The sequence below is a fragment of the Mchenga conophoros genome, linkage group LG8 (assembly GCF_057382185.1).
Source record: "Mchenga conophoros isolate Kocher_MC1m ecotype Shallow Benthic linkage group LG8, M_conophoros_male_GT1.1, whole genome shotgun sequence".
Taxonomy (NCBI): Eukaryota; Metazoa; Chordata; class Actinopteri; order Cichliformes; family Cichlidae; genus Mchenga; species Mchenga conophoros.
Window position 1 is genome coordinate 8,531,188 of NC_140533.1, and position 144,179 is coordinate 8,675,366.

Sequence of the window (144,179 nt, forward strand, 5' to 3'; positions counted from 1 at the left end):
CTAATATATATATATATATATATATATATATATATATATATATATATATGAAGACAAGCCACTCTGTAAAATGTAATGATCATATAGGACTTACAGGCTCCAAACATGCTAACCGGGTTAGCATTAGACTTACTACTGTGATGTGATAGCCAACTTTGCTGTTGGTATCTGATTAATTTATTGTTATTGACTGTATAGCTGCTTTTGCCTGTGTGAGGATCTCTGGACACCTTGCAACCAGTGCATTTTCTGTATTGCTAAAATTGAAGGGCATCTTCTTTGTTTTTGTATTGTAATGCATAACGTGGACAGATCACTGAGGCTGCATGCTAATGCAGACTATTTAATACTTTAGATAAGACTCTAAAGTATTAAATAGTAGATAGAATGCATGAAAAGCAAAAGATGCACTCACTTTTGTTTTCTTTATTTTGTCTCTTTTTATTTTACATTCATAGATCTATTCAAGGTCTTCCAGTGTTTTCAGTCAAAATCAATGAAATGGTCCAATATTTTAATAATAAAAGAGTCTACACAAACAGGTCCTGGGTGCTGTTTCAAAAAAACAAGAGTCTATAAGATGAGTTTCATTTTTCAAACCACTTCTTACAAAATAAAATCTTAAGGTTTATATAAATTATTCTAAAAACCTACAGAGCTATTGGAACATCGCCCTGTTTTACTAAAAGTAAAAAAAATCTCCATATATATTACACGAGAGATGGAAAAATCTGTGCAGAAGTAAACAGAATGAGATTGGACTGAGAACGTGTCAGTTTTCCTGTCACAAACAGGTTTAAACAAATTTTGAGCTCTAGAGTTTTGGTGGAGAGAAACACACACACACACACACACACACACACACACACACACACACACACACACACACACACACACACAAAACAGGTGGTTTAGTGACTTGTTTTTAACAAATAAAAACATCGATGACTCATATTCAGAAACCCCCACTGTGCTCCCACGCTGACTCAATCAGAAGGACTTTGTTGTCGGTTCTCCTGTATGGAAGGCAACGTATTCATTCATTCAATCAAGTATATCTTCACATAAATATTCTTTTTTCATTGTGGTGTGCCCTGAAGCTGTTGGTAGTGTTAACATTTCTTTCACTTTGTCCAAATTAAATAAATGTTTGTACAGTGAACATGTTCTGGTGCATTCAAAGTCTGAGTCAGTCATATTGTTCTTTCAATCACTGTGTTCTATAAATATCTGTAAAACCATAACAAGCTATACAGTGCATCTTACCATTTAGCCACACAATAATTTACACAGGAGCTTTGTAAAAATAGATTCTTATTAATATTTTTAGGATTCGTGCTCTTTGCATAACTGCTATGGTAATCCAAGTTTTTAAGATAATGAATTATTATCTGATGTTGAGGACAAGTGTTATTGCTAATGCCGGCTGTCAAATTAAAAACAGCAAGATCATGACCGTTTCCCCCGAAATACAGGCCATTTAAATAAGCTCAAGAAGAAGTAGATATCCCATCACTTCCCAAGTGGCAAAAAATTGCAGTCCCTTGAAATGGCCACTCAAGGCTGCTTGCAAATTGCATCAATCCCCACCCACACCAATGATACAATAGCTAACATCAAAAATAAACATGTACATCAATAATCAAGAAAAAACTAAAATAAAACATAACTGCGAATGGCAGGTGGATGGACAGACAGGAAGTTGGGACAGTTAAGAGTTCACCTCATGCAGTTATCACCGAACGGCACCGACTGGCCAACTTCGTGGTGCTTCTTGGATAATTTTTATTGCAATTATCTCAAATGCCTGGTAGAGCAGTTCATTCTACTAACAACCTCCCAAAAAAGTCTCAAAGAAGTGCCCCCAGTTATGGTGAGTGAGAGTAATATTTTAACTGGTGTTATTTTGCACTAATTAGAAAGTATGTGTATATATATTTTTGTGCCGTAAATACAATTTTTTTTTGTCTTATTTCCAAAGTATTTGTTCAAGTTCCATTATATTTTATGTGCTTTTGGATCAATTTTCTTTTTGTGTCAATTATCTTTTAGTTGCAGTGTGTTTGACCTCTCAGGGCCACTGTAAATATACCCATGGAGACTATAGCTATGTCCCAATTCATAGGCATCCTTCGGAGGACCTGGCCTTCGCGGTCTACATGGGCCGGGCCCTTCGAAGACCAAGAAGGCCGGAAGTGTGTGGCGTAAATTGTTGACCATCTCACACGTCTGCTTAATCAGTTTTCTGTTTGGCGTTTATTCAGCTGTATGAATTTATAACTTTAATCTCAGCCAAACCAATTCAATCAGGAACAAATAAAACACTGACAAAAGCCAAACAAGTTAAGTTATCTAGGTGGCTTATATATCATGTTTAACCTGAGTAGCAAAAGAGGGTCTGAAAACGATGTGCTGGGAGTCCGATGTTCTCGCTGGCTCTAATGAGCCTCGACCTCCCAGTCGGCTATCGAGCTGGTGGGTAACAGATGTCTCGGAACACTTTTGCAAATATGTGATGTCCTGATAAATCGAAAAGATATTTGAAGTTTAAACAGCTACAGTCTCGACTGAAAATATCTTAAAAGTTTATTTTGTGGTCTAGAAAGAGTAATATTAAAACTAAGTAGCTGCTGCCATTGTTGGAAACTGGAATTGGCTGGGCCGCGCTATGAATTCAGGAATAGGGTGGGCCACGAAGGATACACCCGACCCATTCTTCAAATCTGGGGAAATGAAGGATGCATTTGTTGTCCGAATTGGGACAGCCTTCGTCACCTAGCTGTGACGTAATCGGCCTCCAATGGATGTTAGTATTCCACTCTCTAACCTTGTCACTATTTCTCTCTGAAAATTAGGCTGGAAATGGCAACAATGCTAAACTTGAGGATTTAAAACCGTATCCTACAAACTAAAGGGTTTTGTCTGATGGATGTGTCCATCTTTTATGGACAGTCTATAGTCATGTAGCAGCTTTGCCGTCTTTCAAATTCCCAGTATAGCCCAAGATGTGAAGTCTAAATCAAAGTCAAGATAACGCTGTTATGAATTAGTCTGAGAGATACAGCTCTTTCAGATCTGCTGAAGTTATTATACAACTGTACTCAATGTGCTTCTGATCACCAGTTTTTTCAGCTTCATTAGTGACATCCCCACTGTTCCCCTTTACAAGTGATTGTGCTTCTACAGACTAATTATCAAATGGTGATTAATGATGCTGAGCTGGCAGTGAATGTACTTGAGATCTTCACAGACAGTTTGTCAGCCCCGTGTTTCTTTGTGTGTGAATAACTTTTAAGAAAGCATACACTACTTTCTATTACTCAAGACTTTTTTTTTATAAACAGTACCGAACGAGACCAGATAATAAAACCAAAAAACACAGGTCACTGTTCTTGGAGGCTACAATGCACGAGTGTAGGATTCGGCTATGAGCTGATGAATATGGTTTAGAATTGGACTTGGTCAGCATGATGTGTGATTTTAGCCACAGCAAGGCTTTGAGAGCATATGAACAGATAAGCCACAACAAGAGTGCAGAGAACAAAAATAAGATAACCACAGCAAAGAAATATTTCAAAAGAAGCAAAACAGGAATGATGTCACTAATTATTTTAATAGAATTAGTTTGTGACATTTAGCCACATCTGATTATGCTAATATAATAATAAAACTTTGCTAGTTTCAACATTCGCTCCATGAGTGACATCGTAATGTTCATCATAAGACAACGATGGACACAGTTTGGACTTTCGCAAACTTAAAGTGTCTCAAACTAGAACAAGCAGAAACCAGTAAACGGGGAAAAGTTTTCTTTTATTAAAAAGAAGCATTTTTTTACTTTATGAATGTCCGCAGTACCCCACGGAGCACCTAAGGGCATTTAGTCTCACAGTTAAATGAATTTCTGGCAAATATTGAGAGTCTGCAGATTTCTGTCAGAGACTGTTTATTCCTCCAAAGCAGTGTTGTTTCAGATCTGTCTGCTTTGCCTTCACCTCTAAGATACTACAGCACTATGACACTATATCGATTGTTTTCTGTGTATTATACATCTCATAAGTGTTGTAAGTCTCTTACTTAAAGGCCAGGATTATGGTTATGCTCACAAAAGTATTTCTGTTTTGCATATCTCTTATCTTCCACCAGTTTACTGGTGACCTTTGATAGGTGAGACCTAGTGACCTAGAGGTTAGGGCAAGGATGAACTCTTGGTCTGAGTCATCATCAGTGGCAACCTCATCTCTAACCCTGACACTGTAGCCTTAGGCATTCAGATTATGGAACCTTTTATTTATCATTGTAACTGAAACACATTAAAACCCATTCAGTCTTTGTCTACCTCTATTTTATAATTTTCTGCCTTCTCGGAATAGAAGGAGTGCTAAAACGAGAAAAACCATAATGCCAGAATGTACAAGACTTAATTTGACGTGTACCATCTCCCAGTGTCTTTGGCATGTGGCTTACTCAAATCTCCAAAGATGGTTTACAAAGGCCTGTTAACAGTTTAAATATGAATGAGGCAAAATTTACATGAGTTTTCCAAGGCACAGAAGTCTTATATAGATTCATGCATGAAATATAAACCTACTTACATTTTACTGGAATGCAAAATTCTTATGTTTCTTTTCTGTTTCCTTTTTATATGTGAGAAACGTGACACTTAAAGAGAGGAAATGAAAAGTAACAAAGAAAAGTGGGCATTTCAAACCACACCATCTCTGTTTTGACAGAAAGGCAACCAGACGTCTTTCACACAATGCTCGCTCTCACACAGGGAGGCTTGTCTTACAGCACTGTTTGTGTATCATTTCAATTAAATCGTGGTCATCACCACGAATGGTTCCACCCCGCACAGCTTTTATCTGCGTCTGTGGTCACATCTGCCTGCAGACCATCACAGTGCTCTCTATGTAATGTAATCTCAGCTTAACTTGAGCTGGGAATCAATGAGACCTCTTGATCCCTCATGCGCACGTACGCACACACACGAACCACACAATCAGCCTGGGGGCCAGTTTAACTGATCAAGTGAATTTCACACTGCGGTTGTGTCCTTTAAAGGTGAAAGGCAGTGCGTTCGGGCCTGTGGATACTTGCCAAATGCCCTGCTGCTTCATCATTTTGCTCATACTCTATTAAATCAAAGCATTCACCATTCCTTTCACTTCCTACAAATTCATACACTATAAGCGACAAAGCTTAAACAGCCAGTGCACTGACATCTTTACACATCCTTTATTGTTATTGTTAAACATCATTTATTTTGTGTCTACACTATATTAACAACAAGATGCTCTGTTACTACCTAATGCAGGCACATTTACAGCGAGCACTCTGCACATATTTGCTCATAAAATGTCTTAATTATTTATTGAGTATGTTAATGGCTTGAATGGGGTTCTGTCTTCCAGAAGCCATAACAGCTACTGTGTGTTTGTGTGATAGCTTCCTGTGTTGTTATTCAGGTTGAGAGCTTTCCACAGTGTTGCCTGTGGGCTCAGACCACTAACTTATAGGTTCTGGGGTGTGCCGCGAAAACAACACCTCCTGGCTGTTAATCAGGCAGTTATTTTGAAGATGCCGACTAAATTCGTAAATACCGGGGGGGAAATTGGAGAGAATGTTGTCTTCCCGAAGCAAGGTTTAAAGAGATTTACTTTTCTCTCGCAGGTTTTTATGTTTAATAATGTCTAGCTTGTTTTATCAGGGCACTGAACAAATGCCAGGCCAATCGATGCTGCAGATAGTTGCTGAAGAAATCTAAAGAAATGATCACAATATCGTGATACAAGTAAGTGCTCAACAATTGCAGAAATATGAAGTTCATCCAGGAATCCAAGAATCATACTGCAACATTCATTGTGGCTATTAAACACGACATGTGTACATCAGCTGCTGGTAATACACAGGGATGTAACATTGGTGTGTAAATGGTTGGAATGCCATAAAAGAAATAGAAAAAAGAAATTTGCAAAGAAATCAGAGAACAAATAGGTAGGTATATAGGTATATTTAATAGGTAGGTCACAAACTCATATGTGAAGATAAGTCATGCAACACAGCACAGCGAGACATGTAATTAATAAAGATATAAGATCTAGACATGACCCAAAACCCACATCCAAACAATTATAAACCTTGATCTACAGGGAGTGCAGAATTATTAGGCAAGTTGTATTTTTGAGGAATAATGTTATTATTGAACAACAACCATGTTCTCAATGAACCCAAAAAACTCATTAATATCAAAGCTGAATGTTTTTGGAAGTAGTTTTTAGTTTGTTTTTAGTTTTAGCTATTTTAGGGGGATATCTGTGTGTGCAGGTGACTATTACTGTGCATAATTATTAGGCAACTCAACAAAAAACAAATATATACCCATTTCAATTATTTCTTTTTACCAGTGAAACCAATATAACATCTCCACATTCACAAATATACATTTCTGACATTCAAAAACAAAACAAAAACTAATCAGCGACCAATATAGCCACCTTTCTTTGCAAGGACACTCAAAAGCCTGCCATCCATGGATTCTGTCAGTGTTTTGATCTGTTCACCATCAACATTGCGTGCAGCAGCAACCACAGCCTCCCAGACACTGTTCAGAGAGGTGTACTGTTTTCCCTCCTTGTAAATCTCACATTTGATGATGGACCACAGGTTCTCAATGGGGTTCAGATCAGGTGAACAAGGTGGGCATGTCATTAGTTTTTCTTCTTTTATACCCTTTCTTGCCAGCCACGCTGTGGAGTACTTGGACACGTGTGATGGAGCATTGTCCTGCATGAAAATCATGTTTTTCTTGAAGGATGCAGACTTCTTCCTGTACCACTGCTTGAAGGTGTCTTCCAGAAACTGGCAGTAGGACTGGGAGTTGAGCTTGACTCCATCCTCAACCCGAAAAGGCCCCACAAGCTCATCTTTGATGATACCAGCCCAAACCAGTACTCCACCTCCACCTTGCTGAGTCGGACTGGAGCTCTCTGCCCTTTACCAATCCAGCCACGGGCCCATCCATCTGGCCCATCAAGACTCACTCTCATTTCATCAGTCCATAAAACCTTAGAAAAACCAGTCTTGAGATATTTCTTGGCCCAGTCTTGACGTTTCAGCTTGTGAGTCTTGTTCAGTGGTGGTCGTCTTTCAGCCTTTCTTACCTTGGCCATGTCTCTGAGTATTGCACACCTTGTGCTTTTGGGCACTCCAGTGATGTTGCAGCTCTGAAATATGGCCAAACTGGTGGCAAGTGGCATCTTGGCAGCTGCACGCTTGACTTTTCTCAGTTCATGGGCAGTTATTTGGCGCCTTGGTTTTTCCACACGCCTCTTGCGACCCTGTTGACTATTTTGAATGAAACGCTTGATTGTTCGATGATCACGCTTCAGAAGCTTTGCAATTTTGAGACTACTGCATCCCTCTGCAAGATATCTCACTATTTTTGACTTTTCTGAGCCTGTCAAGTCCTTCTTTTGACCCATTTTGCCAAAGGAAAGGACGTTGCCTAATAATTATGCACACCTGATATAGGGTGTTGATGTCATTAGACCACACCCCTTCTCATTACAGAGATGCACATCACCTAATATGCTTAATTGGTAGTAGGCTTTCGAGCCTATACAGCTTGGAGTAAGACAACATGCATGAAGAGGATGATGTGGACAAAATACTCATTTGCCTAATAATTCTGCACTCCCTGTAATAAGACTAGAATTTGGAACTGGCCAGGGTGCCAATTTGGCTTCTTTATAAAACTGCTAATTAGGGGCTTTTTCATCACAGTCACACAACAGTTTTACAAAAGGTCCCCACGACCTAATTAGACTACGAGAAGCCCGGTGTCTTTATTCTGCTGCTGCTTTTAGTGTTATATGATATTCGTATTAGATCTTGGGATATCATTTGGACTGGAGAATGTGGCCGAATAATTGCAAAGAGACGGACGGTGAGCTGGACAGAAAAGGTAACGTTTCCAAAAGGCAGAATGGTGGACCAACAGGAACCAAAATTCATGAAGGTCAGCGACAACCAAATACCTGCAGAAGATAAGTCCGGTGCTGAGAAGCCAGATGAACAGCCATCCCTACGTATGCCTTAAAAAGCTATATGAATAATAAGCTGACCACTGGAGGAGATGGATGCCACTGATGTCAAGACACGAAAACTCCTCACACAATGCACAGAGGTGTTGATTAACGAATGTCAGAGGCACAAAACAGGCTTAACAACCTTACACTGTAAAGGTTAACTCAATTAACTGCAAGGTTATCGTGAAATACATGAAACGTTAAAAAAAAAATACCTGAGGTTGTGATGGCCATTTAAAAAAGGCAGTGGTGCGCAGTAACTTTTAAACAAAGGCAAGTGGACATGATGACCACCCCTGCTTATTTACAGTAACTAAAGATGAGTTGTGGAGGATGTTCCTTCAGTAAAAATAGCAGTTAGACTCAAAATCGTGCAGCTCTGGCAAAATTTTCTTTCTTTTTTCTGTACAAGTACAAGAAAAGCAATTATTCTGCAGAAAAGTATTCCCTGGAAAATACTTGAGGGGGCTTTTTCACCATTACTTGACAGCACAGTGAAGATTAGAAAGGAAAGTGGTGAGAGAGAGAGAGAGAGCGAGCGGTGGAAGACATGCACCATTTAGTCGAGCGTCATACGGGCATCTGCTCACCGGCACCCACTGCTGTATTTGCTAAAGAGTGAACTCAGGTTAAATACTTAAATATATTATATGTTTGTAGTGACTCACCTGTGAGGACATGGTGTGTATAAAATGCAAACAAACAGAAAATGCTGAATTAAGAAGGTTGACTGTGAATACCTTCAAACCGTAATGAAAAAGTGGTTTCCTGAATGGTTCTTCATTAAATACACAACTGATTAAGTGTAATCACATTATTTCGCACATATATTCATCTGAAAATGCTGGTGGAGACAGCACCTGTTAAACTTGCCTGATATATTCAATCGTAGTAGACAAGAGTTGACATGGTCTGTCAATCAAGGCTTTCCGAGGCTAAAGTTATTTAACGTTTCTTGATACTTTGTTCTAACTCCTCTAGATCAGCGGTCTGCAACCTTTTTTGCCCCACGGACAGGTTTATGTCCGACTATATTTTCATGGACCAGCCTTTAAGGTGTCGGGAACAAATACAACAAAATAAAACCAGTACCGGTACCAAAAAAAGAAGATCTAAAAAAAGACCCAGGGAAACTGAGTTAACGATAAAAATGTTAAAAAAAAAATAAAGCTAAAAACTGATTAAACCCCTCAAAACCATGAATTTCACACCCGAGCCTCAACTCTTGTGGCCCGGTACCAAACAACTCACGGACCACAGTGTTGGGGAGTAATGGAATACATGTACCGGAGTTACGTATTTAAAATACAAACTATGAGTAACTTTATTCCATTACAGTTACTGTTTAAAAGGTGGTATTCAGAATACAGTTACTTTGTTGAAATTAATGGATTACACGGCGGTATTTTCCCATTTCATATGTTACTCAATGATGTGAAGAAATATTTTTAAAAATTATTCACAAAAATTATTCAATGTGAAGGTAATAGGCAGAGTATTACAGGCATTGCCTTAAAGAATGTAGCCTTATGAGCAGTGTAGTCTGTGCTGCAGGGAGAATGGACTGCCATACCCGTTATGTGTCTGTGAGCGCGAGGGAGGGAGTTTTCAGCTACGAGCCTGACAGAACCCAACGTATTAGCCAGAGGTCCCTTTACGGTTTTACGCCTTGACGGTTCGGAGCTGCGAACCTGTTTCACAGGTGCGGAATAGTTTTCTATACGAGATCGCTGCAAAAAGTGCAGCCTTACCTAATGTCAACCTACTGTTACTCATATCAAGTTTTAAAATCTAGTTGGTATTGGTATGGCAAATAACCTTCAGTAAAATTAATAAGTCACACAACAATAGTACATTCATGTAGTTGTAAAAAGCATGATAATATATTAAGTAATCCAAAGTATTCAGAATACGTTACTCTCATTGAGTAACGGAATACATTACAAAATATATTTTGGGGCATGTATTCTGTAATCTGTAGTGGAATACATTTTAAAAGTAACCTTCCCAACACTGACGAACCGGTACTGGTTTGTGGTCTGGGGATTGGGGGCCGCTGCTCTAGATAACACATGTTGGCCAAGGAAATTAGTCAGAGAAAAATATCTCTTTTGGTGATAAATCACAGACTAATTTTCTTGTAGATAGGTGTGCATTTGCACAAAAGCATGGAGAGCAGTAAAAACTGAGCCAAGACTAGTGTAGCTTGTCTAGCATTCTGCTTTCCTTGAATTCTCACGCTCAAAGACTAGATGTTTGTGCAAACAACCAGAAAAAGTCTGGGACGCAGACATTCCCAAGAGAATAACAGAAACTTTAGATTCCAGTAGCTCCAAGTCACGAAATGTCAAGCTAGCTTCCGGAGACAAAAGCCATCTGCAGGTACAAAGTGGTAGTTTAGAGGCTGGATGCAAACATCCAGAAGTTTCTGGATGGATTGTAGTTCAAGATGCAAGTAGGCAGGTTGCTTTCACTTGGTAAGTTGGCAGATTTGTTTATACATATATCGTTGAGTGAACTAATCATATTTCTGGAAGCCCTGCTATGGACGATGCGTGTTTAACAGCAGTCACAAGAAGAATAAAACTATTATCTTGAAACGAGGCCATCCACCTGTCTGGTAAGGAAAATCGATTTTTATATCTCACCCTGATGTCCTTTGTTCTTCAGTTCTCTTATATATATTTTTTTAAACACAGAAATACATTAGATGACCTTATAGCTGCTTAAAGATTAGATTTTGTGAAACCTCTTCATTCTCTGCCCACTTTTTAGTCCGAAAATTACCAGTCTGCATCTTCTGTTGCTGCATTTATTCTTAACCATGTCTGTCTTTTTGTGCGAGATGATTGGATCCCCACTCTATGGATAGTTTGAAGCTTTGATAGTTATATGTAATTTAATATGTGGGATTTAATAAGTTTTCTTCGTCCCACTCCTTTTTCAGGCAATTTTTGTTTTTTGTTTTGTGCATTTTATGTTCAATATAGGTATTTGTTGTGCCTGGAAATGAACAAATAAATGAAATGAAATGAATGAAATTTCCATTTTCACAAGATACATCTAGGAATTGATTCTGGCCATATCTGATGATACAAGCGGCATTGTTCTGAACGGGAGTCAACCTGCACCCATGTTATGAATTTCCCTGATATCTCATTATAATGCAGCCTCCTGCTGCTCTGTTTTCTATGAAGGAGTAATGAAGGTCATGCTGATAGGCTGCAGATGTACATTCAAACCCATAAGAGAATAAAACAAGGGATTTGTCTTTGAATCAAATCCCTTCCCAATCTCAAAGAATGACTGACACCCATGTGTGTGTGTGTATTGGAAACATGTCTTGATTGAGACTTGTCCATGTGGGAAGATTGACTGTCTGTCAGTGTAATGAATGAACGGTGATGCCAGCCTTTAGTGGCAAACTAATCCTTACATAACTCAAAGACTTCATTTCTCTGCTGTTCTCTCTTTGTGGTCGCCGCCTCTGTTTTTGTGCTGAAAGCAGCTTTGATGTGGCCAATAAGTCAGATCTAATAATGAAGTAGTTGGCTTTATTCAACCTGGAAGAAAGCCTCAATTTGCTGCAGTATAATAACCCACCCACAAAACCAAGTGGACCAGCTTTCTGCCCACTAATGTGTCACAAAGTTCACACTACGCGTAGAGCATAAAAAGACAGCTCACGTCTCAGTGCAAGAGAGGTGTAGCTTGTACTAGTAATAGGAAAAATAATAATGGAGGAGCAGCCATGTTGTTAGACACTGTCGATCCAGTTTAAAATATAAAAACTTTTGTAGCAAAAGCAATACTGTAAAATTAAAAAGTTATTCACAGCATCCAGTTTCTTATGAGAGCTTTAAATAATGTAATGAAAAACTATCAGCACATTAAAATAAAGCCATAGTTAGTAGTGACTGCTGGTAATGTGTTGCTGTTGTTCAGTGTGCATATAGACATAAATCTTGAAGCTAACTGAATGGTATGTTTTATTGAGAGAGGCTTCATGCTATGTGATTTTAAGATTGGCTTTTTTTTCTATCAGTATGCTTGATAGATGCAAAAGTATCTTTTTATGACAAAGTTGTGTTAAAATGCATAGTATATTATGCAAGTTACACTGCATTGCTATTCTATATTAATTCTTAAACAGGAAGAAATTGTGAGATTCACTATAGTCTCCATGTCCATGAAAAAAGTTATTGGTGTTAAACGATGGTAGCAAATATTGCAGTATGTGATAAAGTATTAAAAATGCCATTACAGATTTTTTTTAATATAAAATAAAAACTGAAACCTCACAGATTTATGTAATATTTTTTCTGTTTAGTGTTAATTTATTCAGCCATTTTTGAAAAAACTGATTCAGTAGAAAATGCTCGTAGGCAATTATCAGACTATTGAGGTCCTCTTGGTGAAATTGCAGGGTGTTAACCTCACAATGCAGAGTGATTTGAGATGTTTTTTCTTATTTTAAATAATATTATTATGCATAGAATGATTTTGACAATTGCTTCCAGGCTTGCTGTTTTTGTTAGGTGAAAGTGTGGCAGTGGGAGGTGAAGATATTTCCCAGTCACTCCACCTTCCCCAGTCACCAAGTTTTGGTTACTTATAATCTCTGGCATCAGCTTTCTTCACTTGGTGACAGTTATGTTAATAATGAGGCTCTTGTGTCAGAATACTGATTAACAAATTTCTGAACTGTGGTTGCACTAATTTAGAAGTTGGCTGGTTCCATTACAGTTGTCCCTCGCTAACGCGGTTTACCTTTGCGGCCTCAGTGTTTCGCGGATTTGTTTGGTGAAATTTTCCATGTTTTGTTTTGTTTTATTTTTTAAAAGCACATTGTGTCCTGCATCCCGATTGGCTGTAGACCATTGTCAATCACTCTCGTGCCGTGTCTCCTGTCCAATACAGAATCTTTCCAGCTTGTCAAATTTACATAAATCTTCGATCACTAGCGCTCTGAAGTGCTTAGGGATGGGTACCGGTGTACGGTGCCATGATGGCACCGGTTCTGACATAAACGGTAGTAACCAGACCGAAAAGCAGCGCACATTTCGGTGCTTTATTTCGGTGCTTTTTTTTCCTGAGCTGTGATACACTTCTAGCCAATCATTTTACCTTTCCGAGGATAGTAGGCGGGCCCAGGTACGTACGTTCTGTTAGAGCAGAGCTACAGATTAAAAATGTCCAAGGCGAAGCGGTCAAAAGTCTGGCTGTACTTCACAGCAAAAGATGCAAACTCAGCAGCCTGCAACAAGTGCTTTAAGCTGATACTGTGATACTGTCAAAGGAGGCAACACCTCAAATCCGATGAAACACCTGGCGACGCATAGCGTTTTTTTTAAAAGCCCAGAAATGCGCCGTATTTGATAGCTTGCTGCGAGACCTCACACCGAGCGCATCTACTGCGGGTGGGTTGCCTGTTATGCAACATCCCCCAAAAACACGAAGAGGAGAGTCCTGGCCCCTAGCCCTGCCAGTGTAGCAGAAATGATGAGGATGATGATGCAGCAGCAGCCGTTCTTTTCTGCGTGAATAGCTTCATGTTGTTCGAGTGTAATTTACGTTGAGTAGGCTAACCACGTTATTACATTAATGCATGTAAGGTGAACTAGCAAACATCATCATAGCTACATGCAGCTGTCTTCTTGTTTGATGGCAGATACTCGCTTCACCCTGGCCAAAAAGGCTAAAATGACCAAAGAAAAAGTGGAAAACAGTTAAATATGAGAGGTTTTGGACAAAGTTTGTGTTTTTTCCATTGTTTAAGCACTGCTTCCAGCCAAGAGTGATACCATATATGCCCCATAGCTGCAGAAAAGGCTAACATTGTTATCTTTTTACAAAAAACCAGCTGAACATGAGAGGTTTTTTGGACCAATTTTGTGTTCTCCATTCTTTAAGCACCGGTTTGAGCACCGTTTGAGCACCGGCACCGTTTCAAAAGTACCGATTTGGCACCGGTATCGGATAAAACCTAAACGATACCCATCCCTAGAAGTGCTGTACTGTATGTTTGTAAGTTTTCTCCCCAACAAACACAACAATGTTGACAAAACATTTTGGACCGTCAGGTAAGACACAGGTAAGGTGTCTTTGGTTTCATTCTATAATACTGAACTTATTTTTCTACGAAGGTTTGAACTTTGAGAGCATTTAAACAAGAGAGAAAAGTGTGAAAATGTTCATGCCTGTCTGACAAAGTGTATAAAGTGTGTAGTGAGGGGTTTTACAGCCTTGAAACATCTATAATAATTGTAAAAAATAAAGTTGGCTACTTCGCGGATTTCACCTATCGCGGGTTATTTTTGGAACATAACTCCCGTGATAAACGATCGGGGACTGCTGTATTCTTGACTACGCTGCGTGATTATTTGCACCCATTGGCCGTTTAGGGAATCATAAAGTCACATCAAATTATGTATTATAAATATTAGCTTTGGTTAACGATAGAAAACTGCCCTACATATAGCTTATGGTAGAATGCATGTTAAAGAAAACAGTGGTTGGAGAACGCAGCACTAATATTATTGCGAATGTGAACTTGTGATCTTGTTACCTGTGAAATGGCTGCTGTGAGGACATGGACCAGTTGTTTCTACAAAGTGTGTTTTGTTCGTCAATATGACGAAAATAACACCAATAAGCTGGACCTGATTTCGAATAAAACAATTTACATTAGTTACCTACTTTTGTGTATCATCACCCCTCTTTAACCCACAAATTTAAATCTCTATTCATGAGCAGACCTGTGGTGTTCAAGAGTCAACTCTGCAACGTTATCAGATGCAAGTTCTAACTTGTGAATGATGCAGTGAATGATGTTCAGGTCAGGCCTAATCCTCTCTCACAGGAGTGTGGCTCCTCACAGCAGCTATAGACCATCAACTGCAAAAGCAACATTGTACACAGAGTTTTTCACAGACCGCTGCATAGCAAGGCTTTCTAACTGTGGGATATTAAAGACAGACAGAAACCCTGCTGTATAACTGCATTTCAACAAGATCAAAAAGGAAGCTGCAGGTTTTACCTTTGTAGAGAATTCTGATGTAGATGATCAGGCACGTATCTGACACTTATTAAGGTTATTTCTATGATTTGTTTCTTTGAGTCTGCTTTTAAATCTGAAACTCAATCCTTTTAATTTATCTTTATATAGTCAGTGGTAGTTTTTATTCCAAAACAGTGATAGTATAATGGTGGCATAACCAGTTGAAATGGAACATGAACAGTGGTGGGACTAGGGACTAAAAGGGGTGAGGACCTCCCCAAAAACCAATGACTGTCATAAGTTATCAATTATTTTGCAACTGATCGCCTCTGTCAGTGCGCCCCAGGGTGGCTGTGGCTACACTGTAGCTTGCCATCACCGGTGTGTGAATGTGTGTGTGAATGGGTGGATGATTGTGTATAGTGTAAAGCGCTTTGGGGTCCTTAGGACCAAGTAAAGTGCTATACAAATACAGACCATTTACCATTTGGTCACAGACTGACTCTGACTGATTGCAGTTGATTAATTAGATGGCAGTTATTTGCAAACCTTTGACAATCTGCAATCCGTCGAACCCGGACCGCCATTGTTTGCCTCCCACAGGTTGACCTGTGCAATCATCTTCCATTTAAAAGTGCCTCAGAGAGTTTAATCTATGGGTGACCAGTTGGTTGCCACAACAATAAGTCACCAATAGGTCAAAAAGATTCAGTGTAATCATTATTCAACGACAGATTTTTCCAAGTTCCAAGGTATTGCTGTCCTATGTTTACTCTTATGTGACTGAAGATTTAATTGTATGGATTTTTTTAATAACTTGAAAAAAAAATTTCACAGAAAATAGTTGCTATCCCCAATTGCCAAATATGGATGACTCCTTGGACCTATTTTCTTTTGAGGATGAGGACAGAGAAGTATCGCTCTTGCCTACCCTTGGAAGTACCAGCCTTCTACGGGCAGAAAGGATTGTCAGACTGCTCATACATGAATCCCCTTGTGCTCTGTTCAGTCTTCTCATGTGAGTCATTGTGATTCTTTATGCTGGTTGAAAGCCTGTTGTGCATATTTAAGACCATTTTCATCTCTTTTGATGGTGAATTACATGGTTTGAGGTGCAGATTGCCTTAATTTCCCTTGTGCCCAAATCCTTGTTGAACTTCAAACCGCACTTTGTTTACCAGGCCCTCTGGGTGCTGAGATCAAGAATCTTTTTCATCATTTTGAGGCAATGATAGTGAGGCAAAATAAGGATGTGTTGAGTCATTTTGGTGAAGTTTTAAAAACAATTAAATTCACATAATTTCAGGTTTAATTAGATGGTGCCAAATTACAGCAGAATTCACTCAAAAAGCATGTTATGCTGTAAGGTAAAGACCCTACAGTATTCTGGAGAAAACCCCAACAATCAAGCGACATGACCCCACCACCACGCATGAGCCTCATCTGTGGGAAGGAAAAACAGGAAGAAACTTTTGACAGAACCAGGTTCATGGAGGGGCAGCCATCTGTCACAACTGGTTGAATGTGTAGAAGAGAAAAGAAAGCGAGCATAGCACAAGGTGCAGGTCAAAACACAGACCAAAGGGGAGGGAAGACCAAAAGTTAATGACACACGCTCCTGTGGTATATAAACACATGGGAAGAGGTGAGTGCTCAGTGCATCTCATTAAGTCTGAGCCTAGTGCATAACCAAGGAATGGTTTAGGGACACCTGATCCAGTGCTAACAACGTTGCTCAAACAATCAAATGAACATGTCTAAAAAGACATCAGATCTCAATGGAGGAGAAAAATTCATGCTCGATATCTGTACTGATGGAGTGATGATGATGGACTGAGTAATGTGTTAGGAGTGAAATCATTTGATTGCAGATTAAAATGATCAACCAACAGGAGGGTTGAATTCAAAGATACCCTGAAAATTGAAGTGAAAAGAAATGATGCGGCAGGTTTCTTCAATTGCTGAAATTTCACTGCACCAACTCAGAATGGTACTCAGTAGTTTGTATGGCCCCCACGTGCTTGAATGGATGCATGACCACTTTGGGTCACGCTCACAATGAGATTGTGGATGGTGTTTGGGGTATTCTGAGATCGCTGGATTTAGGTCAGGCAAGCATGGGGGCCAGTCACTCGTATCAATTCCTTCATCCTCCAGGGCATCGGTGTATACCACGAGGAAGCCAGGACCCACTGCACCAGTGTAGGTTCTGACAGCTGTCAGATCCTACACTCTCATCTGCTGACCTTCCAGTCTGGTATTATGGAAAGTGCCAGTCGGTCTCCATAGTGCCAGGCAGTGAGTAGAGGGCCCACTAAAGGACATGGACCCTCACACACCCCTCAAGTCTGTTTCTGATTGTTTGATCAGAGATATTCATACAAGTTTCCTGCTGGAGGTAATTTTTCTTGCTTACGCAGTGCTCATCTTCTTCCTCTGTACAAAGGAGCAGATAGCGGTCCTGCTGATGGGTTATGGACGTTCTACGGCCCTGTCCAGCTCTCCTAGAGTAATTTTCAGTTTCCTGGAATCTCCTCCATGTTGTTGAGAGTGTGCTGGGAGACACAGTAAACCTTCTGGTAATGGCAAATATTGATCCTAGAGAAGTCAGACGACCTGTTTAACCTCTTTAGGGTCAGGGTATTGTCTCATGCTACCAGTAGTGACAATGACCCTAGCCAAACTAGAGAAAATAAAAACAACTGAACAAATGAGGTAGGAAAAATGTCAGTGGCCTACACTTTTAAAACCATTCTTGTTTTGGATGGGTTGTCTCATTGTTACATTAACATTAATATTAATTTCATTAACACCAAAGCAGTCAAAACTGACCATCCACCACCACTACTACTTAACTGATCAGATCTATCTTTAACTTAATACTATACTCTGATTAAATATGGTTCCTTTCATTTTTTTGAGCACTAAGTTTAAATAATAAGGGACATTTTTAATTTATTTAACACCTGTGAACAAGTTTTTGCATGTTGTACAAAAATGTTCACCCATCATAACCGTTATTTTTTAAAGTTTATAAAGATTCCTACTCATAGTTCATTTGCATATTTTTTGTATCCCATCATCAAAGCTCTCAGCGCCATTAAATGCAAACCTGTAACATGTGACAGCAGTGTGTGTCCTAAATTGGAATACTGCTTTTACTGTTTACTGATTTGACTGTTTGGTGATGTTGCTATAGGTAGGGATGTAGATCGACCAGTAAATCGACAACTTTGCCTTTTCACACTCTATGATACTATAACAGACTGGCACCAATGACTTTCCCATCTAGACTCCAACTCCACTATTCCCCTGTATACTCATGACATCAACAATCTGGGACAAAGCAACCCGTAGTGTGTAGTCTACCCTTTTTTATACTCAGAATCCATGGGCTCCATCATGAAGGTGATAATTCTCACCTCTCCTGCTTTGGCTCCACTATGAGCTGGACTTCACGAGTCGGTGATGCCAGAATGACCATATCATTCATGCAAAGTCACCAAACTGGAAAACCTGGGTCTGACACAAATTAGCCAGTTGGAATGACCACGTGTATCTGCAGCCCATTTTTATTCATTAATATTTGTTTCCTTGTATTTCTACATTTGATGTAGAAAGTACTTCACAATGAGGACACATTATGCATCCTATGTGCTCATACAATCGGCGTCAAATGGTGGACACAACATGCACACCTGTCATTACACACACACACACGGTCATGGAATTATGAATGTGACTGCAGATGCATTTATTTACTCTATCAGATTGCAATTTAGCTCAGATTAAAGATAATAGGTTAAAGTGTGTAATTTTCTGAGCCTCTGACTGGTGACTACACATTATCGACTGGCCTGGCATTTAGCATGGTGAATGAGGGTAAGCACGCTAATGTGTGAACACATATGCAACAGAGCTGCCAGTTTGATGGGGATAACAATCTGTCTTTGTGTACGGCCTGATTACTGTTTTTGTTACTAGTCTAGTCTCAATTGGCCCTTCCTGTGTGTGAGCGTGTAGCGGGTAATGACACGGATGTGAGTGTCATCCTGTAAAATCTCATGACTGCAGCAATCTGCAACAGGCAGTTGCACTGCATAATTTACCATGCAATCACTTCTCATGGGCAGTCTTAATCTGGATGTAATAGCTGCTCATCACAGCTCTATTAACCCCTTTTTCCATATAGCTTTTTGGTGAGGGTGATGTCTAAACATTCTCACACACATCATGCAGAAGCAATGTCACCCAGGTCGAGATAAGACCCCACAGACAGACATTATGAACTCCAGGGCCATTTCACACACTCACTCCCCCAGAGCAGGGGATTGCATAACACCTGATAATTTATTTTCTATTGTTTGTGCAGAGTGCTTTGGAGAGGTCGCTTGCCTTTTTTAACTGATGCGCATGCATCCGGTTATACCCGCTCGATTTTGATAGCAATTCTTTAACATTCATTTCCATCCAAAAAGCAAATGCACACTGTCAAAAAGATTTCTGTCTCTTTAGAGCCTCCTAAGTGTTCTTTTATAGCAGCCACTTGTCATTTCACCTCTGTTGCCAGCATGCATTTGCTGAAGTTTCATGAATACTTCATGGCTGCTAGTTGAAAACAGTTTATCATCTAGCTAGAGTGTCTGTGTACATTGACTCGCAGTGAAGAGAGGCTGTACTGTGATAAATGGAGTTCCAACCTTTGAGGTCAGAAGGTAACCGCTATAAATGTGAGAGCCTGTCTGAATGTCCATCTCTGTGAAAAATCAGCCTGCCTGGAGCCCAACTCCGATCAGATAAGTGGGAAACAGCAAACAGAAAGCGGTGGGGGTTACACTCGCATTAGCCTAAATTTTTTCTACTATAAAACAGTGTTCATATTATCATCCTGCTGTTTATGGGCCCTCCGCACCATTCCATGTATATATTCTGGAATAGAGCAGGCGTCAGTGGCACCAGACATAACACAGATTAAGTTGGAAAAAGCCTGAATAGCATCAAATGGAAGATCTGTTTGGTAGTAACCCACTGCACTCATGGTGTCACACCTCTAAGAGAAGAACTATTAAGCTGTCACATTCCATTAAACATGCGCAGGATAAAAAAAAGACTTGTCAGGCATTTGTGACAAACTGAAGTTAATATTTAGAGTGTAAGACAACACCAAGAACAGACAATATAGAGTACACGGCTGTAATGGGAGTTGGCCTAATACTCTGCAGACAAAAACTCCTTAGCTGAAGTATTACTCTACCCTACTGACGTATCCACTTGCTAATACATGTTATGGATAATGTGCATGTGCCAGCACTTGTCTTTTGACTTCTGTCCAATATGATCATTAACCTCTGCCTGTGGATCATTTTGCACGTCCCCCATGGACCTATTACAATAATCGTAATAGAGCTGTTTCATTTAAAGATTGTGCCGCATTCCTTTCAATAAAAGTTGTTTAGTAAGCACATTAAACATCTGTCCTCTACTCTGACCTGCATCCTGTTTCTCTTTCATTGGATAAAAGCATTTTATCTGCTACTGCTTTATTTAAAGCTACAGCAAGTACTTTTGGGTGGTGGGTATTTAATAGAAAAAATACACTGTTGTGCTTTAATTAAATGTTATCCATATAGTGCAGAATTATAACAGCAGTAACCTCAAGGCACTTTATATTATAAGGTATAATATATTTTATTTATTGTTGTAAATAAATGTGCGCCTTATCAGTTACTTTTAATTTAAAGATCATAAAGAGCTCTTTATTTGTACGTGGATATTTTTATTATTTCTTTCTGATTATGTTTTTCTATGCTTCCTCCATTGTTCTCTCTTCTTCCTCTTTTCCACCTCCTCACCTCAGCAACAGATGGTTATAAGCTAAAATTTTGCCAGCTAATGTTAGGCTCTAGTCTAATAATCACACTTCCCCTCTGATAAACAGTTTTATAACATTCTCACATCTTATGAAAGTTTATTAGCTAAGAGTAAAAGTCCAACAATGTTCAAAGACAGTTTCGCCAATGCCCGCTAACGGAGGCTAACAGCAGCTATCGCCTGACAACGCTTACTAAGACAAAAGTTCAGGATATCCTCAACAACTTTCATCAGTATCACTATCATCAGACAAAAGAGAGGTTCACTAAGTCGTTGATTCATATCAGACTCTTTTCACAAAGTTTTACTGTCTTCCCTACAGAAAATAGGCGAGGATAACCAGTATACTGACATCTAAGATAAACGGCTAACTAACAGCAAGCACTCACTACAGATGAATGGCAGCTAGTCCTTTTTTGTCCTGCAGTGGTCACCATAGCTAGTATTACACAGGCTAAATGGTGGGGGTAAATTCAGCTGACTGCAATTTATTGACACCTAGTGGTAAAATTTTATACACTGTAATTTTACAATTGCTCTTCTAGGTAAAAAGGGGGAACTACGCGTCTTTGACCTGACATGCAGTTGTATTAACATGTAGTCCATATTCAGCATGTAGCAGTGACAGAAAGCCAACAACACTGTTTAATTTATATCAGCTTCTCTGCAGCAGTCTGAGGCAAATTGCTGCAGTGGTAGTTGACGCTGACTTTGTAACCATTCAGTTAAAATAACAAACACAATCTAACAAATTGCCATTGCTGTATATCTTTTATTTACTGCATGTTTTTTTGTGTGTCTGTGAGGCTGTCATGCGAGTGTGTCTCAAGTCCTGTTATTGCATATCAGTTTGTTGCACACGCCCCTGTCACATGGAAATAGAGGGCACAGGGGTTACAGAGTGAAAGCGAGAAGGAGAGAGAGCAGAATGCATTTCCTGCATACCTCTCTGCTGTCCGTTCTCTGCGTCTTCTCCCTCCCACTTTCAGGCTTCTCAGCGAGAGTACCTCACTGATAGCTCTGTTTCCCTCCCTCCCTTTCTCCCTGCTTTTGCTCAGCCCTCTCTACCTCTGACACTCACACTCTCTCTATAACTCTCTCTCTCTCAGTCAAACAGAGGATTCTCCATAGCCAGCTGTAGCTGAACGTGATTCTCACTTCTGTGATTGTTTCACTGATGCTTTCTTCCCCCCCTTTCTCTCCCTCTCTCTCTCTCTCTCTCTCTCTCTCTCTCTCTCTCTCTCTCTCTTCCGATTCTGCCGATGCTGACATCCTGTACGTGGATGCTGCTAAGGTGCACAAAGAGTGAAGGGAATAGGAGAGAACTTTTAAGGCTGCTATCAGTGCACTTTCTCTTGAATCAAGACACGTTAGATTGGTTGATTTGCTGTCGAGAGACGAGTCAACAGTGGAAGGGTTTTTGTTGTAGTCGATGAGTCATTTAGGTCATTTTCCTCCTTCAGGACTCCTGGATATAAATTTCTTTTCCTTTGCTCCACCTGTGGGTTTCCTTTCTACACTCTGTGGGGACTTTTATGGAGTGTGAAATTTGTCCAGCAAGTGTGAAGTTTGACAGAGCATGGCCAGTGGAACCACAGCTGAGTGTTGAACCTCTTCTGTCCAGTAAGGCAGCCCAGGTAAGTCAGCCAGTTCACTTTATTTCCCAAATAGATTTGTAATTGTGCATTTACATGCATGTAGTAGGAACTGCTGTTCTTTTCTGAGCTTGCCAGGAAATTCTATTACTGAAGGCTAAAATGTAATATAAGTCCAGCCTGACTTTATCTCTGCCCCTGGTGCTTTTTGGTACTACTTAAGTCACAACGGAGAAATTACATCTTAGTGATTTCTGTCTGAATTTTGACAGGTGAGCATTAATCTTGACAAGAAGATGTCTATGACTCAGTAAAGACATCAGTGCAACAACTGGATCAACTCTGATACATTTAGCTTTAGTCTTACTTCTGAGAAATGACTTGGATCATTTTTCAGTTGTGCAATGTTCATGAGACTCTTTTTCTTAAGTTGTGCGGTAATCAAATGGGAATAAGCAAAATTTTCTTTAGAAACTAAGATTCATGGTTCCAGCCTAGACCTAAATGTGTAACCAACTGACCAAGTTAGAAATTCACAGTATGTTTACTTTAAGTTCAGCACATAAGTCATAATTCTGATTCATAACACGGAGTCATAGCTTATTCAAAGAATAACATACAAGACCATAGGCTACATATTTGTTAGTGCATGATAAAAAAAAACGAACTTCTTCCCATTTAAAAACTTGCAGAGAATTATGACACATTTTTGTCACCAGAGTTTAAGATTGTGCTAATGTTAATCAGACAGATAACACTCAATAACAAGAGCGCTAATTTCCATCAAAGATTATTTCAGTGTCAGATTTTCTGCATCATTTGAGTCACAGTGTGCAGACTGAATCTAAACATTAGTACTACAGTTTCAAAACTTAGGATAACGCCTCACTTCTTGACCAACTTGGTCTTACTAAAACACTGCTGTGGTAATTTTTATTAATCAGATTAAACTTTAGTCAGACAGAAATTTAACCTTTTGTTTAGTAGTTTTGACACTTTTTGGTCTCCACCTCTGTAAATATGCAATGAGTCAGAGACTCAGAGTGAGAGATGGTTTAGATCTCTACTGTCATGGTCCTGGGCCATGTGGGCCCAGTATTCTTAGTTTTCATGTATTTTTGTATTTTGTTCTTTATTTAGGCCATGCTTCCTGGGTTGATCTGTTACGTTGTTCCTTATGTGTTTTCCCTTCGTGACTCTTACCCCCTGTGTGCCCCTCTGTGTATTTATGAGCCCTCGTCTCTCTTTGTGCTTTATTCTATGTTTTCCCCAGCCCGTTATGTCTGCGTTCTCCCCGTGCTCTCTCTCCTCCTGTTTGAACCTCTGTGTACTTCCTGCTTTACTTTGCCCATCTCCCATCAGTGTTACGTTCACTCCTGCCGTGTCTTGTTATGATTATCAGTGTCACCTGTGTTCCCCATGTGCATCCACTTCCCCTGATCTTCCCTCATGTGTATTTAGTCTCTGTGTTTCGTACAGTCTGTGTCGCGTCGTCTGTGTTCCCACCCTCCATGTTTCCATGCCCGGTCTGTTGTATTCATAGTCTTACCTTAGTTCATTCCCAGTTTAGGTTTCTGTTTAGTTATTGCTTTTGAGCTGCCCTTATTCTTGTTTGTTTCTCTTGCGTTACCAGCCACAATAAAAGGCTCGCTTTTGTTTAAAGTTTACTCCCGTGTCACTCGTGTCTGCACCTGAGTCCTCCACGCACTCTCCACACGGTCTGTCACAGCGGACCGTGACATCTACCTATTGGCGTGTTTTTTCAAAATGGAGATGATAGCTTGCAGAAAATATGCCAGTATAGTCTTTTTAACACTTTAGCAATCTGTTTATAAATCCCCAAAAGATCCACTTCATTAAAATAGCTTCCATGCATTGGCTATATTGGAGAGCTAATATATCATTTCCCTGTTCCCATACATTTCTCTTGCATCCAGACATGACAACAGTGTCCATGGAGCCTGTGGGAGTCCTGGTGGAAAGGGGCGGCAATGCAACTGACCCTCCTCTGAACTCACTTGAAGATACAGCCGCCACCTTTACCATTGGAACCATCCTCTCCATCATGTGTCTCATTGGAGTCTCCGGGAACATCTACACCCTGGTGGTGATGTGCCACTCCATGAGGTCTGCAGCCTCCATGTACATCTACATCATAAACTTAGCTTTAGCAGATCTGCTGTATCTTCTCACCATCCCCTTCGTAGTCTGCACACACTTCCTGAAGGGATGGTACTTTGGAGATGCAGGGTGTCGGATTCTGATAAGCATGGACTTCCTGACTATGCACGCAAGCATCTTTACTCTGACAATCATGAGTACAGAACGCTACTTTGCAGTGCTCAAGCCACTCGACACAGTGAAACGATCGAAAAGTTATCGGAAAGCTATTGCCCTACTTGTCTGGGTAGCTTCTCTAATCCTCACCCTACCGATGATCGTGAGAATTCAACTGATGGCAGTGGGCACCAAGCCTATGTGTCAGTCCACTTTGTCACCGCTCTCCTACAAGATTTACATCTCCTTCCTGTTTTGCACTAGCATTGTCGCTCCAGGACTGATTATTGGCTATCTTTACATCCAGCTTGCACGCACTTATTGGATTTCACAGACAGAGACATTCAAACAGACCAAAAAATTACCAAATCAAAAGGTAAGTTAAGCACAAATTAATGTGTTTAATGTGACTATTTTGCTTTATCATTGCACTTACTGTCTTACCACTTATCAAATCCTTTTGTGTGGGTTGAATATTTAAATGCCACTACTCAGCTATCTATGCCAATTCTATTCAAACCCACATTTCTTCCTGGAAACATAAGGGCAATACAGTGTTTCCCACAGATTTAAAGCCCTTGTCACACAGGTTTAGAGACTGGTTGGTGACTGCCTGGTAACCACCGGTTGTTAGAGAAAAGTCAATGTCATGACTGACTGGTTGCCAAGTGGTTGCAAGAGGTTGCTTGGTGAGACTGATAACAATGAGATAAAAACCTTCCTGTCATCTGCTAGTGACTCCATTACTATTAAAGATCCTGTATTAGTATGTTACATAACTAAGAATATGTAATTATAATTACACAACTTTAGTTTAAGAACAAAAACCACAGAGAAATGGCGCGTGCGACTACTACACTATTTGTATCAAATGATTATTATTAGATAAACTCTTTATTAGTCTACAGATAATTATAATGTTCTAGATTTATCTGCTCATTATTTTTTCAGCCAAGCACATCCTCATATATAAAAGCTGGAATGAAAAAATAAATCTTACTCTTAGGCCAAGTTATGTACAATACTCTGAAACAACTATATCAATAAGAGAGCATCACATAATATCTTAAAAATTCTTCAGTTATTTTCACACAGACTCTCCAACTCGATCTCAGTTCTCCTTTTTTGGTGAGCTGCCTCAACTTCGACCTCGTCTCTTGCATCTTTCCCAGTTTTCAGCTCAGCAGGAGATGAACACATCCATCAACACCAACCTAATGAATATTTTGAAGTTAGACACAGTGATGCTGTACAAACTTCCATAGATATTCCACTAATAAACAAGAAGTACTTTATGCAGTGTGTGTCTGATGCACATTCCATTTTGTTTCATAGCAGGGCTGAAGATGGTTTTATTCTCTCCCGACACGCTTAAATGTAACCCATCACTTGCATTTAAGGGTGAGAATCTTGAAGCGCAAGGGAAAATATAGACTACCCTACCTTTAAAATTGCTACTATTTGATATCCTAACAATTCTCTCCTTCCCTACCAGGGCTGTGCTTCACTGTGAATCTCTTGCTGTTATCATGCTGCACCAAGAAATGAGAGAAAATTACGTCAGTATTCCCCACAGGGAAATAGTTTGCAATAGTTGCTAAAGTCACACAAGAGTACAAGAAACACAACACAACCAAAGTCTATAGGAAGTTACTGAAAGGATTAATGAGTTAACATTGGCTTCCATACAATACCTTAGACGAGTTACTGTGTAGGGACACTATTAAAGATCTGGGGCCAACCAGATTTACTGGTCACTGATATTACAGTGCACGAATAATTTGAGTCGCCAAAACATCTTATGCATGCATTTTCCCTTTCTGTAATACGTTTTTTGTTTAAGTATGCTAAATAGGTGAAAATCATAATCTGACTTATGTTAACATAATCCTAACCATACCTATAACCAGAAATTGGTTGGTAGCTTATTTACCCTCTGACGACTAACTCATCATTAATAATGACCTTTAACCCAATCAAAATATGTAATTTTTATTAAATTGTCCTCCAAAGTCTTATCACTTAGGGAACAAATCATTCTGATAACTGATACAACTCAAAAACTATTTACACTCTATCCACAAAAGCTGGTTTTGCCTTTCTCCAAAATATAGGGGTTTTGTAGGGTTTGGGTTAAGTCATTTCACTTGGCTAAAGTGATATGACTGAAATGTCTTTTTTCTTAGTGCGGTAGACCTTCTACAAAATAGCCATGATATAGTGACATTTACCGGAAGTCTTTTGACCTAGCAGCACCACATAAGGCATCACATTAAAGAAGCAGATGTTCGGTTATGAACAGTACTAATAGTTTACTATGGTCTTGCTACTATTTTACAGCAACTCAAAGTTAGTGTAATATATGTTGCTATAGCACGTTATTGTGATGTTTGACAAGTTGGTGTGGAAGACTTTAAGTCTGCACATTGTATTGCCCATTATGTTTGCTATCCATCCATCCATCCATCCATCCATCCATCCACCCACCCATATATATATATATATATATATATATATATATATATATGGTTAGCACTGTTGCCGCACAGCAAGAAGGTCCTGAGTTCAATTCCACCGTCAGGCCGGGGTCTTTCTGTGTGGAGTTTGCATGTTCTCCCCGTGTTTGCGTGGGTTCTCTCCGGGTACTCCGGCTTCCTCCCACCGTCCAAAGACATGCAGCTTGTGGGGATAGGTTAATTGATTAATCCAAATTGTCACTAGGAGTGAATGTGAGTGTGAATGGTTGTCTGTCCCTATGTGTTAGCCCTGCGACAGACTGGCGACCTGTCCAGGGTGTACCCCGCCTTTCGCCCCATGACAGCTGGGATAGGCTCCAGCGCCCCCCGCGACCCTGAAAAGGATAAGCGGAAGCGAATGGATGGATGGATATATATATATATATATATATATATATATATATATATATATATATATATATATATATATATATATATATATATATATATATATATATAACTGGACGGTCAGAATTACGCCACGAGATCTCTAGGTGGAGTGAAACTCAGCCGTCTGCTCCTTGCTATCTAAAATATAACCGGATGCTGGCGTAAATTCTCGACCGTCTCACATTTCTGTTTAATCAGTTTTCTGTTTGACGTTTATTCAGTTGTGTGAAAACCCCGGACGAATCCTCTTGAGGGATTAATAAAGTTTTATTTAATCTAATCTAATCTAATCTAATCTAATCTAATAACTTTAATCTCAGCCAAACCGATTTACTCACGAACAAATAAAACACTGAAAAAAGCCAAACAATAACATTTTTAAGTTATCTAAATGACTTATCATGTTTAACCTGAGTAGTGAAAGACGGGGGTTTGCTGTTCTCGCCGGCTCAAATATTTGAAGTGTACACAGCTACATTCTCGCCTGACAATATGTTAAAAGTTTATTTTGCGACCCAGAAAGAGAAATAAGAGTAATATTAAAACTAAGTAGCTGCCGCCATTGCTGGAAACTGGAATTGGCTGGGCCGCGCTTTGAATTCTGGGATATGGTTTTTCAATTTTGTTGTCCGGGTAAAAAATCAGGAGAAATTCGGGAGAATGGTGGCTCCGGGAGATTTTTGGGAGGGGCACTGAAATTCGGGATTCGGGAGGGTTGGCATGTATGCATTAACATTAGCTTGGCATTTTACATCCCAATATCAAGTGAAATCTGAGTCTCTCTGATGGCACCTCTTTGTGCTCTTATGTCCTTGAAGGTGCTCTACTTGATCTTTACAATTGTGCTCCTCTTCTGGGCATGCTTCCTGCCCTTCTGGATCTGGCAACTGCTGGGTCAATTTCACCCCTCGTTGCCTCTCTCCACCAAAGCCAAACGTAACATCAACTACCTGACCACATGCCTGACGTACTCCAACAGCTGCATCAACCCGTTCCTCTACACATTGCTCACCAAGAACTACAAGGAGTATCTGAGGAAGAACAAGCGCTTGTGGACAACTGGCAATTACTTCAACAGGAGGAGTCGTTTTCAACGTTCACCGCGTAGATCGCCATCTGCCAGCAGTCAGCAGTGCACTGAGAGCTTCATGCTCACGCACACGGCATCACTACGAGCTCATAACAGCAGTTTGTGAGGTAGGAGCAGCTTTTTCTCTAACATTCCTAAAATTTTAACTGATAAGAGAACAAGACAAGACGTGCTATAAAATTTGCTAAGTACAGCTTTGTGCTTTGGTCATTTCTGGCAATTAGGCATCAGCAAAATGAGAGTCATTGCATGCTTTAGAGTTGGTGGCTTTGTTGGGGTTTTCTATAACAGGAAAGACTGAGTTATGTGATTGCAGATAGCGCTGAACACGTCTATTCATGTTCTCAGAATTCCTACTTGCTGGTATGCACAACATCAAAACTGTGGCGCTTTTTTGATAACTGTTGCTTGATTCATCTATATTAGCACTGCCATCATTTTGGACTACAAACACCAATGGGAAGAGCACAATTGTACAGACAACACAGCTGAGAAAAGGAGCTTTCTAAGTAGAATAAAGCAAATCAATATTAAGCAATCGTTTTCCCAAAACGCTGACAGGTAATTGTTCACAATCATCTCAGTCATTATTGTTGGCTCACAGTCGGCGTGGGAAGGAAACTATTTATCAGTAGTACTGAGATTGTGGGTGTGTGGGTGTTGTCACAAAACTTTTCATAGGGACTGAAATGTACCAATAAACAATCTAAGAGCCAAATCAAAATTGCCAAACCAAACATCTTAAAAAAGTCGTCAACTAAATGGACCTGACAGGCGTCATGTCTGACTCACAGATATCATTAACATAACTGCTTTGTTTTACTGTTGTCGCAATGTGTGTATTGGACATTTTACTCTTCACTGATTGCATTGACAGAGCTCTGTATGCTGATGTGACATGCAGACTAGTATTCTTATTTCTTAGGCACGGAGATAACATCTTATACGGAAAAGTTAGAAAGCTGGTAAAACATCAGAAATCATGAATAATGAATTCTTAGTAAGTCCTAAGTTGTTATAGTTATTTGAAATCTACATGGACTAACAGGTTACAACTCACTCACACTAATATTTTGTCAGAAGCTGTGGTGAAAGATTCATATGCTCTTTCATAACATTTATCATGACTGTGCCTACGATGTCCAGTGCATTTAAATGTGATGTAAAGGGGCATGATCAGGTATCTGTATGTCATGAAATGGAAGAGAGGTCTGTTTCACTATAGCCTCACTGTGGGCTTTGACAAATGTCAATAATTTGATATAAAAGGCTTGATGGAGTATTGTCGTCAACCTGCCGGGCAGGTGGTGCGATGACCCAAGCTTGTCCATGACGAAGGAGTTTCATTGATACCATTGGGCAGGGATGGCCAACTCCAGGCCTCCAGAGCCGGTGTCCTGCAGGATTTAAATGTGTCCTTGATCCATCAGAGCTGATTTAAATGGCTAAATTACCCCCTCAACATTTCTTGAAGTTCTCCAGATGCCTGGTAATGAACTAATCATTTGATTCTGGTGTGTTGACCCAGGGTGTTATCTAAAGCCTGCAGGACACCGGCTCTTGAGGCCTGGAGTTGGCCACCCCTGCCATAGGCATATCTACTAAAAATATCTGACAAATTTGAATCTCAGTGACCTTGACCTCAAGTTCAAGGGCAGAGGTAGATGGTATTTCTGAAATAGCGCTGTTGCTTTTTTTTTTGATGGCCAGAGGGGCTGATGGCACGATATGGCAGCCTCGCTTCTGTCAGTCTGCCCCAGGGCAACTGTGGCTACAACTGTGGTTTGCCTGCACCAGTGTATGAATGTGAGAGTGAATGAATAGTGGAATTGTAAAGCGCTTTGAGGGTCTCGAAAAGTGCTATATAAATGCAATCTATTAGTATTATTATAAATAAAATTGTTAGCAAAAGTCTACATAAGTCATAAATCGTGGAGTCACCCCTGATGATATAAAGTACCCTAACAGTAACTCTGGAGTACTTGAATATCCTATTTTTGACTTCTGAAAATTTTGGTTACAACTATTCATTACAGAGGAAGCTGGAGAAATGGCGACAGTGCAGCAGAGGGAAACAGAGGATGAACTCAGGGGAAGGGGGGCGCGAGGATTAGAAAAGGTGGAGGTGCCAGGACACACAAAGACCAGCTTGGCAATAAGAGCTTTGGAAGGATTGCTATGGGTGTAGCCAGCTGATGTACAATGCAAAACTTGCTGTTCTTTTACAGATTATGTTCTATAGAAATAACTGATTGCATTGCAGTTATAATGCAGATCATATCTAAGTCCAGATTGACACGACAGGATATCACAGCTGAGCAGCTCAGCTCAGCTTTTATCTTCATACATTTACTAATGAAACGAATCTCATTTATGTTTCACAATAACATCCCGATTCTTTCTTTCCACAAAATGACAAATAGCAGGAAAATCCAATATTTACGAGCAGCTAATATATTGGTAGGGCTTTACTTTTGATTACTTGGTGGTTTGTCAATGAGAGTAGCAGTGTGTCATATACTACCACTGTTGGATAACAATGTGCTGAGTGACGCCCACCACATATATGCATGCACATATTATTCTTCTCTAATGCCCTAACCACTACCATCAAAGTAAGGCTTTCATGTGTATACAGTTGTGGTTTACAGCCACTCATGGGCATGAATGTCATAGTAATTTGAGGGTTTTAAAGTTTTCTTTGAACTGTTCTTCTTCCAGGGTGTAATGATTGTACAGCAATCATCTTTAAGGATGTAAAAAAACAAGATTTGGGTGTACAAGTTTCCATTTATTTTGGATTTATGCTGGAACACCTAATGTAAATGACACGCATGGTAGTCTGGGCTGACTAGTGGTTAAAAGGAAATCATCTTATACTGTCTTATGGTCAATTGAAACTCTACTCACTCATGATAAGAATATTTAGTCAGAATACTTGACAAACATGATTTGAAACAGAAATAGGTTTACATTGCTAAAAGTATAACAAAACAAAACAAAAACAGTACAATTGTCCATGCGTTGCCCTATACTACTGTAGGACCAAAAAATACAGAAAAATATGGGTATGCTGTATTGTACACACAAGCCTACAGTAAACACGCATGCTAGTAAATACTAGCTAAGATGCTAAGTTAGAATTTAGCACTAGCTAATGCTAAACTGGCAGATAATTAAAGTTCTCATTTTCTAAACAGTCTATAACATATAATCGTCTGTGTGTTGCCGTATACTACTATAGGGTACCAGTCAGAGAAAATATAGATATATTATTGATTTTACACTTGATAACCATTGTTTTGCTAACAAAAACAAAAGCCTAGACAAATACACAAGCTAACATAAACCTAACTAAGCTAGGTTAGCATTAAGCATTACTGGCTAATTCTAACCTGGCACATGCTTAAAGTTTTTTCTTTTCTAAACAGTCTATTACTTGTGTTATATACAGAAAATACATGTGTGTCTTAAGGTGGCTGCTAAGCGCTGGCCCTCTCAGAGGCAATCACAACATCCCCTGACACTTTTTAATTTAATTCAGCAAAATATATTAAATTGCTGTTTTAAGTATGAACTTTTAATTATAATGCCATTTGAACAGCTTACATTCCCTGAAGAAACACAGGGGGGTTTAAAAGCTATCATAAACTTTGCCAAGGGGGGAAAAAGGCACTTGGACCCCTATCACCAAGTGGATTGACTTTATATCATGTTATTGTAGATTGGAATTAAATGTGGATGTGCCAGGATTCTTTGACTGTCAAACAGCAATATACTTTGCGCAACTCTCACAAAGAAAAAAAAAATGTTTCAGGATAGATACGTAGCTGTCAAAGAAAAAAATATTTAATTTATCTCAATCATTCAACTATTGCATAGTGGCATCTTCCCCTCCCTACATCCAAAGGCTGCTTCACACTCCTGACTAATGAAAAGTGCTGCATGTTTCCAGCTGAAGGCTGGCCCAGTGAGACTTAAACACCTTCTGAGAGACAAATTTGTAACAAATGAGCTCATTGCGTCTGTTAATTTTTTTTAAAAACTTGTAACTTTACTTTTTATTAGTGTCCACATACGTCTTTGGTTGGCCAAAGCAACTTTTTGTAAAATGGCCCCTTGACATTGCGCAAGTGCTACCTGACGTTTTTGTACTAAATGTGAAGGTAATGGATAATTTTTTCCCTCCATTAAAGGTTGTACATGGTGACAGCTGCCTGGCAGGCTGTGTCAAAGTGCTCTAACTCCTAATGCGTCCTCGTAGAAGCATGTTTATTGCAGCTTAGGCCAGAAATAGGTGGAAACTGGGATTTTTATGCACTTAGTGTGGAAAATGTATCCCGTAGGGTTTTGTTGTTAAACAGGGCAATGGTTTAACAGTCAGTGCATGACCATATGGAACCTCGTCCTTGACAAACTGAATTCTTCTATATTTGTACTGTAAAAGATGAATGGCTATAAAGAAAAAGAAACGGTAGTCTCTTCTTTTTTATATACATATATACAACAACATTATACATTCACATATTTTGTGTGTACATCATATGATTTTGAACAGCAGCTTTGTGTAGCATGCTCTAAAAATACAGTAAAATGTCATTATTGCAGTGGCAGGTCTAAATGCTTGCCCTTTTCCTTCCAGATAAGCAGAGGAAATTAGTCAGCAAGGGATGTGGGAATATGCATGAATGATTTTGCAGTAATGATTGTCGGTGCTTGAACATAAAAAGTGAATAATTCATACACAAAAACAGACAATTGCCTCCAATAAATTATTCATTACTTTTAAAGCACTGTCTTTCAGTGATTTTATATGTTCATTTTGGTCCCAGGAAAAGTCTTCTGATGCCTGTGAGTTATTTAGGGGGAAAAAATAAGGCAAAGGAAAACAAATAAAGCAAAGGGAAAAGAGAGACTCCTGGATTAAAGTTGCAATTGTTGATAAAATCTCATTCAGGGCTCCTACCACTCTGTAAATGGAAATTCAGGTCTGCGTGAGAGCCTGCCACTTTGATCTCATCTGAAACATTGCATCATTATGTAATAAAGTTTCATGAGTATGCTTTTATGCTTTCTGTGGCAATTATCTTCAGTTAGAGACGTCATTTAATATATCTCAACACATTTTTGCTGGATTATTGTGAAGCTTTAATAGTTCACTGACAATGGCGAATCATATTATATTGTAAGTAAGCTCAGATCAGATTCTGTAGTTAATTATTCAAATATCTGTCTTTGCACAAAATGTTGAGTCTCAGAACAACACAGCTAATACATATTTTATTCTCCCAAAGTTTTTGCCCTGTGGTTTCAGGCACTTTCAGCTTTAAATATTGTGCACCAAACTATTTAACTACCATTAGTTTATGTGCAACTTTTGCACATTACAATAAAATAATCATTTTTGAGAACTCTTCTTAACGTCAGAGTCCAATTTACTTTAACGTGCGCACTTATTGAAAAAGTACGATTTAGCGTTTTCTCTTATATTTGCCATAGTCAGAACTGTCAATTTCACTCATTCACAAATTAAAAATCAGTGTAGAACACCAGATGTTCTTTCTTATTCAACTGTGTCATGTTAGTCGTAGCTAACGTAGCTTTAAGCTACATGCCTAAAACAAACTTGTAGTAGCTTCTGGGAAGTGCCTTAAACCTGAGTTCTACCTCAACATCTCGAGCTGGCAATAGCTGTGGTTGCAAAAACACTTCTGGTCATTAGAAGTCCATCCATCCATTTTTCTTCCGCTTGTCCGGAGCCGGGTCACGGGGGCAGCAGTCCCAAGCAGAGAAGCCCACACCTCCCTCTCCCCAGCCACCTCCTCCAGCTTGTCCCAGGCCAGCCGAGAGATATAATCTTTCTAGCATGTCCTGGGTCTGCCCAGGTGCCTCATCTCGGTAGGACAATCCAAGAACACCTCACTCAGGAGGCGTCAAGTCATTAGAAGTCTACGAAAAAAACCTTTCTGCTTTGATCTATGTAAATATTTTACTATTACAGGATCAGTTCCTCATTTCAGGTCATGCTGAATAAGAAATTGTGGCTAATGACTTGTGACAGACAAGTCACTGGCATTGCTAGTTGGTGTTATTGTCAGACTCGCCTTCTCTGCATCCATTTGTTTTGTAAACCAAAATAGCAGCGAAAACGCTAGAGACATGAAGAACTACACAAACCACCAATGACGTCGCGATAGTCACGTCCATCTTTGATGCTGTCTAAGGACGGAAGCAGGCACGAGGAGTCGGCTAAACAAATCCTGAAAGCTAGTTTTGTTCTAAGTTGGAATTCATTTAGAAACATGTCTTCAACCTCAGTGATGCTTAATGAGTGAACATTCTGATTCCATTGTACTTGATGCAACTTTTTTCATATGGGCATTAGAACTATTTACCGTAATTGTCGGGCTATAAGCCGCTACTTTTTGCACAAGCTTTGAACCCTGCGGCTTTTAGTCAGGTGCAGCTTTTCTATGGATTATCCATGATTTTTGTCATATCGTAAGACGATTTGTTTTGTTTGTTCCGCTGTTGTATGGCACTACGTTGCCTGGCGGAAGGATCGGGGTTCAAGAGTGGTATGTTAGTCACATGTCCGTCCGCCAGGCAACGTAGTGCCGTACGAAGTAGCGCGAAAAACAAACTTCAAAGTAGCACTACGCGTTCAGCTGGAGGCGTGGATGATGAGCGGCGATAAACTTGCGAAAAGCAAGTTATGCCCAACTCCACTGGTGGATTCTGACAGCGTGGAAAAGTGTGAAAACATCCACGATCACCAACGGATTTTGAAGGGCTGGACTGCTGCATGATGGAGAGGAGGACACCGCCACGGCCCTTCTGAGGGTGTTCAACTCTGACACTGACAACGAGGATTTCTTTGGTTTTGAAAGTGACAACGAAGGAGAGAAGCGGAGAGTGGATGACGAAGCCATCCTGAGCCTGTTTGTATCCGACACTGGAGGAGAGGACTTTGGTGGTTTTAGTGCGCAGGAAGAAGAGAAAGATGGTGGTGAATGACTGACTTTTCTTCTTGTTAAAGCTGTGTCACTGCACCTGAGCCTAAAAGGTAGTCCGAATCTATTTTTCTGGTGTGCTATAGGTTACTGTTATGTACTACATGTGCAAATATGTACCCAGAACTTGTTTTTCAAAATATTAATAAAAGTGATCTGTCTCCAAACAGCCATCTCTTTCCTGACAATTCCCTTTGTGCATATTCTCTTACATATGATAAGTCAACATTGAAACACCTGCGGCTAATGTATGTACAAAACAGGATTTTCCCCTGATTTTAGCTTGTGCGGCTAATATTCAGGTGCGCTTTGTTCCGGGAAATACGGTAGACATCTTTAAACTGACACGTTCTCTGGCTTATAAACTAGAGTACTGGTTATTTGGTTTAATGCTAACAAACTAAACTAAACTAAAAATATGGTGAACATTATTTTGGAAAGAGCTGCTATTTTCTCATTTTAGTGATACACATGATACCTGAGTTATGAATCTAAACAGAAGACTTTCTTTCTCATGTATCTTTGCTAACCATATGATTACCACAGCTTTGTAAGGGCCAAAGTCCAACTTGTATGACCAGTTTCAAAGTTGTTTATGCATATATGTTTGGTTGCTATGCTTGTTATTTCAATAAATGATCAAAGCTATAAAATATGTCTAGTAGGTCTTACATGTTCACAGCCTCTATAGCCTATACAGCCATGCACACATTTTTTCCAGATGAACTGGAAGATCAAACAGGAGGATCCTTGACTGCTAGAGCGCTGCATAATCATTCCCTGTCAGACCAGACATGTTCCAACTTTAATTATAATTACTTTAATCCCATGTCCAAAGCCGGGCACATCAACACCACTTAAAAGATATCCCCATCTCTCACAGGCTGCAGCAGACAATGTTATAGAGTTATTGATAGGCCACTCATTAACTCGGTTATCATCTTATAGCCCCTTTCCCATAACGCTTTAATTTCAGCTGCCAAATGAAAATGCATTTGGACTTGGTCATGGCTTGGTTGAATCAAGCAGAGGTCACTCCAGAAATGCAGATGCTAATTCTCTTCCTTCCTTTCATGACACTAAAAGGTTTATTGATCGCCCAGTCATTTATCTGAAAGCTGATTACATTGACTTGGCTCAACCTGGGAATTGGAAATGGGAATTGCTATTCTCTGGTCGCAGGTGATAGGAAACTTTGAGTGTAATAGCTAAAGACTGTGTTGTCAAAGAAAGTCTCTGGTGTGATCAATAAGCACCCTGACTCTCCCGCTTCTGTTGTTCAACAAGATTATACAGTATAGAGACGTGGATTGATTGAGTGCCTCCCTTATCTTACCAGGGTTCATGTTAATGGTCCAGCGCTCTTTTAGAAAGGTCATAAGCTGATGAAACATTGGCTCCACAGATGATTCGGGTCACACTCACAGAATTTTCAGCACCTAAAGAGCTCATGTTATATTTATTTTTTCTGTCCCAGATTCCAGTCAGACACTTTGAATGGACTGGGAATTACACGAGTTTAGCAAAGTAAGTGCACAGGAATTGATAAGAAACTTAGCAGTTTTGCTGAGGGTTGTCTTCTCATATGGTTTACTCAGTATATGTGTGATTTTTACACATTCAGTTTCCAATGAAAATATTTCAGCCCATTTCAGATCCTGCAAAAGGAGTTAGTCTAAATGGGCACAGTAAAAAAAAGAAGAGAGAACCTGTTTATTAGGCCTCAAACTTGATTATTTACAGTGATGGAAATTTTTATTTCTTGCAACATTGATAATAAGACAATTACAAGATTTATGGCCAGATTTACTGAGCAGGGTGTTTTTTTAAGGCTTCAGTCAGAAAAGCCATAGCTGTGAGTAAAAGGTCCTGCGATGATGATTCTCTCTAAATTCACGAACAGAGAGCTGTAGTCATTTCCTTTTCAAAATGACCATCATAGACCTAATTAGGGTTGTAAATGAGCTGACGTATGAGTAATCTACAAATGACACAGTTACAGCTTGTTACTTGCAATGTGTGAAACATAATATAGGTTTTACGATGTTTGTGAGTGTCTCAGGAAACTGCATGGCAGTACTGACCAAGAAGAGAAAGCAAAAGGAAGGTTCTCTGTGGGAGAGTTTGAAGTTTTTGTGGACAAAATGTAATCAATTTAATTTAACCAAATCAACCTTTGACATACTCAAAAAAATGAATTTTGTTGACAATAAAGTCTGTGCTCATTCTCCATTTATGGTTGGTGGCCTGTTGTTTTCTTTTTTTCCTTTTCTTTTTTCTTTTAGTAACCAGCAGTTTGTTGGAAACACTGTTTGCTGCCTTTGGTATTTAAATGCAGAAATCTGTGGGAAATCTTATACTGTTCAGCTGAAGCTTTGATATATTTCATATAAGTTAACTCATTTGGTAAATTGATTGATTCTTATACACCGCTTTTCTACTCTCCTGGAGCACTCAAAGCACTTCATGCAACATGAACTTTCTTCTATGCTTTTAAGTGCTTACTAACTAACATTCACCACCATTCTTTCTCCAATAGATGCATTAGAGAGCAACTTAAGGTTTATATCTTGCCCAAGGGTATTTGCAGAATAGCCAGGGATTAACCCACCAACCTTCTGATCAGTAGATGACCTGCTCTACCTCCTGAGCTACAGCCAGGAGACTCTTTGGCTGCAAGCTGCCCCCACTTGTGACCTGGAAGTCCAATACAATGGCAAAATCCACATTATTTGCAAAAAGCAGAGGTGCAATAATAACTGAGCCTCAACTATGGTTGTACAGGGACTTAATGGCCCAAAATTATGGACCATATGGACATTTTATGGACATAAAACATATGTAGACTGATTGGAACGAAAGTTCTTGTTGGTCCAGTGCGATGTTCATTAAGACTCAAGTGTTTTGTCTTCAATGGACAAATAGGAAAATCAGCCGTGGCTGAGTATCTACTGAACTGTTAAAAGAAAAAAAATCAAGATGTCAGCTGTAATGCTTTAGTATCTAGGTAAGGCTAAAGTTGCACCATGGTTCTTGGATCTAAATCGTAACATCAACATCAGAATCAGAATACTTTATTGATCCCTGGGGGAAATTATTTTTTGTTACAGTGCTCCATTATAAACAAACATTAACAAGACAGACAATACACTAACTAAGAATAGTACAATATATATATATATATATATATATATATATATATTAATAAGTGACTTATATATATATATATAAAAGTCACTTATTAATAAATAGCTGAAAAAGAAACATGTGTAGCTGTAGCAGTAAACAGTGTGTTAAGTGGATGCGTTGTACAGAGAGATGGCCACAGGCAGGAATGATTTCCTGTGTCGTTCAGTGGTGCTTCCGGTAATCTCAGTCTTTCACTGAACGTGCTCCTGTGACTGACCAGCATGTCATGGAGTGGGTGGGACAATATCCACCTCTCCGACACCACCTTAAGGGAGTCCAGCTCCATCCCCACAACATTAATGGCCTTAGGGATCAGTTTATCGAGTCTGTTGGCATCTGCGACCCTCAGCCTGCTCCCCCAGCATGCAACAGCATAGAGGATCGCACTGGCCACAACAGACTCGTAGAAAATCCTGAGCATTTTCTGGCAGATGTTGAAGGACCTCAGTCGCCTCAAAAAATAGAGACGACTCTGGCCCTTTCTGTAAAGTGCTGTGGTGTTTTTAGCCCAGTCCAGTGTATTGTCAATGTGAACTCCAAGATATTTATAGTCCTCCACAATGTCAACACTGACCCCCTGGATTGAAACAGGGGTCAAGTGTTTCCTGGTCTTCATGAAGTCCACTATCAAGGAGGAACATGTTCTCATATTCATAGTGGCAATGCAAGGTCAGGCTGCTGGTAATGTCATCAATATTAGAGGTACTAGAACAATAAAAAATCAGGGGAAGCAGGTGTTGCTGAAGTCAGTAAGATTAATTTTCTGGAAACCTTTAAAAACCTGAACAAATCGGGACTACTTTAGTCAAAAGACATTTTCTAACTGCAGTAATTTTTTTTGGCATTGCGGACACTGATTACATCATGAACAGCATAAAAGGTGGAGCTAAGGAGGAAGTTGCAACGCATAGCTATCGTGGACAGGCTAAACCAGCTCAAACAATGTGCCAGTGATCGTGTTGGGGTTACTGCTGAGAGCAACTCATCTGCCTGAATGTTGGATGAGCCACAGAGACAGGCTCTTCCTTCTGCCTCAGCCTTTTTTTTCTCGCTCCGCTTCATGTTGATTGGGCTCCTTAATTAAAGGTTTATTTGTAAAAGTTAGGAGACTTGCATTGCTTTCTCTATTAAACACAGTTTTGCCAGAGGCGTGTTCACCATGAAGGTGTCAAGTATCTTTTTAATAGAAAATTATTTAAGAGTCAAAGAATAAACAAAGTAAAAAACTCACATCAAAACAGCTCACATTAAGAATTAATGAGAACTGTGATAGCTGTTATTGTACTTTTCTCTTTGCCCAAATCCAATGAATTTGCATTTATATGAATTACATAACCAATATACAGTTTTGATTACTTTGTCTTTGTGGTAATCTAGCCTAGGGAATTTGGTGATGTTCTGTACATTATCAGGAGTGTGATGACATTTGGGTTAGGAAGATGAAGAGGCTATGGATTTGGGGTTGTGTAAAAAGTGTGTGACTGACCCAGGACAGCTGTATGTGTTTATAGTCCACAGGCTGCACACGTGCTTGTAAATACTTATCCTCTGACCCTGGACAAAAGTGTCTGGCATCTGCACACAATTTGGCATCCTCGAGCAGTGGCCAATAAATTTCACATTCAACAACAAGGCATTAAAAATAAGCCCTGCTCTAGTTTCTGTGAATCCACGTCTAATGTACTGAACACCTCCAAATACTGCAGCTAGCTTTTGTTTCCCTATTCAACTCCTTCTGTTTCCGTTTGCATCCCCTAGCTCCTCTATAGGGAAGCGTGTGAGAAGAACTGTGTGATACAGTTCAGTGGAAGTTGCTGAGCCATGAAGATTCTCTCCACATTGGCGTCAGTCAGTATGAAGTATTACTGCATCTCATAGTAGTAGTAAATGGACCTGCAGAGACATCAGTTTTTGTGTTCAGGCTGACATCATTGGATGGATGCTGACCTTGAAAAATGAGCAATAGTATTTTTAAAGGTGCTGAAATTGATTGATTGCATAGAAGTCGTGTCCCCAGGCAGTAGATATTCATAGCATTCTGGCATTCAACTCAGTGACCAAACAGAAACTTTACAGTGTGTCCAGGGAATATACACAGCGCTTAACTTGTTCCACATTTTGTCATGTTACAGCATTATTACAAAATAGATAGTTTATTGAAAGTCTTTCAAATTCCAAATTTATTAGAAATAAAAAACAAAACAAAAAAAATAACATGTACATAAGTATTCGCAACTTATCAATTTGAGCAGTCGAGTTAGAAGGCCCTTAGTCAGTCAGGTGACCAAGAACCCGATGGCCACTCTGGAAGAGCTCCAATGACAACCACTTCTGCAGCACCCCATCTATATGGCCTGTACGGTAGAGGGGCCAGGCAGAAGCCACTCCTCAGTAAAATGCACATGACAGCCCCCCTGGAGTTTGCCAAAAGGCATCTGAAGGAATCTCAGATCATAAGAAATAAAATTCTCTGGTCTGATGAAGCTAATATTAAACTCTTTGGCCTGGATGCAGAGGGTCATGGTTGAAGGGAACCAGGCACCGGTCATCACCTGACCAGTACATTCCCTGCAGTGAACCATTCTGGTGGCAGCATCATACTGTGGGGATGGTTTTTGGGTGAATAAAGCAATGTACAGCAATGCTCAGAGCACTCTGGACCTCGGACTGGGCAAAGGCTCATCTTCCACCAGGACAATGACCTTAAGCACACAGCCAAGTTAATAAAGGATTGGCCACAGAGTGGACCACTCTGTGAATATCTATTACCTGACCAAACATCTCTGGAGAGGTCTGAAAATAGCTGTGTACTAACTATTCCAACTATAACATGCTGGAGCTTGAGAGGTTTTGCAAAAAAGAGTGTGAAAGACTGCCTAAAAATAGATGTACCGAGCTTGTAGAGTCATACTCAAAAACATTTAAGGCTGCAACTGCAGCCAAAGGTGGTTCAACAAAGGACTGAATAACAGCGGTGAATACTTATGTACATGTTTTTGTTGTTGTTTTTTTGTTTTATTAAATTTGCAAGAAATTTGAGCAAACTTTTCTGACTTTATCATTACGGGTTATTTTGTGTAGAATTTTGTAGTGACAATGAACTGAATGTGTTTTGGCATAAGGTTGTAACATGACAAGGTGTGGAACAACTGAACTGCTGTGAATGCTTTCCAGATGTGCAGTGATATTCACTATTACTCCAGAACCACCATCAGGATTGCGGTGTCTACTTTACATTCACACGCTATATCCACACGGAACAACTGGGATTAAAGAGCTTAACAGTTAACTAGACAGATTAACATTTTGGGAATCATTTGATTTCTGGCTAATAGTTGCATAGGCCAGGATCAGTGTTTGTCCTTGCACTGCCAAATTGAAAACCAGTCTAAAGAGACTTCAAAGCGATGCTATAAAAACATATACCAGTATAAATGGAGGCTAAAACATGCAGGTTTGACTGGTCATCACTGCTTCTGTTACCTGTGGAGTATCAGGCTTTGGTTGGCTTATATTCAACTTTAACATCACTCTGGGATCTAGCAGTGGGTTAATATGCTGTTTGTGCAGATAAATGCAAAGAGTCACTGTTCTGTGTTGCTTTTGTCGTTGATGAAGTTTGTACTTTATCACTGCACTCTTGACTTTTTCTGGAAAACACTGAAGCGAAATCAGTTGATTGTAGCACCAATAAGTGCCTTGAGGCAACTGTTGTGATTTGGCACTATATAAATAAAACTGATTCAGCTGAATTGAATTGAATAGCACAAGTGCACAGGTAGAAAAACACACTGTTAGAAACACACTGTTAGAAACACTCTACACCTACGACTGCACAGCCACTAACAACTCCAACATCATTGTGAAGTTTGCGGACGACACTACAGTGGTGGGTCTTATCACCAATGGTGATGAGACGGCTTACAGGGAGGAGGTCAGCGCCCTGACCCACTGGTGTCAAGACAACCATCTCACCCTCAACGTCGCAAAGACAAAGGAGTTGATAGTGGACTTCCGGAGGTGCAGAGAAGTACACACCCCCATCACCATCAACGGCGCTGCTGTGGAGAGAGTGAGCAGCTTCCGGTTCCTTGGGGTACATCTGGCTGAGGATCTTACGTGGTCAGTACACACAAACAAAACAGTGAAGAAGGCGCAGCAGCGCCTCTTCTTTCTCAGGAGACTGAAAAGATTCGGCATGAGCCCCCGCATCCTCAGGACCTTCTATCGCTGTGCCATTGAGAGCATCCTCACTGGATGCATCACCACCTGGTACGGCAACAGCACCGCTTACAATCGCAAAGCTCTCCAGAGAGTAGTGCGGTGCTCTGAACGGATAATTGGAGGTGAGCTTCCCTCCCTCCAGGACATCTACAGGAAGCGGTGCCTGAGGAAAGCAGGGAGGATCATCAAGGACTCCAGTCACCCCAGCCATAAACTGTTCAGACTACTTCCCTCAGGAAGGAGGTTCTGCAGCATCCAGTCCCGTACCAGCAGACTGAGAGACAGCTTCTTCCATCAGGCCATCAGACTGCTGAACACTTCATAGACACCTCAGCTTCACTACTGGAACTTCAACATTATGCACTCCATACTGTACAGTAATGCCACTGTTTTGCACATGTCTCAACTCTGTATATTTTTATATATTTTATTTTATTGTTTACTCTATTTAATTTGTAAAATATGCACACACACACACACACACACACACACACACACACACACACACACACAGAAAAACATATTTAGTATACACATCCAGAAATGCATATACTGTATGCATATATATATATTGTACATATATTTATTAGTTTCAGATGTAGCCATTCTTATATTTTGCTTGTTTTACGTTATTGTATTTTGCACAACTCTGTTACTTGTGAAGCTCGCACACAAGAATTTCACTCACATGTACTGTACCAGTGTACCTGCACATGTGATGTGACAATAAAAGTGATTTGATTTGATTTGAAACACATTTTTCTTTCTGTCCACACGTTTTAGAGATAATTGAAGAACCTTTGTCATGCAAAAACAACATAATTCTAAATTAAGTGTGTTTATTGAATTTAGTCTGCTTCCTACTTTTTCACATATCACCTGTGTTAAGTTCCAAAGGCAGCTTCTGAAGCATAAAAAATTAAGCCAGTACATAAGTGGACAAAACTACAGTTCGTCTTGTGACTACTATAGGCATGTTAACGTGTGCAACTATACAGCATTAAAAAGCAGGTTCACATGCTGCCACATTGTTTGTTTGTTTTTTAAAGTCCATGTGAGTCGGAGAGTGGCTGTGTTGATTGTGGGTTCAATAAAGCCGCTCAGCATCTGCCGGGCCTCAGCCACTCCTTCAAGTCATCACAGTGGAGCTTTTTTTTCCACTGTGGAAATGCTATTAGTGCCTTTGGGGGCATTTTTAATGGGTTATCTGATTAATATTATCCCTTAATGGATGATACAGACCATCTAAAAAGTTTTGGCTTCAGTTTATGAGTAAAAATCTGTTTTTTAGTCCATCACTTAGCAATAATTAGCAGCTATCTATGTCTCTGTTCCTGTGAGATTGTTTAAATCTTTACATCCTCCAGTTGCCTCATGACTGGTAACATTCAGTTTGGGGTTTTGTTTCTACCATGCAATGAAGCTTCCAGCAGAGAAACTACTGATAAATTTGCCTTTTTTTCTCATTTTGAGCTAGTCTGTGAAGCAAACGTTACACAGTGCTGCATGGAATATTGAGTTTTTGCCAAGCTTCCATATTGACTACCCTTTATTCTTCAAACAAGCTTTGTTTCTGCCCTTTAAGAATATAATTGAACCTGAAAGTCTGATGCTTCAGACATTCTATAAACCAAATTTATTGCTGCTTTAATCAGCACAATGTTTTTTAATGGCTCTAACATAATTGGAAAAGCTTTTGTTATTTAAATTTGAAAAAAATAATACAATAAACCTGTATTAGAGAGCATATGCCACTGGAGAACAGAAGCGATGTATGCAGAAAATTTGATTTTTTTTTACGCCTATTTAAATTCATAAATAATTTATGTCTCATTAAAATTATGATTACACTCATTAAAATGTTTTCATTTGCAAATGTAAATGTTTTAAATAAATGCAAATGTGCTTTTCTTTAAAATAATGGGGTTTGAGTCACAGTGAATGAGAAACATGATGTCTGTGCGTTGAGATTTGAGTTACAGCTCTGGGAAACGACACAGTGATTTCTCACCCACACACTCACCTCAGATACAAATGAGCCCTATTTCATGGTAAACATGGTGAATTGTGGTAGTGGAAAAAAGGCACTGTTATAATAGAAAAACAACATTAACTACTAGATGCCATATATTTGTCTTACTAAGTTATATATCAAACACTGGAAGTGTACATCGCAGTTAAGTTTCTAGTTAGTCTATCTCTCTTTTGCTTTAGCTTCCTGTCTCCTAACTCCTCATCCAAACAGAATATTAACCACTGATGGACAGGTTGTAGCAAGTGCTACCAGGGAAAACTGAACCAGTATCCATGGGAACAAAGATCAGTGTACAGGTTTGCGTGTGTCTGTTTGCTGAGGGATCTGCACTCTGCAGGATCTAATCTGCTGCAATAAATCACTATCGATACAATCAATGGGATGTCTGGGAATGTGGTCATCCAACAGCCTACATGTCAAATATCTCTCCCACTTTTGCACTCTTTAAAAATATGCAGGATTCAACAGAAGGCTTCATATATTTAGATATTTTTTAGAAAACCGCCTGCTTTAAGCAAAAAAAGTGCGAAACCTGGAACCTCTATGAAATCTTTTCATCACAACAGACTCTTTCACACTTATAATCAGAGGTGGGTAGAGTAGCAAAAGATTGTACTCAAGTAGTAGTGGCTCTACCTCAACGTAGTTTTACTGAAGTAAAAGTAAAAGGTAGCCAGAAATTACTTAAGTAAAAAACTTATTCAGTAAAAAAGGGTACTTGAGTACTGCGTAATTGATCAGAACATCTGATTTAATGTTTAAAAATTATATAATTAGAGAGACAAAAATGTTACATAAATATAGTGCAAATGTTGGTATTTTAAAGACTGATAAGCAAAAAATAAAATACTATATAAAAATAACATGATTACGATCTAATAAATCGAAGTAGAAGAAACACTTTTCCAAATCATTATTAAACTAATATTTGTATATGGTGCTACTTCACTTCTCCAAATGGCACAGCAGGCTCAGCAGATAGAATAACATTAATACAGCAAACCTTATGTACAAACAAGAAATCTCCCTTTGACATAAACTGTAACTCATGCATGTTTGGTTAAAACCTGTTTATTATTCATTCACTGAAGTTACACTGAGAAGATTAGCCAGAATTTCTTTATCTCAAGTAATTTAATTCAATTCAATGCAATTTTATTTATATAGCATCAAATCACAACAATAGTTGCCTCAAGGCGCTTTATATTCTAAGGTAGAGTCTACAATAAGCTACAGGCATGCACGATGTACTTTCAAGCCTTGCTTGAATCCAAATCTCTTCAACATAGAGTGTTGCAGAGTACATCACTATAAGTGATCGATTACATTCAACAACAGTGAGTCTGTATAAACTTCCATAAACTACATTTGGGTTTAGTCTCGCCAGGAAGTCTTCTTTCTGCTATTCTTATAAAAGGTAGACGACTCTCTTTACTGTGTTCTTTTTCATTCAGTTGACAACAAAGCAAACGTGTTCTAATGGACTTGGACACTGGACTGTGGTTTTCAAAAGAATTATTCTGACTGATCACTGAGCATCTCACGGTTTCAGTAGAAGAAAATCTTGCTGCTCAAAGGGCACAGAATAAAGTACAGTATAAATGAATGAATGTGGCTTGTATATGAAAACAAACAATCCTACAAACAATATAGTTATTAGAAATAGAAAAACTGTACAAATGAAAGCCTATACTTTAAAAAAATAATCAACTTATAAAAGAGGTACACGGTAAGAAATTAAAACCACAGTTAAATAAAATGAAAGGGGAAAAAGCAGAGCCTTGCATGAAAATTAAAATATAGTGTGGTTAGAAGAGACAAGGACCGTTAAAGTATGTTTTTCAAAAGGTTTGTTGTGTTTCAGGACACTAAGACACAGTCTGGCTGCTGCTGCTGTTGTTATTAATTGTCACGGTCTGGCTGGCAGACCGTGGGGAGATGGGGAAATAGGACCCAAACGCCGGACTCTTCAGTGCAACAGTGTTTATTTACGAGGTGGTGAAGTAAACAACAATAAATCCCCAGTTTCCCAGACTCCCGTGTAGTGTCTTCTTCCCAAAAGTCCCCGTGTAGTGCTATCTGCCCCAGTGTCCCTGCACTCCCCGTGCTCACTGCTCCTTCTCGTCCCACACTCCTCCTGAGGGGAAAACAATAGAGGCAGCCGTTAACACTTATCCCAGCAGGCATACACTCACACTTGACTTGTTTGAAGACTGACGTGTAGTCAAACGCAATAATCCAGCGTCGGTGGAAGCACCATCGCTCATCTAAATAGCTCCCCCGACGAGCCCAGATGAGGAGCAGGTGTGCAGCCAGGACTTCGGGTGTGGCCAGCCCTCAAGTTAGACCACGCCCCCAGGGCTGAAGGTGCCTGTAACTTGGCCACAGCAGAAAGGCAAAACACACACACACACATACCTGCCTACATACAGATGTGCATAGGGGCAGTGCAGACAACACACCAAATAATAATAATAATAATAATGACCATAATAGTCACAGTCCCCACTGCCCACGGACCCCGAGTCCCCAGAGCCGGGTCCGTGACATTAATAGTTATCAGTTTACAAGCTACACATTTCTAACCCTTAACATGTAGATAGGGAGTTGAAATGGAAATTGCAGTCGCAAACAAAATAAGTGAGAGCAGTCATTACTAGTTCAAAATAAGAGTGTAAACAACAAGGCACTTCGTTTTTAATTCCCACATCAGAAGTTTAGTTTGCTTTGAGAGTTTACTGAAACATTATCAAAAGCAAATACCATCTGGCTTTGGAGTTATAAATGAAACTGCATTCTGTTTTAACGTTTCACAAGCTCAAAATATAAATAAACTACACTGTTACAAAAAAATCTTAAAAAAACGGTAATATTCCGGCAGCTGGGGCGCCAAAAAACTACCGTAAAATAACAGAAAATAACTTTCTCATGAAAATACAGTTATTTTCAGTAATGAAAATAGAGTTTGTTGCGCTAATTTTACATGGGATTCTGCCTTTTCCAATTGCTTTTAGACATTAAATTAGGAACATTTTAACGTGATCAAACAATGAAATTACCTGTAAACAAGGTCAATGAATGTGGCAATATGAATCATAATGCGTAAATGTACAGAAATATACAGTTAACAGTTGGTTAAAATAATAATGGATTGCATGCCCTGGGACAGACTGACAGAGGCGAGGCTGCCATATCGCACCATCGGCCCTTCTGGCCAACACCAGTAGGTGAAGAGTCTTGACCACGGACACAATACCGAGAGTGTCCGAGCCGGGGCTCGGACCGGTAACCTTCTGATCATAAGGCGAACTGCCAACTCTTGAGCCACGATCGCCCTAAATAGCAATGATAATAATACTTATGTGATGTAACACAAGCTTATAGGAATCATGTTATATACTTTTCCATAGCATTACATTTGAATTCAACAGTTCAATCTTTCAAATAACGAACAGATGTTTCTGAAATCATGATACATTTGTGAATGTATTTTAACAATCTAAATATGCATATGTACAGACAGATACATTTAATAATCATGAAAATTATGTTTTATTACATTACAGTGATTTAACGTTAATTTACATTTGAAATGTGAAGTCACAGTCTATTTACGTAACTTTAATGACAAAACTGTAAAATGCACAGTAAAATACTTTTATATTAGGATTTTTTCCTACAGTGCAGCCATACCCGCGACCTTGTGGTTGTTAGTTCACATTGGCCGATGCTTAGCGTCATGTTATTATGTGTCCCAACATCCAATGGCACGTCACATTGTTTTCATGGCCACACCCTCACCCAGGTGCAGAGGCCTATTTCTGTTCAGGAATGTTGTGAATACTTTGAGATTCATATTAATTGCAATTCCTAGCTCTATATTTATTTTTTAAAATATATAATTAGCACAGCGTGGCCATGCAATGTTTTATATGGGTTTTTTTAGTTTTTATTCCTATTAATTATATTTTCACTTGTTACCTCTGAATTATTGAATCAGACCTAGATGACATGAAATTTTCAGCACAATTATAATTCAAATACTCCTTTAATTATTGATTATTCTCATTCATTTTCGATCATTTTATATATTTTTCCATAGTATTACATTTGAATTTAACAGATCATTCTCTCACATAACAGACAAATATTTGTGAAAATACAGTTATGTATTTTTACAAATAAATATGCATATATACTTTATTTGTACAAATATGCATATGTACAAATAAAGTAAATTGTGTTTTACTATATGTACAGTGATGTTATGTTATTTTACCTTTGACATGTAAAATCACAGTCTACTTATGTACATTTCATGATATTCTAGAAAGACAGTACAAAACTGTAAAATATACAGTAAGATACTTTGACATTACTATTTTTTGGAACAGTGTACAGCTGAATTAAAGAGAAACGTAAGAAAATGGCAAGGAAAGAACCAACTGCACAAACAAAGTTAAGAGCTGTTAAAAACACACAGTTGGTGTACAACAGTAGAGCAGTCATCAGCAAGACACACAAAAGGCTACTCGTCAGTGCCCAAACCAACATACCTATATTTCTAATTTTAAAAGAGTTCATTTCTTACATGTCTTTAAATAAATGTCTATTTTAATCTGCATAAAATGAAAACACAAGCTCCCACTGATGTGGCTTTCCAAATGAACATTTTAAGTCCTTTAATCTTTGTAAATGCTGTGCCGGAACTAACAAAGGCCAGTTTGCAGATTTGTTAAATCAAAGTCAACTTAAAACAGTCAAACTTGTTAAACTGATTTGATAAAATAAATACCTAAGTAACAGCTCTAGAAACTAGTTTGCGACCACCAGGCAACCACTTGTTTCAAAGGAAAAATATACATTCTGTTTGCAAGTGGTTGTTGGCAGTCGCTGGTGCGAAACTGATCACAAACGGGTGTACTAACACGGAAAACTTATTTGCGATTTGCTTGGTGATTAGCATGTTGACATAGTCATCACATGGAAGACACTGACTTGTCTGCAAACACATTTAAACTGCTTGAATTGGTCGTGAAACTATAAAAAGTGTGACATAAACTGGAAATTTAAATCCAACATTTTTTAAAAGCACAAATTTTACTTCGAAGGTTTGCGTTACAGTTTCTCACAGAGTTTCTCTACAGCTCTAAGTCAGCGGACCCCAACCTTTTTGGACCGGTTTATGTCCGACAATATTTTCACAGACAGGCCTTTAACGTGTCGCAGATAAATACAACAAATTAAAACCACCAGTACCAAAAATGCTGTTCTAAGCAACTGAATTCACCCGGCAACAACCAGCAGCCTCCAGCAACCACTTGTAAACCAATGAGGAATGCACATTTTTCCCGTGGTGATTGAAGGTTGCTGACTGGTCTCAGGACCTGTGTGACCATCACCTAACTGCCCCCTTAGTGGGCTGCTTTATTTTTTAATTCTTCATAAAGTCTACATTTTTACAGTGTAGCATTCATATTTGAATAAATATAAAGGCCAGTTGCTTGGTCTCTTTTCTCCTTTTTAATCGTTTAGCCCACACCCACTGTTCTTTTTGACCTATCCCATCATGCAGCGCTCCAAAATAGCTGGCTCTCCTGTAATCCCCCAGATTAATGACTAGTTTGCACCCCAGAGACACATTGAGCATTGCCCTTGCTTTGTCACCTTAATTGAACAAATAAGGGGATCAAGTGATCCATCAAATTAAAACATCGGTATGCTGCCGCTGAGAGTGAAACAGAAACACTGTTTAATGTGGAATTTACAAATGCTCTTTCAGGGCTTAACAAGATTCTGCTGCTTTTTATTAAAGGCCTCCAGTGTATATGTGCAGTGGCAATTCATATTCTCAACTATAGGTTTTACTGTTAGTTGTCTTATTTGCTATAACTTTGGGAAATAAAATGTGAAAATGAACTGTTAAATATAACATGCTTTTTCCATGTAGATTTTTATCCTGATTTGACTGTTGGGAAACTCTCACTGGAAAAGCCAAGCTATCTTTACTATCACTCTTAACAAATCAATAACGGGTCTGTCATTTATAAATACATTATATTGCCTGTGATCAGAGTACATACTCCTCTCTCTAATTCTGTGAATGGTTAACTGAAAATGTATTTGTGTGTGTGTGAAAACTAAGCTTGTTCAATTTCACAGAGAACCTAAAAAGAAGGATAATCAATGATTAGCCCAGTTTCATAAATTATTAATTCTCTTGAAGCAACTATAGAGTCTGTTCAGCATATGACAGTTTATGCGGTTACCCTTGGTAGGGATAATTTATAGCAGAATCCCTGTGAATCTATGTAAAATGCATGTGTTTTGTTTGTTTTTGATGCCTAACTTGATGTCTGGTATTCTGGAAGAGTCATGAACAGATGCCTGTACCTGTTCTTTCTGTCCAGTCATTTTATGAGCAGACTTCCAGTTAAGATAATCCATAAATTCTATCCAATCAAAATCCCATCTCATAATGAAAGCCATTGCAAATCTACTCTCTGTGTTTGACACATTTCAAAGGATTTCTAATATATATTTAAACTTAGTTTTTATCAGAGTTCAAAATAAGTGTATGATGTTTACCAGGTCACCAAAAAATATACAGCCCTTACAGTCCATATCCAAACCGTTCACTGTCATAAATTGAAACGGTTGATATTTATCAAATTTGGGACTCTGGCTGGATGGAAAAGACAAAGGCTACACTTTGGAAACCTCAAGGTTAGACTCTGCAATACTCAGAGTATATACTCTTAGAGCTCTGGCAGCAGACCTCAGTTAGTATGTTTAATGTTAAAAAATGATGGGAATACAATTAGAAAAAACACTGATTAAGTATGGTTTGTTTGGAAGAGATTCCAGTAGAACATTTCAAATCTCCAAAAGAAACATGGCAGCACAGCTTCAATTTTCAAAGTGGTGTCTGAGCAAACCACAAGTCTCCCGAAACAATGTCCTTTTCACAAAAGTAGAGATGCATGGCTATAAAGCACTATGCCATATTTGGCAAAAACCAAACAGATCATATCAGCACAAACACTTAATGCCAAGTTTCAACCATTGTGGTGCAAGGGTGATGATTTCAGCTTCACAGCCAATACAGCTGGGAACCTTGCAGTCATTCAGTCGACCATGAACTCCTCTCTTTACCACAGTATTTAAATGTGAGGCCATCTGTCTTACAGTTGATATGTGGCCAAAACTGGATGGATGCAATAGGACCCCTGTCACAACAGCAAATCTACAACAGAATGACTGAAAAATGAATCCAGGCGTTAGGGTGTCCAGACTTCAACCTGATTGAACTTATAGGGTGAAGCCTTAGGAGAACATAACAATTCCCTGCAAACCTCAATGAATTTAAGCTTTAAGCTGTACTATAAAGATCAGTGGGTCAAAACAACAATTTGAGAGACATTAATGCCATTCACATCAACAAGTTACTACAGTAAATATCAGAGTGTCACAGGACTAAAAAGAGTCTTGTGAGAACTTTTTTCACATGACCACAGGTTCAATTCCAAGTGTAACTCTGAATATCCATCAGTTAACTTTTAAATTTCTTTTTACTCCTATTTGGCTTTATGAAAAGTTGATGGATCATCAAAGTTTATTGAGTTAAGATGTTTCCGTGTATGACCATAAACATTACAGCTCTGGAAAAGCTCTGAATAGATTAGATTAGATTAGATTAGATAGAACTTTATTAATCCCTCGGGTGGGTTCCTCTGGGAAATTCGATTTCCAAAAAAGCACAGCACCGACAGAATATTCTCCTCCTTTCCGATAATTCAGTCTTGGTTAAAGGGGTAGAGTGATTCACCGTCTAACAATGCCGGCCTTTCAACAATACCTTGAAAAAATACAAACAAGTTTAAACTTCTGTTGAGGTGAATGTGAGCCCATAAAGACTGATAACAGCAGGAGGTGGCGTTAATAACCACCATATATGGTGGTTATGTGAGGAAAACAAGTTTAAGGTGGTCCCAGTGGTTTTGAAGGGCAGCCAAGTGTAGGATATTTCAGAAGTTTGCTCTCGTGTTTTGTAGTTTATAACAAATCCAGAGTACATACCCTTGCATGCACCTCTAAACCTCATAAAATGCTCTCACCCACAAACTAGCTGGCAAATTGGGGAGGGAAAGACAAATGGGGAAAAAACAATGGTAGAAAAGAGTCAGTAATCAAGACATTCAATGTAATGGAAGGGAGTGTAACAAGTAATCAGAGACAGAAACCAATGGAAGCCAAGAACGAATACCCACAGGGTTACTTTCAAACCATTAATAATTTTAAATATTCTACTCGAGATTGAATGTTTGTTACTGCTGGTTCTCACAGACTAATTTTGCTGTGAGACATATTTGTTCTGAAACGGCCACAGTTGCAATTAGTGTGCTATGTCTCCATAGATATATGGAGAACTTTCCAAGACCCCCCCCCCACACACACACACACACACACACACACACACACACACACACACACACACACACACATAAGAAATCCCTAAAGCACTCGTTCCAGTCTTGACCCTCACAGTGATTACCCAGTTTGAAAATAAAGGAACTCAAGAATTATCAATTTAGATCAATACACTGGACCTTAAGCCACTGGTTGCATTGTTTTTATTAGAATCCATCAAAGAAATTGCCACGAAACAAGACTGGCACTTTTATATTTGTCATGTGTCCACGTTTATTTTCTAAGGAAACAATCTTGAGAACACGATGAATTGAACAGTTTAGAGTCTGACTAACATCAGTAAAGTGAGGTCTCCTTTTCACAAACAGCACAAATACCAATCCCAGCAAAGGACACGCAAAGAAAGCTACATCTGAGTTTTCTCTTTTTACCACTTGCCCTTTTCCTTTCAACAGAAACACAAGCTTTTATAAGTTTATTTTTTCATTCAAAAACTATAGTATCATTGATGTGAGCAGAAGGGCTACTCAAAACAATTTGGAACAGATGTCTAACTTACACATGATTTAAAAAATATTGTATTCTTTGCTGATATTATATAAGATTTTAACTTTTAATATGAAGTAATTTAAAAGATATTTCTGAATTGTTGTTTTATTTATGTATTCTCTTATGTATGGTATTTTTGTCCTCTATAGGAACTGAAAGAGTTTAAGTTTTTATGGTATCCAATCTAAACACTTCATGGACATGATTCTGTGAAGTCTTTAACTATTGAGGACTGCCCCAAACTAAAGTTACTCAAGTACACAATAGACCTCAATTGGTCTGCGGGGGCAGCAGCCTAAGCAGTGAAGCCCAGACCTCCCTCTCCCCAGCCACCTCCTCCAGCTTATCCGGGGGAACACCAAGGCGTTCCCAGGCCAGCCGAGAGATATAATCTCTCCAGCGTGTCCTGGGTCTGCCCCGGGGCCTCCTCCCGGTGGGACATGCCTGGAATACCTCACCCAGGAGGCATCCTTGTCAGATGCCCAAACCACCTCAGCTGGCTCCTTCCAATGTGGAGGAGCAGCGGCTCTACTCTGAGCCCCTCCCTGAACATGGCTGAACTTCTCACCCTATCTCTAAGGGAGAGGCCAGCCACCTTTTGGAGGAAGCTCATTTCCGCCGCTTGTATCCGCGATCTCGTTCTTTTGGTCACTACCCACAGCTCATGGCTCTCAGCTCCCTCTTCACCACAACAGACCGGTACAGCGTCCGCATCACTGCAGCCACAGGCCCAATCCGTCTGTCGATCTCCGGCTCCCTTCTCCCATCACTCACGAACAAGACCCCGAGATTCTTGAAGTCTCGGGGTCAGGAGAGTAAATATTTGGAATAATTCCTGATATTTTCAAATTATTTGCTCTTAGCAAGAAAAACATAGAATCCCATCACCCACTGACACCCACTCGCATTTGACATCAGGAAATCACATGCTAGGGTGGGCTAGGTTTCACAGCGGGTTCACGCGAAACCTTGGCTGATTGTGACCTACACCCGTTTTCACACCTTGGCTCATGTGATTAGGTAGAGGATCATTAGGGGGTTTCTTGACGCCCTTGGGGGGCACTCCCCTAGGACCTAAATTTGGGACTCTCCACCTTTTGGCCTTAGAACCGAAGAAGCTTCTCAGATGAAAGGTGAAACATCTTCAAGCAACTTAAAGAAGTCCAGATGCTTTTCTTTCCAAGCTCCTTAGTCTTAGACAATGGTTATCTTGGACTTCACAGACTGACAGTAGGGAGGGTACTATTGCCTTTTCTGTTTCACAGGTTTTGGACTCATTATAATAGATTACTGGTACATTTGATGACCGCACTGGATTCTTGCTAATTTGGCCTAAACTCCAAAGCATCTGTTATTTGGTCCAAGCAAGGATATCGTTCACTGTAGGAAACTAAAGGCACTTTTAAGCCACCTGCTATCTGCTCTGAAGTTTGAGCTTGGTGAAAAGACCATTCATCTCTCAGCATGCAGCTTATTTCTCTTCCATTAACTTTCAGTTCACCGGGTCCTCTGCATGTTCTGATCAAAGTTTATTTTTCAAGTGATCCACAACCAAAAGTAAACTTCATAAAAGTGTGCAAAAAATAAACAAATAAAACTTAAACGTCCTGCTGTGGATGAAGGCAGAACCCTGATGGGTGAAGATCGTTAACTTTGTTTACGAACTCTTCAATCAGAGATTTTAAGTTGGCACAAATGTGGTTTCTGGTACTTTATAGCTGACAAGGGGGGAGTGACATTCAGAACTGTGAGATGCGGGAAGTACATCCTGCACACTTTCATACAGTACTTTGAGATATCTGAGTCCTTCAAAGTCCTTGGAAGATTAAAAGTCTCCTTTGGACCTGATTACAGAAATAGCTCTCTGACGCTGTAGATTACTGTAAATCAAACTTGGTGCATGTGACAACTTTTTCATTACCCTTTCTGAAATCTGTTCACACACAGCATGTTGCATCCCAATTATGGACTTGCAGATGCTATATTACAGCAAAGCATTCTTGATGTCAACTTAGGTGAGATGAAATCTCATAAAGAGTCTGCCCATCTTCATTTCGCCGCACTAAACAGATTACCCATGTGAGTCAGGGTGTGATGGAAGCATATGCAAGAGCTGGACTGAGCCTATTGAAAGATGAAGAGGGCCTGCAGAGGAGAGAAGTGGAGGGGAAGGAGGCTGACGTTAGGGCAGTGAAGGCTGGTGGCAGACAGATGCTGTGCTTATCACAGCTAGATCACACAGTGCGAAGGTTGGGCGGACATTGCGGTCTGCTTAATGTGAAATTTTTCCAGCCCCCCCAGAGATTCCTTCAGTACAAAGCTAAAACATGCAAACATACAGAAACACTACAGATCTTTTGCCCACACACTCTTAGACACACAGAGATGTAAAGTAACGTCACACTACCTCGCTTTTTTGGTGAAAATTAAAACCATGACCAAATAAATAGCAAAGCCTGAAGTTAAAATGCTAACTAAAGCTCAAAGAAGTGAACATAGTTTTGGTTTTTAATGAAGGTTATTGAGCTTGATCCTGTAATAGCTCGAGGAATTATGTTCTGTAGTTTTGCAACATAGCTGTTAAAAGTTTGGTTTTGATTTTGTCTCTGAGAATAACAAGACTTCACTTGAGGATAAAATTCTAACTAATACTATCAGGATAGTATTAGTATCAGAAGATTTTATTAGGGATATAGCTTTTTGCCTAGCAGTGGGAAATCATAGTAGAGAATAATGCCCTGAATGATTAATGATTTGCTATGATTGGCCATAATTCACATAGCGATGTTTTGTGACAGCATATAATCATGAACACTACATGCCAACTGTTAAACACGGTGTTGGAGGAGTGATGATTTCAGCTTGTTTAGCCGCAACTAGACCTGGGCACCTCGTAGTCATTCAGTCAACTATGAACTCCTCAGTATACTTACTGTAATATATAACTATACTAGTACAATAAAGTCAAACGAGCTCGACAGCTAAAGCTTGGTTAAAATTGGGTTGTGCTGCCAAAGGTGGTTCTACAAGGATGAGGACTGCATAGTCTCGTAGATCAGTGTTTCCCAAACTTCTGGAGCCACGGCACATGGCACACAACCAGACAAAAATGTAATAAAAAGCACACCTATGTGCAGTGGCACAGTGGTTGGGAAACACTGTCGCAGATAATCCCTTTATCCATTCCTGTGAGGTCTTTCAGATAAAAACACTGATTCAAGCTAATCACACTGGAAAGTGAAGACAGTAATTAGTGTCCACAACACTGTTCATTGTCCTTCTAAAAGCCAGAGACATAATTTATTGGTTAAAATATCCACTTTTTTCTTAACTTTTTCACCAGTTTGATCACATCATAATTGGCCTTCACTCTCTCATATATCAAAGTGTTGACATACTTAGATAATAAGATAATCTTGTTATCTTATTATTCATTAAAATGAATGTTTTTGTGGCTTGTAAGGTTTTGGTAAATGTTATCTGCTTAGAATCAAATCAAATCAAATCAAATCAAATCACTTTTTCAAATCAAATCAAATCAAATCAAATCACTTTTTATTGTCACATCACATAGACAACAATTTAAAGTGCTTGTCAGTAACTTGTAAGTTAACCAGCCAACAATAATCTTTGATAGTGGAATAAACTGAAGTTGCAGTTCATACCAGGACTGAATGGCCAACATAAAGATTGACGTTACACTTACAGGAGAGAAATATCCTCTATATGAAAAAGCAACAGAGACCAAAGTTTCTGGGACAGCTTATGCACTTTGGGTAATTTAGTGAAGTAAATGCACACAATTTGATGACTGTCAGTAATTTCTCATTTCTGCTGCTTTTTTAACAATTCCTCAACATAAAACAAAAAGGAGGGACTTGAGCTGGAGTGAGTATAAGCATTAGATCATTTCAGCAACTTTCAACACGCTTGCTCATACAGAATGCAGGAAGATGGCATTAGTTTTAAAGTGCCAGAAGCTTGTGGCAGTTTTGTTTCACAACACAGATTCGATAATCTCACTTCCTGAAGAACACTTGGCTCTTTCCATACGGATTTCTTTGTTCAATGAATAAAGACGTGAGAGGCACATTTTGTACTGCGCTGCAGGAAACATCACAGTCATTCTCTTTCGTGCATTATTGAGGTCGTGTGCATTAACGTTGCTTTCTGTTGGGAAGAGCTCTGTTTTCTATGCTTTTAAATTGTTGTAACACTTATATGCATATATAGATATACAAGTTTGAATTAGATGGCATAAAGAGTGCAAAAAATTCATTTTATGATACACATTTATGTTTAATATTAGCAAGTATACAGTCTCTGAGAGCACTGGAAAATGTTATTATGGTCAGTGCTATCATGTTAATATAAAAATATGGAAATCCTTCCTTTTGTTTTGAGGAGTTGTATACTAAACTAGTTTCTTATCTGGTTTGATTCTAGAGAAAAATGGAAAGGAAACATAATAAAGTAACAAGCCATTTTCAGCTATGCTGCTACTCTGATTCATGCTTCCTGTGTTGACGTAGTGTTTGGTCCTTTGTTCAGATACTTCCTCTGAGGACTACAATTCTTGATGTGTTGGAAGGTTTTTGGCAAAGAGCACAACGTGACAGCACGACTAGAATGATGTCACCGGGAAGCATATTTTATATGTGTGCCATTTCAGATAAGAGCAAGGTCATCAGTATGGAGACCTTAATTAGGGATCCACTTCTGCAACCGCAACAGAAGATGTCACGGCGACACACCACACATACCTCGACTCGCAGATGTGATTAATTGGAAATGCCATCAGTTTGTGTGGAAAAATCTCATTAACTCATACATATGCACGCAGCTCGGCGAGACGGCGTGAATCGTTTTTGATTTTATGAACCATCTGACTCGACAATAAAAGAATGCCTCTATTTTATTATAACATATATGTAAATGTGAGTTATTTACATAATGACCAGCTAAAGGAAAAACTCTGAAAACATGCGTGCAAACAAACACACAGAGTGGAGGTAATACTTTTTTTTACTTTTTTTCTCCCTACAATCAAGATTCTGAAACACAGCAATTAATGAAAGGAGTCTGCTTATAGCAAGTTTTCAAAGTAAATGCTTGAGGGCTATTCTAAGAAGTGCCCTAACATTATACAATAATTACCACCTGCCGCAGACTAATGAAAGAAGTGGTACGCAAGTGGATGCAATTATTTGTTGCTTTTATGGCTACACGTGTAACTTTAAGTCGATCAAAGCCGTTGTTATTCAGTGGGGGTGCGGGATACAAAGGATGAGCTGTGTGATTACTGGCCGCATGACAACAGTGAAGCTAAACCCTTAGGAATGAGGAACTTGAACCCCTTTGCCTTTCATTACCAAACAGTGGCTCTGCTCCCCCCATTGGTACCAAAGAGGAGTCAGAATCAGAATCAGATGCAAATCACAGTCATATGGAAAAGATGCAGTCCTGCACAATCTAGAAATGATGGTTTCATACTGCTTCCAAAGGAATTAAGAGTGAAAAGTGTGAGAAGAGTGAAAGTAGCAACCAGGTGCTGCTAATCAGATGCACTTCATTAACTGATCATCAGCAAGTGAGAGCACCTCTGTCACAGCAACAGTATGACAGTCAGGTGTGTGTTAGCATGATGCCCCAATCTTTTGCAGTGACGTCCCCTTGACACCCCAGATTCCACAGGCCTCGTTTAGCACGTTAAGCCTCTAAAGCTGGGCATACACTGTTTAATTTTTGGCTAATTTTGAGATGATTTTTCAGTCGTGCGACTGTTTTGGGGATCGGCCCGAGTTTCGCCTTAATTGTGAGTCGTGCATCGTGTAGCATACATGGGGTAACAAGAAGCGATTAACACCTCACGACCAGCTCCCGATCATCGTACGGTTGCAAGAAAATCAAACCTGTTTGAAATCTCCGTTAGCGAGTTACCGCGGATCGCCCCGTGCATGGAGCCGCACGTCATCAAGGCGTGGGCGTGGTTAGCTCGCTAACGTGTCAGCGCCGTGCAGGGTGATCCGTGGTAACTTGCAAACAGAGATTTGCCGCATTAATGGTGTTAACGTCATTTTAACGAGATTAACGCTGACAGCACAAGTTATAAGCTTCATGTTATGGACGCACAGTGTGAGCACTCAGGTCGCATCATAGCATTGGGCTGTATAGTGTGAGACCCTGCATCGTGACCTACGAACTTCTAACCCCTGATTTCCATTATGATTCAATCGTACAGTTTGGGCAGGAGTTCAATAATGCGACTGAAAAAAAATCCCTGTGTATGTCCAGCTTAAGTCATCAGGTGTGCTAACCCTAACCCTAACCCTACCCCACACTTTGGAAGGGAAGCACCAACCATTGCTGGCAAATGATGCTCTGGAATATCAATTTAAAACAAATCTGATCCAAAATATCTATTAAAATGTGAATCCAAACATTTTGCTTTTATATGTATCATTTTACATAGTTTAACAGTTATCGTTATTGAATCATAAAATACCTAAAAAAGCAACATGGTTTGTTTCAGAAGTTGATATGTTCAGATGCTATGATGAGGCCAAAGTGGCTATGCTTAGCCGTCATGCACAGGTAAAGCTTGGCCTAAACTGGATCGTGCGATGGGGCAATGATCTCAAGCACAACAGCAAATCTACAACAGAATGGCTGAAAAGGAAAATCAATGTTTTGCAAAGGTTCCATTCAAAGTCCAGACCTTAACCTGACTGAAATGCTGTGAGGGGACCTTAAGAGAGCTGTGAATACACGAATCTCATCAAACCTCAATGAACTGAAGCAATGTTGTAAAGGAGAGTGGGTCAAAATGTGTGAGACGGATAAAGTCAGAGAGAAAATGAGTTATTTTCACATGATATTGTGTTCTTACACTCTATCTCCCCTCAAAAGCAATCTTCTCTCAGACTGACTGACAGTCAGTGTGATTTTATCTAATACTGAGTCTGGCTAGATTTAGGCTGTCAGGAGACATAGCCTATTGTTGTTTCTTTCTCTTTCTTTTCTTTTTTTGGGAGGCAGTCCCAGTCAGGTTTTCCAACAGGTCTGACTCTTATCAGTATCAGATTTCCTTTTCAAAACGATCAGTGAGTACAGACACCAGCAGATGTTCTTTCACACTGCTAGACTTTCTAAAAGCCAAACAGTCATTTTGGACTTATTCCTTCATCAACCAAAACAGGAGGATAAAACAGTGATTTGGTGTAAAGCTGTTGAAAGTACAGCATAATGGAAAATGCTTAAATGCCATTCAGGAAGCTTTGATCCATTGAGAAGCAGTTTGAGATTGCAGGCGCCACTACTGCTGACACAAAAACAACAATTAAAAATAAAAATCCAGTCTGTCATTATTCACAATGACATGCATCTGACAAGCATCTAAAAAGCTGAATTGTCCATATGTCACAAAAGCACATGGATAGTGTGCAGTTTGTGTTGTAGTGGTGTAGGAGCTTAATGGAAGCACTTCATTCAAGCAGAAATTCATTTCACTGAACAATGCACGCCTACGCTGTTTAAAGATGCCTCCTGGCTCACGAAGGGCTCTTCATGAAGTGAGCGCTTTTAAAATTGCTCTACAGCATTAAGGCAATTGAAATGAATAGCTGTTAAATTCACAAAGTGAGATACTAAATTGGGATCAAATGATAGCAGGTAAAGTATAACTTAAAATAAAACCTGCCACAGTATTGTGCTATTGTTAAAATACCATGAATGAACGGAACTTCTCCAGTCAGTTTTGCTAGCGCCACAGCACGACTCTATAATAGATCCTCCACTGCTTTGCGTTTATCAGCTGCATCCAGGCCTTCTGCTTTCAAGCAACTGGTTTTGTCACCCTGGCAGAGTCCAGACTATTAAAAGACCCAAAGGAGCCTGGGATCACAGTAAAGCAGTCGTGGGGTCAACACAATCAAACCACCTGCAGAAAAAAATAAATAAGGGACCGCTTGAAAGTCGGTTGGCTGTTTTATCAAAAAATGATTCCTGGGAATTGAGCCGGCATTGTTCAAAGTGGATCAACGGGTTTGAAGATCTCTGCTCACAAGTCTTATCCATCCTGTGAAATGTGACACTTGGAAATATAAAGATATCTGTTCTATATTCACCCACCTTGACACAAATAGCCAAGTGAGAGCTGTGAAATGAGCACACACGAGAAAGAGTGCATGGGAGATCGAAGGGGGAGAAGGGATAAAAGACCTAACGTGGGATCTTGTGAAGGAAGAGGGAAAGAGTGGCTAATGGAAACAAAAAGGGGGAGTAAAGCCCTGTGGTTGTCTGGGTGTTCTTTACCATCGGCTAGTCCCTTTTGACCAGGTGCAATTTTTTAGACACTTTGCTCTAAAAAGGAAAATGCAAAGTAAAGCATTTCACTGTGATATTCCTCCCAGGACTTTAAAGGGAAAGCGTAATCTGTCAGATTTGGACCAGCTCTACACTTTAAGATGTGCTCGTAGGCTGAGCAGGCATTACTTTTTAAAGATCTTATACAAAATAAAACCCTCAAAATGAATCAAATACCTTTTGTCATTCATCTCTATTTCATATTCATGATGCTGAATATGATCCAGCTCTGCCCACATGAAAACAGATTCCCAAAGACTGCAGTGCAAATCACATGTAGACTACAAAAGCAGCTTTCAAAATTATTTTCAGATTGATCCCATGACTACATGCATGGGGAAACGGGATTAGTGATAAAACCACAAAGGATTATCACCCTTTTCCCAGTCAAAAAGGCCTTTAAGCTGTTATATTACACCTGTATTTGCTAAAATTTGACTCCACATATTTTTGCTAGATCTTATTATTATTAATATAATGGATCTAATCCTTTTGGAACATGTCAAAACTTTTATTTTATTTTCAAAATGCTACATTTGCATCAAAATAATGTGGCATGCTGTGGACACAAGTATTGAAACTAGAAGTACGGACCATAAACTAAATAGAAAATCATGATCAAGTTTCTTTTTGCAACCACAGAAGTTGAAGGGCGTTCGGTTATTCAGAATCTTGGTCTACATTTTCTATATACCACTAGATACTATAAGTCTATTTCTGTTACACAACTTCAGTTTTTTCAAATGAAGCTGCAGCAGTAGGAAATGTGTATTAAATGATATTGTGCTGCATTAATCAGAGGGCCAAAGGATGAATCAACATTGGACCCCCCGATTTGATGATAGTAACCTAATAGAAATTAAAAGAAAAATCAAATTACTGCAGAGATGGTGATTGACCTCGCATGAAAAAGGACACATGATATATGATGCGTCTTATCCTTGGAAAGGATGTTAATGTCGTGGAGTACCAGGGGATCCAGATCAACAACAGGCTGAACCGGACGACCGACACAGGGGGCTGTGTACAGCCAGCTCTGTTTACTAAGAAATCTGAGATCTTAGAAAATGTTGGAGAGTTTCTATCACTCAGTTGTGGCGTGCACATTGTACTTTGCTTTGGTCTGCTGGTGACCACACAGAGTGAGGCTGTGATTGGCTCAAAACTTGGCACTTTTGAAGCAGTAATGGAGAGGAGATCACTAAACAAACGGTCATCCATCATGGATAATCCTGAGCAACCTCTGCACCACTTACTAGGCAGGCAACAGCACACACTAATTCAGCACCACAATAAACCAGTTTAGTGATCTGGAGTATCCACCACACTGCACTTTGCACCACTTCAATGTCATGTGATATTTCCTATGCTGTTTATTTTCCAGTATTTGTTTAATCTCATCTATTTTATCTCGTTAAAGAATTGTTATGAATTTAAACCCCATCATGCATGTCTGTGTTTATGTAAATAAATAAATACTCCATGGTATTCATTTGGATTTCAAATTTCTGTGACTGTGTCAATCATTGTAACTCTGGCAAAGTGAAACAGCACCAAGCTTAATGTGCTACCAACTTACAAACCAATACACTGGGATTTAGGCTGCTACACCAGCAAGCTGACCAGTACCCACCATTAGCTAAATTTAACTATGAGATATTGTTCTCCAAACGGGAGTCTTTTGTTCTGTCTTCTTTCAAGTTCCTATTTTTCCTTGATTGGAAGCTATAGCCAGCGTGATCGTTCTTTAGCTGTGAATAAAACCAAGGATTTTAATAAAAGAAAGAAGTGCTCGGTTCTACATTTATGACCCGCCACTGTAAACGGTTGCAAAAAGCTTAGTACTTCTTGATTTGAAGTTTTTCTTAAAGGCATATAGGTGAATAAAAACACCAAAATAAAGGCTGAGCTTAGTTTATTTAGGTGTGCCGAGATTTCCTGTTAATGTGGAGCAGTTTGATAAGTGACATTCAAATATGAGATGAGATCAAAGGATTGCCCTTGTTGCGGCACTGAGGGTTTATATTTGATGCTTCCCTGCAGCGAAACAATGCTCAGCTCTGTCCCATTGCCATGTGATGCAGGCGTCATTATAATTTTCCTTATTTCCTACTTCTGAAGAAAGCCTTTATTTCCCGCCGACCTTTCCTTACTCCTCTTTGTTCTCTTACACATCAAAACCTCAGCCACAGTGTGACGCTCCGTAAAAGCATCCAGAGAGATGTAGACATATTAAAAGGCTGTTCTGATCTTCACTGCTTTTATAGGAGCTGTTCATGAAAGAGCGACAAGTGAATTATAATGCACCTCTAGTTACTTACTTAGAGTCTCAAGAGAAGATCTCTGTGCATCTATTTGAGAACATAACCTCTCTGTAACATTCCTAAAGAAACACAAACGACTAAACAACGTAAATGATGTAATATACTGTGTGTACAGGTGTGGAAAGAAAACATGAAAGAAGCACTTGACTTTTAAAAAAAAAAGAAAATAGCAACAACAATGCTCTGCAAGGAATGCCGTGGGTCTTTTTTCATTTTCTGGACATTTATATCTCCAAAATATGAACATGAATTATGGGTTCTTACAATCACTAACTCGCTGGCGACGCTTGCATATAGACACACACTCACTGTGTCACTGCACAGCAGCTGCACAGCCTCTCCTCCTCTTCTCTGTTGCTTGCAGTGAGCATGCAGACAGACTGATAACCACTGATGAGCCTGAAGGAAAAAGGAGATGTCACATGTCAGGACATTTTTTCTGTCGCTGTGGTTTTCAGAAGTATTGTTGCCAATTTGGTAGCTTACACTATATGGACATGAATTCCGGTGTTCCAATCGCTTCCATGCCCACAGGTGTATAAAATCAAGCACCTAGGCACGCAGACTGCATTTGCAAACATTTGTGAAAGAATTGGTCGCTCTCAGGCGGTCATTGAATTCCAGCAATTGGGAAAGACAGCAACTCAGCCGCGAAGTGTTAGAGTTTGTAAAATCATACACGGGGTCAGCGGATGCTGAAGTGCATTCTGTAGTTCACAGAGGTCACCAACTTTTTGCACAGTCGGACGCTACAGACCTCCAAACTTCATGTACTCAGAGAGCTTCATGGAATGGGTCTCCATGGCCAAGCATTTGCATCTGAGCCTTGACCAAGCACATTAGAAAGCCCAGCTGAATGCAGTGGTGTAAAGCGCGCTGCCACTGGGCTCTAGCGACGATGTGTTCTCTGTAGTGATGAATTACCCTTCTCCTTCTGGCAATCCGATTGGATAGTCTAGGTTTGGTGGTTGCCAGGACAACGGTACTTGTCTGACTGCATTTTGCCAAGTCAAGAGTTTGGTGGGTGGGGTGGGTTTATGGTGCGGGGTAGTTTTTTAGGAGTTGGACTTGGCCCCTTGGTTCCACCAGTTTTCATCCAACATCAGTGTCTGACATCAAATGGAAGTATAGTCAAAAACTCCCATAAACACTCCTAAACCTCGTGGAAAGCCTTCCCAGAAAAATTGAAGTTGTTATAGCTGCAAATGTGGGAAACATAATATTAAATCCTATAGATTAATAATGGGATGTCAGTCGAGTTCATATGAGTGTTGTAACGGCGGTCTGGCGAGGCAGCTAGCAGGTCCAGCAGGCATGTGGGGTGGAGGTTAGCCGGACCACTCAGAGGCCATTCAGTTAAATAGAAAAACAGGCATTAACAGAACAAGACCATACAGGGAGTGCAGAATTATTAGGCAAGTTGTATTTTTGAGGAATAATTTTATTATTGAACAACAACCATGTTCTCAATGAACCCAAAAAACTCATTAATATCAAAGCTGAATGTTTTTGGAAGTAGTTTTTAGTTTGTTTTTAGTTTGAGCTATTTTAGGGGGATATCTGTGTGTGCAGGTGACTATTACTGTGCATAATTATTAGGCAACTCAACAAAAAACAAATATATACCCATTTCAATTGTTTCTTTTTACCAGTGAAACCAATATAACATCTCCACATTCACAAATATACATTTCTGACATTCAAAAACAAAACAAAAACAAATCAGCGACCAATATAGCCACCTTTCTTTGCAAGGACACTCAAAAGCCTGCCATCCATGGATTCTGTCAGTGTTTTGATCTGTTCACCATCAACATTGCGCGCAGCAGCAACCACAGCCTCCCAGACACTGTTCAGAGAGGTGTACTGTTTTCCCTCCTTGTAAATCTCACATTTGATGATGGACCACAGGTTCTCAATGGGGTTCAGATCAGGTGAACAAGGTGGCCATGTCATTAGTTTTTCTTCTTTTATACCCTTTCTTGCCAGCCACGCTGTGGAGTACTTGGACGCGTGTGATGGAGCATTGTCCTGCATGAAAATCATGTTTTTCTTGAAGGATGCAGACTTCTTCCTGTACCACTGCTTGAAGAAGGTGTCTTCCAGAAACTGGCAGTAGGACTGGGAGTTGAGCTTGACTCCATCCTCAACCCGAAAAGGCCCCACAAGCTCATCTTTGATGATACCAGCCCAAACCAGTACTCCACCTCCACCTTGCTGGCGTCTGAGTCGGACTGGAGCTCTCTGCCCTTTACCAATCCAGCCACGGGCCCATCCATCTGGCCCATCAAGACTCACTCTCATTTCATCAGTCCATAAAACCTTAGAAAAACCAGTCTTGAGATATTTCTTGGCCCAGTCTTGACGTTTCAGCTTGTGTGTCTTGTTCAGTGGTGGTCGTCTTTCAGCCTTTCTTACCTTGGCCATGTCTCTGAGTATTGCACACCTTGTGCTTTTGGGCACTCCAGTGATGTTGCAGCTCTGAAATATGGCCAAACTGGTGGCAAGTGGCATCTTGGCAGCTGCACGCTTGACTTTTCTCAGTTCATGGGCAGTTATTTTGCGCCTTGGTTTTTCCACACGCTTCTTGCGACCCTGTTGACTATTTTGAATGAAACGCTTGATTGTTCGATGATCACGCTTCAGAAGCTTTGCAATTTTGAGACTGCTGCATCCCTCTGCAAGATATCTCACTATTTTTGACTTTTCTGAGCCTGTCAAGTCCTTCTTTTGACCCATTTTGCCAAAGGAAAGGACGTTGCCTAATAATTATGCACACCTGATATAGGGTGTTGATGTCATTAGACCACACCCCTTCTCATTACAGAGATGCACATCACCTAATATGCTTAATTGGTAGTAGGCGTTTCGAGCCTATACAGCTTGGAGTAAGACAACATGCATGAAGAGGATGATGTGGACAAAATACTCATTTGCCTAATAATTCTGCACTCCCTGTACAAGCCAGGTCTCCACGGCTCTACTCTGTTTGTACATACATGTGTACGGTCAATGGTACGGTCTCTCTAAACAGATGCACGGACAGCAGCATGTTTGGCTGTAATGGCTGCCGCTGCACTCACACTAGGAGACTTTCCAACTACTACAATAATAGGATGACAACCCCTAGTGGTGCTATGCCATAATAAAGGTTCTTACAGTGTGAAGGCAGATGAACGAATACTTTTGGAAATATAGTATATGTGGTAAATGTGTTCAGAACTCTTGTGTTCAGATTTTGTTTTTTTGTTTCACATCCGTTAGAAAGTCATTTCAGGGCCCCGTACTGACCAGGTGTGGTTTCTTTTTTGTAGTCTGAAGTGCTTGAAAAGAAGGCAACTGGACTTCTTTAGGTTCATGAAGATGTTTCTACTCTCCATTCAAGAGACTTTCTCAGTTATAAAACAACTAATGGAAGGTCTTAGTTAGGTACGTTGTCATGAAAATGAAAAAATGTCCTCAACTTGCTTTGAGATAAACCTACTGTGGATTAATATAGTGACTCCTGGAATACTGATTTGTTTGTGCACAAGAACAAAATCATGTTTGGGTGTATTTTGTAGTGGTCGTTCATGTATAGCTCTTGTATTGTAATCATATCAGAAATCGCATTCGTTTACAGCGATTCATGGCAAAAGAGTGTTTAAAAGTTAGTCAGCCTGCTGTTCTGTTGTCCATAAGTGATTCCATGGGAATCCACACCTGGTGGTGTATCAGACACTCTGGGTTATTGCTTAGGTAAAATGTTTCATACACACTTCACACCTGCACCTGTCAGCGAAGGCACCCAGCGGTGACATCCCCGGCGCGTTCCTCTGCCAAGGTGAACCTGCCAAGCTCGTCTGTCTGTCTGTTTGTATGTGAGCTTGAAAAAAAACCCTGCTGTGTTTCAAAAAATTTGGTGGAACAAGGGAAAAGTGAAGAAACAGTTAAAACTGGCCGTGGATCACACTTATTTTCTTTAAAAAATAGCATTGGCCTTGACAGTAGGATGCATGTGTGCCCATCTGCTGGGTTTGGCAGCACCTGTAGTTTAACAATAAAGCAAACACTCAGCGAAGAACTGCTCTGTCAGAAATACAACAGAGGAACGACTCATTTATCTGCTTACGGTGCAGCCAAGAAAATTCATGCTGTTTTAACACTTAGACCCCCGGAGAGCAGTCATTTTGGTTTTCTACCTTAGACCCCCGCGGAGTCATCATTTTGCGTTTCTACCTTTAAAAGCCGGAGAGCAGTCAGTCAAATGCTGGAGTCATTCATATGTATATTAGGTCGTTACCTAGGAATTCTGGAGGGAGGGGAGTGGGGGTGAGTGATTGAGGGGGTGGGGGAGCTGCTAAAAGCGGTGAGCTTCCTTTTGTGTTTCATCTTGATGCATTCTCAATCATCCAGGGAAACAAATCTCCAAAAGTCACCAACTTGGAGTGTTTCAGTTTGCCATCTTGGGGCGAAATCAACACACATGGGTGTATGTCCTTTGTTGCTGACATTTATTGATAAAAACAGTACAAAAAACAAACCATTTGTACACATATTTACAAATAATTCAACATTGTCAGCAATCACTCACAATCCTGGCACTGCCATGGTACCTGTAGTCTGCATTTACCACATGTGTACCTGTAGCAGTGAACACATCGCACAGTGGCCTGATTTTTCTTGCATTTGTGTTTGACCTGACACGTGGCTCTTTTTCCAGGGACTCACTTTCCAACTACACCTTTCCAATTTGGTGGTTGATTTAAGCTGCAAATTTTGCAACTCTCTCTCTTTAACAAGTCAGTGCTGCTGCTGTCCTGCATTGCAGCCCACACTTTAAACCACTCCACCACTCCAGCATCCACCCTCTGGGGACTCAGGGGGAATGTTTACACAATTTCTGTGTGCATTATATTTGCATGGAGAAAAAAGCTTGCAGTCTAGATACCAAATTCTATCTGTATTCTGCTGCTGTAATGAAACAGTCGAACGTACGTAATAAAAATTAAATACTACACCACTCATTAGTGTAGTATTTAATTTTTATTACGTACATCACATACATGCACATATATAGTGCTGTATATAGAAAAGTGCATTGACACGTTAACAACAATTAACAAGAAACATTGCATTGCTAGAAAATGATCAGCGTTATTGCTACGTTGCTTTTTCCAAGCACCAAGCAAAACATAAATAAAGATTTTAATAATATTAAAAAAAAATTTTTTTTTAAATAATATTAATATATCTGCATATGTAATGAGTGAGAAAATTTAATTACCACACCACCGTAATGAGTAAATCAAAAGACCATTCAATTGATGAACGTTTAAAGTTAATTATCAAATAAAAGCTTAAATCAAAAGTGTATTTGTGGAAAAAAAAAACACACACACATTCTCCCATTAATAGATGTTTGTGTGCAGTGTTGTGATTGCATGTGTGGATGAGGCCTGCAGTGCTGCAGGGCAAAGATAGGAACAAGCCACTGAGCTATGGGTGTTAAGCCAAGTGCTATGAGCTAGGTCTGTGTGTCCTGCCAGAGCAGAGGGAGTCAGAATAAGAAGCCATAACAAGCAGAATACAAAACTGGAACACCAGCTCTACTTTTAACCCGTCTTCTACCCGGACATTCAGTTAAAATTCCACCCAGGCCCAAACACACCCCCACACGCGATTTTACACTCGACACGTCTTGATCTATTTCTCGTCCAGAAGTGTAGTGTTGTAGTCCAAATTCCACAAGCTGGCATCCAAATTGAACATGGTCCAGAGTATGTGAAGTACATAACAATAGAAACTCTGATAACCACAATAATTAGCCTGTAAGATTTTCTCCCAGCCCTTCCACGGAGATTTATAACACTGTGCCGCTAATATGCTTTGCAATCAACTTTGTTTGAAGGGCTGGTAGGTAAATGCTTCCTTCAGCGCTTCAAACAAAAGTCACACAATTCCTTAAAGATGGAGAAAGAAACCACGCTGAAGTTTGCTCTTTTCCCCACTTAGCTGAATAATTTACATATGTGGATATACAGGAAATGGCAGAGGAAATCAGTGAGCCCTCACTTCCTCAGCACACTGAGATCCACATGGTGGCTGATGAGCTCTTAATGAGGCTTTGGCAAAGATGGTGCAACTTGCCTGATGGATGCTGCCAAGTGGGCTGTAAGGTGGTTTGGCTGCCACTGAGGACACAGGGGAGGTTTGCTGGAACATGACTGTGGAGAAAATGACAGTGGGAGGAGGAGGGAGGGGGTGTGATGGAGGAGGTAGATCAGTGCAAGGGTGCAAAGCCAGATGCATAGCAATCTCAAGTCAACAGGTGTCCAATGAGCAGTCATTCAACTTTCTATTTTCTGCCCAGTGCTATTCTAACAGCAGAAGAACAAAGTGGTGAGCTAGAGCGATGCGGATAAGAGTCAGCAAGCTTAGGCGGCTCCAAACTGTAGAGCTTGCATTAATGAAACATCATCTTGAGGAGAAAAACTACACTTGAATGTTCATTTATATACCCTATAAGCACGCTGTCGTCAAATAGTCCCCAAATGTGTGCCTCCTATAAAGAAAAAATCCTTTCAAAAAGCGAAGATTCATCTTCCTTACTTTCATGCCCGCTAGGACCTGAGTGGGACATGCATGCTGCAAAGTAAAGAGGAGATAAAGCATGTGCTCGCAGCCAAAGCAGGAAGCTGGAAAAACATCGGATAATAAGCCAACAATGAATATTTCATGGCTGTGTTAGTCAGCAGCAATGAGTCAGACAATTGTCCACTGAAGCAGTGATTGACCATTCATAGTACAGCTGTTTTTCTTTTTTCAAATATAAACCATATAAATATAATATAAACTTGCAGCTCGCCTTACAGCCTGGGCCGTATCCAGCTGTAGGACAAACCAACTATGAATATAACATGTATAAGGTCAATAACTAGCTTATAAAGTTCAGTTTATTTTAGCATTATATGACTATACAAAACAGCAGTATTCAACAATGGACAATATGCATAAGCAGGTAATATACATATATACTTGCTGACTGATCAGCAGTGAACGATCTGTGTCACACCAAGGCTAAACCTGAGGTTACTGTCCTTCAGGCCCAAATCGAGCTTCGTAGTGCAGACCTCAGCAGAGTGTGATTTGTGAAGGGGAAAAAAAAGAAAAAAGACTTTGGGGGGAGGGGTATGTGTGTCTTGTCCCTACCAGGGATAAAAATAATTTTAGCAGAGGCAAAGATAAGTAGACCAGAAGGGGGAAGTCCCACATATCCCGTCTCGGGCTTGTTAACACTTCTGAATATTTCAGCCAGGTGGATTTGTATGTCCAAGGTCCCATGATGCTCTCTCCCTCTCTCTTTATATCTCTCACTCCTTAAGTGTTTGTCTGTGTGTCTGCTATTATCTTTGTTGTGTGAGTCTAAATGTGCTTACAAAGTCACCTGAGAGAACCATCTGAACTTTGAGGACAGAAAGTTCGTTGACTGTATTATGAAGGCAGGGTTAGGGTTAGTCACTAATAGATGGAGTTAAGGTGCCCTCATTAAAAAAACACTTAACCATGACGTCATGAAAGACAGAGTGTTGGTGATTGCTGATTGGAGGGTGAATGTGTGTAAATCTTAGATAGAAAGCACTTCAACGTAGGAAACAAGAGCTTGTGTAAATGGGTGGATCAGACTGTATAAAACACTTGGAGTGTGCAAGTAGAGTTGAGTTTGCAATATTTAGTATAATAAAGTCATTTAACAGGATCCTATCAGGCTACTCTAACTTAACTGAAGCAACATACGGTAACAAGTTTTAACTCTTTGCTCCTTGAACACCTACTAAGGACCATCCTTGAAGCTCTCCTCTGATCTGAGTGGTGTCTGTCATATTTCAGGCTTGCTTATAGAACAAAATGACTGGGTTTGCATCAGGAATGAGTCAGGATGGTCTCTGTCTTTGTAGGTACCCAAAACCAGGAAACTATTCAAATGGTCATCAAACCACATCTTTATGGATATTTACAGAGTACTGGGGTGGTTGTCAGGGAAAGAGTGAAGACAATTGGCCCCTGATCTGCTAAATTAAGGTGCAGAAACTTCTCTAAGCTTGACTATCAAACTGGGCTGCATGCACTTTAAAGATAATTATGGAAGCACCAATAGCTAGGTGAAGACATATGTTCAGATGGCATGAATGCTGGCTTTATTTGGAGCGAATACCTACTGATCTGAGAACTTTTACTTGAACCACCTAATGAATTTTTACTCACAGTCCCACTTCATCTGATGAGCTAAAGGTGACTTCACATACACCTGTCTAACCTCACAAACACAGAACACTGCTAATCAGTGCATGTTCAGCTCCCACTGATTGGCAGAAAAGACATGTGTTTAATGCAGAATAAACTCCTATAGTAAGGGGCCTCTTGGATGGATGGATGGATGGATGGATGGATGGAAAGCTTGGTAGTTGAACTGATGGCCTGCCATAAGTTACAGTTTGATATCATAGGGATGGGTTCTTACAACAAATCATTCAAAACTATTTGAGTAGCACAAAATATGAAAGCATGGATGTGGAAATCATCATAATAGTGGAATTGTAAAGCGCTTTGAGGTTCTCGAAAAGCGCTATATAAATGCAATCCATTATTATTATTATTATTATAATAGATCGCCTTTAATTTTCCAAGGTCTCCAACCCTATTCCTAACGCTAACCCTAGGTATATCCAACATGTATTCTCTCTTTTTATTACATTGTTAGACACTTATATGTCATTTTAATTGGTGCGTATTAAAATAAATAAGTGGAAAACATGATTTATGCAAGCAGAAATCCTTAAAATATTTTACTGCAGATCAGTTGGACATTTAGTCTCAGCAAACCAGGTACTGAAGTATCCAAGCATCCAAATAAGAGTCCATTGAGTCTCTGCGTGACTTCTTATTGCTGTGTACTATGAAAAAAAAACCCCAGAATGAAATTGAATCAGAGGAAAGGCTGAATGAGAAACTGATGATTCTCTCTTCCAGAAATTGTCACAGCACCTGCAAACAACACAATAGAGTGGAGAATGTCGTTAAATATCCCTATTGTGTGCCAAGTTTGTGAGCGCACACGTGTGCGTTCTGCACTTTGCAGAGTGCTTACCTTTACAGGGCAGGGCGATGCTAAGTGTTCCAGTCAAATGGATCCAGTATACAGGATGTGGAAACACTGACATGTGTTTCCACATCCAAAAAGCATCCGCTCACGCGAATACGTACTGACACATTCGGAGGCGAACGCATTACACTTGAAAGTCAAGGCAGCTAAAAGTACTGCTCGGGTCCAGCATATTCAGAAAGATATTAAAGCATAATGAGAGCTCAAAGACTAATGCAGTTTGCTCATTTCCTTCAACGTTTTGTGCTTTAGAACATTCAGGTCATGTTCACGATCGCGTTACTTAGTCGTCATTTGGTTCTTCGCCTGTGGTTTCTAAATGTCTTCCTTTGTCCCTGCATTGTCTTTGCTCCACTCTCCGTTTGTCTTTGCATTCTAAGTCTGTTTTTAATTACTTTCTCTTTTATGTTGCTTCACATTGCTTTAATTTGTCTCTTCCAGCCTTTAGATTGTGTCCTCCGCACTGGTTTCAGCGTTGTGTTGCCTTCAGCACTAAGTTTCAAAGGTTCAGACAATAATATAATGAATTTACGTTGAATAGACGTGTTGTATATACATTCTTAGGTAGATGGCCATTTTACTCTGTCCACCACTTTGGTCCAGGATGGTTTTTGAATTTGGCTCGATGGACTGTGAATGTCTGAATGGACAATTCTCCCTACAAGTAGCACCATTAGTACAATTTTTGAATTATACAGTATTTTTGTGCACCTGTGAAACTAGTGACATTAGTTTGTGTTTAGTTCCTTGGAATGATAAAGGCAGTAAGACAAACACAGTGCTGGAGGGTAAAGGAAGTGTGGGGAAATGAGTGGGTATAAAGAGAATCAGACTAGGGTGATGAAAACAAATGAGACCAAGTCATGACTCACAGCTGCAAAACGTGTATTATATATTTTGACAAATTTTTTGATGCAAATTAAATTGCACAACAATGTAAAATGAAAATGATGACCAGTTTATGAAAGACCGGGGTGGCTGGGCCGTTGCGATAAGATATAAGCAGTAGGGGTGCAACGATACTCGTATCGATATTGAACCGTTCTATACAGTGCTTTCGGTTTGGTACGCATATGTATCGAACAATACAATTTTTTTTATTTATTTTATCAACTTTTCTTCTGACGATGCTGTCTGTGTTGAGCACTCAGTGGATCTGCGTTCGACTACTCTGCTTAGGCTGCACTGTCGAGCGCAGATCCACTGAGCGCAGCGCAAGCTAGCAAGACAGAAGCTAAGCTCGTTGCAACATGGCAACTACCTCAACGCTACCCGAAACTGAACCTCCCCCACCCTCATTCAGATCTGGCGTTTGAAACTATCTTGGTCTTCATGTGAAGCATGACCCTGATGGTAAGTGCATCATGGACAAAAGTAAAACAGTATGTCGGATGTGCCACGCAATGCTCAATTGGTGGGAGCTAGTGTGTTAGCGCAGTTAGCTCGTTAAGGTGTTGGCCGTCCAGCCCCACGCACGGGGCGATCCACGGTAACTCATTAACGGAGATTTGCCGCGTTGTGGCGTTAATGTCATTTTAACGAGATTTACGCTGACAGCACTAGTGGGAACACAACGAATATGACTGCACATTTACGCCGACATCGTCCTAGTGCAAAGACAAGTGGAAGCAGACAAAAACAACAAGCACGCATGCTACAAACTTTACCCGAGTCATTTAGACAGCTGTTAGCACATGATTCTCCTTATGGGGACCTGATATGTTTAATATGCTGCTGAGAATATAGCCCAGAAGAAGCAGAAATTAGGGTACCTCGAGGGGTCACAGCAATCAGTGTGTGAACAGTGAACATTAACAGGCTTGGATACTGGTCTATAAACAATTTCAACACACAGTACATAACACACAATTGGGAAATGTTACCACCTCCTCAATCTGGCATTAAAAACCTAATGTGAGTTGTTTAACCATCAGTATTTTCTTAGGGTATTTAAGTATTTTACATGCTGTTAAAGGACATTTATGCATCACTATTTCAAAGTAAAATATTAAAAGAAAATAGCTGAGGACCATTTGTAAATTTTTACTCTCACAGTGAGCTTACTGGGAACGGACTAATTAAATATTTCCCATCTCAAAGATACTAAACGCATTGTTCAAATTACGCCTTAGATTCCATTATAGTGCCCGGTCTTTTTCTTTATTTCTTTTGTTCTTTTTTCCGAGGGAGATACTGATTACATTTGGGAACAGTCTGCAGATATTGAGAAAAACACAGCCTCTTTGATGAATATTCATTAATCAAAGGGCCTGGGTTCATCAAGATGTAGCGAACAGGAAAGGTCATTTTTATTGCACTGGAATATGTCTTCATTGAGTGTCTCTGTGGAACAAGTGAAAAGACCATTGCAAACAATCTGTCTATACTTTAATAATTTAAATGAAGTTAGAAGTACACTGAAAATAGCAGATAATATTATTCTGGACCACCCATCATTTAAGCATGCCTTTATTCAGCCCAGAAAAGACCAAATTTAATTGATTCTTTGTGTCAGTATACTAGGAATGGCATATATAACACCAACTGCATGGGCTTTTCTACTTGTGTGTAACCGCAATAAATCTGTAAAAAGATGAACGGATGCCGAATGGATGGATTTGCATCTGACCCACATCCATATGATTAGAATAACAACGAGGACCGTGGTAAAACGCAGACTTAGGTAAATGTGAGCTATGAGAAGACATTTTAGGTTGAGGCCAAAAAGGAATGAATGTTCAATCTATAACAATAAAGCTTGTGGTGATGCTAACATGATGATTATTTAGCGTGTTCAATAAGCCGCTAGTAGTGTTGCACTTAGCTGTAGAAAGTGCTTAAGAGAACTGATGCTGTCTGTTGTAATGCCATTAAGCTGTTGCTCTGGTACTACAGTGCATGACTCCACGATCAATTAAACAAGATCAATTTAAAAAAAACAAGGTGAGGTGAAGGAGAGTCCATCTGTTAATTGTCTTAATCCATTTGCAAACTGCCAGCAGGGCTGCTTATATCAAAGCACACACGATGAGTAATGGCAGCTCCGTGTTATTTTCAGAGTCTAGACCAATTAGCGAGAGCTTATGTGCTTGTTGCTCTATGGACTTGGCTGAGGCATGTACAATCTATATGTTTTCATCACAAATAAAATATATTGATTAGTACAGCAGCAGTGAATGAAGTTATTCAATAATTTGGAACAATCAGTAATACAGCAATTAATCAGATTGGCAAGGCGTTCAGTGACGAATGCAACCCTCACCTCCCAGAATTCTCTGCAGTGCTCTGCTTTAGTCTTCCCACTTCATGTCATCCTTTATCTACCAATTAAGTCATATATATCTTGATCAACAATGTTGGAAGTAAATCTCTATAAAGTAATTACATTTTTCTTTAACAGCACATATAGAGTCATTTTCAGTAATCACACTGCAGTTTAATCACACAGTGGCAAAGATTTGTTACTTGGTATCTGACTTCAGGAGGAGTCCACAACCTTTTACACACGGTGTAATTTTATTTCACAAAAGGACAAGAAAGAGCAGTGTGCCTTGAAACAACTGCTGATAACCTGACATGGACTCTTTGCACTAAGCCAGTACACAGTGAAGCTGAAGTGTATGCTGACCCTGGCCAAGCAGTCAGAGCCTGACAAACAGGTAACAAAAGCAGTGATGAGCAGTCAGGCTCGTTTCATGTGTACCCTGTTTGCACCTGTTTCTACAATGGAATTGCTTTGGCAATCTCTGTGAAGTGATCTTTGGGCTGCTTTTCAACTTTGCACTCAGCTTTGTGTTAATACTAAAACACCAGGAAAAGGTCTTGTGTGTGTCCATATTAGGATCAAGATTTATGTTATTGCATGGCCTAAAGTTTACTTTGTTAAATGGTAAATATGTGACAATCCATCTCAAGGCCGTGTTAAAGTAACAACACAAAAATAATGTAAAGTATTGTGTAATGCATACTGTGTAAAGTCAAGGCCTTTACACACCAGACACCTAAAATCTGTGCAGTTTTTTTCCTGCCTGTCCTCCCTTAGACATTGTCATACTGTACCACATATAATGTAAAATCTAAACTAACACAGACAGGACTTAAAAAATATTATTAAATATGTGTTAAAAAGAGAGTGAGAATGAGAGTCCCCTCATTCTTACTGCCGCTGTTCACGCCGACCATGTAATCTCGCAGAATGTATTTGCACCACTGCATTTGGCACAAGCGGTCAGAGCTCAGAACTTGCAGGTAACACTGGTAAAATAACATTATTTTACCTCAGACACACAGCAAGATGCTGCTCCAGGTCAATCGGCTCTCTGGAATTATTTCTCCCTCCTCACATGTGTTCCCAACACTGCCAGCAAGACCTGGGTCAAACCATGAAATTCCCCCTCTCTCTTCTCATGAAAAATTGGATGGACCCAGATTCTCAGTTTCTTAATTTTCTTTCTTTGAAACATCAGGAGCAAAACCGACAAAAAACCCCATCAGGAGCAGCTCATCATCGCTTGATGTCAACTTTGTTTTCACACCGTTTATTTTTAGGCCTTAACAATAAAAAGAATCAGTCCCATGAATGATGAGTGATTATAGTCCATGGTTAATTTTGGTAAGCACCTCATAGTATAACAGTCATGTTGACTTGTTGACTACAGTAGTGTAAGAGTTAATATTGTTGCCTCACAGGAGTAAACTGGGGTCTCTCTGCATAGAGCTTCCAGGTTCGTGTGCCTGTGCAGGTTCCCCACCCCACACCTCAAGTTAAATGAGGGATTATGAAAATGGGTGAATAATCTACATAAACCTCCTTATCACACAACTCATTAGCTGCACGTGTGTTCATTATCTGTCTCCAAACAAGGATGCTTCAGTAGTGACTGACTTATGTGGCAAACTTGTTTTATCTATGAGAGTACGTGCTGAGGAGCACAAATGTAAAATTACTATTGAAGAGTCTGCAACACATTTTGTGGTTATTTAATGGGTTTTTTTTGTCTTTTGCTTAAAAAAAACACTTTCTGATCACATTTCCGTAACTACCTTTAATGATGTTCTTCTGGCAATCCTCCTCTACTGATGAGCTCCACATCTGGATTCAGATGTGCATTCTCTGCAGCATCCTTGATTTGTGGTCAGACTTTCGGGAAATTTTCTGCCTGCAAAAGGCCTGTGAAGACTCTAGCATAATTTCTCTGACCTTTTTGATTAAACTCAGATAAATGTGCACTTACTTTTGAATAAGATGATTATTATGATTATAACACCTTATGCTTTCCAATGCTGAGATTGAAATCCATCAAGTAAAGCTGCAAAGACGATAACAACAGAGCAGATTATGAAGATTGATTTTTGTTTTTAAAAGGGAGCTGGGGTTAAGCTAACTATTTAAAAGTTGTTCCCTTAGCAATAGTCATATACTGTTGTAAAAAAAAAAAAAAAAAAAGAAGAAGAAGAAGAAGTAATGCAGAGGGCTCTACTCATAAATTATGTTTGTGTCTGGCAACACCCCATTGTGCCCAAAGTAATTTGGCCCAAAGCAGAGCAGGAAGTGAGATCTGCTTTGCATTCTCATACCTTAGGCTTCCTCCCAATACACTTGCACAAATCCCTATCCTACTCAGCATGCACACAAGTGCTTTCTTTTGGTGTTTAAATATTAACACAAAGCTAAGAGCAAAGCGGAAAACCAGCCCATAGATCACTTCATCGAAAATGTGGCCACAGCAGTTCTTCTGTTGGCGTGAGTACAGGTACAAATGGAGGCTCCAGTGTTATAAGCATGACTACTCATCTCTGCTTTCATTACCTACTGGTAACAACTCTTTGATTGCTTGGGTTGACTTGGTTCAGGAGTGGCTATGGGGAAAAAAAGATTTCTCATTTGGAGGTTTTGGCTCGTGTATCTCACAAACCCTCGTGTATCTCACATCCTCGCTGCAGAAGCAGTGATGTGAGTAAGGCTACGTCTACACTGATAAATTTGAAAACAGCGTTTTCGTCTAAAAACGCTCCGCGACCGTTTTCAGTTGTTTCATCCACACTGAAAATGTCCCTGTACTGCGCATACATCAAATGTAAGACCATTCAACCTGCATCATTTTCGTCTGCCATTTATTTACTTTCCGGCTCTTTGAAACGGCGTGGCAAAATGTCAAGTGCCGAGTTTTATCTGGAGCTATCTGGAGCATGTCCAAACTGATATTAATCTGTAATAGGGCTGACAAAATTAGGAGCAAACAAAAAAACTGCTGTACAATGCCGCCCGCCGTCTTAGTTTTAGTCATATATGACTAAAATGTGTCATCGTTTTCGAAAATCTCAGTTTTCGCAGTCCACACTGTGACGCGAGAGAAAAAGATGCGTGCGGAGATGGCCTGAGGGACATTGTAGCGTGAATAGTCCCTGTTGGATGGATGGAGGGGTGGATGGATGGGTTGGTCAAACATTGGAAGTTAATGCAAGATAATGCTGTTTATTTCCATAGTCCAAGTTACTTGACAATGTCTGTTGTACGCCTTTATTGGTGTTTACGATTGTGACCATGGCAATGAAGAGCCTGTATTTGTAACTGCAAACCTAACTAAGTTGTTTTGTGCCTATAGGCAAGATTCTGATTCTCCACTACCAATTATAACCCATAGGAACAAATCTTGGAAACGTAGTACCCTCATGGACTTTCAAACAATTCTGCAGGAATGATAAGGATGGACACATTTTGTCTGTGAAAAGCTGTAGCTTCAGCTCCATATTCCAGAGGCGCAGTTCATTTAAAGAGATTATACATAGTGCACGGTGATAAACTTTCTTTTGGAACAAAAACCAAACACCCCAGGGATGATAGCACTGAAACTGTAGACACCGTTTACTGCTAACCTGATCCTGCCAGGCAATCCTGTTTACTGTGCACTCTAAATCACACTGTAATGATTTCTTTGAGCTCAAGATGTCTGTTTAAGCAACTTGAAAAAAGAGAGAGAAAAAAGCTGTGACTACCTTCGTAAACGCACGCTGGAGCTGATAACAGCTTCTTTGCTATTTTTACCTCCATGTTGCTTCCAAAGAGGACACACTGTGCAAGTAGGGAGAAGTGTTTGTGTGTGTACATGTAGGGAGAAGTGTTTGTGTGTGTACATGTACAAGTTTTTTTTTAGAGGATTTACAACCACAGTAATTATAGCCATGCTCTGTCCTGTGTGTCCCTGACAGATATGACTGAGCGCTGTGAGGGGACATAAAAAGAAGAAGCAATTGGAGACACAGATGGGAGCAGAGCCCGAACTCCACTTCACTCCATTCGACCACAAGTGAGACTGAGGACAGAGAAGGTGTCTTGAGTATTTTGTTTTTTAACATGTGCGGACACAATTATGTTAAATGAACACCTGGAGGAACCAGTGCTGTTGGACACAATGTACAAAACAGAACCCCCTCCTCACCACCCTCGCATGCATATTCATCACTTGCAGAACTTCCTGTTGCACAGAGAGAGATCAACGTCTCAAAAACACAGACTCGTCATATTTTTTCGGGTTTTCTCCCATGCTTGCTTTCTGTGCTTGCACTGGGTCAGCCTGCATGCTGGCCCAGGTCAAGCTGTTATTTCCTGGTGACTGAGAGAGGTGTACAGTACATGCTGCTGACGCACAAGTGGGAGGAAAAACAGGAATCGAGGGTTTGATTTTGAATAACACATAAAAAACAAAAACAAAAAACAATGTACTTACGTTGGTCAAGTGGCAAAATATTACACAATGTCTTTAGCTGGTCCTTGCGACCCCTTCTTGGAGGGCACTGTAAATGTTTTGTTCTTCAAAACAGCAGGTAGAAAAAGATACCGACTACAAATGAAGACAAATTGTAAATGCTAAAACATGAATGCTGTTATGAACTTCTAAACTCCCACTCTCTTGATTTCCTGTTTTATAAAGAGCGCTCATGAGATACTCCAAAATTAATGGAGCCCTAAGGAGGTGTAATCCAAATATGTACATTGTGTGGTGATTTTCTGCAACCACCGTAAAGAGCTGCTTTTCTTTACTGATGTGCTCATCTGCTCTGGTTTGTATGGAAGCTTGTTTCCGCCACTGAAAATGTTTTTTTTAGCCATCCATAACTCATGTATCTCAAAGTTTTGAGTTAATCAGCTAAAACGTTTAAGAAAATAACTCGGCTAATCAGGAAGCGCTGTAGTCAACATGACTGTTATACTATGAGGTGCTTACCAAAATTAACCATCATTTCGATGTTATCCTGAAGCAGAACATGGAAGGCATTAGCTACCAGTGCTATAGCTAAGCTAGCAATGCTACAACTACGCTAGCAGCATTCGGCTGAGTTACCAGCGCTACTGCTGCTTGTCATAAATGTTCAAATGTTCAAGCATCGGGTTAGCTTAGTGGGATGAGCAGGTCATATGCTATATGGCCAGGGAGAGCAGTAGACCCTGGTTTGATTCTAATCCGTGGGCCTTGCTGCATGTCTTCCCCTCTCTCCCCAGTTTTCTGTCTCTTTACACTGTTACTATTGAATAAAGGCTAAAATGGCCCAGTAAAATAAATAAATGTTCAAACTGCTGAGTACTCTCAGCATGGCTTTACAAATGATGAAATGTGCTATTAGCTGACTCACAGGCATTAGCATAAAAGTAGCTTGTTCATGTTTACTACATTTCGGTAGCACATTGATGATATCACTACCTGATTTTCAGTACGCATTTGTCTATGCCATCTGCTTCTGGGTAAGCAGCTTCCTGATTTGCAGAGTTAAGTCAAAATTCCAACAAAATAACTCAAAATTTCAAGTCATGCTTGTCCTCTTTTCTCCTCTCTTGAATTCCTACCAACCAATAACATCAAATAGCAAAATACTGGCATCTTTTAGAAAAACAGCTTTCATGTAAGTAAAACTAATGGGTATTTGTAGTGTTTTATTTCAGTGCAGACACATTATTGATTGTGTATTTGTGAAAATAAAAATAAAATATGTGCTTTTGTTGTCTAGAAGCAGGTGTAAATAACTATTTTAGCCATTTAGCTTCATCCAGTCTTGTTGAGGCTTTCTTGTGAGCAACCCTGCTGCACCCTCTGGTTGCATTACGGCCAATTTCTGTACAAATGGATGGGAAATTGAATGGCTGTTGTAGATTGGCTGCTAGGTGCAATTTTTTTTGCGCTCTAAATGTAAAGCCATCTTAAATAGAAGCCTTTTCAAAACGACAGGAAAAAGGAGAAATTTCAACTCTTCCTGCCATGCCCAAAAATAAAAATCAATAATCCATCTTATATTCTTTTCCTCTTTTTTAAGTCATAAAGATATTGTTAGCCAAAAAATCCAGCTCCAGACTGGTCTTAACCTGGATTCAAAACATGTTTTTTTTCTACAGAGCCAAGTTTGATGTCAGATATCCCAAACAGCACTCTCTGAAACACATGGCTCTGGCTGTGAGCACAGAAGCTACAGAAACTAGAGATGGACCGATCCAATATTACGTATCGGTATCGGTCCGATACTGACCTAAATTACTGGATCGGATATCGGAGAAAAATAAAAAATGTAATCCGATCCATTAAATATCACGAAAGCACCTCACAAAACTTGCAACACACCGTAACTCACCTCAGAATGTTAGCACGTCGGAGCAGTATGCATCACGTGATAGAGCGGCTGTGGCATGCGGGACCTGTCGGTGGTCTGGATAGCATGTGGAGCTTCGCTAGCAACCCGGCATTTCATCTCCGACAAAGTTATCCCGAGAGAAGTAAAGCAAGTGTGTAAGTCCATCTCTGAATGTTTGTAAAGCATTCCTGCGTTAAGCTTAACAAGCGACTGCCTCTTCTTGCTGCTACTTCAATCATGAAACTGCTTAACGATCAGCTGATCGGCTTTTCTGTCGCGAGTCCGTGTCTCTAGTTTGCTTTTGGCCCACTTTGCACCAGAAAGAGGAAACCAGCGGCTGAACAACAGCAGCACATTTAAGCTTGATCAGCTATTGTTAGAATGTATTTAATATTACTTTCTACTCGAGGATCTTTTTCTACGTAGCTGACGGCTGGTAACTGTGCAGGGGCGGATCTAGCAAAGTTTAGCCAGGGGGGCCGATAGGGCATTAACAGGGAAAAGGGGGCACAAAAAAAAATCTTTCATGCAAATTCAGTTTTCATGTTCTGCAATCCGGTGGTCCATGGCGAGATTAAAGCGGTGACATGATTCAGCCCGCTCAGTGAAAATCCTTTTTTCCATCTCATCCCTGTGATGCAGCGTCTAGCTAGCGGTACAGAAGTTTTTCAAATTTCAAATTCAGTGTTTCACACAGAGCAACATGTAGCTTATGATACGCAACCACTTTATTTGGAGCTTGGCACAAAATTTAACAGCAAGTTAAGGGAACAGTTGCCGTTTTATCCAGGGAAGAAAAACAAATGTTAATGTGTAATCATTTCTTCTCAAAAAGATGTGAAAAAAATAAAACAGGAGATTTCTAATGTAATCTTTAAATTTAAAGCTTAAATCTAATGTCCTTTAAGTTTTTATTAATCAGATATACGATCTGTACTGCTGAAGCGATCTGGATATTTCATATTGCACGCTACACCTGAGCTAAGAGTTCTTCCTCCTGCCAAATTCCGTATTAATACCTGGTGTTTTCCTCTGCAAAAAGCTTTCAGAGTCATGGGTTTGTTCCCCCACTGCATCTCTTGGATTGCCATGAACTGATGAACAAATATAGCCTATTAGCTTTGTCTTTAACGGGATTGAATCTAAATTAGCGCTATGGCTTGCAATATCCTGTATTTTCTTGCATAGAAAAAGTGTGAAGAAGAGTCCAAAACAAAGAATGAATAGGTCTCAAATGTCTTTATAGCTATGTGTAGCTTTAGCTTGATTCACAAACTGCTAAAAACACATCAATATGGTTAGAGCACGGCATGATAGCACTGTGTTGTTGTTTTGCCTAGACTGTCATAATAATGTTGGTACACGATCAACACTACACTGACCAACAACCTTGTCTTAGCATTCACTTAGCATTAGCCAAGCTGTTAAAACTATTGCAAGCCAACAATATCACGTACAAATTAATAAAGAAAACATTTCCTTCCATCACCCCTAAGCAGTCATGACAGATGGCCGTCCCTCCCTGAGCCTGGTTCGGGCGGAGGTTTCTTCCTGTTAAAAGGGAGTTTTTCTTTCCCACTGTCACCAAAGTGTTTGCACATGGAGGGGTGGGGTCATCTGATTGTTGGGATTCTCTCTATTTTTGCTGTTTTATATAAACAAAGACGTTTAATTTCTTTTTTCTCCACATTCCACCCATATGGAAAAGATATATATAAATCTTATAAAGTTTGTATTTGTCTTGTGTAAAACTTGTATGAAAAGCATACAAGAGTGAAAACAGATATAAGATCCCTTGAAAAATTATATAAATGAAACTTGTATGTTTTGGATACTTACTAAAACAATATATGAAAGTAATGAGAAAGTGGCCACTTTCATGAGTAAATCATATAAGCCTTATATGATTCACTATATGAAGTAGGCCACATCTTATGCAAGTCTTTTATGAGTTTTTTCTATTTCTTTTCCATATGGGCAAAGCTATGACGTCACAACAACTGGTCAGTTGCAATGTTCGTCCTGGACCAATACTATTAACAACACCATTCTTGATTGGCCGGCTGCTCCTGGGAAGGTTCACTACTGTTCCATGTTTTCACCATTTGTGAATAATGGCTCTGACTGTGGTTTGCTGGAGTCCCACAGCTTTAGAAATGGTTTTATAACCTTTCCCAGAGTTAAAGATCTTAATGACTTTGTTTGTTATTTGTTCCTGAGTTTCCTTGAATCGTTGCATGATGTCTGGCTTTTGAGGATTTTTTGGTCTACTCCACTTTGTCAGGCAGGTCATATTTAAGTGAAACTGAACTCAGCTTTCCAAAAATGTGAGACACTACAGCTAATTTATGTTAAAACGAGGGGGTGGGGCACTTTTTCATACCGCTGTTGCTCTGTCAGAAAGCCAGAGCTGAAAATAGTACGCAAGAAATGTACTACTTACTACACAATAAACTAACATAAGAAGCTCTTCAAATTATTACAGCTTAAAACAAAATTTAGCTTGATATATTTATTTCTTCAGTATGATCAAATGGACACGCAAAACAGAATATGGGATGAACTGACACAATGTAGCTTTTCTTCTTTGCTGGAGAATTGAAAATATCGTCAGTCATGTGCTTTGAGGATTTTTTAAAGCCATCGTGTATGTTCTCAAAATTTCCCCTTATTAATATTGCATACAAGTTTCTTTTTGTTTATGTATAGTTTGAATCCTTTGCATGTCAGCGTTCCTTTTTAATGCTTCTTTGCAGTCTTATCGGTTTCTACAGTATCCCATTGAAAAAGCGAAAGGCGCCTTTTGTGTGTGTTCTTTCAGGTCTGCGATACTCCCCTGAGGCCAGCATTGTCATTCTGGGCCAGTTTAATCATCGTATGGCTTCGATTCAGCTAAAGGAAAAGATAGAAAGAGAGCTAACAGAGTTACTGGTTGGAGCCACCATGTTACATCTCTATTGATTCTATTCCCCGTGCAGCAAGAGACGAGCTGGGCTGTTGCATTTTTTAACAAATGTATCCTCTGAAGAAATCCTGTTGGATTTTGGGAGGTTTTCTATGCTGGGCTTAATGCAAAAAGAGTAAAGCCAGATTTCATGCCTTGAGACTGAGTCTGCCATGTCATAAATAAACCTATTTTCTGGCTGCAGATGGAACTGCCTGCAAGCCAAAGACCATGACAAGGTTTGGTTTCTTTCATACTCTTTGAGTGAACAGCAAGTCCCATACAAGAGAGGGAGGTTATGATTTTTAGTCTGTACAATAGCACTGAGCCTCATTCCCACATAACCATAACTGTTTAAATTTGTTTATACACACATAAAGAAGGAGAAATTCTACTATTCTTCAATTGTTATTTATGGCAAGGCCAGGAGGTTCTTTTAATGACAAGAACATTTGAACTGTAATCATCAACCAATCATACCGTTTGAATTGCCCATCCCTTATCTACAGTTTCATCTATAAAACATAGAGGTCAGTGGGCCCTAAATAGTCAGAAAGCAAACTCCACCACCTTCAAAAATCAGCATCAGTTGACAGAACTGCTTCGCATGCCGATGTTTGTATTTGGTTTTGTTTTTGAGAGTTTACGAAAGACTGAAAAAATTTAACTTCATGATTTCATCAGAGTTTTATTGGCTTGGGGCAGGATACTTCACATTTTTCAAGGATTACAAGCAAAGGGTGCAGAGTTTCAAAGACTGTTCATTTGCCTTGCAGGAACAAACAAATTGGAATTGGTGACCAGCATGTTTGGAATGCTCCCACACTCAGACTAAAGGATATTGGGACCTCTACTGCTCCACTGATTTTTCAATTGTTAATCCAGCTCTCATGAGTTTACCTGGAATTGTAGCAGCCCTTTAATATTCACATAGGATTGAATTATGTAGATTAATGTGACAGGAAATTGTCAATAAGGGACCAAAAGCCCTTATGTAATTAGAATGTTAGCAAATCTTCTCAGGTATGCTTAAGTGAAACTACCATGGGGAATCAATTCCTTAATAACTGCCCACTATGAATAAGATATTCAGATATTTAAGACTGTGTCAGAAAAGTATCAGGATGCAATCTTTAATCTGAAAGAAATAAACCCATAAAAAATAATAATAACATACAAACATCCAGTGCTGCATTAGCACACTGTAGGTGCTACACTGCTATAACTTTCTGGATGGAGTCTGTGCTTTTTGTACCAGCAGCATGTTATGTTGACATAAATACATTTATAACAGTGAATATATTTCATGTCAAGAAGATAAGCCAAGATGGGATCAAGCCTTTCCACAATACAAAGGCTAAGGACTCAAAACAAAAAGGGTTAGCACAAGTTTGCAGTTAGCTAGCTGCACTTTAAGTTTAAACCCGTTTAATATAAACTGTGGTTACATTAGGCTAGACTTAAATCCAGTCCAGCTCAAGACTACAAATATTTGCCATCCTAATCTAAGTTTTTCTTTTCTTTTTTTTAAATGCACAAGCAAAGGGTATTTGTACAGCTAATATATCCAAAATCAAAGGTTGGACCTTTTAGCTGCCTGTTCTCTCTTTTACTCACACCTGTTATTAATGCTTTGGGAAATATGAATCAAATGTTTCAAAGGGAAAACTTTTTTATGCATGCTGATGTGGCCATAAATGGGATTTTCATTGTGGGTGGATATTCTTTAGTAAACTGTATGAATCTCCACCTGCTTAATTAGAGAGTGTTGTAAAAAAAAAAAAAAAAAAAAAAAAAAAAAAGAATCACAACACGGCCAGTCAAGGGTTTGTGTGCAGTTCAGCAGATGGTGTATTTATATTTAATCGCATTGTTCCTGTGGGTATAATGACACCTGGAGCGGCCTTACTGTGTAAAACAGATGTTGTCTGTTAACTGCTTTCCAGTGATGACAGTGAGTGATATAAATTATGTACATTGTTATTAAAAATATGTTTGACCTGCCTATTACCGTCTTTATTTTTTTAATAGAATATATTGTAAAATCAAATGCAGGAGTTAATGGATTTTAACCCCACTTACTATTTTATCATGTTATACATGTTTTTTTTTCCTGTTGAGCATGAGACAAATGAAGCCATCACAAGCATTTGTGACCATTTATTACATGCATGCTAGCTAACAATACACGCACTGATATTCATCTAAATCCATTTAAGCTAAACATGAATTTTTCCCACAGCTAACTAAGTCCATCTGGTGCTGACATCATCGGTGTAACTTTGTGCTGAACATTGGGGGGGTCAAGATCTCTGTCTAAATAAATAAATAAATCTGGGTAAATTCCCAGATGATTAAACATTGCAACTATTTTGCTGGTAATACCTGAAATGAGTAAAGAAAATCAACAGCCTATTTATGCAAGATAATTCATAATTTTATTGGGGGGGTTATATTGCTTGGGTCTGATTATTGGGGGGTCATAACCCCCCTAACCCCCGTGGAAATTACGCCCCTGGCTGACATCCAACCAAACTGTAACTAAAACAGAAAATAATAAAGTAAATCTTAAAAATAATAAGCTAACTAAGTTAAACGAGACACAAACCAAAGTCATCTGGATGAAAGATCAACAGAACTGCTTCCTACTTCAAACCTTATTCTTTATATTACCTCACATGACTTCTTAAAACCTTTCTGGCACAGAGCCCCTCTGCCAGAAAATCCTAAAGGCAAACTTCACTACTACATATCAGTTTTCCTCACTTGTTAACTATGGGCACCATTAGCTAAAAAGATTTGAGAAGTCTCTGCTCACATTGAAGTCACCCTCTGCAGAAAATCCTTCCCTCCCGCCCTCAGCCACCTAACCAAAATCCTCTAGATTTAGTAAAAACTGGGTCAGGCGTGCCCTTAATGATGTTCATGGACAGATGGGATGGACTGGGGCTTATACTGAAATATAGGTTTTGAACTCTAATATGACTCCTCTGTACATTTGATACCACAGTGCAATCACTAGCTCATAGCTGGTGACCAAGATATTTTTGCTCTCACTCAAGCAAAATGGTTATCTTAACCATGGATGGTACGAAGCTTGTAGTGGACTTGATAGTGAGCTCCAGTGTCTTAGTTTTTGCCATGAAGACATTGGCACAATATGTTGTCCCGAGAGATCCACTGCTGATTAGGATTGTGCATGCTCTCCTGATCATTTTGCAGAGATGAATCAGAAAATGGTACCAAGATAGCAAAACATCTGATGATTGCAGCTTAGAAATTGGATTAATTGGACTATACCTAAACAGTAACAGTGATACTGAGTGATAGTAACTGCTGATCACCACAGGAGCTGAGAAAGTGTTTAAAATTTTAAAATGATGCGCATTAAATCAATTACCTGGTATACATATCACCAGTTTGTTGGCCTGGATATATGGACCCAAACCAATAATGCATTTCCTCACCCATGTTATTATGCTGCAGTATAAACTACAGTTTGGGGTTTTAGAAGCCTCTTTATAGCCAGATGGGCAGATATAGGAACTAAACTTTGAATAATAAAGTGCAAAGATTTTGATCCATGATTTATTTATACACATGTTGCATCCGAGGAGACAAACCTTTGTTTTTTCTTTTTCAAAAATACTTCTTCAGGCTCTCTGGGGGTCTTTTAACGTTTTTGTTTAGACATTGGCTGACTTTTATCTAATTTTCTGTCCAGTCTTGTGCTTGACTATTCTCAGGGGAACGTTTTTTGTTTGTTAAACCACTTAACTCTAACCTCTGAACCATTCAAGCATAAAGAAAGCACCCAACTCAAGAGATGAGTCATTTTTTCCACCAACGGCTTAACAAAGAACCAATTTATAAGGCTCTTTGTTACCTGCAGGATGTAAGAAAAACACATAATTGATTTCAGTTTGTTTGAATCTACCAAAAAATGCCAAGGCTAACACCGTTTTACAGGTATTACAATATTATTTTTCTGCTGTTCAGGCCTCCATTTCTGGAAATGTAAAAATAAAGATCATTTTTTGAGCTTGACCACTCTGAGTCCAGTTTTTCCTCTGTCACCAAAAGAATTCAAATGAACGGAATTTAATAACACCAACAAGCTGATTCCCAAAAAGCTATTAACCAAAAAGTTGGCATATCCTAACATGATGTGCAATATATATATATATATATATATATATATATATATATATATAGGAGAGGGAAGGTAGTCAGAACTGAGGGGATTGAACTACCAGAAGGCAACATTGCAGACATAGAGGACAGTTACAAGTACCTGGGGATCCCGCAGGCAAATGGGAACCATGAAGAGGCCGCTAGAAAGGCTGCAACCACCAAGTACCTGCAGAGGGTCAGGCAAGTCCTGAGGAGTCAGCTGAATGGTAAGAACAAGATTCGGGCCATCAACACATACGCCCTGCCCGTGATCAGGTACCCTGCTGGGGTAATAAGCTGGCCAAAGGAGGAGATAGAAGCCACTGACATAAAGACAAGAAAGCTCCTGACCATGCATGGAGGGTTTCACCCCAAGTCCAGCACCCTGAGGCTGTACGCTAAGCGGAAGGAAGGGGGCCGGAGACTGGTGAGTGTCAGCACCACAGTCCAGGATGAGACAACGAACATCCAAGAATACATTGGGAAGATGGCCCCAACTGACCGAGTGCTCAGTGAATACCTCAGGCAGCAGAAACCCAAGAAAGAGGAGGGAGACGAGGAACCATCATGGAAGGACAGGCCCCTGCACGGTATGTACCACCGGCAGATAGAGGAGGTGGCTGATATCCAGAAATCCTACCAGTGGCTGGACAAAGCTGGACTGAAAGACAGCACAGAGGCACTAATCATGGCAGCACAAGAACAAGCTCTGAGTACAAGATCCATAGAGGCTGGGGTCTATCACACCAGGCAAGACCCCAGGTGCAGGCTGTGTAAAGATGCCCCAGAGACAATCCAGCACATAACAGCAGGGTGCAAGATGCTAGCAGGCAAGGCATACATGGAACGCCATAACCAAGTGGCCGGCATAGTGTACAGGAACATCTGTGACGAGTATAACCTAGAAGTCCCGAGGTCAAAATGGGAGATGCCCCCAAGGGTGGTGGAGAATGACCGAGCTAAGATCCTGTGGGACTTCCAGATACAGACGGACAAAATGGTGGTGGCTAACCAACCGGACATAGTGGTGGTAGACAAACAGAAGAAGACGGCCGTAGTGATCGATGTAGCGGTTCCGAATGACAGCAATATCAGGAAGAAGGAACACGAGAAGCTGGAGAAATACCAAGGGCTCAGAGAAGAGCTCGAGAGGATGTGGAGGGTGAAGGTAACGGTGGTCCCCGTGGTAATCGGAGCACTAGGTGCGGTGACTCCCAAGCTAGGCGAGTGGCTCCAGCAGATCCCGGGAAAAACATCGGAGATCTCTGTCCAGAAGAGCGCAGTCCTGGGAACAGCTAAGATACTGCGCAGGACCCTCAAGCTCCCAGGCCTCTGGTAGAGGACCCGAGCTTCAAGGATAAACCGCCCGCAGGGGCGTGCTGGGTGTTTTTTTTATATATATATATATGTATATGTATATATATATATATATATATATATATATATATATACATATATATATATATGTATATATATATATATATATATATATATATATATATATATATATATATATAGCAATTGAATAGTATCTGATAGTCATGAAATTTAAAAAAATCCAGCAAAGACTTTACACATGATGTCAGAAATGCATCTGGCCCTAGATCCACATTAGCTGAAACAGCCATCAGAAATCACCTCAGTGAGGATGAGCAAAGGCATCAGGACAGAGGTAAAGCAGTGAGTGTCTACAACCTGTAAAATCAGCCAGTGGTGTTAAACATCTTGTTCAAATTGGTGGAATTGCTAAAGCGTCATTAAAGTATTATCTAATTTTTATTCAACTTCTTGCATTAGCTTAAAAAAGTCAGGCTCTGTTAACACTGCAGCACAACATCTATACACACTGTGCAGTGACTTATCTGCTTGTCTGTTCTTATAGTCTTTAAATCGAAGACTTAAAAAAAAACCTCCACAAAATGCAAAATTTAAAAAATAAATAATGATTAAATACCACTGGATATGTACCACAGTTTTCCTTTGTAAATATTTCCAGGTACCAGTTTTAACCATCACGAGTAACTGGTATTATCAAGCCATTTACCTTTCCATTTCTGTAAACTAACAAGCAGGTTAGCTCACAAGGACTTGTTCTTTTTAATCATCAGTCTTCAGTGAGTGGGGGCTCAGGACTGTAAATATATTTAGTCCACTTTTCCAGAAACAACTTTTCAAATGAAAACTTGAAACTCATGCTTGTTAGTTAAACCCACTCAGCTACTACAGCTAACACTGGGCATGTGCTGAAACACTGCTGTAGCCCTTTGTTTAGTCAGAAAGCCACTTAGTCAGAAAATCAGCCAGCTGACCAACACTAGCGCAATACAGAATAATTCGTATAGTGCTTTTTGGGCTGACATAAAATTTGGCAGATGTTCACAGCTGGGTCTTTGTGGGTTTTGATGACCTTATGACACCTCAACTATTCTAACTGTGAGGTTAACAGTTATGCCTGTTTGTGCTTTGTTTCTACTGGACTACTTGATCAATTGGAGCCAAATTCGCAAAATCTCCATGCTGAATATTCACAGGCACTTCATGATGACTTCCACTGAGTTAACTTTTTATTCAATATTTTTATTCATTTTATGCAGTTCTAGTTGTACTACACTTACCAATCTGCAAAGCTCTTGACACTTCCATCAGCTTCTGCAGTACCCGAGACGACACGAGAGAAAGACAAAAATAAATATACGATGAATAATAATAAATTAGAAAAATGTCCATAGACATTTCTAGATGGCTCTAAAGTAGTGAGACTTGTTATCCCTGTTAGATAACACCTCCCACCCCATGCAGCACTGAGCAGCTCCTCAGTGACAGGCTGCTGCGCCCATGGTGTGCGAAGGAGAGATTTCGGAGGTCTTTCCTCCAGCTGCTGTCAGACTATGACTATGTACAAGAGCAGTGAACGTACACATGTGACTACACACCCACATGTCAGCACACACTGGGGTCTGTACATATCTGAATGTATACTGAATGAACACTAAACACTCTTAACATCCAACTATTGCACTCTTATCTAGTAACTGCTTTTTATTATATATTAACTAATTATATATTTACATGTTTTTTAAATTGCATTTAGGTTTAGGAGAATTTTAACACAACGTTCACAGCGTTATGACATATTTAAGCTAGCGAGGAATGTTTCTGTTCCAACTGAAACAAAAGAATTAGAAGTTCGTTGCCGTTCACCTGTCACCATTACATTTAAATGTACATAATAATAGCACCACAGTACAACAGTGTTCAACCACACTTTAATTAAGCTCTCCTCCAAATGTAGTAGTTTTGGAAGCTTTTGGCTCAAACTGAAGTCGACCTGAGTATTCAGGGTCATCGCTTCAGAAGGCTGCTGGTATTCCTCTGAGGGGAAGTGTTGAAAGATGTCCGTGAGGGAAATACTACCACCAGTCTTGTTTACCTCAACACTTGTACACCTGATTGACTCCAGGATTCTGTCATCTGTACACCTCTGCAGAACAAACTGCTAAAACAGTAACAGTCTTATCTCATTCTACTTAGTTAATACATAGCTTCCAGCAAAGACAAGTGTGTTGTGATTGCCAAATATTGTTTGAGCTGAAACAACTACCATCTGCACAGAGTAGAGGTAATAAGATTTGTAGGCTGGAGTGAAGAAGTCGGCCAATAAATAGTTGGCTTTTGCTGGCTCCATAGTCAGATGATCAAAGAAACAGGAATTCAAGCCAAAGAGTAAAGGGAGGTTGATGATCTGTGTGGAGTTTCTCTGGCGGTGACTGAACAGCACAAAGCTATTCTGTCAGTGTCTGTGAATGAAGTTTGTTCCTACTGATGCTGCTGGTTGCCTCGGTATCAAATGCAGACTGTTAAAAGCAAGTAGGTCTTTCTGTCTTGGGCTTGTAAATAAAGCTACTTGAAACACAATGTAGTGTAGTCCATAATATATATAAGATGATTTGCAGATAGCCCACTAATCTTGAACAGCTGCTCATCCTGGTACATGTTTCTCTCTGACTTCATAGTAAAGAGAGTTAGCCTTTGTGTTTACAGTAAATGGCTTTAAATTGATAAAACTGCAGATTCAGACACAATTATCCCATAAAAATGTGAAGTGTTTTCAAAAATAAATACTTTTTCATTTCTTAGAAAAAATTCTTACACTTGCAGATTTCTGGCAGATATAAAAACTGAGAAGAACACCAAGCATTGTCTTAGACACCCCTCCCAAAAACCAGATTCCTCCATCTCTGTAGAAGCTCTGCTACAGTTAATATTCACCACTCACTACAGTGACTAAACCCCTTCCTCCTGTTGTTAGTTTGCCCACAGTACTCTCAGAAATAATCTTGATTACAACTCATTTTTCGCTGTTATTAACTCACTCGCGCCGCTAGAAACACTCAAAGTTTAGATATGATGTTATGCCCCCTGTCCTGATCAACATCCCAACGCAATTTTATCACAAAGGTCTTGAGAGAGCCTGTTATACTTGACTGACTTCTTTTTTGTCTTGACATGTCATAGGAATTGTGGAACCTCAAACACAGGTGTGTCCCACAGATTGAGTCGGCATGAAATCCAATTTTATCCATTTAAAACAAACTCTACAACACAATGAAATGTGCAAAAAGAGAAGAGTGAATAATATCAAGTTACTACAGGGAGTGCAGAATTATTAAGCAAGTTGTATTTTTGAGGAATAATTTTATTATTGAACAACAACCATGTTCTCAATGAACCCAAAAAACTCATCAATATCAAAGCTGAATGTTTGTGGAAGTAGTTTTTAGTTTGTTTTTAGTTTGAGCTATTTTAGGGGGATATCTGTGTGTGCAGGTGACTATTACTGTGCATAATTATTAGGCAACTTAACAAAAAACAAATATATACCCATTTCAATTATTTCTTTTTACCAGTGAAACCAATATAACATCTCCACATTCACAAATATACATCTCTGACATTTAAAAACAAAACAAAAACAAATCAGCGACCAATATAGCCACCTTTCTTTGCAAGGACACTCAAAAGCCTGCCATCCATGGATTCTGTCAGTGTTTTGATCTGTTCACCATCAACATTGCGTGCAGCAGCAACCACAGCCTCCCAGACACTGTTCAGAGAGGTGTACTGTTTTCCCTCCTTGTAAATCTCACATTTGATGATGGACCACAGGTTCTCAATGGGGTTCAGATCAGGTGAACAAGGTGGCCATGTCATTAGTTTTTCTTCTTTTATACCCTTTCTTGCCAGCCACGCTGTGGAGTACTTGGACGCGTGTGATGGAGCATTGTCCTGCATGAAAATCATGTTTTTCTTGAAGGATGCAGACTTCTTCCTGTACCACTGCTTGAAGAAGGTGTCTTCCAGAAACTGGCAGTAGGACTGGGAGTTGAGCTTGACTCCATCCTCAACCCGAAAAGGCCCCACAAGCTCATCTTTGATGATACCAGCCCAAACCAGTACTCCACCTCCACCTTGCTGGCGTCTGAGTCGGACTGGAGCTCTCTGCCCTTTACCAATCCAGCCACGGGCCCATCCATCTGGCCCATCAAGACTCACTCTCATTTCATCAGTCCATAAAACCTTAGAAAAACCAGTCTTGAGATATTTCTTGGCCCAGTCTTGACGTTTCAGCTTGTGTGTCTTGTTCAGTGGTGGTCGTCTTTCAGCCTTTCTTACCTTGGCCATGTCTCTGAGTATTGCACACCTTGTGCTTTTGGGCACTCCAGTGATGTTGCAGCTCTGAAATATGGCCAAACTGGTGGCAAGTGGCATCTTGGCAGCTGCACGCTTGACTTTTCTCAGTTCATGGGCAGTTATTTTGCGCCTTGGTTTTTCCACACGCTTCTTGCGACCCTGTTGACTATTTTGAATGAAACGCTTGATTGTTCGATGATCACGCTTCAGAAGCTTTGCAATTTTGAGACTGCTGCATCCCTCTGCAAGATATCTCACTATTTTTGACTTTTCTGAGCCTGTCAAGTCCTTCTTTTGACCCATTTTGCCAAAGGAAAGGACGTTGCCTAATAATTATGCACACCTGATATAGGGTGTTGATGTCATTAGACCACACCCCTTCTCATTACAGAGATGCACATCACCTAATATGCTTAATTGGTAGTGGGCTTTCGAGCCTATACAGCTTGGAGTAAAACAACATGCATGAAGAGGATGATATGGACAAAATACTCATTTGCCTAATAATTCTGCACTCCCTGTAATTTGTCCATTGCATGAATAGTTGCTTAGTTACTAAAAAGTTGAATTTACTTCTGAGAACAATTATGTTTTCTTGAACAACAGATATACATGTATGATACACAATGTATTATCCATAAATTGTACTTTGTGTTCTGTTCCTTGTAAACACTTTGTATGCACCTTCAGGTGAAAGTAATTATATTAAATACAGCTCCATTCAAGCATGATGGTTTGCATTCATTTCAATGCAATCTTGTAGATCATGACCCATGACCCATCCAATCAAAAGCACTTTGATTGTGTTTTACTCAGCTTCCGCTGTGTTTTGTGTGCATTTGCAATGTTTTTCTATTTGCTGGTGTTTTCTTAAGTTACAGTGCATTTGATCTCTAAGGCCAACTTTGCCTTCAGTCTGTAGATTTTACCACTTGCTGTTAACTGACAAAAGATCCAGTTTTTATTTTGAAGATGAACTCTCTCCATTTCCTGTTTGTGTTGCGCTTGTTTCATTTTTTTGTACAAATTTCAAGCTGCAAGCTTCAGTGCACTGAATTGTATTGCACAACTTTGGGCATTTATTGTCCCTTTGGACAAAGTTTAAATATCATTTACGCATTTGAATTTGCAAAAGCAGAAAATGAAAATAAGAAATAACCTAAAAACTGATTCTGTTGAGGTTTAGTACATAGCCTACAGTAGAGATGGCAGATAAATGTGTCTGTATGTGAGCACACTACTGCACACACACTGATGCAGTTACTCCCCAGTGATTCAAACACAGCTACCCACACACCACTGCAGCAGCAGCAGCAGAGGTCCTCTGCACCAATTTCCAACAACTGAAAACAAATGACAGACTAATTTATTTGCATTGAATTCCCACATGATTACAACATGCATATCCTCTGATAAACAAGAAGGTTCCACTCTATATAAAACAATACAAAACAAACAAAAAACAGAAACAACCAGATGACATTTGTAACCAGAGGCAATTACACAGAATAGCAGGAATGTACAAGTAGTCTCAGCTGGATCCAGCCCTGTTTAGTACCCTTTTAAAAACACTCTATGTGTTAAATAAGCCACAAACGACTGTGCAGAGTCTGAGACTGAAGAAAAATCTGGTCAGGTTCCTAATGTCAGCAAGAGGACAATCTGGGAACCCAGTGGATAATTTTTCCAGGGGTATCGATGTGGCTGCAGCTCAAGAACAAGGAGAACAACCATCCATATCAAAGACTTTCTGTTCTATCTGGTTAAAAAATATATACATAAAAAAAATTAACAAAATAAAATAAATACTACCATTTACAATTGTTACATTCTCTTAGAAGAATGTAAAATGCATAAGCTCAGCGTTTACGCTGCTTCCAGGTCCTGACCTCTGAGTCCCACCCTTCCCTCCTACTGGCTCCTGCTGAGCCTGTTTTCCTGTAATTGGCTGAGGTCTGGTCATGCAACCATAAAAGCTGACTACAGAGCCTATATAAGCTGACTGAAGCTTAGATACTGTAGGTGTTTTTGAATATGCTGCTAGTCTTAGTTTTGCGTGCCTGTTTTTGCTAGGCTAATGTTTTTGGCTAGCTTGATTTTGGTTGTTGACTCTACCTTCAGAAGAAGCTTGAGGGGAAGAGCTGCCATTTTCTTTTAATATCCACCCTTTTCTCCTGGTCTTCCTTGGTTGACAGGGAGTCGAGGTGTAGGTTAATCTGTTGATGGGGTTTTATTTTAAGTTAGGACTGTTTTGTTCATTGTGTTGGCCTTGGCTCTCCCTGAAGTTAATTTATGCTTCTGCCTGCTAACAGTTTGGCAATAAGGTGTTTAAAACCAACCAAACAGCCTGCTCATGTTCCTCCATCTATTTTTAATACTGCTTCCTGTCACACTTAGACTGTTTTGGGGATTTAACCCCCAAAACAGTCTAAGTGTTCTGAATATAAGCAGAAAACAAAACTCTTTCGTGACCTTTTCATGGAAAGCTCTGATTACAACAAGAAAACAACACTAAACCTACAAATCTACATGTTTTTGAAAGGCAAATCTCCATAATAACTGTCCAGGTGCCTCCCTGCAGTTCACACCTCCCACCCAATGAAATAATCTTTTAGCACATTTTGGAGAAGAAAATGTGATAGAGAAGGCTGTGAACTTTGGAGCAGCTGAAGCTCTAAATCAAGAACTAAACCAGAGCAGCCGGTCAGCTCAGTCCTCAAACGCTTCAAGAGTCTTGCTCAAAGAAGACGTGAAAAAAGTGAGAATCAGCCCCTGCTCTGAGTTCTTTGAAGTGCTGCTGGCTTATACTATTAAAAAAATAAAATATATATTTTTTAAATTGTTTGCAGCATTGCATGCTGGGATTTAATTTTTTATTTATTTTTTACATTTCTTAGCTTCTTATCTTTTTTGGGAAAATAGGGGGAAGTAAAATTAAGCTAAATAGAAGTAAGGCAAATCTTTATACAAATATATATCATCATAAAGTGATTTTTTTTAATCTCAAATTGGCAGTAAAAAAGACATCCGCATGCTTTCATGACCCTTGGGAGATTATGCACACACAGTGTGCGAGCTTAAAGCGAGCTTACCAATTTTTCATCAGTGCAACAAACCTACAATAAGAGTCTCGGAAAAGAAACCTGCAAATCGAACATCGTGGGGTCAGCTGAATACATGGAGACAGCTACATGACAGCAACGATGAAAAGTGTCTTCCTCATCACTGTGTCAGTTGTCAGGTGGGTCAGCAGGTCTTTTCAAAGCACAGCACAGAGCAGGAGGATTGATGGGAGGAACAGCATGCTCCAGTCATCTGCTGGCGTATTTTATCATACAGGTGCACACATTGCATAGCGATGAACTCATCTCTGTTTGAAAATGATGCTCTGGTGGAAGAAAATGTGGTTCATGTGGAATCACTTAAATGTCATTCATGCGTCAGAGGTAATAATTTGTCCTTTGGCTTCCTAGCCTTCTTATTCTACTCTTCTAAAAGCAGTCATATATCCTTTCTTACTATTACAACCTCAACAACTATTTCCAACACTGAAAATATCCATTCCTCATGTCTGCACAGAGCCCATTAACCATTAGTCAGGACCATGTTATTAAACCAAAATGTCAAATAAGTTCACTGTATCTTTAAAATACCAAATTAAGCAGCAGTTAAACAAAAACGTACAAACCTCCATGAACAGATATGAGACATAAACATTGACATATAGGAGTTAGTGGGCAGCACAGTGAGTGTTTTAGCACCTGTGTAGTTTCAGGATTTCTCGGGGAGCCTTGAGTTGGAATGTTTTTCTTTCAGCAGCAGGAGGAAACCTAATTGCTCGATGCTGAAGGAACAAAAGTTTCATCCAGTCAAACGTGTTCTTAGAGCGCATCTCAGATACACATTAGAAATTGTAGGAAACCCATGAGTGCTACAGGGGTTTTCTAAGCCTGACATTTGCCGGGCAGCTTTGTGAGTCTGATGAATTTGCCAGCAGCACAGATCATACCGCAGCGGCACCACATTTCCTCTGGCCGGCTCAAAGTTAAATGCCACCTGGGAATTTAAAGTCTGTAATAAAACTACATCGGCTGATCCTCACAAAGTGTCCAGCACTGAATGCAGCAGGCTCCCTCTGGGCTTCCATCACGCAGAGAGGACCTTTGCTCACAACACTCCTTAGTTCATAATCCTCTTTTAAGTGTAAAAATGTGAAGGTAGAATTTAAGACAGAACTTCTGCAATTACACCCACCAAACCTGTCTAATAAAACAGTTCATTAACAAGAAGCTTCCACCAAGGCTGCTCACTGTCTGAGCAGTTTTTACTCTTAACGCAATAGTTTTGTATGTTCTATATATGTATTTGGTTTTCTTTGATTACACCAACATTATGTGGGAGTAGGTCTTGGATACCAGTTAATGATTTGTAAATATCTGGACAATAATAACTGAGCTTATTTAATAATATTACACTACAGTAAATTTCTAACTAACCAGCCAGCTCGTTCTCTTCCCCTTGATAATAACGTACTTAAAGTTAAAATGCATTTTGGGGTCAACTTTAAAGAAAGGCAGATGTGAAATGTAAAATTGAGGTCAGAGGCATAGCTTTAAAGACAAAATTTTATTTTATGACATTTTATGAAATTTTGAGGTTATTTGAAGAAGCCAGAGGTCAAAACCATTCCCTATATATCAGCAGTCCCCAACCCCCGGACCAAAGACCGGTACAGGTCTGTGAGACGTTTGGAACCGGGCCGTGAGAGTTGAGGCTCAGGCGTGAAATTTATGTTTTTCAGTGTTTTTATCAGTTGTATCGTTATTTTTTATCATTAACTCGGTTTCCCTGTGTCTTTTCCCATGTGTTACGAATAAATCTGGGTTTTTGGTACCAGTACTGCTTTTATTTTGTTGTATTTATCAGCGACACCTTAAAGGCCGGTCCGTGGCGCAAAAAAGGCTGGGGACCGCAGAGATCAGATGTGACATATTTTAACTTGACAGTTCATACCACAGATAACAGCCTCATAGTCTTTTTCAGCTTTATACTGTAAGAACAAACTATCACTGTAGTGAGTTATCACATGACCAAGGGCCATGGCGAGCACCAGGACATTTCTGTTGGCCTGAAGAATGCTTTGGCCTGCCATGAATAATCAGCTCAAACAGCAAAGATAAAACAGGCTGAAATGAGCTGACTGTCACTGAGGTGGGATTCTTGTACTTTCCCCATAATCTGTACAGTGATAAAGAGCACATATGCCTCCTGCCAGACAACTGAATATGAGTTAAGTGTGAGAGGTCTCCCTTATAATGTCTGTGTTGTCATTCAACTTCACACAAAGAGTCAAATGAAAAATTCATAGAGAATATTTAGAAAAGCTGTCAAAGACCAAAAGCAGTTTGCATTAAGTTCAGGTGCACCAATGTCAGTGTCCTGATATTGTTCATACTGACTCACATTTAATGAATTCAATGAATTAATTTCTAATCTTATTTATTTTGTAAGAGCTTACTCAATCTATTTGCAGACTGGTGCAAAATATAGGGCATGCCCCAAGCGAGCAGACCCATGGGCCCCAATGGGGGATGTTTGCTAGGTAAACACCTCAGAGCAAATGTCAAGCAGAGAGGAGGAGAACTGGTAATTAGGCCTTGTTTAAACCAGAATGTTCTAGAGTCAAATGTAAGGCCATCTGTCTGTCAGCTAAAGTTTGGCCGAAACTGGTTCGTACAACAGGATAATGATCCCAAGGACACACCTCAGCCCGACTGACATGCTATGGTGGGACCTTCAGAGTTGTGGATAAATGAATGCTTGCAAAGAAGAGTGGACAAAGATTTCTTTAGTTCATTACCTTAAAAAGCTGGTCAAAGGATTGGTGGATATATTTTCCTTGGATTTCCTGTGTTTGTTAGATTTTTATTTAGGAGACATTAAATCAATGTACTTGTTAGCGGTGTGCGATACTACATGTTTTGGTATCGATCCGATACCAAGTAAATACGGGCCACTATCCCCGATACCGATACTTGACAATAAATAAGGTGGATGCATCACTGAATTGCAAAATCTCAATTAATTTTCATGACCTTATGTGTTTTTTATTATTGAATAGTTAAAACCCAGGACATAATCACGACAAAGTTTATAATTAAATAGAAAATGCTTTATTATCAATTTTTCTTTTTAGAAAAAATCATAAATAAAAAGTGCATACAAGCCAATAAACAAATTAAAATTAGTACAGTTGAGAAACTATATTACAAAATTACAATTAAAATTCCCAACAAGAAAAACTGGTGAAAACATAAATAATACGTAAACAACTTAACAACCCCAAAAGCGTCTAAGTCACGTCACGTGACAGCGCAACATCTAAACACAAGAGGGGGGAGGGGGAGGAAAGTGCTCTGCGCTGACACGATAGCGGCGAGTCTGGCTGTTTCGTCTTTGCCGAAACCACACCATTGCAAACAAGAGCGGAATTTAAAGTAAAGAATCCATCTTACCAGGCTAGTATTGATCTGATACCGATGCTGACTTGGTAACGATACAATCGATATTTGGATCGATCTGCCCACCACTAGTACTTGTATTAATCATTAGTTTTTGATAAATAAAAGTTTTAAAACTACTCCAGGGTTTGCACTTATGCTTGATGCCTGTTTATTGTGAATATTTTAAGTGGACAAAGCCTCACACGTGGTTTTGTCATCAAATAACTAAACCTGGGACCATTTAGCCTCTGCCTGCTCTTCATTCTCATCTCACAGGCAGAAACAATGCCAAGCCATTTTCTTTTGATCTAATTTAACCTCCTAAGACCTGAACTCTTCCACGGCATGCATTTTTAATTTCTCTTTGATATTTGGCCATATTGGGACCTGATGAATGTAAAAACAAAGAATTACCAGATTTTCTTTTTTTTACCTGATTTCTGTTTCTAAGAAAAATGAGAGCCACATATGAGGATATTAGTTTAAAATTTTGATTGAACAGTGGCAGTATAATGTCCTCGTAAGTGGATATCAGGCCCTTGCAGAGCAAAATTTAGTATTTTGGTCTAGACAACCCACAATGTGATGTCCACATATGTGGACGCCAGGTCCTAGGACAGGGGTCTGCAACCTTTAACACCGAAAGAGCCATTTGGACCCAGTTTCCACGCAAAAGAAAACACTGGGAGCCGCAAATACTTTTTGACATCTAAAATGTACCCAATCATTGGGGTCAACCTTCAGGATCAATAAAGTTTTATTGAATTAAATTGAATTGAAAAATGAAGATAACACTGTATATATTGTTTTTTACCTTTATGTATGTGTTGCTTATGAAATCCATAAAGTGCTACAGAGAAAATTACATTTTATTTATGTAATTAACACACTTTGAACTTTTAAAGAAATATATCAAAAGGAAAGACACCCAGCTGAATTAAAATGATGTAGCAAACAAAAACTGCTGTGAGCCAGCCTTATATCGCCTTTGGGCTTTTGGAGCCTTGACCTGACTTTTAAAAAATAATTGGAAAAAAGCACTATGTGTGACGCTTATTTTGAGCGATGAAAAAATAATAGGATATAATTTTATTTTTATATTTCAATATGAGAATCATCTTCCAATTTAGAACTACAAGTTAAAAAAGAACTAACATAAATAAAATACACTTCAGCTAAATACTTCTAATTTATTTTCCCAAACCAGGCAGAGCCGCACTATACGGACTAAAGAGCCGCAGGTTGCCGACCCCTGGTATAGGAGGTTAATGTGAAATTTGCTCACAATCCAATTAGATTGGAGTCTAACAGTTTGGTGCTGTAACAGAGTGTAATATATTCCCTGAAAGAGAAAAATGTTTGTTGAGAGAAGCTTTTGTTCAGGCTTAACTGGAACTGACAAGGGCGATTTTTAGAGATCAAAACATTGGGTTTACATCAGATGTCATAAACTCAACACCGATCAGGCCCCCAGCAACTCTTAAGGTTTGAGCTGTAGAATTACCACCTAGAACCTATAGTACAATAAAAAAACAACATCAACAAGATTATTTTAGGTCAGGATTGTCATGTGGCCAGCTTTGGCTTTGTACTTCCTTGTACAGTCCCTGAGAATGGTACCGTTTTTAAACTTGTTTTTATATACATATGAGATAATGTGCATCCCATGTGCCTATAAACACCTGAATCCCAAGTGAAGCTTAATGTATCTAATCATAGGGAACACTTTCTGATCAGAGTATAGGGTCTAGTTAGTAAACGTCTGGTCAGGTAAGTATCAGAGGGGATTGATCAGTTTCACTTGCTTTAGAGGGGCAACTATGAGACAAACTCCAAAACAGGAATGGTTTTACAGGAGAAGGGAAATGACATTTTTCATCTTTCCTTGATGAAACTAGTTTGCATTTGGCCAGGGTAGGTGTCACTACTGACAGTGTGATACGATACCTGGACCCTACAGAGGTTGCACTCCTCCAGAGTGGTAAATCAGAGTGTCAATGCCAGAAGTTTGCTGTGTCTTTCACCAATAGCTGGACAAGACCATAGAAAATCCTTAGACCATGAGCAGGGCTGGTATCTGCTGCTGTGTGCAAGAAGGAAAAGCACTTCCAGAGCTACAAGATGACCTCCAGTAGGACACTAGTGTGAATGTCTCTGACCAAACAATCAGAAACCGATTTCGCGAGGGTGGCCTGAGGGGCCCAACGTCCTCTAGTGGGCCCTGTGCTCACTGCCCTTTCTGTTCATATATATCCATCAAGCTCCATATCTACTCCCTTCTCCAGACAAATCACTATTATTGCTGTTGCATTGAAAGGATTTGCGAATTTGATTGAATATTCTTTGATGTTGGCAAATAGGCTTCTGCTGTTAAAGTGGATAATTGATATTTTACTATCTTGTCTGTCTGTGGAACTGTTCACACACGAGGTAACAGCAAGTGTTAATGGCGCTGGTAAAAAAAGTTAATGCTCCATACCTATTCTGTCCAGTACATCATGTTCAACAATCCTTTGAGAAGAACGTATAGTCTTTGAACATGGTTGAATGGGTGGAGCCAGTCACTGTTCTTTTTGTACACTCAACAAAAATATAAACGCAACACCTTTGTTACTGCTCCCATTCCCCATGGGATGGACGTAGAGACCTAAAATTCATTCCAGATACACAATATAACCATCCCTCCCAAACAGTGGTCACAAATCAGTCCAAATGTGTGGTAGTGGGCACATCTGCTATATTGAGATAATCCATCCCACCTCACAGGTGTGCCACATCAGGATGCTGATCTGACATCATGAGTAGTGCACAGGTGTATCTCAGACTGCCCACAACAAAAGGCCACCCTGGAATGTGCAGTTTTTTGCGCTATTGGGGGTCTGGGGACCCAGAACCGGTCAGTATCTGGTGTGACCACCATTTGCCTCATGCAGTCCAACACATCATCGCATGGAGTCTATCAGATTGTCAATTGTGGCCTGTGGAATGTTGGTCCACTCCACTTCAATGGCTGTGCGAGGTTGTTGGATATTCGTGGGAACTGGTACACGCTGTCGTATACGCCGGTCAAGCACATCCCGAACATGCTCAATGGGTGACATATCCGGTGAGTATGCTGGCCATGCAAGAACTGGGACATTCTCAGCTGCCATCTGCCCTGAACAATGTGAACCATGATCCATCCGTGAAGCGCACACCTCTCCAACGTGCCAGACGCCATCGAATGTGAGCATTTGCCCACACAAGTCTGTTACGGCGACGAGCTGGAGTCAGGTCAAGACCCCGATGAGGACGACGGGCATGCAGTTGAGCGTCCCTGAGACGGTTTCTGACAGTTTGTGCAGAAATTGTTTGGTTGTGCAAACCAATTGTTCCAGCAGCTGTCTGGGTGGCTGGTCTCAGACGATCTTGGAGGTGAACCTGCTGGATGTGGAGGTCCTGGGCTGGTGTGGTTACACGAGGTCTGCGGTTGTGAGGCCGGTTGGATGTGCTGCCATATTCTCTGAAACGCCTGTGGAGACGGCTTATGGTTGAGAAATGAACATTCAATGCACGGGCGACAGATCTGGTTGACATTCCTGCTGTCAGCATCCCAATTGCACGCTCCCTCATTGCTTGTGGCATCTGTGGCATTTTGCTGTGAGACAAAACTGCACATTCCAGGGTGGCCTTTTGTTGTGGGCAGTCTGAGGTACACCTGTGCACTACTCATGATGTCAGATCAGCATCCTGATGTGGCACACCTGTGAGGTGGGATGGATTGTCTCAATATAGCAGATGTGCCCACTACCACACATTTGGACTGATTTGTGACCACTGTTTGGGAGGGATGGTTATATTGTGTATCTGGAATGAATTTTAGGTCTCTACGTCCATCCCATGGGGAATGGGAGCAAAAACAAAAGTGTTGCGTTTATATTTTTGTTCAGTGTATATGTTGGGTACATTTCTAGTTGTGCTGTGATGACTAGTATTCTCTCTTGTACATATAATTATGAGTGCTTCTGTTGTCCCTTTCCGTTTAATAAGAATTTTGCAATTAGTCCAAGTAGTTTGGATTTTCCTTTGCTTGAGGAAGCCGTGCTTCCAGGGCAGTGTCACTGACAATGTGTGGTTTTTTCCCATATTACTAACATGCCAATTTGTTTGTTGTGATTTATTATCAGCCACACCCATATTTGCTTTAAATGACAAATTTATTTAAGACGGAGTGATTTATGTAAGTCTGGGATGGTACGTATTAACGGCCGCTTATAGATCCTACCTGCCGGATCTTCTTTTCATTGATATTGCTGTTATGACTGACGAAGCCGAGCTGGTGAGTTTCTGTGTTAACTAAGTAACATGTTAAAGCTATAAATATGACTATTGCTAAACTGTACTGTCATTAATAGTGTTGCTTTGTTAATGTTGTATGGTTGTTTTATTTTGTGTCTTTCAGTTGATTACCTGGCTTCTGTAAAGGCGCGGTTACTGTACTGGTGTTAGCTTATGCTTGTGCAATAAAGCTTATAAAAGGCAGCAATCAGATGTCCGAGCCTGAGTACGACACAGTTTCAGCAGTTAAAACACACCCTTACGGTGGGAGTTTACTAAATTAAAGGTAGTTAGCTTAGTGAAAAAACGTACAGACAATGTCGGGGCAATTTTATAATAATAATAATAATGGATTGGATTTATATAGCGCTTTTCAAGGCACCCAAAGCGTTTTTTAATGCCACTATTCATTCACTCTCGCATTCACACACTGGTGGAGGCAGCTACGGTTGTAGCCACAGCTGCCCTGGGGCAGACTGACAGAAGCGAGGTTGCCATATCGCGCCATCGGCCCCTCTGGCCAACACTGATTTGCTGATTTCTCTCTCCTATTTTCTGTGGCAGAGGTTTGCATTCCTCAGGGTTCGCATTCACTTCAGTTCTCTTCGAGTAAAGGAACGCTGTTTCCTGCTACTCCAAGAAGTTTAGATGCAGCTTGCTGGGTGCCCTTCGTTTCCAGTTGTAGTTAGTATCTTGCCCAAGGATATTTGGCATGCAGGCTGGAGCAGCCAGGGATTGATTTGCTTCCACGAAACCAATTATATTTTGTTGATACAATATAAAGTTTTTTTTTTCTTTTACAGGAGCAAACTTGACATTAACTGGGAAAAGAAAAGGTTTACACTTTTAAGAAGATTTTAAGCAAAGAAGAGTGAACTGCCTACAATGAATGAATCATTGCATTTGAACTTTAATGACTATTTTAATTTTAATTAATTTTGCCGCTGAAAAACCCACTTTGTATTAGAACAAGTACATAAAATTGGAAAATAACACTGAAATAAGACTAAAAAAAACCTCAAGACTATAAACTAACTGAAACTAAAGCACAATGAAAACAAAAATTCAAAAGGAAATTAAAAATAAAAACTAATTAGAAAGACTAAACTGGGATATCTCTGAGGCCCTTTCCAAAGTTTGAATTTAGTTAAAAACAGATCATTTTACTGAAAGTGACAACACCGAGGGCTAAAAAATACAATTACACAATTTTCACTTTTAAAAAATTAAAATAATGATATTTCAGAGACTGTGATTTGAGGAAGGTCCTTATTAAGGACAGGGCAGCTCGCAGGCCAGCTAGATCCAGTTAGAAAAGGTGAGGGAGGGTAGTGCAGGAAGGCATTTATATATCTACAGTATGACTGGAAGATGAGTGTATGAGATGTGGTACCGCTTTGAAAAAAGTACCTCAAATTCACTGCATTCAAACTTGTCCATTCACTGCTAGTAACAAAAGACACACTTTCCAGTCATTTTTGCAGCCCTCAGCTGTACAAGGTAAAACTTTGGTATCTACAGTCTGTGATTCTGTGCTACAGATCACTCCGGTAATATTGCACTGTTAAATAAAGAGTGTTTTACAAGTTACTCTTATATTACTATCGTCAGTGGAGAAAAGCATAGCGATTATGTTAAATGTTAATCACTCAGGCAACTAGATATTTCTTTATTAAAATGGAAAAAGTATTTTGCTGTAGGATCTAAGTTCTGTTTCAAAAGGAGGGTGCTCTGATAAATTAACTTGAGCTTTTTTGTTCTGACAAAAGTTAATCTGAGGATAACTCTCCAAAGGACTCTCAGGGAAGAGTACTTTCTAAAGGTAATGAATATCTGAATATATCTGTAACATATAAAGGAAACAAAGAGGAAACCGTATAGCTTTAGCTGATGGCAATCACATTCATTTGTGATTGCACTGCATTTTAAAAATGACGATCTGACGGTTGGGCCACCGTGTTGTTCCCGTGTTTGCTGAACTGCTAAGCGATGTTCACTTAACACGTGCACTGACACCAAGCTGGACTGGGATCTTTAAGCAATCACACTTTAAAACTGTGGAAGACATTGTCTGGCTTTTTTGTGTGCACTTTCATGCAAGTCTCTATTTCCCTTCCAAGTCTTCTAGGGACTTGATTAAGACAAACAATAGGATCCAGAGAGCTCCTCCAAGAAATCCCAAAAGGATCCCAAAGCCTCTATAATTGGAAAAAAAAATAGTGGATCATCATGGCCTTGCCATATTGGTCCGTTTGATTGACCTTTATTATAATTATGTATTTATTTTATTTTCATTTTTTAAAGACGGGACAGACATGACTGGGGGATAGGACAGGGAGAAAGAATGAAAGAAAGAGAGGGAGAGAAAGAAAAATAGAGAAAACAAATAGAGGGGAGAAGAGACGGTGAGAGAGGGGGGAAGAAAAAACAAAACACCTGGATCACCTGTATGGAGATAAAAAACCAGAAGAGAAAACAAACAACAAAGAGCAACATAATAAAAACAACACCATCACAATAAACTAGCTAACAATAAATAACAGTAGATACTTTTTTAATTTCACCTGTTGAGAATGAAAAAAGAAAACAAGCAGAAGAGAACAAGTGTAATAGAATAAACAACATCACAATGATATATGGGAATATAACAGTAAATACTAAATATTAAACATTATTGTAAGATTGACAGCGCACAGTGTGCTTTGAGGCAGGAGCCAAAAAGGGTGTAGTTTGTGTGTGTGAGTCCCCGTGTGTACACCTGTGAGCATGAACGCGCTTGTTTTTTTAAAAGGTTCCTTCATGTAATGATCTGCTAGAGGGTGTGGGGGGGCCACTGCCCCGTCCTCCAGGGCATGAAGCAGGTATGGAGGAGATCAAGGCTCCAGACATCCAGAGGCCCTCAGAGCACAAGAGACCAAGGAAGACCAACAGAGGGGCAGCCGCGCCACTGTCCCAGTAAGAGCTGAGGAGAGTCCCAGATGAGGGCTCACTCAGCAGACGCGGAGCAGAAGCCAGGGGGAGTTGCAGTGACGTGCCCGTGAGCTCCGCCGGCAGCCAGCTGTGCCAGAGTGACCGAGCCCCAGGCCGAGGGCACCCCACCCCCGAAGTGGCCCGAGCGAGCCCCAGGCTGTAGACTTCTAAAAGGAAGATGACAGAGAGAATTGAATATAATAGAAAAATATATAATAAAATATAATAAAAAGCTGAGGACAAGCAGCAGTTGTTGTGATCTAATGTTGGCGTTATTTAATTGAAGCTTCTTGTTTAAATTTGACTCTTCATTTTCATTTTCTCTATACTTGTTTATTATTAGGATAAGTATTCATTTATTCTAATTATCACATCCAATGCTGATTTTTCTTCCTTTTTTTGCAAATAGGCAAGTGACATATTAATTTTGATTAGTGCTGACACATTTAAAGGTAACTTCTATCGCCTGGTTTAATCTGGCATGAAGAAGCATCGAAGCTCAGCTCTGCAGACTGGAGCGTGCCCATAATAACGTCCCTTGCTGTGCTTTTATTTACACCCCCATGGGTTAGGCTTTCAAAACACAGGGCCAGAAACAGTAACAATAAGTGGCATGGCAGCTTTCAAGTGAACTGTGTGGCAGCAGGTTTAGCAGCAAGAGAATAACTGAGGGCTTAAGTATGCCTATTAAAAGGACGATTCGATTACACTGATGACCCAAAGCGTGATGACCCTGGCTAATGCACAGCTGGTCCACTAAGTGCCACCAAAACAGTCCTGACCAGCTGGGATATTAACTAATCAAGACCCCCGAAGGTGCCCTGTGATATGTGTCTCTAGCAGCACATTTGAAACCCTCTGAAATAATCCCAGATATCATCTCGTCTTTAAAATGTTGTTGGAGCTAGAAAATGTTTTTTTTCTCTGTTAAATTAGATAAATTGTCTGGCAAACCAAGTTATCCATGCAAAACAAACAGTATATAAAGTTGTTAAAGGTTTAAGACGGCGTTACTCATGTCTATCCATCAGTTCTCATCCACCATCTTTGTTGGTGATTTTTATATTTAATGGTATCAGTTTCAGTGGAAACGGAGTAGCCTCTGACTTTTAAATTCAGAGGCTACTCTGTTCAAAACGTCTCATATGAACTGTTAAGCATGGTGGTGGAGGGGTGATGATCTGGGCTGTGTGCCACTAGGCGAGCTGCTGGTCTGTAAAATAGCTTATAGCATCACATCTCCAAAAGGTGATTCTGTTCATCTGGACGCAGCGTTTTCAGTGGGAGAAACGTTTCGTCACTCATCCAAGTGACTTCTTCAGTCTCAGCTGACTGCAGGTTTCCCCGATCTTATAAACAGTACATTTGCATAATGGCTGAAAGCAGCCCACTGAAGGAACAATGGGCTGGGAGGTATGCAAATGTATGCAAGTGACAAAACGTTTCTCCCACTGAAAACGTGGGCATCACTGCATCAAGACGTCACAGCCTCACATTTCTTTTGTCTACTTTAACATGTAAGCTAGCAGAACATTTGGATATGTTCATCTCTGCTGCTCTGTTTTGTCGGGCACCAGTAATGGAGTGATTTTGGAGAAAGCCCTTTTTTGTAGTTAACTGATAAAAGCTGTGGATGTTAAGATGTACGCGTTTTTAAGTTATTGCGCTGTATGTGCAGTGTGGCTTTTTTTTATTGTATTTTTTATATCTGCAGTGTAGTATAACGGTTTCATCATACTGAAAACTGTATGTTCTCTTCATATAAAACAGAGTTAAATGTGAGGCCATCTGTATGACAGCTAAAGCTTGGCCAAATTAATTCATTGAACAGGACAGTCCTGTATACCCTATGCCGTTGGTTCTTGTCTCCACAGATGCCTGCACAATCCTTGTCAAAGTTGCTCATAAACAAATATCTCCCAAAACCAGCGCATCAACTGTTGGACCCAACCAGTCACTTACCACTTACTGATGCTAGCAGATTGTTATTACAAACAACAATAAATCCCTACACAGTAAAAAATGTTTAAACAGTTTATGTAAAAACTTACAATTGTACTACAATTATGCCAAAATGTTTGGACTTACTCAATAAGCTCTTTAAAGTTCAGCAGTTCTCAGAGTATGATCTTGAAAGCCAAAGAGAGACATAAGTTAAAAGCCTCTGACAGACTTGGACAACTAGAGTCTGATGCTTGTTTCCTCTCAAAAGGAACTGAGGGACATGACTTATTTGAACAAAGAAGAAAGAAGACATGCACATTCCCTGTCCTTTCAGTTATGTTCTGTGGAAATCAGTAATTGGAAGAGTTATGTACATGGGTCTGCTTCCCTGCTGTGCAGATAACGTGGGTGTGTGACAACCTTGGCAAAGTTGGCCACCCTGCCTGTGGCTCAACTGTCAAATTGAACCATTAATAGCTTTCTTTGATGGACCGTTGGTGGCAGAGTAGAATAATGGGGGCTCAAACTGTCTGAAGGTGGAGATAGGGAAGGAGCATATACTACTGTACCAAATGCAATTAACCCAGCTTCTAGTTAGAAGAAAGTGAAAAAGTTATTAAGTAGACGGAGATAAGAAGAGCAGAGAATCTGTGATTGGTGTAAAACTTTGTTCATTGTTACAATAGTGCTGGAGCTCGGGTAAAAGCAGCAATGAACCTATTAGATAGATGGAAGTTATCATTGTTCAGAATTAGCCCATAACATAGAAATCTTTCTCCTCTTTACTGGTTTTCACAACTCTTAAAGTCAACCTGCTGCAGAGCTGCAAACCCCGAGCTGCCACCTCATGGTCAGTTTAATGGGCAAAGTCTAAGAGGAGGCCCAGTCAGAAAATGTTCCTCCTCCTCAGGGATTTATCCAGCTTAGGGTTTCCTATCACTAATCAGTTTGTGAACTTCAGGGGAAATGTTCTTTAGCCTGGAGAAAAGTAACTGGCAACAGCAGCCGACCGCGCTCCCAATTTACATTCCTCAGCCATCAGCCTCAAAATACAGAAGGTATTAGTGTATGCAGTCTTGATCCTTCACTCACCACAGGCCTATAATGCTTTTAACTCCTGCCAGTCCTCAGAACATCCAGTTATCTGTGGCTTTATGGTGCGTGGCTCAGCTTTACGCTCCTCTCTGAAATAAAAAGATGCCCCATTTGGAAGGTTTTCTTGGTCACCGTGATTTTGTTACAGCTAAATGCCCCATTTTTTATGATCGCATCTGGACAGCAATTTTGCTTAAAATAGCCTTCTTAATTTGTGCATGTGTGTGTATTTCTGTCTTTCAACCAACCCACCTTCTTTCGAGTCACTGCTTTTTCAGAAAGAATTTGAAGCACACACAGGAAGCGTTTCAGGTCTTGAGTCATTTTTTCGGCTTCACGGCAACAACAACAGTAACAACGATAACAGTGACTTCACAGTCCAGACGACTCCAGCTCAGACCTGCCTCCTCCTGTCCCAGCGGGCTACTAAACAGGGAGGGCATGATTAGGAGATTAGTCCCGGCTGCTCTGCCGCAGAGCGCAGACCACACCTCCGCCACAGTAATGTAATATTTCATAATATTGTATTGTTCATTTACACTGTAAGCATAAGGATCTAGAGCATGGATGTCAAACTCATGTCACATACGGTCAGATGAGTGAAACTCCACCTTTTTGTCCGTGTAAAAAAGGGGTAAGCAACCTTTTTAATGATGAGTGCCATTCCTCAGAAGTCGGTGTGCCATATAATTGCATTAGCAATATGTCACGGCTGGCGGAGCGAGCCGTGTGGAGTGGAGGAAAAGGAGGACCCAAAATGCAGCAAACTGATGATACGAGTGAAGTTTATTTACACGGTGGCAGTGGCAAAAACAGGCAATGAAGCATGAGTAATGACAAACCTAAACTGGGAGAAACTAAAGAGCAAACCTGAAATCTTACAAAACGGAGAGCGGAGCAGAGAGACGCAGACCAAGGACCAGGATACCAAGAAACACAGACGAGCCGACAACGAACACAGACCGACACCCACTATATATACACACACACACACACACACACACAAGGTAATCGGGTAATCGCACACAGGAGGGAAGAACAGCTGATCTGAATACACATGACTGGAGGACACAAGCTGAACACAATGACAACAGACACAGACTTTCAGAACAAAACAGGAAATCTAGAACCCGAACCGGACACAAGGGGGGAGGACACAGAATAACTAGAACAGAGGGAAATAATCACAAAACACAAAACGCTGGGTCAACGACCCAGGACCATGACAGTACCCCCCCCTCCAAGGGCTGGCTCCAGACAGCCCAAAACAAAAACAGACGACCAACCCAGGGCGGGCGGCGGGGGCCCAGGACGGAGGGACCAACACAAGCTCCAGCGAACCGAGAGAATTGTCCAAAACAAAAACACACATGCTGGAGCATGAGAACAAAACACAGTTCAGGAGGCCGGCCCGGAGGCTGACAACTCAGAAGTCCAGGACAGTTCATCTTCTGAGGCCGGCCACGTCGGCGACGTAGATCCATAAGCCGACCGAGCGGAAGGCAGCGGTGGCGGAGTGGAGGCAGTTCAGGGGGCCGACCGTGCACACGGCAGCGGCGGCGACGGGGAAACCGTTCAGGCGGCCGACCGTGCGGACAGCAACGGCGGCGACGAGGAAACCGTTCAGGCGGCCGACCGTGCGGACAGCAATGGCGACGATGACACAAGTCTGGAGGCCGACCGCGCGGAAGGCAGCGGTGGCGTCTAGGAGGTCATCCATATTGACGATGACGCTCCACCAGCGGCCTGGTAGATGACCGCCGATGTCGAGGCGGCAGTTCGGGACCCGAAGGTGGCGTGGCCGTCGCAGCACCAGACGAGACCGAAGCAGCGGCTGGTCCAGGCGTGGCTGAAGCTGAAGCGGAGGCCGGTCCAGGCGCGGCTGAAGCTGAAGCCGGTCCAGGCGCGGCTGAAGCTGAAGCGGAGGCCGGACCAGGCGCGGCTGAAGCTGAAGCGGAGGCCGGACCAGACGAGACTGAAGCAGAGGCCGGACCAGACGAGGCTGAAGCAGAGGCCGGACCAGACGAGGCTGAAGCAGAGGCCGGACCAGGCGAGGCTGAAGCAGAGGCCGGACCAGGCGAGGCAGATGATGATGCTTCACCGGGCGAGGATGAAGGCTCGGAGGCTGCAGCTGGCGAGGATGATGAGGCTGCAGCAGGCGACGGCGTGGAAGCCGGAGACTGTAGCGCTGCAGGCGTGGAAGAAGCTGCTGCTGCCCGTGGCGTGGATGAAGCTGCAGCTGGCGAGGATGATGAGGCTGCAGTTGGCAGCTGGACGGGCTCCTCGGGCCCTCCAGCTGACGAGGCAGGAGGCTGGCTAGGTTCTCCTGAACCTCCAGCTGACGAGTCTTGAGGCTGGACGAGCTCCTCGGGCCCCCCAGCTGACGAGTCTTGAGGCTGGACGGGCTCCTCGGGCCCCCCCGCTGACGAGGCAGGAGGCTGGACGGGCTCCTCGGGCCCCCCAGCTGACGAGGCAGGAGGCTGGCTAGGTTCTCCTGAACCTCCAGCTGACGAGTCTTGAGGCTGGACGGGCTCCTCGGGCCCCCCAGCTGACGAGTCTTGAGGCTGGACGGGCTCCTCGGGCCCCCCAGCTGACGAGACAGGAGGCTGGCTAGGTTCTCCTGAACCTCCAGCCGATGAGTCTTGAGGCTGGACGGGCTCCTCGGGCCATCCAGCTGGCGAGACAGGAAGCTGGACGGGCTCCTCGGGCCCCCCAGCAGGCGAAGCAGGAGGCTGGACGGGCTCCTCGGGCCCCCCAGCGAAAACAGTCTCTGGACCAGTGGGCACCGGGGCCCCTGGAACACACAGGTCAGAACCAGTAGGCGCACGGGCCTCTGGCAGGTACGGGTCAGAACCAGCAGGCACACGGGCCTCTGGCAGGTACGGGTCAGAACCAAGCAGGCACACGGGCCTCTGGCAAACACAAGGCAGACTGCAGCTGCACAGAGCATTGACCCAGCTCGGGCAGCGACAGCCGGATACAGTCCTCAGCTGGCTTCTCAATCTCCAGGGGTCCAGAGTCGGCCGGGGGCTGGGACCCAGTCTCTGGGGAGGCCCTGGAGTGTGTCACAGTCTCTGGGCTGGCCAGCTTTTGAGGACTGATTACAATATTATGTGGTGTGTCTCTCTGCTTGACATGAACAGGTGAAAAATAGTTCTTTCCGGGTTGGATGGACTTAACTTGTTGTGCAGGAGGAGTTGGTGACAACGATGGCTGAATAGGTGATAATAAGGCGGATGAGTCTCTTGTCAACTGAGCTATTGACTGAGCTATGGATTGTAACCAAGTGTCTAATAGGTCCGGCTGTGACTGTAATGGGGGTGACGGTTGAGTGGCTAACTGAGCTAGTGGCTGCTGGGCAGCTAACTGAGCTACCGGCAGGGCAGCCGACTCAAAAAACACAGCCCCGGAATAAACAGACACACAGTCCAAAACAGAAAAAGGGTCCTTTTCACTCACCACAGCTGGCAGTTCCAAAGTCCTAGTCTTCGGCTGTGGGGTGATGCGCCGACGGCGCGATCGTCGCTTCCTCCCGGGCAAAACCTCCGGCGGGCCGGGCAAAACCTCCGGTGGGCCGGGCAAAATCTTCGCCGCCGGGCTGAGTTGGGAAGCGGTAGCGGCTGGTGGGTGAAGGTGCAGTTCGTTGAGTATGAAGTCCTGTGCGAGCGGGTGAAGAGAGTCCAGCAGCCAGGAGTGAGCAGAGATGAGCTGCTGTAGCCTGGCTTCTACAGCGCGGAGACACTCTTCCCCCTCATGCTCGAGCCATAGGTTAACCAACCTGGAAACAGAGTCAATTAGTTCCTCCCGAAGCTCCTCGGGAGGTGCGGATGCCGCTGGGGCCATGTTTGGTCGGCTCGTACTGTCACGGCTGGCGGAGCGAGCCGTGTGGAGTGGAGGAAAAGGAGGACCCAAAATGCAGCAAACTGATGATACGAGTGAAGTTTATTTACACAGTGGCAGTGGCAAAAACAGGCAATGAAGCATGAGTAATGACAAACCTAAACTGGGAGAAACTAAAGAGCAAACCTGAAATCTTACAAAATGGAGAGCGGAGCAGAGAGACGCAGACCAAGGACCAGGATACCAAGAAACACAGACGAGCCGACAACGAACACAGACCGACACCCACTATATATACACACACACACACACACACACAAGGTAATCGGGTAATCGCACACAGGAGGGAAGAACAGCTGATCTGAATACACATGACTGGAGGACACAAGCTGAACACAATGACAACAGACACAGACTTTCAGAACAAAACAGGAAATCTAGAACCCGAACCGGACACAAGGGGGGAGGACACAGAATAACTAGAACAGAGGGAAATAATCACAAAACACAAAACGCTGGGTCAACGACCCAGGACCATGACACAATAAATATAATAATGCTCTATATCAACAGTTACACACTATATAGAACAACTTTATAGAATTATATTTGTTCGCAGATGTTGGCAGCTATCAGCGAATAGTTATCAGCTATTTTGAAACCAAAAAAAATACACTTTTTATCCATAACAAGAAATCCATAACAGCAAATGAACTGTACAACAGAAAATGCATGTCTTGTTGGTATATGTATAATTTCCATACATTTTACATCAGATAAAAACTTTGGTTGTAAGATTCAGATAATTATTTATTAAAAGTGAGACATTTTAAATGAGAATAAGAAAGAAAAGTATTTCTTTGTGCCCCCCTCTCCCTGTTAATGCCCTACCTGGGCCCCTGGCAAAACTTTGCTAGACCCGCCCCTGCACAGTTACCAGCTGTCAGCTGCTTAGAAAAGGTTCCTGGTGTTATTTGTATCTCAGAAACAGCTCATAACTTCCCTTCAACTCATTCATGTCACCTAAAAGGTAAACCTGTTTCTCCATCACCTGTTCAGCTCTGTTCAGTAAGAACATCTCCTGGTTTCATCTTCATGTTTCCTTCTCACCACATATCCAAATCAATCAGTCAATCAATCTTTATTTATAAAGCACTTTTCATACAGCAATGTAGCACAAAGTGCTTTACATGATTAAAAGCAGCCCCCCCCCCCCCCTCCCCTGAGGAAACACTGGAGATATGACCTAATAAGAATATATACAGGATAAAAAGATAAAATAAATAAGAATGGGATACAGTATAAATATAAATAGAGTAAGAAGATAAAAAATGAATAAGAATAAAATCAATAAATATTAGGTAAAACCTAAATTAATAATATAAATAGAATAACAGGATAGAATAAATAAGCATAAAATAAATAAACGTTAGGTGAAAGCTAAATTAAAAAGGTGGGTCTTGAGCCTGTTCTTAAAAACATGTACGTTCTCTGCGGCCCTGAGCTCCTCCGGCAGGCTGTTCCACAGATGAGGACCATACCACTGAAAAGCTGCCTCTCCGTGAGCATGTGTCCTGACTTTAGGGACAATCAAAAGGCCCAGAGGACCTCAAGGTCCGCGAGGATTCATATGGTAAAAGCAGATCTGAGAGATAAGAAGTCCCAAGACCATTAAGACATTTAAAAACCAATAAAAGAACTTTAAAATCGATCCTGAAACACACGGGGAGCCAATGCAGCGATTCTAAAACCGGTGTAATGTGGGCCCGCCCTCTGGTCTTCGTCAGCACACGAGCTGCCGAGTTTTGTAAAAGTTGTAAAGTTGAAATATTCTTCTTAGGAAGACCAGAGAGCAGGGCATTACAGTAATCAATGCGACTGGTAATAAAAGCATGCATCAGCATCTCCATGTTGGCCTGAGAGAGAATAGGGCGGACTCTGGCTATATTTTTTAGATGATAAAATCCAATTTTGGTTACATGTTTAATATGTGGGATAAAACCAAGCTAGAAAATAAAAACCAAGGTTTTTCACTTGTAGTGAAGGACTTAGTGAAAATGCCTCTAATTTAGACAAGAGTTTCTCTCTCTGTGAGAGAGGACCGACGATTGAAACTTCAGTTTTGTCCTGGTTAAGCTGTAAAAAGTTTTCTACCATCCAAGATTTAATATCTAGAATACAGTTAAAAGGGCATCCATTGGTCTGGTGTCATCAGGAGACACGGAGATGTACAGCTGAGTGTCATCAGCGTAACTGTGGAAGTTCACTCCATGCCTCCTGATGACACTGCCGAGAGGGAGCATATACAAATTAAAAAGTACAGGGCCTAAAACCGACCCTTGAGGCACACCACATGTCATTCTATGGATCTTAGAGGAGCATGTATCCATACTCACCATAAAAGTTCTGTCAGAGAGATAGGAAGTGAACCAGTTGTGTACAGCACCAGAGAGGCCCACCATGTGTTTCAGTCTGTTTAAAAGAATAGCGTGGTCTACTGTATCAAAGGCTGCGCTCAGATCCAGTAGCACCAGGACTGAGAGCTTTTGGGCGTCCCAGTTATATCTAAGATCATTTAAAACCTTTAGGAGAGCCGTCTCTGTGCTGTGGTTCACCCTAAATCCAGACTGGAATATCTCCAGGATCTGTCTATCATTCAAAAAGTCATTAATCTGAGTAAAAAAAAGTTTTTCTAAAATTTTGCTTAAAAATGGTAAGTTGGATACAGGTCTGTAGTTATTAAATTCATTACAATCCAAATTGCTCTTCTTCAGAAGGGGCCTCACCACCGCCGTTTTAAAGGCAGCAGGGAAGACACCCAACTGAAGAGACCAATTCATCATGTATAAAAGCTCAACTTCAAAAAAATCCATGAAGTGTTTTAAAAAGTGAAGAGGGGATTGGATCTAAAAGGCATGTGGTGGGTCTCACTGTGGAGAAAACTTTCTTAAGGTTCTCAGCATTAACCACGACAAACCTGTCCAGTGTCTCCTCAGGTACAATCGAGCCCTCAGATGTGTTTAAAATCATATCACGAGAAGATAAAATGTCACATCTGATGGTGCTGATTTTTCCCCTGAAGTGGTCTGCAAACTGCTCACAGAGCGAGTCTGTGGGGGTTCTTTGGGAGCTGTTAAAATCAGGGTTAAATAAATGATCTATGGTGGAAAAGAGGACTTTGGGATTATTTTTGTTATTACTGATTATTTTGGCAAAGTATGAATTTCTTGAATTCCTTAGTGTATTATTGTACATTTTAAGTTGCTCGCAAAGTATTTGATGGTTGATTGCATTTTTATTTTTCCTCCATCTCCTTTCTGCTGCCCTGCAATTTCTTTCAAGTTTTTTGACTTCTTCGTTTCTCCAGGGTGATACATGTTTTATGTTAATCCTTTTGGATTAACATAAAACACCAATATCATGACCAGCAGCTTTTACAGCTGTGGCTCCAGCAAACATCAGCTGATACTAGAAAGTAATTTTAAATAAATTCTAACAACAGCTGATCAAAGTTAAACGTGCTGCTGTTGTTTAGCGCGACATCCGCTGGTTTCCTCTTTCTGGTGCAAAGTGGGCGATAAACAAACAAGAGAGAAAAGCTGATCAGCTAATTATTGATCAGTTTCATGATTGAAGTAGCAACAGGAGAGAGAGGGGGAGAGAATGAGAGAAGAAGAAGCAGCTGCAGCGTAAAGACACAGAATAAATCCAGCTTTGTCTTTTTCATTGTAGCTGAAATACGGGACAAACTGTTCCTTTTCACCTCAACACGAAACAGTAATATTTTCTCTGAATGCGGGACGATTCCGTTTTTTATGGGATGGTTGGCAACTCTACTAACTAACCTTATGAATAAAATAAAGTTCACTATCAGTAACATCATAGCACCCACCCAGCTGTATAGAAACTCAGTCATGCTAGCTAGTAAGCAGTACGAGTTATTGTAACTGACTGTAAAAAGTCAGCATAACGAAAATAAACTCCACCTAAACTTGGTTATATCTGACCCAGATAGACTGCAGGTCATAACTTCTTACCTGAAGTCGAGTTCACCTGACACTCAGACAGGCGGCTGCCTCGGGTCTCTCCTCCTCCTGCCTCCCCTTTCTCTCATCCACTCTGTGGAAACTCCGCCAGAGTTATTTTTACACATCTGCCAGCACCTGGCCAATCCACCAGGTTTCATTATTTATACCGTTACTAAAAAAAAAAAAAAAAAATTCATCAGCCCATAAAAACGAAAAATCACCATTGGCCATTGGGCACATGCCCGGTATGCCCGATGGCCAGTCCAGCTATGGTCGTGCCATCAGTTAACCCTCCGTGTGCCCAGGGTTGCCGACCCCTTTGTGTAATTTCATTATTTAGCTATTACTTATTTACTTTGTGAATGGTACTCATGGCCAATCACACGACACCAGAGAGTTAGGGAATGGTTGCTATGACAGCACTGTGGTGAAAGATGTTAGCCCCCCTCCTCAGTTCAGAGATGGTCTTTCCCTTTTCATGTAAATGGCCTTGTTGAGTCCCCACATTCCTCCATATCCTGTTTAAATCTAATGTTTTTACGCTCTGTTAATCCTGTTAAAATTGGCTTCTCGCTGATTTAGATTTTTTTTTTTTTAATTTGTATATTCTTTTTTTCTTTTATTTTAAAGAAAGAATGAACTATTTTGATATTTTTTCCCCTTTCCACTCAGGAAGGATGGATGCAGCGATGGCATTTATGAATGAAAGCTAGGTCAGGATTTTGAGTGCAAATTCAGGTGGTTCATGTGACTATACCGCATGAGTCACACTCAAAGAAAGAGGAAGCTCGAATCCATCAGCACACAGGTGTTATGTGTGGAAGCAAACGGAAAGGAAGATTTTGCCTTCTTTCAAATGACTGAACAGTGTTTGTGTGACAGCCTGACCAAACGTTTACAAATATATGTGAATTTCGAAATAAATTATATTAGTCTCCACTAACTACATCTCACGTTGTTTTTAGTGCTGCTTTGTGTCATATTCAGACATTAGTGATAAACAACTCATGAGGTCTTCCAGATTGGAGGTCATCATTTATTGTTTTTACTTGGCTTTTATTTTTTTAATGTGAAAAAATAACATAACACATGGAAAACTGCACACACTCCACAAAAGATACAGTGAGAGTAAAATAACTACAACTGCTGGTTGATTCCACAGTGCATCACTGTCATCACAAGGTTACACATGAAGTGTCGTATTTCAGAGAAGAGCGAGCAGCAAACTGTTTTTGCAGACCTAAAAGCCGGCAGGTCAAGAAGAGTAAGTGTGCTATGCTGGCAAGCTGAGTAAGTGAGGCACTGCCCACAAGCATGTATTCATACACAGAGGGCTTAAAGATGTACAGTCTCTGAGAACAGGCCTATTGTGCAATGGGTTGAGTGAGTTTTTATGTTTCACGTTTTAATTCAAACATAAATATGCCATTAGATTTATCTGTGTGTCTAATGTAATTTTGTGCTAGAAGATTAAATTTGTCTGGTAAAAATTTGATTTTTATGAAATGCAAGTAGAAACATGATTAATAAAGCAGGAGCTTCCAGGTGCTTTAACAAAAAATATCACAAATTGGTAAATGAGGGCCCAAATACAGACTCCTGAGGCAGGTAAGGTTTAGCTTAAAGTGCACATTTAATAAAAGGTCGATGGAGCAGTCCAAAGAATACAAAGTCGATAAAGCCAAAGGCATTTGAAATCAGGGAACATGCAAAGCCACGTTAACAGACCCTCTGACAAAGGGCGAAATGGGAGACGGGTCATTAGACACGACAAGGGCCAATCAGGGGACAATAAGGTGAAATTAATCAGAGATAACAAGATGTGGGAAGGAAAATTAAATCCAAGGGACAAGCAGGTACCACAATGAAACAGGAAGTAATTGAGACATTGAGTGACTACATGCAGAGACAAGAACTTAAGATACATAACTTGATATAGGGTTTATTTTGTGTCATTTCCGGTGATTGCTTTGGGTTTCCCCTTGTATCCTTCTAAGCAAAATACAGATATCAATAAACTGGAACAAAGAACTAAGGCTCAAGATACAATAATATAACACAAATGAAAAACAAGAATCAAAGTCTCAAAAAGCTCAGAATTCAAAAACCCAGAAACATGACAAAAAAGGAAGGAGATTTTATTTTTATTTATTGTAATGCAGTGGGGCTTTAATATACTGTTGATGGGCTGGTTATTGATTTACCCAAAGATCTTTGGTTGTGGCAAAAGTGTATTAAATGTGTTATAAATTGTTTCCCAGATGAAGGAACCTTACAAACCACAACAGGACATTTATGCTTACTTACTTTTTAACATGAGCAAGCGGTTAGAAACGTACCACATACATTAGAGCTCATATGTGTACATATCTTGAATGTTTTTTCCTACCCAGACACAACCCAGCTGCTGCACTGGGACTCAGGAATCTGGATTATTCTGGATTCTGGGTGCAGATTTGGGATTATAACGTCTTTCAGCAAATTTGAAATCACTAGAATACACTCCCACTTAAGAATTAATAATAACACTTTAAGACTGGGGTAGGCAAAGTGTTGTCACTGTCACTGGACATAAGTCCGTAATACCTTTCAGCACATTGTCATTCAGGTGGTTTCAGAGGCGGCTTGACTCCTGTACCTCATTTCAGATCTGTTTTTATTTGAAAATTGAGTCCTTGATTGGAGACTGTGGCCTCCTATCAGACTAGCTGTAGTAGGGTTAGGGTATGTAATGTATGCAATGTAAAGCAGTGGGTGGTGCAGAGACATTTTGACAGTAGGAAAAGCAAGTATAACTAAAAAAAAGTTGGTAAGAAAAAGTAACAACTCACTATTTAGTGAGCATGTAGAAAGACTTTTGGCTGGCCTTAAAGTAATGCTGGCAAACTCTCATGTAACTTGGGAGGGAGGCTGTTATATAGGTGGCATTTTGCTGACCACAACTGAGGACACTGACAGGTGGTGAGAGGAATATTTTGAGGTTCTCCTCAATCCCACTGAAACATCATCTGTTATGGATGTAGAGCCTCTGGATGAAGGGGATGACTCACCCATCACCGGGGGTGAGGTCACTGAGGTAGTTTTAAAGAGCTGACTGGTGGTAGGTACCGTGGGGTTGGTGAGATTGACCCTGAGTTTCTCAAAACCCTTGATGTTGTGGGACTGTCTTGGCTGACTCCTTTGGAAGTCGATGACGGTGCCCTAGATTGGCAGAGTTGAAGATTTCAGACTTCTGTAGCTGAGCTGTAGTGTTCCAACAGCGGTGGTATCATCTTTGTCTCCCAGGGAAACTGGGAAGGATAGGACACTGAAGAGTGCAGTTTATCTGTGAGTTGAAACTCAGATCCAGGAGGACCAGTGTAGTTTTAGTTCTGGTCATGAAACACCAGAACTAAAACTCTTTATTTTCTCAGGGATATTCAGAGATATGTTTGATTTTGCCCCACCAATTTACATGTTTTTGTGGACTTCGATAAGGCTTTCAACTGTGGATTTAACAGATTGATCTATTCTCCTAGCCTCAATTATGATCATATATTTTGGGTAGTGACTGAAAAAACAAGATCTTGGATACAAGTGGAAAAAATGAGCTTCCTCTAAAAAGGTGGATTGGCTCAGCCTTTGGCCAGTCAAAAAAAAAAACCCGAAAATAACAAAACAAAATAAAACAAAGCAGTTTTCACAGCTGGAGAAAACAGAATAAAGGTATCCATGATGATATAATTTTTTTTCTAGGCTGGCAAGATGATAGGTATGAGTGTTAGTCTTTGCCACATAGCAACGGCTTATAAACTCAGCTACAGTGCTGAAAAAAACATATTTACCCTTTTCCTGATTTCTTTCGTTTTTTTGTTGGTTTTTTTGCATATTTGTCATATGTAGATGTTTCAGATCAAACAAATTTGATAACCTGAGTAAAAAACAAATGTTGTTATAGATGATTTCATCAAAACAGACATCCAAACCAACCTGGCCTCGTGTGAAAAACTAAACATAAAATTCTGATTTTATCCCCTAAACCTAATAACTGGTTGTGCCACCCTTGGCAGCAAGAACTGCAATCAAACGTTTACGATAACCAACCAACCACATCACTCCGGAGGAATTTTGGCCCACTCTTCTTTGCTGAACTGTTTTAATTCAGCCACACTGAAGGGGTCTTGGGCATGGGCGGCCTGTTTAAGGTCGTGCCAAATATGTCAAATGGATTGAAGTCTGGACTTCGGCTGAGACACTCTAAAACCTTAATTTTTATTTATAGCACCAGCTATTTTTCTCCTTAACAAATGAAATCATCATTTTAAAACTAATATTAATATTTGTATCAGGATCTGAATCATCAGATGGGGCACAGCACTATAGCTGTAAGTGGCAATGCAGGGTTTTCAGCTCAAAACTTGTTAAGCTTGGTGATTGTAACAGGGAGAATGGGGCATGATTTACGCTTGATTAATGTAGCATTTTCCACTCTCCACTTTAGATCTATTGTGTGGTACAAACATAACGTGCATGTAACTATGTAACTGTGCAAACAGAGTGGGTGAGAGAAAAAGAACAGTGGGAGCTTTATTTTACGTTTTCAGCATGAAGATAAAAGCTTTGACACGTAGCAATGAATGATTTAACCTGTTTTAATTATTTAAAGTTTGCTAAAGCCGACATTTATCAGCTGTAATCATTTTTATACTTCAAAAGGTTTTTAAGCTGTTTAGTGTGTAATTACTGATATCCGTAGGTTGATTAGACACCTATTTAAAATAAAATCCCCAGTGCCTTTGCTCAATAATATAAAAGTCACTGTATCTTATAATCACCCCTTTTAAAAAAAAATACCAAACTGCTAACTGGGTGATTACAGGCCATCTGTTTTTTTATCCCAGTAGTCAGTAGTGTGACAGACGACATCGTTAAACATCACTCACACTAAAACACTGTTCTCTCTTCCTGTTGTCTTTGGCTACATTTAGAAATATTCAATTACAAAATGTGCATTTAAGGTTGCATTATCGAGCATCTCTCACATGTTCCTGTGCATCACACTGTCACATAAATTTTCATTAGTGAAACAGTTTGAATGTGTAGACAGAAAGTGTAAGATAAGCATTGGTGAGATAAAGCCACAGGCTGCTCTTATATCTACAATGTTCAGAGAAGAAATGGGAAAAGCTGATGGTGAACTGAAACTGCACAACTATCCAGCACAGGCGTTTGTCAAACTCCACGGCCTCAGCTGTGAAACTGTGCGATTGATCAACAATGATTTGAGTAAATCTAGCATGCACCTAAGCCCGATTGTGAATAGACAAAGGGATTGGAGCTCTTGCTGTTCACCAAGTTCCCACACTAGCTTTCTCCTGTCAATATAATAGATCAACCTGGCTCAATTACAGGAAGGAAAGCTGGTGCAGGACAACAGATCTCAGAGGAATTCTTTTAACTATTCCAGCAAAAATGCCAAAATTAACTGACTGTGGAATATGTTCAGTATCAGAGAAAAGTTTGAACATACTTGTCTTAATTATTTATAGAGCAATATTAAAGATATGTTTGCCTCTCTCATTTTCTGATGCTTATCCAGGTCTGGATCATGGGACAGACCCAGACCTGGATAACCAGCAGAGCTCCTGCTGCTCGGCCACTTCCTCCAGCTCATTTGAGGCATTCCTGAGTCAGCTAAGAGAGCTAAACTCTCCAGCATGTCTTGGGTCTGCCCTGGGGTCTCTTAGTGGTGAGCCATGTCCAAAGCATCCTTTTTACCCCAAAGAATTTATTTCAAAATAATAATAAAATACCATATGTTTTTATGTTTAAAATTGTGGGGAGAAACTGTGTTGGCTTTATGTATTTATACTCTGAAAGAGTGGAGAAAAACCCTGAAAAAGTGGATTGGTAATGCAGTTGTCAAGTATGATTACATTTACTATGATGTCTACACATAAGTCAGTATGGTATAATGATTTTTTTACACTAGGTTGAGCAGATGTGACATTTAAGCTCTGGGGGTCTAAATATCCAAGATCTGCATGAAAGCTCTTATATGTCATTTGTTATCATCTGTGTGTAATATATGAATAGAAAAGTTGAGACATTTTGTAAAAGCATATAACATTAATCCACCTAACACGACACAATAATGTGGAACTGCTATAACTGGATGTATATTAGGATTTCTTAATTTATTTAGCAAATACTCAAACTGCATTGTGAGTCAATTTTTTTTTACAATAGCAGCACAAGCACTTCATTAAAAATAAAGTCAAAGCCAGCTCAAGTAAAAAATTATGGAAACAACTTGTAATTTGCATTTTTAAAACAAATGTCTGCTTGAATCTAAATAGAGTTGTTGCAGACCTTAACATTGCTGCTCCTGACGATTGAAAGGAATCATGAACCCAACAAGAGACTCCTTCAAGAAAGAAATCCAACTCATAGTAAATGGCCTGCATTTGTATAGCACTTTTCTAGTCCCTAAGGACCCCAAAGCACTTTACACAACCAGTCATCCACCCATTCACACACTGGCGATCGCAAGCTACATTGTGGCCACAGCTGCCCTGGGGCGCACTGACAGAGGTGAGGCTGCCGGACACTGGCGCCACCGGGCCCTCTGACCACCACCAGTAGGTAAACATGGGGTTAGTATCTTGCCCAAGGATATTTGGCCTGGAATCGAACCACTGACCTTCTGATTAGTGGCTGACCTGCTCTGCCACCTGAGCTACAGCCACTCATAGTGAGACAACAAAATCGAAAGGTTATAAATGATACATGAGAAGATGTCTTCAAAAATCGTGATGCAAAACTGCAACCAGTAAATATGGAAAACAGACAAGTAAGGACAAAGTAAATGAAAAATAAATGGGAGAAACAGGAGTGATTTTTGTAATAGAATTATAAGAAATGGGCTGAATGAAATAAGATTTAGAGTATATCCAGAAAAGCCAAATGAAAACCAGCTCGAACGCCTAAACAGAACAAAACATGTTTACAGTGGGCTTACAGAGACGTGATTGTGGGCCGTGAATCATTGGATGAAAATGATGTTCAGTGATGAATTATGAATCTGCACTGGATTATTGGATGATGTTGGAACTTTTGTCCTTTCCACTGTACTTTGTGAGTTTACTACACTTGTTCAAAACAAAACCCTAAAGTTACACTCTGGAAAACAATGGTTGGGGTCCACTGTGCAACAATGTGTAATCAACTTGCAATTGCCTTTCAAAGGTTATCTTCAATGATAGGCATCACATCTTAGACACTTCACTTCACACTTCAAATCCTGTCTCCCCCCCACCCTGGACCCCCACCAATTCGCATACTGCCAGAACAGGAGCACAGAGGATGCAGTCTCCATCGCACTGCACTCTGTCCTCTCACACCTGGACAACAACAACACCTACGCCAGAATGCTGTTTATAGACTTCAGTTCAGCGTTCAATACAATCCACCCCTCACAACTCATCAGGAAACTGACAGACCTGGGCATCAGTTCCCTCATCTGCAAATGGTTACTGGACTTCCTGACCAACCGCCCCCAACATGTCCGGCTGGATAACCACTGTTCATCTACAATCACAATGAACACCGGTGTACCACAAGGCTGTGTGATGAGCCCTTTCCTCTACTCCCTCTTCACCCACGACTGCAGACCTGCTGATGGTTCCAACACCATCATTAAGTTTGCAGATGACACCATGGTGATTGGCCTCATCAGTGACAACGATGAGGCCGCCTACAGGGAGGAGGTGGATCGTCTAGCTGAGTGGTGCGACACAAACAACCTGCTGCTTAACACCGAGAAGACCAAGGAGCTCATCGTGGACTACAGGAGGAATGCTGACCCACATCCTCCCATCCACATTAAGGGGACGGCTGTGGAGCGTGTGAGCAGCTTCAAGTTCCTGGGAGTCCACATCTCCGAGGATCTCACCTGGACGACCAACTGCTCCAAGCTGGTCAAGAAGGCTCACCAGCACCTCTTCTTCTTGAGGACTCTGAGGAAGAACCACCTGTCCTCAGACATCCTGGTGAACTTCTATCGCTGCACCATCGAGAGCATCCTGACCAACTGTATAACAGTCTGGTACGGGAACTGCTCTGCCTCGGACCGGAAGGCGTTGCAGAGGGTCGTGAAAACTGCCCAGCGCATCGCCGGAGCACCACTTCCTGCCATAAAAGACATCTACAGGAAGCGGTGTCTGAAAAGGGTTGGGAAAATCATCAAAGACCCCAGTCACCCATCACATGGACTCTTCACCCTCCTGCCCTCTGGGAGGCGCTACAGGAGCCTCCGGACTAAGACCACCAGGTACCGGAACAGCTTCTTCCCCACAGCTGTCAGACTCCTGAACTCTGCCTCCTGACATCTGACCCACGTTAACACATGGACTGAACATACACACACCCACAATGGACAACTGTACCCTCAAACACACAATAATAACATGGACTGAACCACCACTCACAACCACTAGCACTTTATATAGCCTCTGTAGGAATTATATCTCACTTATCTTAACTGCACTACTCTATAGCTCTGTGTAAATAATCATTCTGTACATTCGATAATTTTTAATCCTACAACTGTTTACAACTTGCATAGTTCCCATTTCTGTATAGCTGTATATCTCAGATTTCTGTAGTTATTTATTTCATATTCTGTATAGTTTTTCATATTTATATCCTGTTCATATCCTGTACATAGCTTGTACTCACTACAGCCTGTACATACTTATAGTTATAGAATATTCACAACATACTTCATACCGTGTACATTATAACATACTATAATAGACCCATTTCTGTAATATACTCACATATCTATATTATTGCTAATATATATTGTAATATATCTATATCACTAAAGCACTTCTGGATGGATGCAAATTGCATTTCGTTGCCCTGTACCTGTGCATGTGCAATGACAATAAAGTTGAATTCTATTCTATTCTATTCTTAGACCACTCACTGTCAGCTGCCATCTTTAAATCAACTTTAGTGCCTCAAGAGAGGAATAAGACATGGAGACAGTCTGTTATCAATTTTTGACAGAAATTTGAAGGGGCCAGGTTGGCACTTACATCCAATCTGCTGTCGTCTACATCAGGTGGTGCTGTACCTCAGTCAGCTCCACACTAGCAGACCATTCAGAATCTACACATCGGGCACAACCCCCAGTCAAAGACTGGGCCAAATCTACATGTATCAAACTTCTAATTTACACATTTAGAAACAGATGCAGCTACTGCATTTCATTAATAACCAAGATTCTACCAGGAATAATGAAAAGGTGGTTGGTCTTGATGGCATACATGTAGGAGCTATGGAGATGCCTAGGAAGCTTTTTAACCAGATTGGTTAGGGTGAGATGACACCTGACGAATGGAGTAGTGGTACAGTTTTCAAGAACAAATGAAATGTGCACAACTGTAGTAATTGCAAAGGAATAAAATCTATGAAGCATGAAGCTATGAGAAGGATTTGCTGAAGATAGGTTAAGAAGATAGGGGATGATCAACAAGCTTGGCTTCATGGAGAGAAAGAAAGGTGTGCAGTAGGAGATACAGATGGAGTCAAGATGAGAGGATGAGATTACATCAGGCATCAGCTCTGATCCCCTACCTTTTTTGATGATGGACTATGATGATTGCAGATGACATTGCAGAAGAGAGGAAGAAGAGGGCCTGAAGAGGTTGAAGTGTGCTTTATGTATGCTAGCAGCACATATATTGGACAAAAAAAAATTTTTAAGAATAAAATTTAACACAATTTGCTGTAAATTACCCACCACAAACTTCAGTAACTCATGTTTGTGTGATCCATCATGGCGTATTCTAACTTGATAAAGCAGATAAACTGGGTTCATCAGCGCAGACTGACTGTAAAGTGTTGGTAGTGTCACTACATTTAGATATTAGATGGCAGTTATTTGCAAATCAGTTTGAGTCTGACTGACATTGTTTGGAGACAGGGTACCTCCCATGTGACCTATGTAATCGTCTTGGGACCAACGACCAGAGGTTGAAGGTGCTGTACAACAGTTGCCATTGGTTCCCAACAGTAAACCACTATTTTTTTTCCTGGTCACATGGAGGTTACCATCCTATTTTACTTCTAGAATGACTGACACCTAACACACTCAAGGTAACCAGTTTGAGAACATAGGGATTTGGGGTTTGAGTCAGGATGGGTTTGATGTGAAAAATCAAAATCAAAACTGCCAAACCAAATATGCAGAGCAGTGTGTTTGGGTCACCCCTGGTGGACAACGGAGCAGCTGAAAGAAGCGTAGCGTCTTCCACATGAAAAATTCTGTTACTATCTGAGTAGTCCCTACCATTGTTAATAATTTCTCATGTTCTTTCCTGTCCTTTCTTTCTTACAATCTGTCTTCATGTTATTGATTATTTATGTTATTGAAGAGGTGAAAGTGACATGTGAGAAGATTATTTACAATTTCATCAAATCAAAATCTGTTGCTATTTTTATTTATTTTTAATCCAGAAGGAGACGATTACAATAAAACAAACCTTAATGAACCTCGGGTTTTAATAACATTTGTAGAACTGTTCCAGAAAAAAAGTCCCATTAACCAGTTTGACTGAGTTATCTGTCTTATCCAGCGCATAAAGGCAAACAGAAAGAGTTTAGGCAACCTTGATGAACTTTAAAACAGGATTTCAGTATTAGAGAAAGTCAACAGTGATTGAGTTCTTTACATTTAGTTCTGGGGATGATTTGTATTTAAAGTATGTGGACGTCTGTATTTTCCTCGAGTGGTTTGTTGTGTTTTTGTGTTTGTTTTGTGTGCTTTTGCTTATCTTTTGTTTTTGTTTAAAACATTCTGGTTTCATATCTATGCCTCAAACTGCTGTAGCACTGGTTAACAGCAAATGTAGTATCATAGAATAACTGATTGCAGTAAGTACTGTGTATTTTATGGCAGCATCAGTTACTCATGGATAATTCATGCCTCTTAGTAGAGTTGTTTTAAAACGAGGTGAAACAACACGGAGGTTTAATGTGGAAAGTCAGTCTCTTTGACATCCCAACTTTACATGAAGTAACCAAGGGCGAAATCATTGTTCATTTAAAACAATGGTTTTTCAAATTCAAGAAGCATGAGAGTAATAAAGGAGAGGTGTGTGGAGGTCAGTTACATGGGGAATGGAAAGAAGTAGATAATAAAAAAGGAGAAAACGATGGGGGAAAGGGCAGAGGTAGAGTGCGATGGTGTAAGTCAGGAGAAGGACACAAGAATCAAATCAAAGTAGAGATCTGTGAAGGCTGATGATAGATTTACAGAGAGCAGGACAGGGTGGTGGGAGAGAGTGAGCAAAGCTGAGAATCAAGGCACACAATGTATACGTTGTCTGTTTGTGCAGTATTCACTGCCTTGGAGCCTTAAGGGTAATCACAAGTGATGTGGACACCAGGCACTGGGTACATTACACCCACTATAAATAATGTACTGGCAAACGCCCGCAAAGCTGTTGGGATTTAGACTTTATTCCCACTCTTTTGCTATAAATAAACACATTTCTTGCCAAATAATAGGAATGTCCTGTATAAACACAAGACTCGAGACAAAATAACCAAACTTATATTGATATTATATAAGCCACAACCTGTGGTATATTAGAGTGGCATTACTGCGTGTTTATGTTTGGGCAGCCCATTATTCAAACAGGAACACAGATTACACAGTTTTCTAAGTAATAAAAGTGAATCACTTTTAAGGTTTGGATTACTCTTGTCCTAACCACTTATACCACCTGAACTCTGTACATGTTGTATTCAGGTGCTCTTCTTTAATTTGCAAGTTTCTTTTCATGGCCGTGCAGCATGAATTTATCCTGGATGATCAGACTGTCAACATCAAGTTCTAGTATAACGTCCCGAGGCATTTGGATGTGGATGAAAAGGCAGGAACCTTTGACCATGCTCCGCTCACGACCTTCCTCCTCAGGTTTATCTTCCTGTTACTTTGTCCTCATCTGCAAAATTACATTTAGGATGGAGAGTCACTGTTTTGACACAGTGGATGAAATATTATTAAATGCTAATTACCCATACATTGTTACTACACAACACATTCCAAATATAATTTAAAAGGTACACGATTCTGGGTGGTATTTGATCTATTTGCTGACTGCACTGCTGTTTCTAATAAAAAGTTTCCCTTCGTGTTAAAGTAAAACTCTTTTTTTAACAAAGTCCCTGTGGCAGGTGGTGAAGAAACACCTTTAATTAAGGGTTTTGCTATCTTAGCTCCACAGACAGACTATTCCAACAACAGATTTCTGGATCTGTCACCATCAGTGAGAGATGCTTACCACGTAATTTTGTGATAGTTCCCTTAGAACGGTACACTTACTTTCCTCACAACTAAGCAGATATGTTTTACTGTTAATCCCATCTCCCGTCTTCTGTTCAATTCAAATTTATTCATATAGCAACAATTATTCTGATTCATTAAAAGGACTAGACGTTACAATCCCTGATAATGCATTGCTTTAAATGGAGAAAGTCTTGAGGGATGGATACTATGAGGAAAAGCAGCCCGGAAACGTTACCAGCGCGATGCATTGTTGTTCAACTTCACGGGTGTTTTGGTCTTTTATCACAAGTTATTCTGCAATTTTTAAGTTTCTTTTTACATTCCTTGGTTAGGTTTAGGAATTAGAAATCTGATCTAGATTTTAATATTAAAATTTTAGGACACATCATCAGCAGTGGACCTTGTATTCAATGGGTGTTTCGGCCATTATCACTAGACACCTTCGTCCAAGGAGGCCATGCCAGGGTTGATCAGGCCCCAGTGTGTCACTAGTTTATGTTTTATGGTTATTTCTCTTCTACTTTCTTCTGTTCAATTTTCTCAATTTATTTTATCAATTAACTGCAAAAATGAACAACAACAGCCCCTTCAGTACAAACAGTTAGAAAATTTCCTCTGAGGAAGCATTTGGTGACAGTGGGAAGGAAAAACTCAGAGGAAAATACCACCAGGAAAAGTAGGTTCAAGGAGGGATAGCCATCTGCCAGTGGAAGAAGGAGAAGAGCAAAAAGGAGAACATAGAGAGTCAAACTCTAGAAAAGAGAAGACAAAAATTAATGAGATGCAGTAGAAAAGAAAATGAAAGAAAAGGGGAGTGAAAAGAGGTCAGTGAAGAAGACATCCTGTCCATCATGGGAAGTCCTCATGCAGTGTGAGTCTTCAGGTGAGCCCGAAGCAGCCTTAAATATAAGCCTTATCAAAATGGAGAGTTTTAAGTCTAAGTACAGATGTCTGTCTCCCAAGTGTAAACTTGTTGGACAGGAAAGAGGCCTGATAGCAAAAGGACTCTGCCATACTTTTTGAAACTCTAAGAAATACAAGTAAACTTGCAATCTAAGAGCAAAGTTCTTTAATGGGACAAAACTCTACATTCTGGTATTTTAGATATGAACAATGAGCAATATTTAAGACCTTCTTTGCTTTTGGTTTATATAAGCTCAATATCAAGACCCTAAAATATGAATGAAGACTGATTCTGGAGACTGGTATTTGAGTGTGTGTTTCCCCTTCGTCTCTGTGTCTTAATTCACTCATTCCGACTCTGCTACACGCGCTGTCCTAAGGGGAACCTTTTAACCCACTGTGAGCGTGTTTTCCACGTTCTTTGTTGGTTGCACTCAGTGTCCTAGAAGGTCGTTCTGACCCACCATGAGCTTCTTGTTCTTCTTTTTCCCCAAGACCACTTGCTCCCTACTTAGACCTGGCTTGCACACACGGAATAGTAGAGCACAGCACAACCTCTACATATGTACTTGCTGCACCGTCCACACACTTTTTGCATCTTACAGTCTTTTTTCACGGAGCACCCCTGGCACCTCTTCCTCTTACTTGATCCTCCTACTGCCAATGGTACAGAAAACACAGAGAGACTTGGACTTGGTTCACCATTTTCCATGCTGTGCTTGCGCTAGGAACGCAATCCATGACACAAATGAGAAGAACTACGAGTGCCTTAAACAGCATCTTGAGAAACACTACACTTGTGTCACTTGCCCGCCATTCATTCTGGGTGGACTTCTCGCCACAGGACGAAGGCATTTTACACCAACAAGTTGACGATGTTGTAGAAGAGAGCCAGCAAGCGGCCATCCTGCGACAGCTGTATGTAGCAGCCAGCTGTATTTGTTGGCAGTGAAGTGGAGGATGGCGGTGGGCAGATTCTGGCCCTTCTGCTGTGGTGCAGCAACACGTTAGCATTTCTCTTGGGCATCTAGGACACCAGGGAAGCGAGCTCAGAGGCCTTAGTTCTTCAGTCACCTGGAGGACCACTCTTGTGTCCAGGTTTATCTCGGGACTCAAACCTCTTGAGCGGCATCTTGGCAGCAGCCTCTCCTCGAGACCTTTAAACGCTGGCCAAGATCAGCAGGCTCCAGTAGACAAGCAGTAAATAAACAGGAAAACAAAGAAGCACGTCAAGTAAAACACAATGACCACAGAGAAAACCCATGAAAATCCCGCAACCCCACAATAACAACAAGCACACAACTGTCTCATCACCGCTACCACAACCATGAAAACGTCAGGGCCATTTTGACCCCAAGACCAGAAAGCCAGCACGAGGTTAATGGGGATGATTGAATGTCATGCTTTAGGTTGGTGGCCACTTATGTAACATATAGTTTACAGTAATGGCCGAATACGCCAGTATATTGTATCACTTTCTTCACTGATACTATTATGTATAAATTTACTGGTGCAAAATATTGAGACGCTTGTACTTATCAAATGAATGAAGGTAAAGAAAGCGACCCAGTGACCATATTTACAAATTATAATATGTTAAAAATAGAATTACAATGATGAATAAGACAAAATAGATTTTTCCTGCTTTCTGGATTTTTTTCTTTCATTTAAATGGATATTGTGATACTGTGGGGCGTGTTATGCTGTTTACTTCACCCTTAGCTTTTCTACCAGCTTTCAATAGAGGTGAAAGAAGCTAAAACTGTAAGGCTCTGCATGTCTTACATAATCACTGTGGTGTCACAACAACAGCTTAGCACTAACTCAGTTCACACATATTTACGTTTTGTTGCTTATATCATTGGTAAGAAAACATATTCCACTTTCTGCATTTTTATGCATAATTCTACTACAGAGTTGACTCAATGACAAAAAATGTCTAATAAAGAGTTTCAGTAAAACTAGTAGTTTGTTTGTTTTATGTTTTTTTGCTCAACACAGGCTGTTCACATTTTCCCAGTGAATCAGTCCCATCAAAATTTAAAAGCCCACAGTGAACAAATAATTTGTCCAGTACATGCTGATCAAATGTCTGGAGGACTGTGATGCACACCATGTTCTTTGTAGCCTCCAATCTAACTAAAGAAAAACCTAATATTTTGAAAAATACCTAATTATTATGTGACTCTGCATAACATCAATTATCACCACCCACTATAATTATTCTAAAAACTGAAACACAGTGAAAGGATGGTCTTGTATGGCAGCGACATGCGTAACTCTAAACTGGTTGTCACAAAACTAATTTTTAAAGGATAGGTGATTTACAATAGGTGTGTTGTGTGTATGATCCTACCCTCCCTCTCTGTTACTTTTCCACATTCCTTATTTGTGCCTCAGCGGTGTGCATGTGTGAAAGGAGGGCTATAATTACAGAGCACATTGGCTGGCTCAAACTCTGGCCGACAACTTATCTCTGCCCCTCCCCAGTCATTTGGCTGGTGCTGTCGGAAGAATCACGTCTCTAATGTATTATTCCAACTCTTTCCCTTCTGTGAAAACCTGTCTTTGCTGTTTCAGAAGAAGTGTGGCAGTGTAATAAAAGGTGTGAAGCGGTCTTTCATCTTTTCCAATCTGCTTTTTATCATTCACTTGTCATTGTTGAGTTTGCTACTTTGTTATTTATTTTCAATTACTGAGGGCAAAGACGGCAAAAGATTTTGTGTGGTTTTTGTTGTAGTAAGCACGTAACTTCCAATAATAAAAAGCTCAGAGTAGAAAATAAGCAAACTGGTTAAGCTGTGCAAAACGTGTCTTAAACAACGTTCTTATTACTATGATTAAGAGGTCCCTGCTGTCCGTGCTCTATGCGAATTCTGCTGTTTGTGAGCATTACAGTTTTATTTCTCAGTTTCAACAACAAGAGCTTCCAAGTGCTATAAAGTGCTCTCCATAAATAGCTCCCCCATCCTTGGAGGTTTAAGCACATTTAAATTAAGGGTCGTAATTACTATTAAAAGTCTCTCTTCTCCCCACTGGAACAACGAGTCCACTTGATCAGTGAGTGATAATATATGCACTTTTCCATCAGCCTTAATTGGGAAGGCTTTTTACATTTCCACATCAGCAAGCAGAATGAGACAGAAAAATATATTATTAATAATAATAATCAATTATCCTTGTATTCGGATCATGATTATAATCTGAAAGCTTCATAGGGACATGCTCAAAAATGAACAGCTATGAGGCTATCAGAGCCAACAGTGTTGGGCTGAGACCGAGCTGTAAAGTTTAATGGGAGCAGAAACTGATTCAAGTCCTTTCCTTGTGCATAAATGACTAATGAGAACATAACAAGATGAAGCACTCAAATAGTTACAAGTAGCATGAGGGCAGTGATGCAGCATGAAGTAGGAAATTAACACTGGTTTCCAGTGTCTGCATTAATGGAACAACAATCAGTGTCTACTTACTACTACTCCTAATGCAGCCTGGACTCCTAAAGACACAGTGAGCATGACCTCTCTAAGTCTTGTTCACACTGAGGGTAAGTTTGCCTTCACTCAGAAAATTAATAGTAAAACAGCTTGTCACTGGGTACTCTCTAAGGTTACAATGACCCTTGTGGTTCATATCTTACAGAACCCAGTCTTGAACCAGCTTTGAACCTCTGGAAATAATCTTGCAGCAAAAGGTTATTATGCTAAATTGAATATGAAAGTGCAAAAATTAGACACAGTCACTTGGAAAAGGACTGGCATTTCAGTAGAAGTGTATCTAGCTCACATAAACGTGTGCTTGAAACAAGAATCTTCTTGCTATTAAAGATACAGAAAGAAAAGCTATCTTTAAATGGGTTTAATTCAGCCTTAAAAGGAAGCAGCAATATATATATATATATATATATATTGCTGCTTCCTTTTAATATATATATATATATATATACATATATATATATATACATATATATATACACACACACACCGTGGCTCAGGGGGTTGGGAATCACATCTGTAACCGGAAGGTCGCCGGTTCGATCCCAGGGCTCTCTGTCCTGGTCGTTGTGTCCTTGGGCAAGACACTTTACCCTACCTGCCTACTGGTGTTGGCCAGAGGGGCCGATGGCGCGATATGGCAGCCTCGCTTCTGTCAGTCTGCCCCAGGGCAGCTGTGGCTACAACCGTAGCTGCCTCCACCAGTGTATGAATGTGAGAGTGAATGAATAGTGGTATTGTAAAGCGCTTTGGGTGCCTTGAAAAGCGCTGTATAAATCCAATCCATTATTATTATATATATATATATATATTGCAGATGTTAGTACAGTAAATTAGTTTGTACACTTGATTTGAATATTCTCCTCCCTATATGAAGCAATTTGAGGTAGGAACTCCCAGAAATACATCAGGATAAGTAACAAAAATATTTTAGTTCCCACCTTCTTATATGCAATTTTGTCTCTGTGCTGTAAATAACGAACACGTTATGCCAGCACCCTTAGTCCCAAGGGGTAGATTCATGTAGCTTGTACTTGTAAGGACAGAGCTAGAATGTGATTGTACTCATATTTATGAGTCTAAATACCAGAAAAACAAGTTTCTACCATATGAATAACCCACGCATCCCTGAAAATCCCTGAATAAGAAAATGGGAGATCAGGAGATGCCTTCAGTTACTTAAAACAGTTATGCAGATTGTTTCAACCAGTCGCAGCAGATAGCTGCGCCTCCCTGAGCCTGGTTCTGCCAAAGGGTTCTTCCTGTTAAAAGAGAGTTTTTCCTTCCCACTGTCACCAAAGCACTTGCTCATAGGGAGGTCGTATGATTCTTGTGGTTTTCTGTGTTTTGACTATATGATTATAGGGTCTTTAGCTTACAATATGAAAAGTCTTGAGGCAATTGATTTGGTGTTATATAAATAAAAGTGAATTTAATTAAATAAATGTGTATTTCTAACAAGGTCCCATAGCAGTAATGTTTGATTTGTTTTCATGGGCACAAAATGTCCTTTTTTCCATGCACACAAATAACAGCTGCCTAAACTTTATGACATAGGTTTATTGATCAGCCACTGGAGGTAAGAGGTAACAAGTAAAACAAATAGATTGAATTTTGTGGAAATTGGATTTTTTGCCATTGATTGAAGCAGGTATTTCAGGCATGATGACATTTTGAGGAACCACAAGCTGAGCAGTAGATGTGTCAGATTTAAGTAACGTGTATCTTTGCTGAAAAAACAAAGTGGTGGCTTGACTTCAGTCTAATTTTAATTGTAGGAAATTATTTCAGGAACTGAACGGTTCTGGTCAAACTGCTTCTCATCATGACTCATTACTCTCACTGCCCTCTAATTTAAATGAAAATCAATTTTAGTTTTACCTCATTTGTCTTCATTCAGTCCAACATGAGGTGATTTTGTTGTTTTTCTCCGTCTACACAACGTCTGTGTAATTGTTTTTGTGTCTCAGACTGTGTATGTAATTTCTACATCTGTTCCACTGCCAATTAAATTTGCTTTTCCAGCCAGTATCATTAATGTTAAAAATCACTTTCAGACACATTTATCTCAGAGCACAGTGTCTCGGAGAAGCTGTGGTGCAAGAGTTTGTGGAAATTCTATGTATGTGTCGTGAATACTGGTGGCTGGCAGGCCCGGACACTTTTATTTAATTCTTTTCTTTTTATAGAGCCAGCAGTAACTGTGAAGTTTTGACTTTGATGAGCTTCCTTCCAGAAATACCTGCCCTTATTCAAACTTGCAGGCTTCAGTACTTCTTGCACATACAGTTTGCAAAGGTAAACCACAGAGGACTCTCGGTTATGCGAGAATGTGCCCGTACCAGCATCTTATAGTATACTCAGAGCTCGTTAACAATTTCAGGGTGTCTAAAGGGCTGGAATATTTAAAAAGTTCATATTAAGTAGGCACACATCAAGTAAACAAACCAAAAAATCTTCCTTCACAGCTCTTGCTAGCAGTTTGTGCTCATTGTCCATGTTAAATAATGTAAAAAGACATGAAATATTAATTTTACTGAAGCATCTGCTGCTTCATTTATCTTTGCAAATTAAACTCGAGTCCATTATTTAGAGTTTTAAAAAGTCCGTACATATATTCCAGTCAGTCTTAGAACTAGTAAGCTTGTTCTTGTCATTCTGAAAGACATAAAAAAGTATTCACATTTTGTTCTTATTACACTTTGCACATTGTCGTCTCCTTGGGCGTGTCGGCTTCCCAGATGGGATTTCACCTTTTCATACATGCTTGCATGTTAATAAAAAATTCTGGGAAGCGTTCGTGGCCACCACTGTCTTTTTCTTTAATTCGCTTTACTCCCCTCGGGATTGCTTTTTACTCTGAAGCATTTTGTTCCACTGGCAGCTATACATGAGCCCCTTGCACCCAGGGCACACAATAAAGTGTTTCCAGGAGCGAGTCAGGCAGCCGATTGTGGCAACGAATAAACGCACAAGACGAGTGCCCGACAGCACCCCACCTGTCTCCGGTTAACCCTTTAAGACCTACCATAGAACCAAGTCCGCCAGAGCTTATATTATATTTTTACATGCTGTGGAGCCATTTTTGGGAGCATTTCAAGTTGCTATACATCAATACAACCATTATAGCCCAGATTTTAATAATATGTATTCATTAAGTGCATAGTAATTACATAAATTGCAAAAAAGTGCAATAAACTACAAAAAAATTGAAAATCGTTTTTGATTTTTTAACATATATTTGTAGTTAGAGAAATTTAAGAGTCTTATCCCTCAAAACTGTAAATACAAAAAAGTTGCACAAAATAGTTTCCCACCACAGGAAATTTATTTTGAGTGTCTTCATAGTTTTATTTTTGAAATACACCAATTTTTATACACTGCAGGAAAAATGAAAATAAATATTATACTGCAAATTTGCAAAAAAGCAGCATATGCATCAAAATAAACTATTTCCAGCAGTGCAATATGAGTCCTAAGAATCCCAGAAACGACACAGAAAGTCATAAAGTCAAAGATAACTTTTAAAAAGAGCAGTATAGGCCCTGAGGCCCTGATCGCAAAAAAGACTACATTTCCGCGAAAATGACGTCACTTCCGGTTTCGGGCAGGTAATGGCGGAAATGCAAAAGTTCGCGCTGACTTCTATTCCAACGTAGGAAGTGTTTTGAACAGCTGATCAGATCGGTAAAGCGTGTTTCTGGAATATTATGTTTTTGTTCCTGCAAGCGCTTTTTATGCAGTTTTTGCAAAGCTTTATGTGGAAGGAAACCGTGACCTAGGACAAGCTGATGGCATCAGATGTAAGTACAACTCCTCCGGTTTCATATGCAAAAAAAATTTTTGCGCTAGCTTACGTGGTTGCAGTGCTACTGGGATTTAAAAATAGTTACGCATAACAGAGCGTTCCCGCTCCGATCGGCTCTAAAGGGTTAAACACATGTGCATATTTGCAGTGTGTAGCAACAAGCAGCTGGCAGGTGCGGGTCAGTGCTACATTAACTCCCAGTTGGTGTTTGTCAAGCTATTTGCATGTCCTGGAGGACTCCTCAATCCATCACAGCAGGAGACCATGGTGTCCTTATTGAGCTCCAGAGGGGCATTTATTCTTCCACACAGCCCAACCACTTCCAGTAAATTAACATCTTCAAAGTGGGTTTATTCTCAGAATGTGTGCAGTGGGATTTGGTGACAATATGAACCCTCCAGTAACTGCTGAATAGAAATCCACAGCGTATTGCTGCTATTTGTGCCGTCTTCACTCTGCTCTTAAGAGCATGGGAATCTGACCATGTTCATCTGAGGAAGAAAATAATGAATTGTGGGATCTTTCTCTACTGGCTAATAAAAGGAAGAGCCGCGTGGGGGTAGGGTTCTTCTTATTCCATTAAATTTATAGGATCTCCATCAAAAACAAAAATAATAGGGGTCAGCTGATGTGCTGAAGCTACAGCAAAAGGGGAGCATCTTCCAGCACAATATTTTGAAACACAGTTTGCAGTGTGAGGCCACAACATCTGGAGGAGATCACCTCAGACTAAAGCCTGGCTTATTTTGTCCAGAACTGCAGAATGAAGGAAAATTTTTGTAGTTTAACATGTAGTAAAATCCAGTTTCTTCAAATATTTAGAGACCTGTACGGCACTGCAGTCGTGCATAAGCTCTGAGTGTTTGTAACTCTGCTGTATCTATGATGTACAGGTTTCTGTGTGAAGAAAATTATCCTAGTCAGCGTCCTCAATACATTGCAAGGAAGGACTTTTCAAAATAAAATATTCATATGCAGTGACTATGAAACCTGATGTAATATACTGTAAATGTGCACTTCTTCTACTTAGTATGCAAAACACTTATTTCATTAGACAGAATCAGATCCAGCACTGTATAAATATAATTATCTGCAAAAATATATTTCTCTGCAATGTTCCAGTACTACACCTTTATCAGAAAACAAAAGCAGCGAGAATCTCAAGTGGTTGCACTCTTACGGCCAATCGCTTTTCCCATGTGCTGTAAAGGTATGAATGAAGAATACAGTTTTAACATGTTTATAGTTAGAAATTGAAAAAACTCCAAGAACACAAAACTCACTCTCTAGGCTGTATTTACTTTTAGCAAAACAGTATTATATTTTGTGTATGTTCATTTTGTTTTCTTTGCTTGTTTGAATTTTAAGCATACCTATATAGAAAAATACATTTTACAAAAGCTTGAACTTATTTGCTCTTAAGAAAGACATAAGAGGTCCTTATTGAGAATATTTAGAATTCCCATATATAAGTCCCTGCATGATGACTAGCTTTGAATAGCTCCATATAGGATTATTATCATTCTGACCTTCAGGTCAATCTATTGACCTTGAAGCAGATGTGATGTAATACTGTATTTTTTGTATGTTGACAGTACACAGCACATTTGCAAGAATCACAGTCTCTAAGGCTTTTTGTCAAATGAAATCGACCAATAAATCACTGAAATGACCTTGAAGATTTGGTGGCTGTAACCCAAATTTTAATGGATTGTTAACACGACCCCAGGATTGTGGCCTATATATTTATTTAGGAGTACATGGATATTCACATATATCTCAGATCATCTACAGGAATCAAGTGGAGAGGTGGAAAAATTATTTACATAAAGATGGAGGGGTCACAGAAAACTATAAAACATTAAGAAGTAATTGATCATTGGGGCCCTTAGGAGCCAATATTTGAAGATATTAAATCCAGTAAGTCCTTCCTGTTTGAGTATTTTATCACGGCCTGCACCCTGAGGTAATGAGGTGATGAACAAACTTCATGGCGAGAATAAATGAAATGACCTGCTATCCTGTTGTTCAGTGATGACGCGATGAATCCTACTTCCGGGTCTAAAGTAGTCTGCGTTTAATATGGCTTTTGTGTTGTTAACATGTTTAATGTTATGTATTTTCTTCTATTTGATCTCAAAAAGCTCCTAAAACAGTCAGTGATCCCTGTTGACCTCTCTCGGCTTTTATTACCACTAATCATTTATTTAAGCTCAGTTTTTAAAACCTTAGGATGTAACTACAGCCCAGCCCATGCAGCAGTATATGAATGACTAACCTCGTATTGTGGATGGATTATCTCAGTTGTTCTCCTGGCTGAAGTTTGGTCCTTTTACAGCATCCTGCCATGCGATTACATTTGTTCCTGACCACTGAGAACACTCACGTTAACTTTTATCGAGTGGAAAA

The 144,179-nt window shown here is 40.2% G+C and overlaps 1 protein-coding gene and 1 non-coding gene across 3 annotated transcripts; one reads left to right on the plus strand and one right to left on the minus strand.

Annotated features, from left to right (window-relative positions):
• Positions 1–22,150: 22,150 nt before the first annotated feature.
• Positions 22,151–89,130, plus strand: uts2r1 (urotensin 2 receptor 1). Of its 2 annotated transcripts, XM_085283813.1 has the most exons (5): positions 22,151–22,255; positions 22,425–22,598; positions 24,494–25,209; positions 28,558–28,936; positions 81,309–89,130. In XM_085283813.1, exons 3-4 carry the CDS (start codon positions 24,496–24,498, stop codon positions 28,933–28,935), a joined length of 1,092 nt encoding a protein of 363 aa, XP_085139939.1. In that variant the 5' UTR covers positions 22,151–22,255; positions 22,425–22,598; positions 24,494–24,495; the 3' UTR covers position 28,936; positions 81,309–89,130. The 2 variants fall into 2 exon arrangements, with proteins under 2 accessions (XP_085139939.1, XP_085139938.1); XM_085283812.1 differs by having other exon boundaries at positions 22,180–22,598.
• Positions 23,310–23,381, minus strand: LOC146568056 (small nucleolar RNA SNORD36). The gene has a single exon (XR_014893700.1). It is a non-coding gene; the product is annotated as a small nucleolar RNA SNORD36 (small nucleolar RNA).
• Positions 89,131–144,179: the final 55,049 nt, after the last annotated feature.

What these genes read in the sequence shown, in the direction of transcription:
- uts2r1 (XM_085283813.1), top strand. Translation starts at nt 24,496, where the DNA reads ATGACAACAGTGTCCATGGAGCCTGTGGGAGTCCTGGTGGAAAGGGGC. An exon ending in AAAAATTACCAAATCAAAAG is followed by an intron (nt 25,210 to 28,557) that starts GTAAGTTAAGCA and finishes ATGTCCTTGAAG; the next exon opens with GTGCTCTACTTGATCTTTAC.